Genomic DNA, 143,967 nt, shown 5'->3' with positions numbered 1-143,967 from the left:
GCTTCCCTGAAATCAGGCGGATCTCAATAATTTTGTTTCCTCCTAAATGTTTCCACAAATGATACCAGATTTTTAGGCGACTAATAAATCTGATAAACCATGTTTCCAAGCAGCTCAATCTGTTTCCTTATTTTGTTCCTTACGGATCAAAATAATATTCAATATTATTTGATGTTTTAAAGTAAACTAGCATGATACCCATGCGTTGCTACCGGACACGATTGAGTTGTGGTTAGAAAAATAAAATAAAAAATATGACATACTTCACTTTTGGTGCAACTGTTATTTTTGAGCACCCAGCTGCCGCAGCAAACCTCTTAATTTTCGTTTACTGAATAATTTGAGGCTCCGGGGGATTTCATCACTGAAAATAAATAAAAAGTCTTGACAGAACAAATTTTAGGCCACGGAGAATGAAAATTAGTTTTCTATTGACGGGATGAATGTATGCTAATTTATGGACACAAATAAACAACTATTGATATATGTTAAATAATCAATCACCGTGAATTCTTGCACATATCCTTCTTTGCCTCTATATATTTATGAACCTATTGAACATTTTAAAAAATTCAGGATATGCAATAAACCTTTATTTGTCCTTTTATTTTCCTTACCCACAACAATACATCGATAGACGCGCAGAAAATCTGGGTTCACTACTCCCTCCATTCCGGTTCATATTGACGCGCGTATCCCTAAATAGTATAGTTGACTAATATAATATAAATTGTATAACATAAAAATATATCATTAGAATGAGTTCTTAATTTGCACATTATATTTTCAGTGGCACTTCCAAGAAGTCACCTTCCAATATAAATTCAGTTAGTTATCCAATACAACAAATAACAAGAAATGGCGGCACGGAAGTCCGTTCCTCCCAAAGATAGGAGTGGCCCTTCATTCCCTCCCTTTGCTCTTCTGCTCAGGCGAAAGTGAGGCGACCATAGTTTCAACGTTCTCTGACGGTGAACCCGCAGGTTTCTCGCTCCTCCGCTCGTCGCTCCGGCGGCGGGAGGAGGTGAACCCCGGTGCTTCATGTTGGGCACGTAGATAGGTTAGAAGTAATGTTTCTAGCGATGACGTCTTGCTGGCGGAGACGGCACAACGACAAATAAGGTGTGTCCTGGCTCGATCCCCACCTCGGTGAGGCTCCCAGTGGTCCCTTCGACGAGCCAGTGGATGTGTGTGCTTGCTACATAACTTTAGTCCTCCAGCTTCTTCTCCGTAGTGGAGGCGCTTGCTCTGATACCATCACGAAGCTCTGGAGGTTTGTACATGGGTCAGCCGTCAGGTGTTATTTTCGATGGAGATTGTAGCATTCGTCAGAAGTTAGCCGGTTCGGAGGGTTTGAGATTGCTAGACGACGGTGCCAATCTCCTCCATAGTCTACGTGCGGCGTTGCTAGAGTCAGAGAAGTTCGGGGAGCCACAACATGAAGATCCTTGACGTTCGCGGCGGGCCACATCTGAGGCACATAAAGCAATCATTTAGTTACCATATGTAGCATAGGAGGTGACACACATATTTTTTAAGTTTTAGGTTTAACAACTAATTTCACAAAAAATATGCCATGCATGTTATACCAATGAATTCGTATTTGAAAATAATTTGTAATGGTATAATGTTTATAACAAATAACATATGCAATATGGGCCAAATTAATGGTCAAAGATTAGACACGCATAAAAAGCCAAATGCAATGGGACGGAGGAAGTATTTTATAGGGCCCAACACAAAAGCTGAAAAAGTCATTTTTCAATGTAATTCACTCAGTCGTGTGGTCGGAGTATAAATTTGCAGGAGCAGTGCCGTGAGACAACGTGGTACAAGTTATGGACTCCATACCTGTCTTTGTGTCAATCGGGTCAGCTTCTAACATGTTTGGGCCAAATTTGCTTGAAGAAAAAAAGATATAGCATGTCCCTACGAGTAGTCATGCAGGGTCCATTGAATTTGTTCGGCCCAGTACATCATAGCAGAGGAATCACCCTATCAGTCACCGTAACCGTAACACACAAGAAACACATTCCCGTTTTCTAATTACTGCCATAGCACGCTGTTGTCTTACAGGGTGCCCACCTTCCGCGTTCATCCGATCAGTATCCGACGGTTCGAAGCTTTTATAGGGACCACAACAGGGGCTTGACAGTTTGGTCTGCACGTGGGATATTCGCACCACAACACCCAGATGTGATTTTTTACCCCGATGGTTTCAGGGCCAAATTCCCCATTCTTCTTCTCAAACGCATCTCTCTCTCTCTCATTTTCTCAAGCATTTGTTCCTACGTATCCGGCGGGGAGGAGCTCGACGGCAGATCGGGAGGGGCGGCTCCACCATAGGGCGTTGCAGAGCTCCGTCTCCATGGGCATCGCCGGAAGGGCCTCGCCCCCATGGAGTGCTGCAGGGGGCCGGTCTCCATGGCGCGCCACCGGGAGGCCGCCCATCTCCACCGCTGGCTGCAGGGGCCCCGTCTCCATGGCGCGCCGCCGGGAGGCAGCCCATCTCCACCGCTTGCTGCTGGGGCCGGTCTCCATGGCGCGCCGCCGGGAGGCCGCCCATCTCCACCGCTCGCTGCAGGAGCCCCGTCTCCATGGCGCGCCGCCGGGAGGCAGCCCATCTCCACCGCTTGCTGCTGGGGCATGTCTTCATGGCGCGCCGCCGGGGGTACGCTCATCTCCATCGCGCGCTGCAGGGAGGACCTCGACCTCACCGCGCCGCTGGTCCTCTCTGCCATGGTTCCCTCAAGTTCTTCTGGTAAAATTTTTTGAGCTGGGATGTACTACTTTTTGGTCTTTTTTTACATTTAGAATAATGACGCCAGTGGATGTAATTTATTTCTTTTTTCTACATCGAGGATCATCTTTTTTTCCTTTTTCTACATTTAGAATCCTGAAAATAGTAGGTTCCTCCATATCTGGATGTAATATTAGTATGTTCCCCCAAGATCTAGATGTATTTTTTTCCCTTTTTCTACATTCCATTGCTGCTAATTTTTACAGAAAAAAAAGACGGTGGCCTATCCTTTTATTTTTCATTTTTTTTTTCTGTCTGGATTTGCAGTCCACCTACGTGGATGTATTTTTCATATGCGATCAAAATATCTGCACGGGAAGAGAAGGCGCGCGGGAGGAGAAATGTGCAGACCTGACTTTCTATTTTTGGAACGTGCGGGCTGTCTGAATATGTTCTTTTCTATTTTTGGGTGGGGCACTCCCTAAGACTAACCAGTGCTAGGGCACCATGTAGCAACGTCCAAACACATTAGTACCACCTCGCTAATCAGACAATAGAGAGGGCTCGCGGGATCCCTTCGCTGGTTTTCCCTCCTGTAGCCGGTTTTTCTGTTGCTGGAGGCCACGGGTTTTCTCCGATCGCTAGGTTCTGGTTTTCTCTTTTGTAGTCTGACCAGGTCGCTAAGGTTGCCGTTTTCTTGGCTAACTATTCGATTTAGATCCGATCCAATCGCTAAGGCTGCCGGTTTAATTGACGTACCAAGGAACTTTTCACGTACGGACACCACCAATTCCCGTTTAATAGTAAAGATAAAGAAGATATAAATTTGCTTCAATAGTAATAGGAGGGTGATTTCGTAATTTGCTTCATAAAAAATAAATGTAGAAAAATAATCACGATTTGTATTTTCAATATTTATCTTCCTTGATGACAGAAGCATTCGCCTTGATCGATGGAAACACCATTTATTTAGATTCCATTAGTTTGCAATGGCTACATGTTTTTGGACCAGAAAAGGTCCCATCTTGATAAATGGAAGCATCATTTTTGTGGCGCTAGGGACATGTTGTCTGCATCATCGACAACTCTTTCTATAATCAATAGAAATATTTATTTATCCATGTTAGTATTTTTGATCTATCAACACAACTTTTGAAGCAACCAAAACAAATTTCAGTCTGATGAAAATATTTGCTTCGCAAAAGAATTCTGTGGAAGCACAACATGAAGCACGAAGCAATGAACAAATTAATTTGATTGAAACAAAAAATTATAACTCTTGTAGCGACAAAATTAAACAATATTACACAATAATGTTTTCGCTGCTCCCTAACCAGCGTCATTGACCGTTGTATGGGCTGATCATGAACGTTCTCCCATACGCTGCAAGCTCCTCCTCAGTAAGGCATTGTTGTCCCAACGGTGGCGTACTCGGCAGTATAGCAACATCAATAGATATACAACTAGAAACAGGTTAGGCAGAATTATGTTTATATAATGGAAGCATCATTAGTAACACGAAAGCACGTCCTGGCACTAAGAAAGGTTGAAGCATCAGTTAGAAACTGTGTGTTACATGGTTGAAGCACAGATTACTAGCCGTTGAAGCAAAATTATTGTACGATAAGAGCGTCACACAATGGCACTAGTTGAAGAAAACAATCAATTAGGAAAACTTGGCCAGCGTAGAGCAACGATTATCAGAGCATATATAATTTTCTAGAGAAACTTGGCTAGCACTAGCACTACAGAAATTTTCTTTTTGCAAATTGGCATGCTTCCGGAAATTTTTTGGGTACTGAAATTTGTGATTTGAGCGATGTCGCAGAACATATGTATATTGGAAGCATAACTTAGAAATCAAGGAAGCATGCTTCATATGCAGTGAAAGCATAGTTATTTGAATTGGCAAATTTATTTCCTTCTGGCAGAAAAGTGTATATTAGAAGCACATGTGGGAACAAATGAGGCATGAATAACAGTTACTGGAAGCAAGAAAAATATATGCTTTGAAAGCAGGTTGATTCAAATCATAAAAATTAAGACAACGCATCATACCGAACAGTATGTCGAAGCAGAAAACTATAAAACCTAAAATGAATAATGATTTCTCTCAAAATTACCTAATACCTAATCCTTAAACCCTAATAGGAAGCATATATATTTAGAAGCAAGAGTTTAGTTCTATCTCGACACAAATCATCTTTACTGGAAGAATATAAATATGGAAGTGGAAGCACTGATATTTCTAAGCAAGGAATTAGTTCTATCTCAATGTAACCAATTTGTATTGGAAGCATAGATATTTCAAAGCACATAACTAGTGTTGTCTCAGTATAACTCATCTGTGCTAGAAGCATATATAATTTTGAAATTTGAATGAGCTATACTTGCCTCCACCATGTGGGTGCATCCTCCTTTGATGTACAAACCAATTTCATCCAAAATTACAGTACTTCTTTGCCTTCCCAGCTTTTACACATTGTAAGAGTATGATGGGCAAACATAAGACACCAACATGTTATTTTTGAGCAACCAAAATTATTCATATAAGCATTGTTACTACCAAAATTATTCCTATAAGCATTGTTGTTGAAATTGTTATTTTTAATGAAATTCACATCAACATGCTATTCTTGAGCAACCAAAGAAGCTAACAGAATATTATTTGTATCAACATGTGCTTTACCATTAACAAGCATAGACATAATAGTATCAATCTTATCACTCAAGGAGGAGGATTCTTCGACGGAATTTACCTTCTTACCTTGTGGAGCTCTCTCGGTGTGCCATTCAGAATAATTTATCATCACATCATCAAGTAATTTTGTTGCAGCCCCCAAAGTAATGGACATAAAGGTACTCCAGCAGCTGAATCCAGGAGATTTCTTGAAGAAAAATTTAGTCCTGCATAAAAGGTTTGGATGATCATCCAAGTAGTCAGTCCATGAGTGGGACAATTCTTTACCAAAGATTTCATTCTTTCCCAAGTTTGAGCAACATGTTCATTATCAAATTTTCTAAATTTCCTTATGTCGCTTCTCAAAGATATAATCTTAGCAGGAGGATAATATTTTCCAATAAAACCATCTTTGCATTTAACCCAAGAATCAATACTATTTCTAGGCAAAGATAGCAACCAATATTTAGCTCTACCTTTCAAAGAGGAAGGGAACAATTTTAGTTTTATAATGTCACCATCTATATCCTTATATTTGTGCATCTCACAAAGTCCAACAAAATTATTAAGGTGAGAAGTGGCATCTTCAGAAATAACACCAGAAAATTGCTCTTTCATGACAAGATTTAATAAAGCAGGTTTAATTTCATAGAAGGCTACTTCGGGAGCAGGTGGAGCAATAGGTGTACAAATAAAATCATTATTGTTGGCGCTAGTAAAGTCACACAACTTCGTATTTTCAGCGGAACCCATTTTAGCAAAATTAAAACTAAGCAATAGAAATAACAGCTATAATAGAAACTAATTTTTTCGTGTTTTTGATATAAAGACAACTATAAAAGTAAACTAATTTCTTTTGTGTTTTCTATATAATAAAGCAAAAAAAAAAGTAAACTAAGAAAACTATAACAAAGTAAAAAAGATTGGAGATGAGAGACTCCCCTTGCAGAAATTCTCTTTCTCCCTGACAACGGCGCTAGAAAATCTTGATGGTGCTCCGGTGATGGCGCCAGACAATCTTGTTGGCAGTTGTTGTGGAAGCGGTTGGGAAACCCCAAGAGGAAGGTGTGATGAGCACAACAACAAATTTTCCCTCAGTACAAAACCAAGGTTTAATCGACCAGTAGGAGAAAGGCGTGACTTCTTGTGACGCCCCGGAACTGGTACCATGAGGATTCCAGCGATCCCGCCGAAATCCGCACGATATCGATTCAGAGACGCCCTCCGACACGATGTGCGCGAAGAATCACACACGTTATGCCAGAGGAATTAACACGAGCGGTAACATTACAACAGGATTACAATAGAGCCCACAAGATACATATATTACAACAACGACTCCAACGAGTCAAGATACAAATATACAATACAAAGATCCAAATCATACAAAAGATCGAATACGTCCGAGTACGGACAAGATACAAATTGGACTAAGAGTCCTGAAGATAACCAGTGGCGTCCATAACCCTGCCCAGGCCAAGCCGGAAGGGTAACCTTGCTAACGTCGTCATCTCGTACCTGTCAAAGTCGGGCCATCGGTTGCCGACAAAAGGGGGAGGAGACAAAAAGAAAGGAAGGCGAGGGTAAGTACCATTGGCACGTACTTGCGAGACAAGACCAGCTATGCTCGCTGGTGGGCGGTATAAACTTCACCCGGCTATATGTGGAGTTTAGCGGCAGCAAAGCTACTATCCAATAGAGACTCACTACAACATCCGTCTACTCAGAGAAGATAAGAGAGCGCACAAGGTAACAGTTCTATACTCTGCAAACATAACACAGCCGATGCGATCCCCCTTCGCAAAGAGGTACTGTCAAAGGCTCACACACATTTTGAAAAGGTTTTATTAGCAAGTTATTAGCAACAGGAAATAAGGTGTAAGTTGTTCTATGATCAAGCTATACAATTCCAAGTCGTCCATAACCGCGGACACGGCTTATCGATAAGATGTACACCCTGCAGGGGTTGCCCAAATGTAACCATACGCATGCTCGAACCCACTTGCTACAGGTGGAGTCTCACATCAAGACCGTTCCCAATGCAAGAGAAAGTTTAATGGGAGCTACCCAACTAAGCTACCCGTGACGAAGTTCGGCCGTACTCCGATACGGACCCAGGAGTTGCGATGGCGTCCAAGGCGGGCACTAACGACCGGCCAAGGATAAGTCGGCACGCAATATGAGTACAGTACAGAAATAAACACCCGAAGGCAACAGGAAGTAAATCGTGCATATCGTGCATATGGGCAAATAAAACCAAGATTGTGGCTCCCAATAAACAGACTCGAGGAAAGGTAGTGGGTGATGGGGGTCCCATTCCCCCACGTACGGGTAGAGCGCTCAATCTCGGAACAGATAACAAGAACTCGGGTCCTAGGGGACATTAGCGAGTCAAAGTTCCGATGCTTTCGCAAAGGGGCTCACAGATGCCTCTGCTTACAATTTTAGTTGTTAACAATAAAGTAAAGTGTGATTATCTCCAACAAATGATATAGCATGTAAAAACCTCCCAACAACCCAACATATCCCGATAACAGATCGAGATAAACAACAGAGCCTAAACACGCCTACGACTCGCAAGGCTGGCAAACAACAAACAATAGGTAGGGCGAGGAGGTGTATCTCGGACATATAGGTAACAGGTGGATAGGACACGTGACACAACAGAATCGCAACATAAGGATAGCAATAGATCAAAAGAGCATGTAAAAGTAAAATAGGTGAAGGGGTGGGCTACTTTGTGAAAAGGCTATGCAGAAGAACTTGTCGGAGAACTCGTCGTATCTTACAACACCACTTCGTGATCCTATCCGGGAAGAAGCAAATGCTGGAACACACAACGTATGCAAGTTTTACTACTACGGATAAAGAAGATCCAGCATGATCAAGATGATATGCATGACATGGCAAAGATGATGCGGTGCACTTATCCAATTTAAGCGGGATCGGAATCCCGGACAATCAAATTAGAGTTGGAGTTGCATTTTCTACCGGCAAAGTTAAGGGTTGAATAGCATGGCATAACATGGCAGGGGTGAGCTACTTCAATATTAAACGGAGCGGGGAAAACCATAGTTGGAAATCCAAAATACTCCGCATATATGTGAGGTGGATATGCACAACTATCAACGCACGACATGATGCGGGATGCAAACAGATGAATGGATGGCATATTCATGTTCAGCACATTTTTCTGATCAATTTTCATATATAACACTTTTTATTTCGAGTTACCAATTAAAAGTTATTAACAGAATAGTTTTTATTATTGAAAATAGATAAACAGACTTATTTTTAAAAGGGAAAGGGTCCGATTTTAATTTATGAAAAGGGGGAAGGACCCCGGGTTAGTTTACAGGATTGCAGGGGGTTTTTCAGGAAACCATCCGCGACAGGGACTGCGGTTGGTGAAAAAGAAGAGACAGGGGGCTAGATGCAAACCGCCAGATCCAGATCTGGATCTGGGGCGTTTTCTTACCCATGCGACAGCTAGCCGCTGCGGCTGACGCGTGGGGCCCGGGGCTGACGAGGCGACAGCGTGGCGGCCGATGTGGCAACCATCTGTTACTTGCACGCAAGGCGTTCGACGCCGTGCGCGTTCCAGGCGCGATGGTCACCGCGGCCGGACATGATGCGCGCGGGAGATTGGAGGCATTCCGGGAAGCGGGGCTTGGTGCAGGGGGTCCGCGTCGACGCGGAGAACCATGGAGGGGCGGCGCCGGGCACAGGGGATCGACGGAGAGGCGCCGGCGGGGAGCATCTGCGGCGGCGGTGGTCGGCAACAAGGTGAGGTGGAGAATCCGGAAGCAAAGACGGGGTATAAGGTGTCTACGAGATGCGCATGCTCACCAGAAACTTGGTGGTGTACTCAGAAGGGGCGGAGGAGGTCCATGCTCGCCGGAATCTTCGCCGGAGCGCGACGGCCGTAGCGGAGAATTGGCGACCTTGGCGTCGATTGGAGCGGAACCAACTCGATTCCTTTGACGAGGATGACGAGGACGACGGGGCGCACCTGATGGTGCCCTCAGAACGGTGGGGGGAGCCTGGGAGCGGCGGCGCCATGGCGAGGCCGACGGTGGTGCTCGGGCTTCACAGAGAAAAAGAAGGGAAGCAGGAGAGATGGCGGCGCGAGGGAGGAAGAAGGTAGGGTTAGGGTTTGCGGTCTCGAGAGGGGTTAAAAGGGGAGGGGAGCAGGTGGAGCGCGCCGCGGTGGTTGGCGAGGAGGACCACTGCTCACGCAGCCAACGTGAGGGAGGAAGACGACAACGATGCTGTGCGTGGAGAATTTCTCCACTCGAAGGGGTACGGGCCAAAGAAGAAGTGGCCAGCTCGGGCCAGAGGAAGAAAAAGAGGTGGGCCGTGTGGTGGAGGAAGAAGGAAAAGAAGTTGGGCCAGAAAAGAGAAAGGGGTTCAGGGAGGAGGAAAGGGTTTTGTTTTAAAGAAAAAGGAGAGGGGGTTTAGTATAAACCATATGAGAGGGAAAACCAAAATATTTTAGGTTTTATAAAATAATTTTTATTTTATTTTGTGAAACCATGGATGATATGATGCATATGTCATGATGATGCACAAAAGAAAAAGAACAAACAAATCTATTAGGGGTAAGATCCTGGGCCGTTACAATCGACACCACTAACAAGGAACCTCGCCCCGAGGTTCCACGTCCAGGTACGGGGGAGAGAGGTGAACTATCGGATCTTCTCGCGACGTGTTGATCTCCTCGACACCACTAACAAGAATTGTTGCTCCATGTAGACGGTCGACACCACTAACAAGAAGTCGTTGTTCCGATGTTGATGATGTGTTGCTGTCGAGATCCTCCGAAGAACGAACCTAATAGGTGAGGGGCAAAGATCGTCCAACCCGCGTCGGAACCTAAGACTTAGAAAACTCAGATAAGAGAGAAGACTCAAAAATCGCCAAGGTAAGAGGAGAAAGAATTGAGGTAAGGAGAAAAATCATAGCTAATCAGAACTATCCAACGAATTTCGAAAATAGGTTTTGACACTAGACACAACAACGTCCGTTGGCAAGGTTAACCTACAGGCTAGACTAGTGGGGTACCGTCAACCTGGCTCTGATACCAACTTGTGACGCCCCGGAACCGGTACCATGAGGATTCCAGCGATCCCGCCGAAATCCGCACGATATCGATTCAGAGACGCCCTCCGACACGATGTGCGCGAAGAATCACACACGTTATGCCAGAGGAATTAACACGAGCGGTAACATTACAACAGGATTACAATAGAGCCCACAAGATACATATATTACAACAACGACTCCAACGAGTCAAGATACAAATATACAATACAAAGATCCAAATCATACAAAAGATCGAATACGTCCGAGTACGGACAAGATACAAATTGGACTAAGAGTCACGAAGATAACCAAGTGGCGTCCATAACCCTGCCCAGGCCAAGCCGGAAGGGTAACCTTGCTAACGTCGTCATCTCGTACCTGTCAAAGTCGGGCCATCGGTTGCCGACAAAAGGGGGAGGAGACAAAAAGAAAGGAAGGCGAGGGTAAGTACCATTGGCACGTACTTGCGAGACAAGACCAGCTATGCTCGCTGGTGGGCGGTATAAACTTCACCCGGCTATATGTGGAGTTTAGCGGCAGCAAAGCTACTATCCAATAGAGACTCACTACAACATCCATCTACTCAGAGAAGATAAGAGAGCGCACAAGGTAACAGTTCTATACTCTGCAAACATAACACAGCCGATGCGATCCCCCTTCGCAAAGAGGTACTGTCAAAGGCTCACACACATTTTGAAAAGGTTTTATTAGCAAGTTATTAGCAACAGGAAATAAGGTGTAAGTTGTTCTATGATCAAGCTATACAATTCCAAGTCGTCCATAACCGCGGACACGGCTTATCGATAAGATGTACACCCTGCAGGGGTTGCCCAAATGTAACCATACGCATGCTCGAACCCACTTGCTACAGGTGGAGTCTCACATCAAGACCGTTCCCAATGCAAGAGAAAGTTTAATGGGAGCTACCCAACTAAGCTACCCGTGACGAAGTTCGGCCGTACTCCGATACGGACCCAGGAGTTGCGATGGCGTCCAAGGCGGGCACTAACGACCGGCCAAGGATAAGTCGGCACGCAATATGAGTACAGTACAGAAATAAACACCCGAAGGCAACAGGAAGTAAATCGTGCATATCGTGCATATGGGCAAATAAAACCAAGATTGTGGCTCCCAATAAACAGACTCGAGGAAAGGTAGTGGGTGATGGGGGTCCCATTCCCCCACGTACGGGTAGAGCGCTCAATCTCGGAACAGATAACAAGAACTCGGGTCCTAGGGGACATTAGCGAGTCAAAGTTCCGATGCTTTCGCAAAGGGGCTCACAGATGCCTCTGCTTACAATTTTAGTTGTTAACAATAAAGTAAAGTGTGATTATCTCCAACAAATGATATAGCATGTAAAAACCTCCCAACAACCCAACATATCCCGATAACAGATCGAGATAAACAACAGAGCCTAAACACGCCTACGACTCGCAAGGCTGGCAAACAACAAACAATAGGTAGGGCGAGGAGGTGTATCTCGGACATATAGGTAACAGGTGGATAGGACACGTGACACAACAGAATCGCAACATAAGGATAGCAATAGATCAAAAGAGCATGTAAAAGTAAAATAGGTGAAGGGGTGGGCTCGCCTGTGAAAAGCTGCAGAAGAACTTGTCGGAGAACTCGTCGTATCTTACAACACCACTTCGTGATCCTATCCGGGAAGAAGCAAATGCTGGAACACACAACGTATGCAAGTTTTACTACTACGGATAAAGAAGATCCAGCATGATCAAGATGATATGCATGACATGGCAAAGATGATGCGGTGCACTTATCCAATTTAAGCGGGATCGGAATCCCGGACAATCAAATTAGAGTTGGAGTTGCATTTTCTACCGGCAAAGTTAAGGGTTGAATAGCATGGCATAACATGGCAGGGGTGAGCTACTTCAATATTAAACGGAGCGGGGAAAACCATAGTTGGAAATCCAAAATACTCCGCATATATGTGAGGTGGATATGCACAACTATCAACGCACGACATGATGCGGGATGCAAACAGATGAATGGATGGCATATTCATGTTCAGCACATTTTTCTGATCAATTTTCATATATAACACTTTTTATTTCGAGTTACCAATTAAAAGTTATTAACAGAATAGTTTTTATTATTGAAAATAGATAAACAGACTTATTTTTAAAAGGGAAAGGGTCCGATTTTAATTTATGAAAAGGGGGAAGGACCCCGGGTTAGTTTACAGGATTGCAGGGGGTTTTTCAGGAAACCATCCGCGACAGGGACTGCGGTTGGTGAAAAAGAAGAGACAGGGGGCTAGATGCAAACCGCCAGATCCAGATCTGGATCTGGGGCGTTTTCTTACCCATGCGACAGCTAGCCGCTGCGGCTGACGCGTGGGGCCCGGGGCTGACGAGGCGACAGCGTGGCGGCCGATGTGGCAACCATCTGTTACTTGCACGCAAGGCGTTCGACGCCGTGCGCGTTCCAGGCGCGATGGTCACCGCGGCCGGACATGATGCGCGCGGGAGATTGGAGGCATTCCGGGAAGCGGGGCTTGGTGCAGGGGGTCCGCGTCGACGCGGAGAACCATGGAGGGGCGGCGCCGGGCACAGGGGATCGACGGAGAGGCGCCGGCGGGGAGCATCTGCGGCGGCGGTGGTCGGCAACAAGGTGAGGTGGAGAATCCGGAAGCAAAGACGGGGTATAAGGTGTCTACGAGATGCGCATGCTCACCAGAAACTTGGTGGTGTACTCAGAAGGGGCGGAGGAGGTCCATGCTCGCCGGAATCTTCGCCGGAGCGCGACGGCCGTAGCGGAGAATTGGCGACCTTGGCGTCGATTGGAGCGGAACCAACTCGATTCCTTTGACGAGGATGACGAGGACGACGGGGCGCACCTGATGGTGCCCTCAGAACGGTGGGGGGAGCCTGGGAGCGGCGGCGCCATGGCGAGGCCGACGGTGGTGCTCGGGCTTCACAGAGAAAAAGAAGGGAAGCAGGAGAGATGGCGGCGCGAGGGAGGAAGAAGGTAGGGTTAGGGTTTGCGGTCTCGAGAGGGGTTAAAAGGGGAGGGGAGCAGGTGGAGCGCGCCGCGGTGGTTGGCGAGGAGGACCACTGCTCACGCAGCCAACGTGAGGGAGGAAGACGACAACGATGCTGTGCGTGGAGAATTTCTCCACTCGAAGGGGTACGGGCCAAAGAAGAAGTGGCCAGCTCGGGCCAGAGGAAGAAAAAGAGGTGGGCCGTGTGGTGGAGGAAGAAGGAAAAGAAGTTGGGCCAGAAAAGAGAAAGGGGTTCAGGGAGGAGGAAAGGGTTTTGTTTTAAAGAAAAAGGAGAGGGGGTTTAGTATAAACCATATGAGAGGGAAAACCAAAATATTTTAGGTTTTATAAAATAATTTTTATTTTATTTTGTGAAACCATGGATGATATGATGCATATGTCATGATGATGCACAAAAGAAAAAGAACAAACAAATCTATTAGGGGTAAGATCCTGGGCCGTTACAATCGACACCACTAACAAGGAACCTCGCCCCGAGGTTCCACGTCCAGGTACGGGGGAGAGAGGTGAACTATCGGATCTTCTCGCGACGTGTTGATCTCCTCGACACCGCTAACAAGAATTGTTGCTCCATGTAGACGGTCGACACCACTAACAAGAAGTCGTTGTTCCGATGTTGATGATGTGTTGCTGTCGAGATCCTCCGAAGAACGAACCTAATAGGTGAGGGGCAAAGATCGTCCAACCCGCGTCGGAACCTAAGACTTAGAAAACTCAGATAAGAGAGAAGACTCAAAAATCGCCAAGGTAAGAGGAGAAAGAATTGAGGTAAGGAGAAAAATCATAGCTAATCAGAACTATCCAACGAATTTCGAAAATAGGTTTTGACACTAGACACAACAACGTCCGTTGGCAAGGTTAACCTACAGGCTAGACTAGTGGGGTACCATCAACCTGGCTCTGATACCAACTTGTGACGCCCCGGAACCGGTACCATGAGGATTCCAGCGATCCCGCCGAAATCCGCACGATATCGATTCAGAGACGCCCTCCGACACGATGTGCGCGAAGAATCACACACGTTATGCCAGAGGAATTAACACGAGCGGTAACATTACAACAGGATTACAATAGAGCCCACAAGATACATATATTACAACAACGACTCCAACGAGTCAAGATACAAATATACAATACAAAGATCCAAATCATACAAAAGATCGAATACGTCCGAGTACGGACAAGATACAAATTGGACTAAGAGTCCTGAAGATAACCAGTGGCGTCCATAACCCTGCCCAGGCCAAGCCGGAAGGGTAACCTTGCTAACGTCGTCATCTCGTACCTGTCAAAGTCGGGCCATCGGTTGCCGACAAAAGGGGGAGGAGACAAAAAGAAAGGAAGGCGAGGGTAAGTACCATTGGCACGTACTTGCGAGACAAGACCAGCTATGCTCGCTGGTGGGCGGTATAAACTTCACCCGGCTATATGTGGAGTTTAGCGGCAGCAAAGCTACTATCCAATAGAGACTCACTACAACATCCGTCTACTCAGAGAAGATAAGAGAGCGCACAAGGTAACAGTTCTATACTCTGCAAACATAACACAGCCGATGCGATCCCCCTTCGCAAAGAGGTACTGTCAAAGGCTCACACACATTTTGAAAAGGTTTTATTAGCAAGTTATTAGCAACAGGAAATAAGGTGTAAGTTGTTCTATGATCAAGCTATACAATTCCAAGTCGTCCATAACCACGGACACGGCTTATCGATAAGATGTACACCCTGCAGGGGTTGCCCAAATGTAACCATACGCATGCTCGAACCCACTTGCTACAGGTGGAGTCTCACATCAAGACCGTTCCCAATGCAAGAGAAAGTTTAATGGGAGCCACCCAACTAAGCTACCCGTGACGAAGTTCGGCCGTACTCCGATACGGACCCAGGAGTTGCGATGGCGTCCAAGGCGGGCACTAACGACCGGCCAAGGATAAGTCGGCACGCAATATGAGTACAGTACAGAAATAAACACCCGAAGGCAACAGGAAGTAAATCGTGCATATCGTGCATATGGGCAAATAAAACCAAGATTGTGGCTCCCAATAAACAGACTCGAGGAAAGGTAGTGGGTGATGGGGGTCCCATTCCCCCACGTACGGGTAGAGCGCTCAATCTCGGAACAGATAACAAGAACTCGGGTCCTAGGGGACATTAGCGAGTCAAAGTTCCGATGCTTTCGCAAAGGGGCTCACAGATGCCTCTGCTTACAATTTTAGTTGTTAACAATAAAGTAAAGTGTGATTATCTCCAACAAATGATATAGCATGTAAAAACCTCCCAACAACCCAACATATCCCGATAACAGATCGAGATAAACAACAGAGCCTAAACACGCCTACGACTCGCAAGGCTGGCAAACAACAAACAATAGGTAGGGCGAGGAGGTGTATCTCGGACATATAGGTAACAGGTGGATAGGACATGTGACACAACAGAATCGCAACATAAGGATAGCAATAGATCAAAAGAGCATGTAAAAGTAAAATAGGTGAAGGGGTGGGCTACTTTGTGAAAAGCTTAGAAGAACTTGTCGGAGAACTCGTCGTATCTTACAACACCACTTCGTGATCCTATCCGGGAAGAAGCAAATGCTGGAACACACAACGTATGCAAGTTTTACTACTACGGATAAAGAAGATCCAGCATGATCAAGATGATATGCATGACATGGCAAAGATGATGCGGTGCACTTATCCAATTTAAGCGGGATCGGAATCCCGGACAATCAAATTAGAGTTGGAGTTGCATTTTCTACCGGCAAAGTTAAGGGTTGAATAGCATGGCATAACATGGCAGGGGTGAGCTACTTCAATATTAAACGGAGCGGGGAAAACCATAGTTGGAAATCCAAAATACTCCGCATATATGTGAGGTGGATATGCACAACTATCAACGCACGACATGATGCGGGATGCAAACAGATGAATGGATGGCATATTCATGTTCAGCACATTTTTCTGATCAATTTTCATATATAACACTTTTTATTTCGAGTTACCAATTAAAAGTTATTAACAGAATAGTTTTTATTATTGAAAATAGATAAACAGACTTATTTTTAAAAGGGAAAGGGTCCGATTTTAATTTATGAAAAGGGGGAAGGACCCCGGGTTAGTTTACAGGATTGCAGGGGTTTTTCAGAAACCATCCGCGACGGGGACTGCGGTTGGTGAAAAAGAAGAGACGAGGGGCTAGATGCAAACCGCGGATCCGGATGCGGATGCGGGCGTTTTCTTACCCATGCGACAGCTAGCCGCTGCGGCTGACGCGTGGGGCCCGGGGCTGACGAGGCGACAGCGTGGCGGCCGATGTGGCAACCATCTGTTACTTGCACGCAAGGCGTTCGACGCCGTGCGCGTTCCAGGCGCGATGGTCACCGCGGCCGGACATGATGCGCGCGGGAGATTGGAGGCATTCCGGGAAGCGGGGCTTGGTGCAGGGGGTCCGCGTCGACACGGAGAACCATGGAGGGGCGGCGCCGGGCACAGGGGATCGACGGAGAGGCGCCGGCGGGGAGCATCTGCGGTGGCGGTGGTCGGCAACAAGGTGAGGTGGAGAATCCGGAAGCAAAGACGGGGTATAAGGTGTCTACGAGATGCGCATGCTCACCAGAAACTTGGTGGTGTACTCAGAAGGGGCGGAGGAGGTCCATGCTCGCCGGAATCTTCGCCGGAGCGCGACGGCCGTAGCGGAGAATTGGCGACCTTGGCGTCGATTGGAGCGGAACCAACTCGATTCCTTTGACGAGGATGACGAGGACGACGGGGCGCACCTGATGGTGCCCTCAGAACGGTGGGGGGAGCCTGGGAGCGGCGGCGCCATGGCGAGGCCGACGGTGGTGCTCGGGCTTCACAGAGAAAAAGAAGGGAAGCAGGAGAGATGGCGGCGCGAGGGAGGAAGAAGGTAGGGTTAGGGTTTGCGGTCTCGAGAGGGGTTAAAAGGGGAGGGGAGCAGGTGGAGCGCGCCGCGGTGGTTGGCGAGGAGGACCACTGCTCACGCAGCCAACGTGAGGGAGGAAGACGACAACGATGCTGTGCGTGGAGAATTTCTCCACTCGAAGGGGTACGGGCCAAAGAAGAAGTGGCCAGCTCGGGCCAGAGGAAGAAAAAGAGGTGGGCCGTGTGGTGGAGGAAGAAGGAAAAGAAGTTGGGCCAGAAAAGAGAAAGGGGTTCAGGGAGGAGGAAAGGGTTTTGTTTTAAAGAAAAAGGAGAGGGGGTTTAGTATAAACCATATGAGAGGGAAAACCAAAATATTTTAGGTTTTATAAAATAATTTTTATTTTATTTTGTGAAACCATGGATGATATGATGCATATGTCATGATGATGCACAAAAGAAAAAGAACAAACAAATCTATTAGGGGTAAGATCCTGGGCCGTTACACTTCTGAAGGTGTTGCTGGCTGACTAGTGGCAGGGCGCACTACCGGCGTCAGCAACAACGTGAAACCTGCACACAACACAACCAAAGTACTTTGCCTCAACTTGCAGTGAGGTTGTCAATCTCACCGGTTTTCTGAACACAAAGGATTAGACGTATCGAGTGGAAAGAGATGTTTGCAGAAAGTAAATATAACATAAATTGCAGTAGAATTTATCAGTAAAGGAAATAGGACCGGGGTCCACAGTTCACTACAGGTGTCTCTCCATAAAGATAAATAGCATGTTGGGTGAACAAATTACAGCTAGACAATTGACAGAATATCAACCAATACATGATAAGATGATTACTATGAGATTTGATATGGGCATTACAACATAATACATAGACCGTAATCCAACTACGTCTATGACTAATAATCCACCTTCAGGTTAGCGTTCGCACCCCTTTCAGTATTAGGTTGCAAGCAACAGACTATCGCATTAAGCAATGTGTGTAAAGTAAACAATAGAATTGCCCTCGGATAAAACATTGTTGTTTTCTCCCTAGTAGCAACAACACATCTACAATCTTAGAAGTTAAACGTCACTCTCCCAGAAAACTAGAGGCATGAACCTACTATCGAGCATAAATACCCCCTCTTGGAGTCAGAAGTGTCCACTTGGCCAGAGTTTCTACTAGTAACGGAGAGCATGCAAGATCACAAATAACATATGACATGAATATATAATCAATCTCAACATAGTATACAATATTCATCGGATCCCAACAAACCAAACTTATAGGATTACTTAAAGATGATCTTCATCATGTAGGGCAGCTCACAAGATAGATACATGAAGCACAAAGTGGAGAAGACAACCATCTAGCTACTCATATGGACCTATAGTCCATGGATGAACTACTCACGCATCACTTCGAAGGCGGGCATGGTGATGTAGATGCCTCCGGTGATGATTTCCCCCTCCGGCAGGGTGCCGAGAAGAGCTTTAGAACCCCCCGAGATGGGTTCTGCGATGGCGGCCGCGATGGAAATTTTCGTGGATGGAGGCTCGGGTATCTAGGGTTTTCCCGAGAATATGTATAAATAGGCAGAGGATTTAGGTCGGTGGGGCGCCTGGTGGGCCCAGACCTACCCTAGGCGTGGGCTAGGTCCAGGCCGCGCCTAGGGGTGGTTTGGGCGCCCTGGGCGCCTCTTCGACCCCCCTCTTGACTTCCTCTTTGTTTCGGTAAAATATTGACTTCGGCTTTTGTTTCGTCCAATTCCAAGAATATTTCGTGTACAATTTTCTGAAAGACAAAAACAGCAGAAAACAGGGAACTGGCACTGTGGCATCTTGTTAATAGGTTAGTGCTGGAAATCACGTAAAAGTGCAACAAAGTGTAAACAAAACATATATGCATTGGTGTAAAACAAGCATGGAGCATCAAAAATTATAGATACGCTTGAGACGTATCACGCCATTGCCGGGGAGCGTAGCTTTATTTATAAGCCCACTTGAAGGTGATATTGTTCGCTGCAATTTACTCGTGAAGCGAAATTCCCTATATTGCTATCCACTACAAGAAGAGGTACAACTCTGAACACCTCTGTTGCTCTTGATTCGCCATCTGTTATGAGTAAGCTTCTTACTCCACCACATCCACATGCTACACATACTGCTACTTCTGCTGAATCTGAAAATGCTCCTGATGATTTTGACGATGCTTCTACTGTTCTTGATAAGAGTGGTTCATTAGGTTCTTCTCTAGATACTACAATTGCTAGAGCTAAACAAATTGAAAATGCTGAAAATACTATTACACCTGTTAGTTCACCTGAAGCTAGAGGGGATCCTAGTTATGATCTTGATGAAACTTATATTGAACTGATGATGAATTCATTGAAGAATGTCATGCTACTAGAGATGCAAGTGCTATTATAAGTCTTTCTTGCAAGACAAGCTCTTAGATATAAACTGTGTCTCCTGATTCTAAGTTTGACATATCTCCCATAAACATTAGAGATAAGGATTATGATTTCCCTCTGGATTTATCTTACATATCTATTGTTGAGAAAGAACCTTTATGTGGTACTGAAAATGAAAGTGATATGAAACATATGAATGAACTCTCTACCTTGAGCAATTTATTCTCTGATGACATTAAGATACGCACTTACTTTGTCACTAAAATTTTCCCTTTCTCTTTGAAAGGTGCAGCTAAAATTTGGTATGATAATTTATCTCCTGGATCTATTGATAGTCTTATTGGTTTGGTTAATCCTTTCTTTCAGAAATATTTCCCTGCTAGTGCTCAACATGCTGCTTTGCAGAAAATCTTTGACTTTGTGCAGGTAGAAGGAGAGAAATTGCCTGAATCTTGGGCAAGATTTTGTTCTTTAATTAGAGCACTACCTAGACATCCACTAGCTAAAAATGAACTCCTTGATATATTTTATAATGGAATAACTGTTGAATCTAGGACATACCTGGATAGTTATGCTGGTTGTGTTTTCAGGAAAAGAATTCCTGCCAAAGCTGAGGAATTATTGGCCAAAATAAGCAAAAAATATGATGATTGGACTACACCGGAGCCAACACCAACACCGAAGAAAAGGGGAATGATTGAATTAAATGATGAAGTGATGAGGGAAGCCAAGAAATATCTTAAGGAGAAGGGTATTAAATCTGAAGATGTGAAGAATCTACCACCTATAGAAGAATTATGTAAGCCAATCTCACGTTCTTCCACTATTGAGGTACACTCTCTCCAATATTTTGATAGTAGAGATAATCCCTACTCCAAACCTCTTGATCAATGCTTAGATTAATTTGATAATTATATTGTTAAGCAAGATAACTTTAATAAGAGAGTGGAAAATCATCTAATGAAAAATTCTAGAGCTATCAATAACTAGTTGAGTGCCCGTGTGTTGTGATGTCTACGGGTGCTTCTATTCTTGTAGACAGTGTTGGGCCTCCAAGAGCAGAGGTTTGTAGAACAGCAGCAAGTTTCCCTTAAGTGGATCACCCAAGGTTTATCGAACTCAGGGAGGAAGAGGTCAAAGATATCCCTCTCAAGCAACCCTGCAATCACGATACAAGAAGTCTCTTGTGTCCCCAACACACCTAATACACTTGTCAGATGTATAGGTGCACTAGTTCGGCGAAGAGATAGTGAAATACAAGTGGTATGAATGAATATGAGCAGTAGTAACGGCGCCAGAAAAGTGCTTGCTGGCGTGCAGTTGATGGTAGTAATATTGCAGGAAGTAAACAAGCAGTAAAACAGTAAACAAGCAGCGATGATTGCAGTATTTGGGAACAAGGCCTAGGGATTATACTTTCACTAGTGGACACTCTCAACATTGATCACATAACAGAATAAATAGATAAATGCTATACTCTACACTCTCTTGTTGGATGATGAACACCACTAATTGTGTAGGATTACACGAACCCTCAATGCCGGAGTTAACAAGCTCCACAATATTCGATATTCATGTTTAAATAACCTTAGAGTGCACGATAGATCAACACAACTAAACCAAGTACTAACATAGCATGCACACTGTCACCATCACACTATGAAGGAGGCATAGATCACATCAATACTATCATAGCAATAGTTAACTTCATAATCTACAAGAGATCACAATCATAACCTACGCCAAGTACTACACGATGCACACACTGTCACCATTACACCGTGCAGGAGGAATAGACTACTTTAATAACATCACTAGAGTAGCACATAGATGAATAGTAATACAAAACACATTGCAATCATAAAGGGATATAAATAAGCACTTCACTATGCTATTTATAACAGTGAATAAGTATTCTGTGAAATATAGCCTAAGAGACCCACACGGTGCACACACTGTTACCTTTACACACGTGGGACAAGGAGTCTCCGGAGATCACATAAGTAAAATCCACTTGACTAGCATAATGATATCTAGATTACAAGCATCATCATATGAATCTCAATCATGTAAGGGAGCTCATGAGATTATTGTATTGAAGTACATAGGAGAGAGATTAACCACATAGATACCGGTACAGCCCTTAGCCTCGATGGAGAACTACTCCCTCCTCATGGGAGACAGCAGCGTTGATGAAGATGGCGGTGGTGTCGATGGAGGAGCCTTCCGGGGGCACTTCCCCGTCCCGGCGGCGTGCCGGAACAGAGACTCCTGTCCCCCAGATCTTGGCTTCGCGATGGCGGCGGCTCTGGAAGGTTTCTCGTCCCGTGGCTTTTCCGTATCGAGGTTTTAGGTCGAGGAGGCTTAAATAGGCGAAGAGGCGGAGTCGGAAGGCTGACGGGGCCACCACACAGTAGGGCGGCGCGGCCAGGGCCTGGGCCGCGCCGGCCTGGCGTGTGGCCCCCCCAGGGCTCTCCTCTGGTGGCTCTCGGGTGTTCTGGAAGCTTCGTGGAAAAATAGGATGCTGGGCGTTGATTTCGTCCAATTCCGAGAATATTTCCTTACTAGGATTTCTGAAACCAAAAACAGCAGAAAACAGGAACTGGCACTTCGGCATCTCGTCAATAGGTTTGTTCCGGGAAATGCATAAAAACGATATAAAGTGTGAACAAAACATGTAGGTATTGTCATAAAGCAAGCATGGAACATAAGAAATTATAGATACGTTTGAGACGTATCACGTTGTTACGGCCCCACAAATATATTAGTAACATATACAAAGATTCATGTGTATAAAAAGAGGATAGCCACATAATATTTTTAAGAAAAGTACAATTATTTGCTTAATAGTTTTTAGATACAAGCTATACTTTGACATAATATGCATACAAAGAAAAAAACATGCCAATTCACTCGTATCTAAAGACAACTTTAAGTAATAACTTTTCTATTCATTTTCCTACTATCAAGAAGCTCATATGGCGTTGTTAGGCCTAGGAGTCATCCTGTTATGCTCCTTCTCCGTCATGTCGCTAGATCTTGCCATTTTACGTTCATTGGAGCCGCTTGGTTGTCTCCACACTTGTCCTAACGTCTCTTAAAATAAAATTTGTCTCTGCGCCGGCACCTCGGTTCAATGCTATAGTATCCCCAAAGAAATTAGAAACATACTTATAGAATGTCATTCAATCTTATGAGCATGGCTAAAATTGGCAGTTCAGTTACTTTGTCTCTAGAAGTTGTTATTTTGGCGTGAAAGGGGTCAGTAATGCTAATCATAATCCAGTCCGCCTGCATGCACTCCAGATGGTTTTTCTCTGAAAAATTTAGACCACTCACCCATGTATCTGCATAGATTAAAATGAAGGTCCTCAGAACAGGCGTTGTTCTGCATGGTTAGCTTTATTTCGTTCAGTGCACCATCATCTGCACATAGAAATAATCGCAATAACAATCTCTTCAGAAATAGTACAACATGCAGAAGCTCCAGACTCGAGGTACACTATAAGAGTGACACTAATATGTTCAGGCAGTAGCGATCGGCATACCTTCTTCATATTGGGAAGAATTCTGAACGATCAATCTCATCCATGTACTTGAAGACACATGGACTTTTACCGGGGAGGCCAACGGAGCTTATTCCACCAAGTGAGTTATGCAGCACACTTTGCGGCTAATACGAAGTGCAAGGCAGCCGATTCAATCTGCAGAACATGGGCTCCTCTCAAAAATATTTTTTTTCTGTTTGGCTTCTGCACCAAAAAGAATCTGGATTGCAGTCAGGTTGCAGAAATGAGGACTCCCGCATAATTCAGTATGTGTGTTTTGCAACACTGGCGGTGAGGAAATTTAGCACCTATTTATCAGATGCGCGGTCATGCACATTATATGGTGCTTGGTTCTGAATTGGGAAGGACTATCTCAGATAAAACCAGGTACCAATTATTCTCTATATTCTCAGCAAAAAAAGGAGACTACAGGGGAGCACGAGGAAGAGATTCAACTCTATCTACATGTTGATCCTAACTTGCAGCGGCAGTAATGTTTGCTGCCTAAAGCGTCATTATTTTTGTAGTCGAACATGTAAAGATAAATGCATGCAAATATGCATATGTATAGAAAAGGTAGCAACATAATTCAACATCATGTGCATATAAAGCAAGGAGCCAACTAATTAGTATCTCTTATTACTCCCTTTACATGCTTAGAATATATATTTGAATTCTAGCCAGGTTGCGCTATTTTGATGAGCCATTTAAGTAGAATGAATACCTGTGTAATTTCAATGCATATTGCCCCGATAGTTCCCTAAACAACATTCAGCTGATTTTCTCATAATAGTAACAAAATAAATTCCATTCTACAGATTCACATCTAACACGTTGTTTTCTTTGCCCTATCCCTCAACTCTAGTTCTACCTTCTTTTGTTTCCCTTCAGGATCTCTCCAGATGTACTTGCGCGCCGATATGGAAAATGGCAGAGCATGAATAAAATGATATTTTGGTTCTTAGATATCATCAAAGTCAATGATCTAAGGGGTGTGTCGTCCTCGGCTCCCCCTCCTTGGTGATAAATAGGAACTTCTCAGATTTACGGTCCTAGTCCATATGATGAAAAGCAAATGGTAGGATCGTATGACCGGCAGCGAAGACACGTGCCAGTTTGAGGTCCTCGACCATGCATCTTCTTAACTCCTCATAGCATTTGATTCACATCAGACCTAATGAATTTACACACAAAAATAGAGCCATTTCATGTATTCAGCGTGCAAATCTTCAGAAGAATTTCAATTTATCATGAAAAGGATGCTGATATCTTCAAAAAAAATAGTGGGGATGACACTGATTGATCTGTCCAGGAGTATCAAAGCACACTGACCACCATCCAATCCAGTAAATTAACATCTTAAATCATTTACCACCAAGCAACAGATCACCATCACTTCATATAGATACTTGCAATGAACATATTGTACTGCAATCGTTAACCAAATAGTTGTGCAATTACCAAATTGATGACAAAGTAGAGCGGAAAAAACAACTGTTTTCCACCATAATTTGTTTGGATCCAGATGCCATTCTAAAGGGGTCAAGATATAGATACCTCAACGCATTGGTCGTGCTCGCGGCAGCGATCGTCGAGGTCATCGCAAGGATCCTCTCATCGCATCCGCTTCACTCGAAGGGAAGAGCGGCAGAGGCTGGGAGTTGTGCACGAGCACCTTGTTGGGACGTTGCACGGTGAAGACCGTTCGACGGTCAGAGGCAGAGGCATCGCGAGAGCTCTGGCGGCCAGTTGGGAGGACCAACATAGGTTGGTCCCGCGCAGGTCCTTCGGCGGACAGTAGGGTTCTTCAAGGCAGGATTCATGATGTGCCGGCAGTCCCCGATCAGGCATGGCGGCAGTGTTATTCCAGGGCGGCGGCAGGAATGGGTAGGGCGACGGCGATGTCAACAGTGGGACTCCGTACTTGACGAGGGGTAGTTGACAATGTGCGGATCTTGGAAAGAGGTGGAGGTATATGCTGTGGGATTAGAAAGGGCGATTAATTAGCCCTTTAGCTCTGCGCGTGTAATACCTGAATTCTTGGGTTTGAATGATCCTATTTTAAATCTTGCTTTTTGTGTCTGTACCTGATCGTTGATGATTAGCAAATGGATGTACATAAAGGAAATGATATTATGGCTATGCATGTTCTTTTGGAAAGTAAGAAGATTTTGATAGCGTTCAATTTTTTTTGGCAAGTATTTCAATGCCCGTGCTGGATTGATTGATACGATGGAAAAAGGACAATTAAAAATAATAAAAATAGGTGAATTCTCCTTCACCAAACGCGTTGTATGACGTACGACCAACTGGAATATAATAGTAAAGATCTGCATGCTATTGTGGAAAGAACCTCTAATGATGTTAAAATGCTTGTTAAAAATTTCCATATGGTTCAAACTCAAATTGATCAGCTCACTAAAGTGCAAAAAGGTTTACTAGTTAATGCTTCTAGGGAAAAACATGCTCATGAAATAAGAACTAGAAGTGGTATTTCTACTCAGGATCATTTATATCCCGAGGGACATCCAAAGAGAACTGAAAAAGATTGTCGACGAGCTAATGATGCTAAGACTAAGTCTAAGAAAAAGAAGAAGAAACATAAAACTGTTGTAGAATCTTCTGAACCTGCTAAAGATCCTAATAGTATATTTATCTCTGATGCTGAAACTGAAAGTGGTAATGATAAAAACGATGCTTCCGATAAATAAGAAATTGAAGAGGCACCTGAAAAGCATACTAAGAATACAAAGTACACTAAGGAAGATTCCATTACTAATAAACATGGTAGTGAGAGAGAACCTTGGGTGCAAAAACCAATGTCTTTTCCTGATAAGAAACACAAATCGAAGGAGGAAGAACACTATAACAAGTTCTGGGAATGGATGAAACCTTTGTTTTTGCAAATTCCTTTGACTGATGCTATTAAATTGCCTCCTTATTCAAAGCATATGAAAGATATTGTCTCTAATAAAAGGAAGATTCCAAATGAGGAAATCTCCACTATGCTCGCTAATTATTCCTTTAATGGCAAGGTTCCAAAGAAGCTTGGAGATCTAGGTATACCCACTATTCCATGCTCCATCAAAAATAATTGTGTTAGAACTACTTTATGTGACTTGGGAGCAGGAGTTAGTGTTATGCCTTTTTCTCTCTATAAGAGACTTGATCTAGAAAAGTTAATACCAACTGATATACCGTTGCAAATGGATGATAAATCTACTACTATTCCTGTTGGTATATGTGAGGATGTTCCTGTTCAAGTTGCTCATAATTGTATGATATTAACTGACTTTGTTGTGTTGGAAATGCCTGAAAATGATAATATGTCTATTATTCTTGGGAGACCTTTTCTTAACACTGCAGGGGCTGTTATTGATTGCAACCAAGGAAAAGTAACTATTAATGTTGATGACAAAGATCACACGGTTTATTTTCCCAAGAATATTGATAGGAAATATGGTCGAAATTCAATTATTAATACTGAGACCATCCAAATTGGGAAATTTCATTTGCCTATGCCAATGTCAAACAAAGAGAATATTGTCATGATTGGGACTATGCCTGTCAAGATTGAGGTAACATAATCTTTTAGTGAAATGCAAAGTTTTGATTCATATAAAATTGTTTTGGTAACAAGACTTGATCAACCTTGTTAGCAAAGTGATTTTGAATGAATGAAACTATGTTGTCACCTATGTTCCACTTATTAATTCCATATTAGAATGTTTTAGAGTTTCTGTAGATTTGGTTTTGAATTTGTATTTTATCATTCCATAATTGTTTTCTTGTGTTAGAATCATTATTCAAATTCTGAAAATTACCCAAAAATAAAGTTTCTCTAAAAATTCCAGAAAACATCTACAAAACTTTTACGCATGAAAAGGGGCATAGAGGCACCTAGGGCCGCCTAGGTGGACCCACCAGCCGACCACACCATGTGGTGGCGCGGGTGGCAACCTGGCCGCGCCAAGGCCCGGTGTGGGGCCCCTGGCCCTCCACTTGCTCACCCCTCTGCCATTCCACTCTCTCCCGAAAAAACACATCACCATTGCTCAAACCCGTGTCCTTACTATCCTTGCTCGCGAATTTTCGATCTCCTTGCTCAGCCCATATTTCCCGGTGATATTTGAAACATTTGCTCTCCGGTATGTGACTCCTCCGATCATCCAAGTAGAATTTTGTTTGGTGGAGTATTTCTTGAGTATTTTGCTGATGTAGATGACTCATGACCCACAAGTATAGGGGGTGTATCGTAGTAATTTCGATAAATAAGAGTGTCGAACCCAACGAGGAGCAGAAGGTGTTGACAAGCAGTTTCGATGAAGGATTCACTGTAAATGCTCACAGACAAGTTTTCAGGAGGTTTTGATATAGCAGATAAATAAAATACAAGTAAGTAAAATGCGAGAATAATAATTGCAGCAAGTGGCCCAATCCTTTTTAGCACAAAGGACAAGCCGGTTTGTTTACTTATGAAGACCAAACGTTCTTGAGGACACACGGGAATTTAGTCTAGTGTTTTCGCTTCATATAGTTGATTAATCTTCATTGTTTTGATAAGTGTTGTGTGGGTGAACCTATGCTAATGCACCGCCCTTCCTAGGACTAATACATACTTGTGATTAAACCCCTTGCAAGCATCCGCAAATACAAGAAAGTAATTAAGATAAATCTAACCACAACCTTAAACTCTGAGATCCTGCTATCCCTCATGCATCGATATACCAACGGGGGTTCAGGTTTCTGTCACTCCGGCAACCCCACAATTAGCAAACGAATACAAGATGCATTCCCCTAGGCCCATAAAGGTGAAGTATCATGTAGTCGATGTTCACATGACACCACTAGAAGAATAACACCACAACTTAAATATCAAACCATTAAATATTACTCAACATAGTTCACTACTAACATTTAGACTTCACCCATGTCCTCAAGAACTAAACGAACTACTCACAAGACATCATATGGAACATGATCAGAGGTGATATGATGATGGATAACAATCTGAACATAAACCTTGATTCAACGGTTTCACTCAATAGCATCAATAACAAAAAGTAATTAACACCGGGAGAGTTTCACCTATGAAATACTCAAGATTTAACCCTAGATGTTACAGCGGAGACGAGGTGCAGCGGTGGAGATGACGGTGTCGATGGTGGAGATGATGATGATCCCAATGAAGTCCAGCTCGATGATGGTGACGATGGCGACGATGTCCCCCCTCCGGGAGGGAATTTCCCCGGCAGATTTCTTCCTGCGGAAGAGCTCTTTTCTCTCTGGTGTTTTCCGCCTCGAGGAGGCGGCGGTGTCTATCCTTGATGTCCCCCTGATACGTCTCCAACGTACCTATAATTTCTGATGTTCCATGCTTGTTTTATGACAATACTTACATGTTTTGCTTGCACTTTATAATGTGTTTATGCATTTTCCGGAACTAACCTATTAACGAGATGCCGAAGGGCCAGTTGTTGTTTTCTATTGTTTTTGGTTCCAGAAAGGCTGTTCGGGCAATATTCTCGGAATTCGACGAAATCAATGCCCAGAACCTTATTTTTCCCGGAACCTTCCAGAAAGTCAGAGGGGGACCAGAGGGGAGCCCTGGGGGCCCCACACAACAGGGTCGCGCGGGCTCCACCCTGGCCGCGCCGGCCTAGTGTGAGGAGGCCCCGTGGCCCCTCCGACTCCGACTCTTCGCCTATTTAAGCCCTTTCGACCTAAAAACGCGATACCAATTGACGAAACTCCAGAAAGACTCCAGGGGCGTCGCCAGCATCGCGAAACTCCAATTCGGGGGACAGAAATCTCTGTTCCGGCACCCTGCTGGGACGGGGAAGTGCCCCCGGAAGCCATCTCCATCGACGCCACCGCCTCCATCATGCTCCGTGAGTAGTTCCCCCATGGACTACGGGTTCTAGCTGTAGCTAGTTGGTATTCTCTCCCCCATGTACTTCAATACAATGATCTCATGAGCTGCCTTACATGATTGAGATTCATCTGATGTAATCGGTGTTGTGTTTGTTGGGATCCGATGGATTGTTACATTATGATTAGTCTATCTATAAAGTTTGTGAAGTTATTGTTGCTGCAATCTTGTTGTGTTTAATGCTTGTCACTAGGGCCCGAGTGGCATGATCTTAGATTTAAGCTCTATACTTATTGCTTAGATTGTATCTACAAGTTGTTTGCACATGTCTATGTCCGGAACCAAAGGCCCCAAAGTGACAGAAATTGGGACAACTGGAGGGGAAGGCTTAGATATGAGGATCACATGTTTTCACGGAGTGTTAATGCTTTGCTCCGGTGCTCTATTAAAAGGAGTACCTTAATTTCCAGTAGATTCCCTAGAGGCCCGGCTGCCACCGGCTGGTAGGACAAAAGATGTTGTACAAGTTTCTCATTGCGAGCACGTATGACTATATATGGAAAACATGCCTACATGATTAATAATCTTGATGTTCTGTCTTAATGCTATTTCAATCCTATCAATTGCCCAACTGTAATTTGTTCACCCAACACTTGTTATTGGAGAGTTACCACTAGTGTAGATAGCTGGGAACCCCGGTCCATCTCTCATCATCATATACTCGTTCTACATGACATTGGAACTAGTATCAACTATTTTCTGGTGCCATTGCTCTCATATTACTGCTCTTTGCTGTGTTATTACTTATTGCTCTCATATTACTGCTTGCTTTCACTTCACCCCCGTTACTAGTGCTTTTCCAGTGCAATGAATTGACAACTCGATTGTTAAGGCTTATAAGTATTCTTTACCTCCCCTTGTGTCGAATCAATAAATTTGGGTTTTACTTCCCTCGAAGACTGTTGCGATCCCCTACACTTGTGGGTTATCAAGACTATTTTCTGGCGCCGTTGCCGGGGAGGCATAGCTCTACTCATAAGTTCACCTGGGGAGTACACTCCACCTCTCTCTCTGTTTTATTTTATTTTGTTTTGCTTAGTTTACTTCTGTCTAGTTTATTTGTGCTTAGTTTATTTCTGTCTAGTATTACTTTGCTTAGTTTACTTTTGTCTAGTTTGTTTTTGTTTTGTTTTACTTTTCTCATATACCCAAAAATCCATAAAAATTTGAAAACCCGAAAAATTAAAAACTGCTATTATGGGAGAACCTACAACCTATTTGGAGCTTATAGAGTTATATAATAATTATAGAGAATCAAGAACGGGAAAAGTTATGAGTGCTGTGATAGAAAAACTGAATACAATTGCTAAAATCTTGCTTAAACGCCATGATATAAACTGTTGCTCCAAACAGGATACTAAACATCTTAAATTTCAATGTGGCTTTAGTGAGGAAGTTTTAATTAAGAACTATAATTGGAATAGCTATCTTCATTTTGGGTTCGAAGAGGTAGAACAATTTGTCTTATTTATGGGAGCCTCTGAGATAGAATCCTTCATTGCTAAAAATTATGAAACTTGTGTTGTTTGTAAGGACCTTAAAGATTATGTCTCTTCTATCCTTAATTTTTGCATAGAAAGCTACAGTGATAATCCTTATATCATTGATTATAAAGAGAGACTCATTAATGCACAAGTATGCACTCACAATTTGCAGGAACCAGTGGAAGAAGAAACTGATGAACCTGAAAGCTCATTGGATGAAAAAGAGGAGGAAATTGATGAACCTGAAAGCTCATTGGATGAAAAAGAAGAGGAGAGTGATGAACAAAAGGAGGAAGAATGGATTAGCTACCCATGCCAACCTTCTAATGAGAGTAACTCTTTATCTCTTACACTATTTGATTGTCCTCCATGCTTACCAAAGGAGGATGAATGTTATGTTGCTGTGGATTCTCTTGAAATATTACCTATGAGTAAAACTTGTGAGAATGATTATGCTACTGCTATCTATGATAATCCATGCTATTTTGATAAATCTCATGATAATGCTTTGTTTGTGCCTGATGTTGAGATGCATGGTACTAAAGAGTTTTGCTTAGCAAATGTTTATGATAAATCTCTAGATGATGGTCCTATGTTACTTGATAATATTAATTGTACTACTAATGAAAATGGGATTGGAGAAGTCTTGACTTTATCTATGAGTCCCATATCTCTTGAGATTGATCGATCATCTTGTTATATTATTGATAAAAGTGGATTCGAAAGTTTTAATCCCACTATTTTTGAGCTTGATAAAAATTATGTGTTTGTAGATCATGGAAAGTATGCTGCATGTGATAGTTATATTGTTGAGTTTATCCATGAAGCTACTGAAAATTATTATGAGAGAGGAAAATATGGTGGTAGAAATTTGCATGGTACTAAAACACATCTCTATATGCTGAAAATTTTGAAGTTGCTCGTGTTTTATCTTCTTATGCTTGTCACTTGGTTCTTCATGAATTTATTTGTGTACAAGATTCCTATGCATAGGAAGCGGGTTAGACTTAAATTTGTTTCATACTTGCTTTTTGATGCTCTCTTTTGCTTCAATTTCTATTTTCCATGTGAGCATCATTAAAATTGCTGAGCCCATCTTAATGGCTATAAAGAAAGAACTTCTTGGGAGATAACCCATGTGTTTATTTTGCTACTGTTTTGTTGTGTTTTGGAAGTTGTTACTACTGTAGCAACCTCTACTTATCTTTATTTTATTGCATTGTTGTGCCAAGTGAAGTCTCTAATAGAAGATTGATACTAGATTTGGATTACTGCGCAGAAACAGATTTCTTGCTGTCACGAATCTGGGTATGATTCTCTGTAGGTAACTCAGAAAAATCTGCTAATTTACGTGAGTGATCCTCAGATATGTACGCAACTTTCATTAGTTTTGAGTTTTCTGATTTGAGCAACGGAAGTACCTCTTAAAAATTCGTGTTTACTGGCTGTTCTGTTTTGACAGATTCTGTCTCTGTTTTTTGCATTGTCTCTTGTGGACTTTAAGTGAGGCTTTCTAGACGTGGAGAGCTGTAGCTAATGTTTTATTGAGTTCTTGCAATGTGTCACTACAGGGCTAAAGTGGATTAAAGTTTTTTTAGTACTAACCCCTCTAATGAAGTTTATGAGAAGTTTGGTGTGAAGGAAGTTTTCAAGGGTCAAGAGAGGAGGATGATATATGATCAAGAAGAGTGAAAAGTCAAAGCTTGGGGATGCCCCCGTGGTTCATCCCTGCATATTTCAAGAAGACTCAAGCGTCTAAGCTTGGGGATGCCCAAGGCATCCCCTTCTTCATCAACTTATCAGGTTCTTCTATTGAAACTATATTTTTATTCGGTCACATCTTATGTGCTTTACTTGGAGCGTCTGTGTGTTTTTATTTTTGTTTATGTTTGAATAAATTCGGATCTTAGCACTCCTTGTTTGGTAGAGATACACGCTCTGCTTTTTCATATGAACACTTGTGTTCTTCGTTTTACTTTTAATGTTCAATGATAAAAGTTGGAAGCTATTGCATTTATTGCTATTTGGTTGGAAAAAGAAAATGCCTCATATTGTCTTGGATAATTTGATACTTGGCAATTGTTTTGAGCTCTCAAGTAGGCCATGATTAAGCTCTTGCATCATGTAGTTTAAACCTATTAGTGAAGAAATACCGTAGAGCTTGTTGAAATTGGTTTGCATGATTGGTCTCTCTAAGGTCTAGATATTTTCTGGTAAAAGTGTTTAAGCAACAAGGAAGACAGTGTAGAGTCTTATAATGCTTGCAATATGTTTTTATGTAAGTTTTGCTGTACCGGTTCATACTTGTGTTTGCTTCAAACAACCTTGCTAGCCAAAGCCTTGTACTGAGAGGAAATGCTTCTCGTGCATCCAAAACCTTGAGCCAAAACCTATGCCATTTGTGTCCACCATATCTACCTACTATGTGGTATTTCCTGCCATTCCAAGTAAATACTTCATGTGCTACCTTTAAACCTTCAAAATGCTTCTCAATTTGTGTTGATGTTTTATAGCTCATGAGGAAGTATGTGGTGTTCTATCTTTCGATCTTGTCATTTACTTCGGACAGCTTTCAATAATGGACTAGTGGCTTCATCCGCTTATCCAATAATTTTGCAAAAAGAGCTGGCGCGGGGTTCCCAGCCCCCAATTAATCAACCTTCATTAATAATTCTCTTCACATGTTTTGCTCTGATTCATCAGTAAGCAACTTAATTTTGCAAATAGACACTCCTTCATGGTATGTGATTGTTGGAAGACACCCGAGGATTCGGTTAGCCATGGCTTGAGAAAGCAAAGGTTGGGAGGAGTGTCATCTAAAAAAATAAAAAATATAAACTAAACTAAAATACATGTGTAAACAAAAGAGAAGAGGGATGATCTACCTTGCTGGTAGAGATAACGTCCTTCATGGGAGCCGCTCTTGAAAGTCTGGTTGATAAGGTAGTTAGAGTACTCACTATCATTCGTTGACAACAACAAACACCTCTCAAAATTTTACTTTTATACTCTCTATATGATTTCAAAACTTAAAAAGCTCTAGCACATGATTTAATCCCTGCTTCCCTCTGCGAAGGGCCTTTCTTTTAGTTTATGTTGAGTCAGTTTACCTACTTCCTTCCATCTTAGAAGCAAACACTTGTGTCAATTGTGCATTGATTCTTACATACTTGCATATTTGCATTCATCATATTACTTTGTGTTGACAATTATCCATGAGATATGCATGTTGAAAGTTGAAAGAACCTGCTGAAACTTAAATCTTCCTCTGTGTTGCTTCAATGCCTTTACTTTGAATTTATTACTTTATGAGTTAACTCTTATGCAAGACTTTTGATGCTTGTCTTGAAAGTACTATTCATGAAAAGTTTTGCTATATGTTATCTATTTGTTAGCAACTATAGATTATTGCCTTGAGTCACTGCATTCATCTCATATGCTTTATAATAGGATGATCAAGATTATGTAAGTAGCATGTCACTACAGAAATTACTCTTTTTATCGTTTACCTACTCGAGGGCGAGCAGGAACTAAGCTTGGGGATGCTGATACATCTCCAACGTACCTATAATTTCTGATGTTCCATGCTTGTTTTATGACAATACTTACATGTTTTGCTTGCACTTTATAATGTTTTTATGCATTTTCCGGAACTAACCTATTAACGAGATGCCGAAGGGCCAGTTGCTGTTTTCTGTTGTTTTTTGTTCCAGAAAGGCTGTTTGGGAAATATTCTTGGAATTCGACAAAATCAATGCCCAAAACCTTATTTTTCCCGGAACCTTCCAGAAAGTCAGAGGGGGACCAGAGGGGAGCCCTGGGGGCCCCACACAACAGGGCCGCACGGGCTCCACCCTGGCCGCACCGACCTAGTGTGAGGAGGCCCCGTGGCCCCTCCGACTCTGACTCTTCACCTATTTAAGCCCTTTCGACCTAAAAACGCGATACCAATTGACGAAACTCCAGAAAGACTCCAGGGGCGCCGCCACCATCGTGAAACTCCAATTCGGGGGACAGAAGTCTGTGTTCCGGCACCCTGCCGGGACGGGGAAGTGCCCCCGGAAGCCATCTCCATCGACGCCACCGCCTCCATCATGCTCCGTGAGTAGTTCCCCCATGGACTACGGGTTCTAGCTGTAGCTAGTTGGTATTCCCTCCCCCATGTACTTCAATACAATGATCTCATGAGCTACCTTACATGATTGAGATTCATCTGATGTAATCGGTGTTGTGTTTGTTGGGATCCGATGGATTGTTACATTATGATTAGTCTATCTATAAAGTTTGTGAAGTTATTGTTGCTGCAATCTTGTTGTGTTTAATGCTTGTCACTAGGGCCCGAGTGGCATGATCTTAGATTTAAGCTCTATACTTATTGCTTAGATTGTATCTACAAGTTGTTTGCACATGTCTATGTCCGGAACCAAAGGCCCCAAAGTGACAGAAATTGGGACAACTGGAGGGGAAGGCTTAGATATGAGGATCACATGTTTTCAGGGAGTGTTAATGCTTTGCTCCGGTGCTCTATTAAAAGGAGTACCTTAATTTCCAGTCGATTCCCTAGAGGCCTGATACGTCTCCGACGTATCGATAATTTCTTATGTTCCATGCCACATTATTGATGTTATCTACATGTTTTATGCACACTTTATGTCATATTCGTGCATTTTCTGGAACTAACCTATTAACAAGATGCCGAAGTGCCAGTTGCTGTTTTCTGCTGTTTTTGGTTTCAGAAATCCTAGTAACGAAATATTCTCGGAATTGGACGAAATCAACGCCCAGGGGCCTATTTTTCCACGAAGCTTCCAGAAGTCCGAAGACGAAACGAAGTGGGGCCACAGGGTGGCCAAACCCTAGGGCGGCGCGGCCCCCCTGGCCGCGCCGGCCTGTGGTTTGGGCCCCCTGTGCCCCCTCCTGACTTGCCCTTCCGCCTACTTAAAGCCTCCGTGACGAAACCCCCAGTACCGAGAGCCACGATACGGAAAACCTTCCAGAGACGCCGCCAACGCCGATCCCATCTCGGGGGATCCAGGAGATCGCCTCCGGCACCCTTCCGGAGAGGGGAATCATCTCCCGGAGGACTCTACGCCGCCATGGTCGCCTCCGGTGTGATGTGTGAGTAGTCTACCCCTGGACTATGGGTCCATAGCAGTAGCTAGATGGTTGTCTTCTCCCCATTGTGCTATCATTGTCGGATCTTGTGAGCTGCCTAACATGATCAAGATCATCTATCTGTAATTCTATATGTTGCGTTTGTTGGGATCCGGTGAATAGAGAATACTTGTTATGTTGATTATCAAAGTTATATCTACGTGTTGTTTATGATCTTGCATGCTTTCCGTTACTAGTAGATGCTCTGGCCAAGTAGATGCTTGTAACTCCAAGAGGGAGTACTTATGCTCGATAGTGGGTTCATGCCCGCATTGACACCGGGACAATGATGTGAAAGTTCTAAGGTTGTGTTGTGCTGTTGCCACTAGGGATAAAACATTGATGCTATGTCTAAGGATGTAGTTGTTGATTACATTACGCACCATACTTAATGCAATTGTCTGTTGCTTTGCAACTTAATACTGGAGGGGGTTCGGATGATAACCTGAAGGTGGACTTTTTAGGCATAGATGCAGTTGGATGGCGGTCTATGTACTTTGTCGTAATGCCCAATTAAATCTCGCTATACTCATCATGATATGTATGTGCATTGTCATGCTCTCTTTATTTGTCAATTGCCCAACTGTAATTTGTTCACCCAACATGCTGTTTGTCTTATGGGAGAGACACCTCTAGTGAACTGTGGACCCCGGTCCAATTCTCTTTACTGAAATACAATCTACTGCAATACTTGTTCTACTGTTTTCTGCAAACAATCATCTTCCACACAATACGGTTAATCCTTTGTTACAGCAAGCCGGTGAGATTGACAACCTCACTGTTTCGTTGGGGCAAAGTACTTTGGTTGTGTTGTGCAGGTTCCACGTTGGCGCCGGAATCCCTGGTGTTGCGCCGCACTACATCCCGCCGCCATCAACCTTCAACGTGCTTCTTGACTCCTACTGGTTCGATAAACCTTGGTTTCTTACTGAGGGAAACTTGCTGCTGTACGCATCACACCTTCCACTTGGGGTTCCCAACGAGCGTGTGCTTACGCGTCATCAAGCTAAATTTCTGGCGCCGTTGCTGGGGAGATCAAGACACGCTGCAAGGGGAGTCTCCATTTCTCAATCTCTTTACTTTGTTTTTGTCTTGCTTAGTTTTATTTACTACTTTGTTTGCTGCACTAAATCAAAATACAAAAAAATTAGTTGCTAGTTTTACTTTATTTGCTATCTTGTTTGCTATATCAAAAACACAAAAAAAATTAGTTTACTTGCATTTACTTTATCTAGTTTGCTTTATTTACTGTTGCTAAAATGGCCAACGCTGAAAATACTAAGTTGTGTGACTTCACAACCACAACTAATAATGATTTCTTATGCACACCTATTGCTCCACCTGCTACTACAGCAGAATTCTTTGAAATTAAACCTGCTTTACTGAATCTTGTTATGCGAGAGCAAATTTCTGGTGTTAGTTCTGATGATGCTGCTGCCCATCTTAATAATTTTGTTGAACTATGTGAAATGCAAAAATATAAAGATGTAGATGGTGATATTATTAAACTAAAATTGTTCCCTTTCTCATTAAGAGGAAGAGCTAAAGATTGGTTGCTATCTCTGCCTAAGAATAGTATTGATTCATGGACTAAATGCAAGGATGCTTTTATTGGTAGATATTATCCCCCTGCTAAAATTATATCTTTGAGGAGTAGCATAATGAATTTTAAACAATTAGATACTGAACATGTTGCTCAAGCTTGGGAAAGAATGAAATCTCTGGTTAAAAATTGCCCAACCCATGGACTGACTACTTGGATGATCATCCAAACCTTCTATGCAGGACTAAATTTTTCTTCACGGAATTTATTGGATTCAGCTGCTGGAGGTACCTTTATGTCCATCACTCTTGGTGAAGCAACAAAGCTTCTTGATAATATAATGATCAACTACTCCGAATGGCACACGGAAAGAGCTCCACAAGGTAAGAAGGTAAATTCTGTCGAAGAAACCTCTTCCTTGAGTGATAAGATTGATGCTATTATGTCTATGCTTGTGAATGATAGGACTAATATTGATCCTAATAATGTTCCATTAGCTTCACTGGTTGCACAAGAAGAACATGTTGATGTAAACTTCATTAAAAATAATAATTTCAACAACAATGCTTACCGGAACAATTCTAGTAACAACTATAGGCCATATCCTTATAATAATGGCAACGGCTATGCTAATTCTTATGGGAATTCTTACAACAATAATAGGAGTTCACCCCCTGGACTTGAAGCCATGCTTAAAGAATTTATTAGTACACAAACTGCTTTTAACAAATCTGTTGAAGAAAAGCTTGGGAAAATTGATATACTTGCTTCTAAAGTCGATAGTCTTGCTGCTGATGTTGATCTTTTGAAATCAAAAATTTTGCCTAATGAGAATCATCATAATAAAATTGTTACTACAGCAAATGCCATTCAAGTTAGAATTAATGAGAATATAAGATTAATGGCTGAACTGCGTGCTAGGTGGGATAGAGAAGAAAATGAAAAACTAGCTAAAGAGAAGAATGTAGCTAAAGTTTGGACTATTACCACCACTTGTAATTCTAATGCTACACATGTTGCTGCACCTCCTACTAATACTAATAAAAGAATTGGTGTTAGCAATGTTTCCACTTCTAATGCAAAGCGCGAAAAACTGCCTGAAACTGCTAAAACTGCTGAAATTGCCTGTGATAAAGCTGCTGAAATTTTTTCCAACATTGGGGATGATGATCCCATTGCTTTAGATTATAATGGTTTGAATTTTGATGATTGCCACATCTCTGAAGTTATAAAGTTCTTGCAAAAACTTGCTAAAAGTCCTAATGCTAGTGCTATAAATTTGGCCTTTACACATCATATTACAAATGCTCTCATTAAAGCTAGAGAAGAGAAACTAGAGCGTGAAACCTCTATTCCTAGAAAGCTAGAGGATGGTTGGGAGCCCATCATTAAGATGAAGGTTAAAGATTTTGATTGTAATGCTTTATGTGATCTTGGTGCAAGTATTTCTGTTATGCCTAAGAAAATTTATAATATGCTTGACTTGCCACCGCTGAAAAATTGTTATTTGGATGTTAATCTTGCTGATCATTCTACAAAGAAACCTTTGGGTAAAGTTGATAATGTTCGCATTACCGTTAACAATAACCTTGTCCCCGTTGATTTTGTTGTCTTGGATATTGAATGCAATGCATCTTGTCCCATTATATTGGGAAGACCTTTTCTTCGAACTGTTGGTGCTATCATTGATATGAAGGAAGGTAATATAAAATATCAATTTCCTCTCAAGAAAGGTATGGAACACTTCGCTAGAAAGAGAATGAAGTTACCTTTTGATTCTATTATGAGAACAAATTATGATGTTGACACTTCGTCTCTTGATAATACTTGATACACACTTTCTGCGCCTAGCTGAAAGGCGTTAAAGAAAAGCGCTTATGGGAGACAACCCATGTTTTTACCTACAGTACTTTGTTTTTATTTTGTGTCTTGGAAGTTGTTTACTACTGTAGCAACCTCTCCTTATCTTAGTTTTGTGTTTTGTTGTGCCAAGTTAAGCCGTTGATAGAAAAGTAAGTACTAGATTTGGATTACTGCGCAGTTCCAGATTTCTTTGCTGTCACGAATCTGGGGCCATCTCCCTGTAGGTAGCTCAGAAAATTAAGCCAATTTACGTGCATGATCCTAAGATATGTACGCAACTTTCATTCAATTTGAGCATTTTCATTTGAGCAAGTCTGGTGCCATTTTAAAATTCGTCAATACGAACTGTTCTGTTTTGACAGATTCTGCCTTTTATTTCGCATTGCCTCTTTTGCTATGTTGGATGAATTTCTTTGATCCACCAATGTCCAGTAGCATTATGCAATGTCCAGAAGTGTTAAGAATGATTGTGTCACCTCTGAATATGATAATTTATATTGTGCACTAACCCTCTAATGAGTTGTTTCGAGTTTGGTGTGGAGGAAGTTTTCAAGGATCAAGAGAAGAGTATGATGCAACATGATCAAGGAGAGTGAAAGCTCTAAGCTTGGGGATGCCCCGGTGGTTCACCCCTGCATATATTAAGAAGACTCAAGCATCTAAGCTTGGGGATGCCCAAGGCATCCCCTTCTTCATCGACAACATTATCAGGTTCCTCCCCTGAAACTACATTTTTATTCCATCACATCTTATGTGCTTTTTCTTGGAGCGTCGGTTTGTTTTTGTTTTTTGTTTTGTTTGAATAAAATGGATCCTAGCATTCACTTTATGGGAGAGAGACATGCTCCGCTATAGCATATGGACAAGTATGTCCTTGGTTTCTACTCATAGTATTCATGGCGAAGTTTCTCCTTCGTTAAATTGTTATATGGTTGGAATTGGAAAATGATACATGTAGTAATTGCTATTAATGTCTTGGGTAATGTGATACTTGGCAATTGTTGTGCTCATGATTAAGCTCTTGCATCATATGCTTTGCACTAATTAATGAAGAAATACATAGAGCATGCTAAAATTTGGTTTGCATATTTGGTTTCTCTAAGGTCTAGATAATTTCTAGTATTGAGTTTGAACAACAAGGAAGACGGTGTAGAGTCTTATAATGTTTTCAATATGTCTTTTATGTGAGTTTTGCTGCACCGGTTCATCCTTGTGTTTGTTTCAAATAAGCCTTGCTAGCCTAAACCTTGTATCGAGAGGGAATACTTCTCATGCATCCAAAATACTTGAGCCAACAACTATGCCATTTGTGTCCACCATACCTACCTACTACATGGTATTTTCCGCCATTCCAAAGTAAATTGCTTGAGTGCTACCTTTAAAATTCCATCATTCACCTTTGCAGTATATAGCTCATGGGACAAATAGCTTAAAAACTATTGTGGTATTGAATATGTAATTATGCACTTTATCTCTTATTAAGTTGCTTGTTGAGCGATAACCATGTTCACTGGGGACGCCATCAACTATTCATTGTTGAATTTCATGTGAGTTGCTATGCATGTCTGCCTTGTCCGAAGTAAGAGCGATCTACCACCTTATGGTTAAGCATGCATATTGTTAGAGAAGAACATTGGGCCGCTAACTAAAGCCATGATCCATGGTGGAAGTTTCAGTTTTGGACATATATCCTCAATCTCAAATGAGAAAATTATTAATTGTTGTTACATGCTTATGCATAAAAGAGGAGTCCATTATCTGTTGTCTATGTTGTCCCGGTATGGATGTCTAAGTTGAAGAATAATCAATAGCGAGAAATCCAATGCGAGCTTTCTCCTTAGACCTTTGTACAAAGGCATAGAGGTACCCCTTTGTGACACTTGGTCAAAACATGTGCATTGTGATGATCCGGTAGTCCAAGCTAATTAGGACAAGGTGCGGGCACTATTAGTACACTATGCATGAGGCTTGCAACTTATAAGATATAATTTACATGATGCATATGCTTTATTACTACCGTTGATAAAATTGTTTCATGTTTTCAAAATCAAAGCTCTAGCACAAATATAGCAATCGATGCTTTTCCTCTATGGAGGACCATTCTTTTACTTTCAATGTTGAGTCAGTTCACCTATTTCTCTCCACCTCAAGAAGCAAACACTTGTGTGAACTGTGCATTGATTCCTACATACTTGCTTATTGCACTTATTATATTACTCTATGTTGACAATATCCATGAGATATACATGTTACAAGTTGAAAGCAACCGCTAAAACTTAATCTTCTTTTGTGTTGCTTCAATGCCTTTACTTTGAATTATTGCTTTATGAGTTAACTCTTATGCAAGACTTATTGATGCTTGTCTTGAAGTGCTATTCATGAAAAGTCTTTGCTTTATGATTCACTTGTTTACTCATGTCATATACATTGTTTTGATCGCTGCATTCACTACATATGCTTTACAAATAGTATGATCAAGATTATGATGGCATGTCACTCCAGAAATTATCTCGTGTTATCGTTTTACCTCGCTCGGGACGAGCAGTAACTAAGCTTGGGGATGCTGATACGTCTCCGACGTATCGATAATTTCTTATGTTCCATGCCACATTATTGATGTTATCTACATGTTTTATGCACACTTTATGTCATATTCGTGCATTTTCTGGAACTAACCTATTAACAAGATGCCGAAGTGCCGCTTGTTGTTTTCTGCTGTTTTTGGTTTCAGAAATCCTAGTAACGAAATATTCTCGGAATTGGACGAAATCAACGCCCAGGGGCCTATTTTTCCACGAAGCTTCCAGAAGTCCGAAGACGAAACGAAGTGGGGCCACAGGGTGGCCAAACCCTAGGGCGGCGCGGCCCCACCCCCTGGCCGCGCCGGCCTGTGGTTTGGGCCCCCTGTGCCCCCTCCTGACTTGCCCTTCCGCCTACTTAAAGCCTCCGTGACGAAACCCCCAGTACCGAGAGCCACGATACGGAAAACCTTCCAGAGACGCCGCCAACGCCGATCCCATCTCGGGGGATCCAGGAGATCGCCTCCGGCACCCTGCCGGAGAGGGGAATCATCTCCTGGAGGACTCTACGCCGCCATGGTCGCCTCCGGTGTGATGTGTGAGTAGTCTACCCCTGGACTATGGGTCCATAGCAGTAGCTAGATGGTTGTCTTCTCCCCATTGTGCTATCATTGTCGGATCTTGTGAGCTGCCTAACATGATCAAGATCATCTATCTGTAATTCTATATGTTGCGTTTGTTGGGATCCGATGAATAGAGAATACTTGTTATGTTGATTATCAAAGTTATATCTACGTGTTGTTTATGATCTTGCATGCTTTCCGTTACTAGTAGATGCTCTGGCCAAGTAGATGCTTGTAACTCCAAGAGGGAGTACTTATGCTCGATAGTGGGTTCATGCCTGCATTGACACCTGGGACAGTGACAGAAAGTTCTAAGGTTGTGTTGTGCTGTTGCCACTAGGGATAAAACATTGATGCTATGTCTAAGGATGTAGTTGTTGATTACATTACGCACCATACTTAATGCAATTGTCTGTTGCTTTGCAACTTAATACTGGAGGGGGTTCGGATGATAACCTGAAGGTGGACTTTTTAGGCATAGATGCAGTTGGATGGCGGTCTATGTACTTTGTCGTAATGCCCAATTAAATCTCACTATACTCATCATGATATGTATGTGCATTGTCATGCTCTCTTTATTTGTCAATTGCCCAACTGTAATTTGTTCACCCAACATGCTGTTTGTCTTATGGGAGAGACACCTCTAGTGAACTGTGGACCCCGGTCCAATTCTCTTTACTGAAATACAATCTACTGCAATACTTGTTCTACTGTTTTCTGCAAACAATCATCTTCCACACAATACGGTTAATCCTTTGTTACAGCAAGCCGGTGAGATTGACAACCTCACTGTTTCGTTGGGGCAAAGTACTTTGGTTGTGTTGTGCAGGTTCCACGTTGGTGCCGGAATCCCTGGTGTTGCGCCGCAAGGCCCGGCTGCCACAGGCTGGTAGGACAAAAGATGTTTGATACGTCTCCGACGTATCGATAATTTCTTATGATCCATGCCACATTATTGATGTTATCTACATGTTTTATGCACACTTTATGTCACATTCGTGCATTTTCTGGAACTAACCTATTAACAAGATGCCGAAGTGCCGATTCTTTGTTTTCTGCTGTTTTTGGTTTCAGAAATCCTAGTAAGGAAATATTCTCGGAATTGGACGAAATCAACGCCCAGGGGCCTATTTTTCCACGAAGCTTCCAGAAGTCCGAAGACGAGACGAAGAGGGGCCACGAGGCAGCCAGAGCATAGGGCGGCGCGGCCCCTGCCCTGGCCGCGCGGCCCTATGGTCTGGGCCCCTCGCGCCGCCTCTTGACCTACCCTTCCGCCTACTTAAAGCCTCCGTGACGAAACCCCCAGTACCGAGAGCCACGATATGGAAAACCTTCCAGAGACGCCGCCAACACCGATCCCATCTCGGGGGATCCAGGAGATCGCCTCCGGCACCCTGCCGGAGAGGGGAATCATCCCCCGGAGGACTCTACGCCGCCATGGTCGCCTCCGGTGTGATGTGTGAGTAGTCTACCCCTGGACTATGGGTCCATAGCAGTAGCTAGATGGTTGTCTTCTCCCCATTGTGCTATCATTGTCGGATCTTGTGAGCTGCCTAACATGATCAAGATCATCTATCTGTAATTCTATATGTTGCGTTTGTTGGGATCCGATGAATAGAGAATACTTGTTATGTTGATTATCAAAGTTATATCTATGTGTTGTTTATGATCTTGCATGCTCTCCGTTACTAGTAGATGCTCTGGTCAAGTAGATGCTTGCAACTCCAAGAGGGAGTATTTATGCTCGATAGTGGGTTCATGCCTGCATTGACACCTGGGACAGTGACAGAAAGTTCTAAGGTTGTGTTGTGTTGTTGCCACTAGGGATAAAACATTGATGCTATGTCTAAGGATGTAGTTGTTGATTACATTACGCACCATACTTAATGCAATTGTCTGTTGCTTTGCAACTTAATACTGGAGGGGGTTCGGATGATAACCTGAAGGTGGACTTTTTAGGCATAGATGCAGTTGGATGGCGGTCTATGTACTTTGTCATAATGCCCAATTAAATCTCACTATACTCATCATGATATGTATGTGCATGGTCATGCCCTCTTTATTTGTCAATTGCCCAACTGTAATTTGTTCACCCAACATGCTGTTTGTCTTATGGGAGAGACACCTCTAGTGAACTGTGGACCCCGGTCCAATTCTCTTTACTGAAATACAATCTACTGCAATACTGTTTTACTGTTTTCTGCAAACAATCATCTTCCACACAATACGGTTAATCCTTTGTTACAGCAAGCCGGTGAGATTGACAACCTCACTGTTTCGTTGGGGCAAAGTACTTTGGTTGTGTTGTGCAGGTTCCACGTTGGCGCCGGAATCCCTGGTGTTGCACCGCACTACATCCCGCCGCCATCAACCTTCGACGTGCTTCTTGACTCCTACTGGTTCGATAAACCTTGGTTTCTTACTGAGGGAAACTTGCTGCTGTACGCATCACACCTTCCACTTGGGGTTCCCAACGAGCGTGTGCTTTACGCGTCATCAAGCTAAATTTCTGGCGCCGTTGCCGGGGAGATCAAGACACGCTGCAAGGGGAGTCTCCACTTCTCAATCTCTTTACTTTGTTTTTGTCTTGCTTAGTTTTATTTACTACTTTGTTTGCTGCACTAAATCAAAATACAAAAAAATTAGTTGCTAGTTTTACTTTATTTGCTATCTTGTTTGCTATATCAAAAACACAAAAAAATTAGTTTACTTGCATTTACTTTATCTAGTTTGCTTTATTTACTGTTGCTAAAATGGCCAACGCTGAAAATACTAAGTTGTGTGACTTCACAACCACAAATAATAATGATTTCTTATGCACACCTATTGCTCCACCTGCTACTACGGCAGAATTCTTTGAAATTAAACCTCGCTTTATCGAATCTTGTTATGCGAGAGCAAATTTCTGGTGTTAGTTCTGATGATGCTGCTGCCCATCTTAATAATTTTGTTGAACTATGTGAAATGCAAAAATATAAAGATGTAGATGGTGATATTATTAAACTAAAATTGTTCCCTTTCTCATTAAGAGGAAGAGCTAAAGATTGGTTGCTATCTCTCGCCTAAGAATAGTATTGATTCATGGACTAAATGCAAGGATGCTTTTATTGGTAGATATTATCCCCCTGCTAAAATTATATCTTTGAGGAGTAGCATAATGAATTTTAAACAATTAGATACTGAACATGTTGCTCAAGCTTGGGAAAGAATGAAATCTCTGGTTAAAAATTGCCCAACCCATGGACTGACTACTTGGATGATCATCCAAACCTTCTATGCAGGACTAAATTTTTCTTCGCGGAATTTATTGGATTCAGCTGCTGGAGGTACCTTTATGTCCATCACTCTTGGTGAAGCAACAAAGCTTCTTGATAATATGATGATCAACTACTCTGAATGGCACACGGAAAGAGCTCCACAAGGTAGGAAGGTAAATTCTGTCGAAGAAACCTCTTCCTTGAGTGATAAGATTGATGCTATTATGTCTATGCTTGTGAATGATAGGACTAATATTGATCCTAATAATGTTCCATTAGCTTCATTGGTTGCACAAGAAGAACATGTTGATGTAAACTTCATTAAAAATAATAATTTCAACAACAATGCTTACCGGAACAATTCTAGTAACAACTATAGGCCATATCCTTATAATAATGGCAACGGCTATGGTAATTCTTATGGGAATTCTTACAACAATAATAGGAGTTCACCCCCTGGACTTGAAGCCATGCTTAAAGAATTTATTAGTACACAAACTACTTTTAACAAATATGTTGAAGAAAAGCTTGGGAAAATTGATATACTTGCTTCTAAAGTTGATAGTCTTGCTGCTGATGTTGATCTTTTGAAATCAAAAGTTTTGCCTAATGAGAATCATCATAATAAAATTGTTACTACAGCAAATGCCATTCAAGTTAGAATTAATGAGAATATAAGATTAATGGCTAAACTGCGTGCTAGGTGGGATAGAGAAGAAAATGAAAAACTAGCTAAAGAGAAGAATGTAGCTAAAGTTTGGACTATTACCACCACTAGTAATGCTAATGCTACACATGTTGCTGCACCTCCTACTAATACTAATAAAAGAATTGGTGTTAGCGATGTTTCCACTTCTAATGCAAAGTGCGAGAAACTGCCTGAAACTGCTAAAACTGCTGAAACTGCCTGTGATAAAGCTGCTGAAATTTTTTCCAAGATTGGGGATGATGATCCCATTGCTTTAGATTATAATGGTTTGAATTTTGATGATTGCCACATCTCTGAAGTTATAAAGTTCTTGCAAAAACTTGCTAAAAGTCCTAATGCTAGTGCTATAAATTTGGCTTTTACACATCATATTACAAATGCTCTCATAAAAGCTAGAGAAGAGATACTAGAGCGCGAAGCTTCTATTCCTAAAAAGCTAGAGGATGGTTGGGAGCCCATCATTAAGATGAAGGTTAAAGATTTTGATTGTAATGCTTTATGTGATCTTGGTGCAAGTATTTCTTTTATGCCTAAGAAAATTTATAATATGCTTGACTTGCCACCGCTGAAAAATTGTTATTTGGATGTTAATCTTGCTGATCATTCTACAAAGAAACCTTTGGGTAAAGTTGATAATGTTCGCATTACCGTTAACAATAACCTTGTTCCCGTTGATTTTGTTGTCTTGGATATTGAATGCAATGCATCTTGTCCCATTATATTGGGAAGACCTTTTCTTGAATCGTTGGTGCTACTATTGATATGAAGGAAGGTAATATAAAATATCAATTTCCTCTCAAGAAAGGTATGGAACACTTCCCTAGAAAGAGAATGAAGTTACCTTTTGATTCTATTATGAGAACAAATTATGATGTTGACACTTCGTCTCTTGATAATACTTGATGCACACTTTCTGCGCCTAGCTGAAAGGCGTTAAAGAAAAGCGCTTATGGGAGACAACCCATGTTCTTACCTACAGTATTTTGTTTTTATTTTGTGTCTTGGAAGTTGTTTACTACTGTAGCAACCTCTCCTTATCTTAGTTTTGTGTTTTGTTGTGCCAAGTAAAGCCGTTGATAGAAAAGTAAGTACTAGATTTTGATTACTGCACAGTTCCAGATTTCTTTGGTGTCACGAATCTGGGTCCACCTCCCTGTAGGTAGCTCAGAAAATTAAGCCAATTTACGTGCATGATCCTCAGATATGTACGCAACTTTAATTCAATTTGAGCATTTTCATTTGAGCAAGTCTGGTACCATTTTAAAATTCGTCAATACGAACTGTTCTGTTTTGACAGATTCTGCCTTTTATTTCGCATTGCCTCTTTTGCTATGTTGGATGAATTTCTTTGATCCACTAATGTCCAGTAGCATTATGCAATGTCCAGAAGTGTTAAGAATGATTGTGTCACCTCTGAATATGTTAATTTTTATTGTGCACTAACCCTCTAATGAGTTGTTTCAAGTTTGGTGTGGAGGAAGTTTTCAAGGATCAAGAGAGGAGTATGATGCAACATGATCAAGGAGAGTGAAAGCTCTAAGCTTGGGGATGCCCCGGTGGTTCACCCCTGCATATATTAAGAAGACTCAAGCGTCTAAGCTTGGGGATGCCCAAGGCATCCCCTTCTTCATCGACAACATTATCAGGTTCCTCCCCTGAAACTATATTTTTATTCCATCACATCTTATGTGCTTTTTCTTGGAGCGTCGGTTTGTTTTTTTGTTTTGTTTGAATAAAATGGATCCTAGCATTCACTTTATGGGAGAGAGACACGCTCCGCTGTAGCATATGGACAAGTATGTCCTTGGTTTCTACTCATAGTATTCATGGCGAAGTTTCTCCTTCGTTAAATTGTTATATGGTTGGAATTGGAAAATGATACATGTAGTAATTGCTATTAATGTCTTGGGTAATGTGATACTTGGCAATTGTTGTGCTCATGATTAAGCTCTTGCATCATATGCTTTGCACCCATTAATGAAGAAATACATAGAGCATGCTAAAATTTGGTTTGCATATTTGGTTTCTCTAAGGTCTAGATAATTTCTAGTATTGAGTTTGAACAACAAGGAAGACGGTGTAGAGTCTTATAATGTTTTCAATATGTCTTTTATGTGAGTTTTGCTGCACCGGTTCATCCTTGTGTTTGTTTCAAATAAGCCTTGCTAGCCTAAACCTTGTATCGAGAGGGAATACTTCTCATACATCCAAAATACTTGAGCCAACCACTATGCCATTTGTGTCCACCATACCTACCTACTACATGGTATTTTCCGCCATTCCAAAGTAAATTGCTTGAGTGCTACCTTTAAAATTCCATCATTCGCCTTTGCAATATATAGCTCATGGGACAAATAGCTTAAAAACTATTGTGGTATTGAATATGTAATTATGCATTTTATCTCTTATTAAGTTGCTTGTTGTGCGATAACCATGTTTACTGGGGACGCCATCAACTATTCATTGTTGAATTTCATGTGAGTTGCTATGCATGTTCGTCTTGTCTGAAGTAAGAGCGATCTACCACCCTATGGTTAAGCATGCATATTGTTAGAGAAGAACATTGGGCCGCTAACTAAAGCCATGATCCATGGTGGAAGTTTCAGTTTTGGACATATATCCTCAAATCTCAAATGAGAAAATTATTAATTGTTGTTATATGCTTATGCATAAAAGAGGAGTCCATTATCTGTTGTCTATGTTGTCCCGGTATGGATGTCTAAGTTGAAGAATAATCAATAGCGAGAAATCCAATGCGAGCTTTCTCCTTAGACCTTTGTACAGGCGGCATAGAGGTACCCCTTTGTGACACTTGGTCAAAACATGTGCATTGTGATGATCCGGTAGTCCAAGCTAATTAGGACAAGGTGCGGGCACTATTAGTACACTATGCATGAGGCTTGCAACTTATAAGATATAATTTACATGATACATATGCTTTATTACTACCGTTGACAAAATTGTTTCATGCTTTCAAAATCAAAGCTCTAGCACAAATATAGCAATCGATGCTTTTCCTCTATGGAGGACCATTCTTTTACTTTCAATGTTGAGTCAGTTCACCTATTTCTCTCCACCTCAAGAAGCAAACACTTGTGTGAACTGTGCATTGATTCCTACATACTTGCTTATTGCACTTATTATATTACTCTATGTTGACAATATCCATGAGATATACATGTTACAAGTTGAAAGGAACCGCTGAAACTTAATCTTCTTTTGTGTTGCTTCAATGCCTTTACTTTGAATTATTGCTTTATGAGTTAACTCTTATGCAAGACTTATTGATGCTTGTCTTGAAGTGCTATTCATGAAAAGTCTTTGCTTTATGATTCACTTGTTTACTCATGTCATATACATTGTTTTGATCGCTGCATTCACTACATATGCTTTACAAATAGTATGATCAAGGTTATGATGGCATGTCACTCCAGAAATTATCTGTGTTATCATTTTACCTGCTCGGGACGAGCAGAACTAAGCTTGGGGATGCTGATACGTCTCCGACGTATCGATAATTTCTTATGATCCATGCCACATTATTGATGTTATCTACATGTTTTATGCACACTTTATGTCATATTCGTGCATTTTCGGGAACTAACCTATTACCAAGATGCCGAAGTGCCGCTTGCTGTTTTCTGCTGTTTTTGGTTTCAGAAATCCTAGTAAGGAAATATTCTCGGAATTGGACGAAATCAACGCCCAGGGCCTATTTTTCCACGAAGCTTCCGAAGTCCGAAGACGAGACGAAGAGGGGCCACGAGGCAGCCGGAGCATAGGGCGGCGCGGCCCCTGCCCTGGCCGCGCGGCCCTATGGTCCAGGCCCCTCGCGCCGCCTCTTAACCTACCCTTCCGCCTACTTAAAGCCTCCGTGACGAAACCCCCGCATCGAGAGCCACGATACGGAAAACCTTCCAGAGATGCCGCCAACGCCGATCCCATCTCGGGGGATCCAGGAGATCGCCTCCGGCACCCTGCCGGAGAGGGGAATCATCCCCCGGAGGACTCTACGCCGCCATGGTCGCCTCCGGTGTGATGTGTGAGTAGTCTACCCCTGGACTATGGGTCCATAGCAGTAGCTAGATGGTTGTCTTCTCCCCATTGTGCTATCATTGTCGGATCTTGTGAGCTGCCTAACATGATCAAGATCATCTATCTGTAATTCTATATGTTGCGTTTGTTGGGATCCGATGAATAGAGAATACTTGTTATGTTGATTATCAAAGTTATATCTATGTGTTGTTTATGATCTTGCATGCTCTCCGTTACTAGTAGATGCCCTGGCCAAGTAGATGCTTGTAACTCCAAGAGGGAGTATTTATGCTCGATAGTGGGTTCATGCCTGCATTGACACAGGGACAAGTGACAGAAAGTTCTAAGGTTGTGTTGTGCTGTTGCCACTAGGGATAAAACATTGATGCTATGTCTAAGGATGTAGTTGTTGATTACATTACGCACCATACTTAATGCAATTGTCTGTTGCTTTGCAACTTAATACTGGAGGGGGTTCGGATGATAACCTGAAGGTGGACTTTTTAGGCATAGATGCAGTTGGATGGCGGTCTATGTAATTTGTCGTAATGCCCAATTAAATCTCACTATACTCATCATGATATGTATGTGCATGGTCATGCCCTCTTTATTTGTCAATTGCCCAACTGTAATTTGTTCACCCAACATGCTGTTTGTCTTATGGGAGAGACACCTCTAGTGAACTGTGGACCCCGGTCCAATTCTCTTTACTGAAATACAATCTACTGCACATCGTTTTATCGTTTTACGCAAACAATCATCTTCCACACAATACGGTTAATCCTTTGTTACAGCAAGCCGGTGAGATTGACAACCTCACTGTTTCGTTGGGGCAAAGTACTTTGGTTGTGTTGTGCAGGTTCCACGTTGGCGCCGGAATCCCTGGTGTTGCGCCGCACTACATCCCGCCGCCATCAACCTTCGACGTGCTTCTTGACTCCTACTGGTTCGATAAACCTTGGTTTCTTACTGAGGGAAACTTGCTGCTGTACGCATCACACCTTCCACTTGGGGTTCCCAACGAGCGTGTGCTTTACGCGTCATCAATGTTGTACAAGTTTCTCATTGCGAGCACGTATGACTATATATGGAAAACATGCCTACATGATTAATAATCTTGATGTTCTGTCTTAATGCTATTTCAATCCTATCAATTGCCCAACTGTAATTTGTTCACCCAACACTTGTTATTGGAGAGTTACCACTAGTGTAGATAGCTGGGAACCCCGGTCCATCTCTCATCATCATATACTCGTTCTACATGACATTGGAAGTAGTATCAACTATTTTCTGGTGCCATTGCTCTCATATTACTGCTACTGCTGCTGTGTTACTGTTACTATTGCTCTCATATTACTGCTGCTTTCACATCACCCCTGATACTAGTGCTTTTCCAGGTGCAGCTGAATTGACAACTCAGTTGTTAAGGCTTATAAGTATTCTTTACCTCCCCTTGTGTCGAATCAATAAATTTGGGTTTTACTTCCCTCGAAGACTGTTGCGATCCCCTATACTTGTGGGTTATCACCCCCCGCACCTTAGGGTTTCTAGGAGATGAAGTACACGAAAGGGCGATGGCCGAGGGGGTCGTGGGCCCCCTCCCCACGTGGCGGCGCGCCGGCCTTGGTGGCCGCGCTGGCCTATGGGGAGGGCCCATGGCGGCCCTCCTCGGCCTCCCCTTTTGGCTGGCTCCATCATTTGGAAAAATAGGAGCTTCGGTATATTTTCCGTCAATTGTTGATCTTCAGAAATATTGTATCCTGACGGCGCTTTTTCCATCAGAATCCTGACTCCAGTGAGTAATTCTCCAATAATCATGAAACATGCAAAATAGGTGAAATAACATAAGTATCATCTCTGAATATGAAATATATCAATGAATAACAATAAATTATGATATAAAATAGTGATGCAAAATGGACGTATCAACTCCCCCCAAGCTTAGACCTCGCTTGTCCCCAAGCGAAACTGAACTCAGTAAACAAGACCACATGTTTATTGAGTGAAGAGTCGATAAATAAAATACGGACAAGAAGCATCACATTTATTAATTCACACAAGACATTCTAGTAAACAACTTCCTCATATAACTCAACTTGAAACAAGTAAAGGGAAATCACAAATAAAGGTGCATAGGAAATCATAATTGGTGATGGCAAACTTCGTTCTTGGTCAAAGAACAATTAACAGATTGTACTTATCTTTCGAGCAGAGTCTTTATATTAGAGCTTATATGGCAGAACTTACATGCTCAATCATAACAATCTCCTCATAATCATTGATAACTTTCAAAGTCATATTCATTCAGATAAAATTTGTACTAAACAAGGAAGAATAAAAGACATGATTAAATAGATCACAATATAAATGGTTGGATCACAAAAACTCAATTGCTTGCTTGAGATAGAGGGAAATAGGTTTACTGACTCAACATAAAAGTAAAAGATAGGCCCTTCGCAGAGGGAAGCAGGGATTAAATCATGTGCTAGAGCTTTTTAAGTTTTGAAATCATAAAGAGAGCATAAAAATAAAGTTTTGAGAGGTGTTTGTTGTTGCCAACGAATGGTAGTGGGCACTCTAACCCCCTTGTCAAACAGACTTTCAAAAGAGCGGCTCCCATGAAGGACGTTATCTCTACCAGCAAGGTAGATCATCCCTCTTCTCTTTTGTTTACACATGTACTTTAGTTTTATTTATGGATGACACTCCTCCCAACCTTTTGCTTTCACAAGCCATGGCTAACCGAATCCTCGGGTGCCTTCCAACATTTCACATACCATGGAGGAGTGTCTATTGCAAAATTAAGTTGCTTACTGATAAATCAGGGCAAAACATGTGAAGAGAATTATTAATGAAAGTTTATTAATTGGGGCTGGGCACCCCGTTGCCAGCTCTTTTGCAAAATTATTGGATAAGCGGATGTATATGCCACTAGTCCATTGGTGAAAGTCTGTCCAACAAGATTGAAAGATAAAACACCACATACTTCCTCATGAGCTATAAAACATTGACACAAATAAGAGATAATAACTTTTGAATTGTTTAAAGGTAGCACATGAAATATTTACTTGGAGTGGCGCAGAATACCACATAATAGGTAGTTATGGTGGACACAAATGGCATGGGTTTGGTTTAAGGTTTTGGATGCACGAGAAGCATTCCCTCTCAGTACATGTCTTTGGCTAGCAAGGATGGTTAGCAAGCATAAGAGTTGAGGGAAACAAACAGATATACATGTGATAGAAACAATCATGTATCTTCCTTGTAAGCACAAACAATTTTAAATTCAAAATACTAAGCTCATTAGCTAACAAGAAAGAAAGATAATGAAATAATGTATCTACATGTACTTCCCTCTTTTCTACTTAAGCCTCAAAGTATTGTTGCTATTGACCAATGCTAAGTTAGCCAAAACCAAATAGATTTACTTGATGCTCCTGATGACCCACAAGTATAGGGGGTGTATCGTAGTACTTTTGATAAATAAGAGTGTCGAACCCAACGAGGAGCAGAAGGTGTTGACAAGCAGTTTCGATGAAGGATTCACTGTAAATGCTCACAGACAAGTATTCGGGGGGTTTTGATATAGCAGATAAATAAAGTACAAGTAAATAAAATGCGAGAGTAATAGTTGCAGCAAGTGGCCCAATCCTTTTTAGCACAAAGTACAAGCCAGTTTGTTTACTTATAATGACCAAACGTTCTTGAGGACACACGGGAATTTAGTCTAGTTCTTTCGCTTCATATAGCTGATTAATCTTCATTGTTTTGGTAAGTGTTGTATGGGTGAACCTATGCTAATGCACCGCCCTTCCTAGGACTAATACATACTTGTGATTATACCCCTTGCAAGCATCCGCAAATACAAGAAAGTAATTAAGATAAATCTAACCACGGCCTTAAACTCTGAGATCCTGCTATCCCTCCTGCATCGATATACCAACGGGGGTTCAGGTTGCTGTCACTCCGGCAACCCCACAATTAGAAAACGAATACAAGATGTATTCCCCTAGGCCCATAAAGGTGAAGTATCATATAGTCGACGTTCACATGACACCACTAGAAGAATAACACCACAACTTAAATATCATAACATTGAATATCAATCAACATAGTTCACTACTAACATTTAGACTTCACCCATGTCCTCAAGAACTAAACGAACTACTCACGAGACATCATATGGAACATGATCAGAGGTGATATGATGATGAATAACAATCTGAACATAAACCTTGGTTCAATGGTTTCACTCAATAGCATCAATAACAAGGAGTAATCAATACCGGGAGAGTTTCCCCTATCAAACAATCAAGATTCAACCCTAGATGTTACAGCGGTGACGAGGTGCAGCGGTAGATATGGCGGTGTCGATGGTGGAGATGATGGTGATGATGGTCCCAATGAAGTCCAGCTCGATGACGGTGACGATGGCGTCGATTTCCCCCTCCGGGAGGGAATTTCCCCGGCAGATTTCAGCCTGCCGGAGAGCTCTTTCCTCTCTGGTGTTTTCCGCCCCGCAGAGGTGGCTGTGACTCTTCGCGATTATCCTCTGGAGCTTAGGTTTTCGGGACGAAGAAGTACGCGAAGGAGAGGAGGCCAGAGGGGGCTGTGGGCCCCCTTCCCACAAGGCGGCGCGGCCAGGCCTGGGCCCGCGCCGGCCTATGGGGGGGCCATGGCGGCCCTCCTCGGCTCCTCCTTCTGGATGTCTCCGTCTTCTGGAAAAATAAGATTTTCCGTGTAATTTCCGTCAATTGCTGATCTTCCGAAATATTGCATCCTGACGGTGCTTTTTCCAGCAGAATCCTGACTCCGGTGCGCGATTCTCCAATAATCATGAAACATGCAAAATAGATGAAATAACATAAGTATCATCTCTGAATATGAAATATATCAATGAATAACAGTAATTATGATATAAAATAGTGATGCAAAATGGACGTATCAATGACATGTTAAGTGAGCTTGCATGCTTGTATTGTGCTTAGATAAGTTGTTTTGATGCATGTTTAGTCCTCTTACAAATCTCCATAGTGTTCTCCTTCATTTGTTTGTCTTAAAATCATTTTTTATGAGGTTTGTTAAAAATTCCAGAGATGGAAGGCAATGCATGCCAACTCATTGAACATTAATTGGAGGTGAATGAAGTCATGAGGGTCCATCGGGAAGAAGGAGGTTTCCCTTCTCTTTATCCATGTGCGGAGTTCATGAGTGCGTAGGGATTCTGCAGGATTTCCAGACTTCGATCTCCAACACAGGGTTGGAAAGTTTTGTTGATGGTGAACCATACCAATATGCAAAACTAACTATGTCTGTGGTGCAAGATTTTAGATGTAGTTGGGATTTGCCTAACCCCATGGTTCACTACAAAATTTACAATAAGGCTGTCAACTTTCCCCTTTGATGATTTTTGTGCAGCCATTAGAGTGCCACAATGGGGATCGCATGAAAGGATGAAGGAGCGACCCAAGCTATTGCTAGACCTCTATAAAGAAATCTGCCAGGGAAGAAGCCTCTCAGATGATAATGGTAAAATCCGAAGTATTCAACTTCCATCTATTCGGTATTTTGCGTATTTCATTACTAAATGTGTTCTAGCTAGAAAGAATGCAAATAAATTATCTTCTTATGATTTATCTTTCCTAGCTACTGCCTTGAGACGAGATAGGACTTATAATTTGGGTGCTTTGATAGTTTCCCATCTTACTACTAACCGTGAGAAATGATGGATTTGTGGAGGCCTCATTGCCTCTCATTTATTAGCATTTCATGGTCTAGTTCCGCATGATTTAGACATTCAATTTCCATTAGAGAGGCTTGATCTTAACTCCATGATACAACACAAATTTGTTTCTTTTCAAGCCAACATGGACAACCTACCTTATAAAATAGGGATTTCTATTTCCATGCCCTCGGGTCCTTAGTTGTGCTCAGTTTTCCCCAGCTCCTTAGTTTTTCCTCAGTTTTCCCCAAGTCCTTGTTTGAAACCCGCAGAAGGAGCTCAGACGGCAGGATTCCCATTTAGTTGGCCGTTCCGTGCTGACGTGTGGGGCCGCGTCGTGTGGGGCCGCGTCGCGTGGGGCTGGTAGAAAGGGACCGCGTGGGAGACCGCGTTTGGTTGCACGTGAGCAGGAGCTGGGTTCTGTCTCTCTCGGCCCAAATTGGCATTTTTAAGAGTACCTTTTCCCCCTCCTTCTCTCTGTCTTTTTTCACCTAATTAGTATCAAATCTAGAGAAGCTTGCATTTCTATCTTTCTTCAATTATTTGTGCCTTTTGGACCTCGTTGTTTGCCCAATATGGCAGCAAATCTAGTACTCCATCTGGTCCATATGTATGTAGTTAATTCTAGAAGCAAATCTACAGGGTAATGTACGATAAATTCACACAGTCATATAGTAGAATAGGGATAGATAATAGAGATCCCTCCCTGGATAATAAGCTGCATACAGCAGCCAAACATAGTAACAGGTTCGAGGTTCTTCACAACACCATCATACTAACAACATAACAACAAGGGATCCCTAGCTAACAACAAAATAGGAGGCAGCAGCAGCAGCACACATGCAGGACTCCGCCTACCCCATCTGCCTCTGCCTCCACTTGTTGCTCCCCTTGGGAGCCTTGGGCTTGAGCGGAGTCATGCGCCCGGCGGAGATCTCCACCCGCTGGAAGCTGCGGAGGTGCATGCCGAGCGCCTTGTGCTTGGCGCGAAAGGAGTAGGTGTTCACCATCGTGCCGACCTTGGGGAAGGTGTTGTCGATATCCTCGGCATGCGTGAGGAGGCAGTTGAAGTCAGTTCCGCCGAGTCTCCTAGTGCAGAAGGGGCACCTATAGACACCCTTGGCAAAGTAGGAGATGTACTGGCCGACCTGCAGCCTCTGCGGCACCTGGCGAGTCTTGGTGTCATGGTGCTCGTCGTCGCTGCCAGACACCTGATCCATATCAAACGGAAACTATGAGTGAATGAGTTGCAACGATGACTAACGTGCATGATAACAAAGTTAGGAAAAACAGAGGCGGCCTCAGTTAGAGTGGACACGATTATATATCTACAGGGATGGTGTTAGCGAACCAAAGCTCATGCACAACAGATTTGTACACAGCAATGGTTCGCTGAACCCTCCCCGTAAAAATTTGTGCCCAACGATTTATCATAGGCAAAGAAACAGATTCCAGATCTGAACTTGAACACATTCCAGATTATTTGCAAAATTAAATGGTTGATATCTTTTGATTCGTGCATAAAATAACTGATTGAGATCCCATGATTACTTGCATAAATTAACTGATTCAGATCCCATTATTACTTCCATAATTTAACCGAACGGCCGAACCCCAAATCTTAAATGAAATCAAGAAGGGATCAAAACAAAATGGAATAAAATTGGCGCAAATATTAACCCAATAGTCATCCATCTACAGATCCATCTACATCCGCAAGAATAGGGTTCAAAAAGGAATGGGGACCAAAAAAGGAAGCAAACCGTAGTTACCTCGTTCCATGGGTCCTCCATGGAGGAGTCGTAGGGGTTCGGGGGCGGGACGTATGGCACCTCCTCGTAGGGGTCCCATCCCGGCGGGATCTGACCGCCACCGGCGGCAGCAGCCTCCGATGCACCGGCGGCGGCGACGACCGTTGAGGGGACGGCGTCGAAGAGGGAGGCGTCGCGCTTGGAGCCGACGGCGTCGTGGACGATGGGATTGGCATTCTCCTTGTCCATCTCGCCAGCAGAGGAGAGGGAGAGGGAGAGGGTTTTTCGCTTTGGAGAAGATGATGGGACGTGAGAGTGGCGGCGTTGCGTGAGCGAGTGAGAGTGACAGAGATAGTGCGAGGAGGCGTCTATAAAGGCGAAGGGTGGTTAATGTGACCCGCGTCCTACGCGTCCACCGTTGCACGTCTTGGACTTCTGCAACGCGACACGCGTCCACGATTGCATGTCTTCGACTTCTGCACTGCAACCCGCGTCTACGCGTCAACAATTGCACGTCTTCCATTTCTGCACCGCAACACGCGTCCTCGAGTCTAACCCTGGAAATTTAGATATACTCATGTATACCCTCGAGTCTTATACTAGCATTTTTTATGTGCTCAGTTTTCCCCTTGAGTGCTAATACTGGCTAGTGCAATATGCTCAGTGTTACCCTCAAGTGGCTGGTCAACAGAGAGTCAACAAATGGGATTAACTAGTTAAATGAGTCATTTAATGTGCAAAAAATTCCGAAAAAGAGTGGCACTTACTCATGGAGTCTTTACCACAAATTGCCACTTGTCAAATCATAGATAAGTCATAGATAAATCAAGTTTTACCACAAATTGCCACTTCTCAAATCACCTAGTAGCTATGAAGGTGCATGGTTTTCCACAATAAGCCCTTCCCAAAACATCTTTCCCCAAAACATACTTTGTCTAAATAAGGCCACAATTCTCACACTGATGTATATTTGTATTGAAAATAGTTTGAGATAGGCCAGGATGGGTTTCATTGTACAAAACACGCATTTTCCATTTTTTAAATCTCATATTTGAATCCCTTAGTATGTTTACTACTCAGGTGCCCTTGGTTTCTTGATACTACTCAGTTTTCCCCTCTCCCTTCACAAATTCTCGCAGACGTGCAACATTGCCCTGATTGGTCTAGCCCATGTCACGCGGATCGTGCCCGCCGACCGTTGATCGTATGATCTAACGGGCAGGATAACCCCTCGCTCTCTCTGTCGGCGGTTAGCTTCCACCCTGTAAGTATGCTAAAGTGCGGTTTTCTGTATTATTTTTCACGCACTAAAAATTATAAACTCTTTTAGTCATTACTTTTCACGCAGAAAATGATAAACCATCACCGATTTGTTGTAGCCATTACTTTTCATGCAAAAAATGATAAACCATCGCCGATTTTTTGCAGCCATTAATTTTCACCCAAAAAATGATAAACCGTCACCGATTTGTTGTAGCCATTAATTTTCACGCAAAAAATGATAAACCATCACCGATTTCTTGTAGCCATTACTATTCACGGTAAAAATGATAAACGAAACAATCTATCTATCTCTGTATTTGAAGTTTGGGAGGGTTCACCATCTACTTATGTTAACTTTCGAGGTTTTGACCTGAAAATCAAATGGGTATTATAAAGGGAAATAAAAGTTCAAAAAAATGTAAAAACAAAACAATCTACCTATCTTTGTATAGAAGATCGTCTGTATGATTTTTGAGGTCATTTAGAGAAGGTAGAAAAAAATCCCTTTTGAGAAGGTCTAAAAAACCTAACTTGTTACAAAAGCTGGTTTCAGTGAGACCTAACCAAGTTTGGCATACATGATGCCATACCTATAACAACAAGGAATATCTAAAAGGGAAAGTTTCACAATATTTGAAATTTAGGGTGAAAATGATGACATACATGATGCTGTTTTTCGAGGTTTTGACCTGAAAATCAATTGGGTATTATAAAGGGAAATAAAAAGTTCGAAAAATGTAAAAACGAAACAATCTATCTATCTATGTATAGAAGATCAGCTGTATGAAATTTGAGGTCATTTAGAGAAGGTAGAAAAAATCGCCTTGTTAGAAAAGCTGGTTTCAGTGAGACGAAACGGCATGCGCTTAAGCAAAGTGATTTTTTCGAACATCTCCAAATGACCCCAAATTTGCCATACATGATGCCATACGTGTAACAACAAGGAACCCTATCTAAAAAATGTCAAAAAAGTTTGCCCAACCGTATAGCTCTATCAAAAAGAACCTCATCATGGCGCTAGTATAATTTTTAGTTACAAACTTTCGTTACCTAACCTTCAACATGAAACTTGTTCAAATTCATTTTGGCGTATAAGAAACAAATCCCACCTTGATTCGAGCACCACAGCCTCCAAACGATGCCGATGCCGATATCGGCATGGTCAGAACGGCTATGCTCGCCGCCACTCCTAGGTCACTGTCGGGATACACCCTGAATCCCGTCCCCTCATTCGATCACTGACACACCAGAGATACCGCCGAGGCCAATGCCGCACGTACATGCTGATGCCAATGCCGAACATGCATGCACGCCGTTGTGGGCACGGCCACGCCGCCCCGCTATGTGTGCCACATACCACCGCGAGGTCTTTCCCTTCGCCACCACACTCTTCTAGCACCCATCTATACACGCCAGAAAGGAGAGACACTAGTTTTCTCTACATTGCTCACGTTCATGTCTGACACGGTCAGTCAAAGTTTTGAGGTAGTCGTCGATGTCGTCGACCATTTCTTCTCTTCTTTGCATGGTTAAACGCGTCTACTTCATATCTATCTAATGCGTCTAGTCTCGCCTCATGCAGTTCTTTGTGGACGTCGATCTCATCTCGGCACCCCGCAGGCCACCTCCTCCATGCCATCACCGTAGAGCTCCGTTTAAAAATCTAATCCTACCCGTGTATTGCCCCTTGTATTAGGGTCATGGTCCCACTTGTCATTCAATATACCGAAGCCCCACTCGTTCGCGTTTTGGTCAGGGATACAACGATGCTTACGGTCAAACAAAGATGGATGGTCTGACATGTCTTTGCGGGCTCTACGTGGCCCCACTAGTCAGAAGATAACGGTCAACCGTCGGGCAACCGGCTGTTACAGCACCTGTGATGGTTTTAGACAAGGTCTTGGGGAAAACTGAGGAAAAACTAAGGAGCTGGGGAAAACTGAGCACAACTAAGGACCTGAGGGCACGGAAATAGAAATCCCTATAAAATAACCTTTTTCAAAAATCAACATGGAGGGTAGCTAGGTCCGATAGTTTAGTCAATTTGCATGCGCCTCTTTTGTTTAACCTTGATGTCAGGGGAAGATGCTCAATCATGGAGCAGGAGCTTGACTCATACATAGGAGAGCACGGCCAGCATGTAGAGGATGATGGAGGGGAGGCCAAAGAGAATTTCATCCAGCCCTCCAACACTACTGGGTTTCCATATCAGCAACCTGACTATGACTTTGGGATTTCTTCTTCTTCCCCGCGAGGGCTAGGGTACGATCATGCTAGTGATGACCCACCATACTGGAGCTACTACCCACGCTGGGGTTGATTGATGTCTACGTGTGCTTCTATTCTTGTAGACAGTGTTGGGCCTCCAAGAGCAGAGGTTTGTAGAACAGCAGCAGGTTTCCCTTAAGTGAATCACCCAAGGTTTATCGAACTCAGGGAGGTAGAGGTCAAAGATATCCCTCTCAAGCAACCCTGCAATTAAGATACAAGAAGTCTCTTGTGTCCCCAACACACCTAATACACTTGTCAGATGTATAGGTGCACTAGTTCGGCGAAGAGATAGTGAAATACAAGTAATATGGATGATTATAAGTAGTAATTGCAATCTGAAATAAAAATAGCAGCAAGCGAACATGTAGCAGAACTTGTTGGAAACGGTGTTTCAATGCTTAGAAACAAGGCCTAGGGATCATACTTTCACTAGTGGACACTCTCAACAATGATCACATAATTGAATAAATAAATGCTACTCTCAAACACTCTCTTGTTGGATAACAAACACCATTCATTGTGTAGGGCTACAAAAGCACACCTCAAGCCGGAGTAAACAAGCTCCACAACTTCATAAAGTAATCGCACACGATGCACGCACTGTCACCATCACACCGTGGAGAGTGACTCCAGAGTTCATATTAAAGTAACCTCTAGAGTGCATAATAAAAAAGAGTAACATCAACATATTCAACTAGATTACAAAGCTCATGATCACATAAAGATCACACCATGGGAGAGAGAGAGATGAACCGCATAGCTACCGGTAGAGCCCTCAGCCTCGGGGGAGAACTACTCCCTCCTCATCATGGGAGTCAGCAGCGGCGATGAAGATGGCGATGGAGTCGATGGAGATGGATTCCGGGGGCACTTCCCCGTCCCGGCGGCGTGCCGGAACAGAGACTTCTGTCCCCCGAACTTGTCGTCGATGGCGGCGGCGCTGCGGAACCCTTGGTGGAATATGACTGATGCCTTTAGGGTTTTCGCATCTGGGAGAATATATAGGCGGAAGGGCGGCCTCAGAGGGGCCCCAGGGTGCCCTCCCCACCTGGTGGCGCGGCAGAGGGGTGGGCCGCGCCCCCTATGGTGTGGGGGCCCCTTGGCCCCCCTCTGGCCCTTCTCTGGCTCTATGGGTCCTCCTCGGCAAAATATTGACTTCTGTCTTCATGGGGTCCAATTCCGAGAATATTTCCTGTGTAGAATTTCTGAAACCAAAAACAGCAGAAAACAGGAACTGGCGCTTCGGTATCTTGTTAATAGGTTAGTCCCGGAAATTCATAAAAATGATATAAAGTGTGAGCAAAACATGTAGGTATTGTTATAAAACTAGCATGGAACATAAGAAATTATAGATACGTTGGAGACGTTTCAAGCATCCCCAAGCTTAGTTCCTACTCGCCCTCGAGTAGGTAAACGATAAAAAGAATAATTTCTGGAGTGACATGCTACCAACATAATCTTGATCAATACTATTGTAAAGCATATATGAGATGAATGAAGTGACTCAAAGAAATGATCTATAGTTTGCTAACAAAAAGATAATGACTAAACAATTGAATCATATAGCAAAAACTTTTCATGAATAGAACTTTCAAGACAAGCATCAAAAAGTCTTGCATAAGAGTTAACTCATAAAGCAATAGATTCTTAATAAGAGGTTTTGAAGCAACTCAAAGGAAGATTTAAGTTTCAGCAATTGCTTTCAACTTTCAACATGCATATCTCATGGATAATTGTCAACACAAAGTAATATAATAAGTGCAATAAGTAAGCATGTAAGAATCAGTGCACATAGTTGACACAAGTATTTGCTTCTAAGATAGAAAGAAGTTGGTAAACTGACTCAACATAAAGTAAAAGAAAGGCCCTTCGCAGAGGGAAGGAGGGATTAAATCATGTGCTAGAGCTTTTCAAGTTTTGAAATCATATAGAGAGCATAAAAATAAAGTTTTGAGAGGTATTTGTTGTTGTCAACGAATGGTAGTGGGCACTCTAACTACCTTGTCAACCAGACTTTCTAGAGCGGCTCCCATGAAGGACGTTATCTCTACCAGCAAGGTAGATCATCCCTCTTCTCTTTTGTTTACACATGTATTTTAGTTTCATTATTGATGACACTCCTCCCAACCTTTTGCTTACACAAGCCATGGCTAACCGAATCCTCGGGTGCCTTCCAACATTCACATACCATGGAGGAGTGTCTATTTGAAAAATTAAGTTGCTTACTGATAAATCAGGGCAAAACATGTGAAGAGAATTATTAATGAAAGTTGTAATTAATCGGGACTGGGCACCCCATTTGCCAGCTCTTTTTGCAAAATTATTGGATAAGTGGATGTATATGTCACTAGTCCATTGGTGAAAGTCTACCCAACAAGATTGAAAGATAAAACACCACATACTTCCTCATGAGCTATAAAACATTGACACAAATAAGAGATAATAACTTTTGAATTGTTTAAAAATACCACATAGTAGGTAGTTATGGTGGACACAAATGGCATAGGTTTTGGCTCAAGGTTTTGGATGCACGAGAAGCATTCCCTGTCAGTACAAGGCTTTGGCTAGCAAGGTTGTTTGAAGCAAACACAAGTATGAACCGGTACAGCAAAACTTACATAAGAACATATTGCAAGCATTATAAGACTCTACACTGTCTTCCTTGTTGCTCAAACACTTTTACCAGAAAATATCTAGACCTTAGAGAGACCAATCATGCAAACCAAATTTCAACAAGCTCTACGGTAGTTCTCCACTAATAGGTTTAAACTACATGATGCAAGAGCTTAAACATGATCTACTTGAGAGCTCAAAACAATTGCCAAGTATCAAATTATTCAAGATAATATACCAACTACCACATGAAGCATTTTCTGTTTCCAACCAAATAGCAAGAAACTCTCAAAACAAATATAAGTGAATTAACAGAGTACTTTCTATAAAATAACTAATAGCTCTGAACAAGAGATACATGAAAACCAAGAGCTAGAAGCTACACAGTGCGAAAACTGAATACTCAACAAATATAAGTGAAGAATAGGAGTATTCAAATGAAAAAGCGGAGCGTGTCTCTCTCCCAAACAAGATAGATAGGATCCAATTTGTTCATAGAACTAAGATAATAAAAAGAAAATAAAAGCACACAGACGCTCCAAGTAAAGCACATAAGATGTGACAGAATTAAAATATAGTTTCACTAGAGGTGACCTTATAAGTTATTGATGAAGAAGGGGATGCCTTGGGCATCCCCAAGCTTAGACGCTTGAGTCTTCTCGAAATATGCAGGGATGAACCATGGGGGCATCCCCAAGCTTAGACTTTGCACTCTTCTTGATCATATTATATCATCCTCCTCTCTTGATCCTTGAAAACTTCCTTCACACCAAACTCAAAGCAATCTCATTAGAGGGTTAGTGCATAATCAAAAATTCACATGTTCAGCAAGGACACAATCATTCCCAACACTTCTAGACATTATCCAAGGTTACTGAAATTTAATGGAGCAAAGAAACCCACTCAAACACAGTAAAAGAGGCAATGCGAAATAAAAGGCAGAATCTGTCAAAACAGAACATTCCGTAAAGACGAATTTTTTTGAGTCACTTAACATGCTCAGATGGAAAAGCTCCAGTTGAATGAAAGTTGCGTACGTATCTGAGGATTACTCATAAATTTTTTCAGAATTTTTAGATTCTTCTACAGAGAGAACAACTCAAATTTGTGACAGCTAAAAATCTGTTCCTGCGCAGAAATCCAAATCTAGTATCAACTTTCTATCAAAGACTTTACTTGGCACAAAAACGAAATAAACATGATAAGGAGAGGTTGCTACAGTAGTAACAACTTCCAAGACACAACAAAACAGTAGCAAAATAAAAACATGGGTTATCTCCGAAGAAGTGCTTTCTTTATAGCCATTAAGATGGGCTCAGTAATTTTAATGATGCTCTCGCAAGAAATAAGAGTTGAAGCAAAAGAGAGCATCAAAAGCAAATAAGAAACACTTTTAAGTCTAACCCACTTCCTATGAAAAGGAATCTTGTAAGGGAACAAGTACTGAAAGCACAAAGCAACAAGCATAGAAAGGCAACACAAGCGCAACTTCAAGATTCTCAACATAAAGAGGGGAAACTTAATATTATTAAGATGCATATAACCATGTTTCCATATCTCATAATAACTTTCAGTGGCATCATTGATGAAATCCACAATATAACCATCACTTAAAACATTCTTATCATGGTTCATATGCATAAAAGTATCATTATTTTTGGCATACGAAAAACTCTTCTCATTAATAGTAATTGGAGCAGGATCATTATCAAGAATTTGAACATGGTAAACAAGTTGCATACTAAGGGAATGGTTTCTGGCAATCCCATCATAACTATGACAAGTTTCATAAGGATAATTATAACCTGTGTCATAGCCATCTCTATAACGATTATCTAAACCCGAAGATATAATATCATCATTTTCATTAAAAGTAAAGGTCTCAAATATAGGATCTTCAAGCACAACATCCCCAAGCTTAGAGCTTTCAATATCATCGTTTGAGGGGATATGGATAGTTCTAACATCATTACTTTCATAATCGGTACCAAAGAGATTTTCAGTATCAAAAGTAGTGTGCTCTTCCAAATCATGATCACTAATATAGGTAAAGGGCATAGGAAGATCATTGTACTCAGATTCATTATCATAATAATCATTAGGAGCAACATACTTATGGTTACCTATCGTTATCTCATACACGCGGGGATATGCCGTTACCTCCTTCTTTTTATTCCCCCTCTTCTTCTTCTTCGTTCCCTTCTTCTTCTTCTTTTCCCCTTTAGGAGGGAGAGGCTTGAAAGGAAGCTTCTCCACATAACCTGGTTTATTTCCAGAAACAATAGAAGAAACTTGGGAGGATTCCTCCTTTTCATTAATAAGTTCAAAACACACAGCGGTCCTATCATATTTTGGTAAAGTGTCATCTTCTATAATAATTTGTATGTAAGTATTTGTGTGGCAATTATCAATGCAATAAGAAAGACACCCATGCAGGACACTATTAATATCAAGAGCACTCATATCCACCAAAGAAGTTTTTCTCAATAACTCTTCACACTCCAAAAATAATGTAAGTTCCTCATGCTGATTAGGAGTGATTTCATCATCACAATACAAATTTGCAGCACTCATGATGTTCGAATTATCATTGGAGGAGCATTGAAAATTAAAATGACCCACTCTATGGCAAAGTTCACAAATAAAAGGATAGAGGGCACAAACTTTTTCACCAAGATCATCTAGAGCCCTAGACCACTTTCTAGTTTTTTCATTCATGTGATGGATACAATATTCTTCTTCAATTTTATTCTTTTCAAAAGGTCTATGAACTCCACAAAAATTAACATGCTTATAGGAAATAGCATTTTCAGAAGTTTGAGCATGTTCATTGCAATCATTAATAACAGTTTCATCCTTCATGCTGATGTCTTTAAAAGGTTCATGATACATGTACCAATTTCCTTTAGGAACATTAATATGAGAAGCAAAGGCTATATAGCAATCGACCATAATTTGAGGATCAAGAACATATTTAGCACTAAGCTCTTGAAAATCAGCAGTTTGAGCGAAAGACTTAATGCAATCATACTCGTAGTTTATACCTGATTCTTTACCTTTGTCATTATCCCAATTTTCAGTATTCCTTTGAATTTCTTTGAGAAGATTCCACTTAGCTTCAACCTCCTTGCTTGTGAAAGATCCTTCCAAACAGGCATCTAGATAGTCCTTGTGGTGTCCTGAAAGCCTTGCATAAAAATTATTAATAATAACATTACGGGGGAGCTCATGAATGGGACATTTGAGCATTAGTGACTTCAATCTCCCCCATGCTTGGGAAATACTCTCTCCATCACGAGGATAAAAGTTATAAATGTAATTCCTATCAACATGCACTTCATGAGGAGGATAAAATTTAGAATAAAAGAGAGGTACAATTTCCTCCCAACCAATAGATCGACCATTCTTCAGCATCTTATACCATTCCGCAGCTCTGCCCTTCAGAGATATAGAGAATAGCTTCCTCTTAACTTGGTCTTTTGAAATACCTAACAACTCGCATAATTCATGTATAAAGAGTAAATGGTCACTAGGATGGACAGTCCCATCTCCAAAATAGCAATTGTCCATAGCAAGTTTAACAATTTTCATAGGTATCTTGAAAGGAATACTTTCAGTAGGTGGATTTAAAATATCACAAGCATCATTAGAGTTATCGCATATGGGAGATAAAGTATTATCAGAGCAAATTTTCTCCCCTAAAGCTGGGAAGCTAAAAAGATCATAAAAACTAGCTTCCCCAAGCTTAGACTTTTCCATAGCATTAGCGGTAATTGCGTTCATACTAATAACATTGCTACTAGCATGCAAATAAGGTTCCATAGGTTTTTTAATTCTCGCATCAAACAATTCATGTCTTAACTCAGGAAAAAGATTAAAAAGCTCACTAAATTTTTTGTTGTTTTCCATTATGCCTAACTAGTGAAAAAATAAAAACAAGAAACAAAAAGATGCAATTGCAGAATCTAAAGGAAATAACTTCGAGCACCCACACACCAGCAACAGTGCTAGCAAATAGCTTAGTGGTCGGAGGACGTGAATACCTTTTACCTTACCTCCCGGGCAACGGCGCCAGAAAATAGCTTGATGTCTACGTGTGCTTCTATTCTTGTAGACAGTGTTGGGCCTCCAAGAGCAGAGGTTTGTAGAACAGCAACAAGTTTCCCTTAAGTGAATCATCCAAGGTTTATCGAACTCAGGGAGGTAGAGGTCAAAGATATCCCTCTCAAGCAACCCTGCAATTAAGATACAAAGAAGTCTCTTGTGTCCCCAACACACCTAATACACTTGTCAGATGTATTGGTGCACTAGTTCGGCGAAGAGATAGTGAAATACAAGTAATATGGATGATTATAAGTAGTAATTGCAATCTGAAATAAAAATGGCAGCAAGCGAACATGTAGCAGAACTTGTTGGAAACGGTGTTTCAATGCTTAGAAACAAGGCCTAGGGATCATATTTTCACTAGTGGACACTCTCAACAATGATCACATAATTGAATAAATAAATGCTACTCTCAGACACTCTCTTGTTGGATAACAAACACCATTCATTGTGTAGGGCTACAAAAGCACACCTCAAGCCGGAGTAAACAAGCTCCACAACTTCATAAAGGAATCACACACGATGCGCTCCACAACTTCATAAAGGGATAATATCTACCAATAAAAGCATCCTTGCATTTAGTCCATGAATCAATACTATTCTTAGGCAGAGATAGCAACCAATCTTTAGCTCTTCCTCTTAATGAGAAAGGGAACAATTTTAGTTTAATAATATCACCATCTACATCTTTATATTTTTGCATTTCACATAGTTCAACAAAATTATTAAGATGGGCAGCAAAGATCATCGTAACTAACACCAGAAATTTGCTCTCGCATAACAAGATTCGATAAAGGTGTTTAATTTCAAAGAATTCTGCTGTAGTAGCAGGTGGAGCAATAGGTGTGCATAAGAAATCATTATTATTTGTGGTTGTGAAGTCACACAACTTAGTATTTTCAGCGTTGGCCATTTTAGCAACAGTAAATAAAGCAAACTAGATAAAGTAAATGCAAGTAAACTAATTTTTTTGTGTTTTCGATATAGCAAACAAGATAACAAATAAAGTAAAACTAGCAACTAATTTTTTGTATTTTGATTTAGTGCAGCAAACAAAGTAGTAAATAAAACTAAGCAAGACAAAAACAAAGTAAAGAGATTGAGAAGTGGAGACTCCCCTTGCAAATGTCTTGATCTCCCGGCAACGGCGCCGTAAATTTAGCTTGATGACGCGTAAAGCACACGCTCGTTGGGAACCCCAAGTGGAAGGTGTGATGCGTACAGCAGCAAGTTTCCCTCAGTAAGAAACCAAGGTTTATCGAACCAGTAGGAGTCAAGAAGCACGTCGAAGGTTGATGGCGGCGGGATGTAGTGCGGCGCAACACTGTGGATTCCGGCGCCAACGTGGAACCCGCACAACACAACCAAAGTACTTTGCCCCAACGAAACAGTGAGGTTGTCAATCTCACCGGCTTGCTGTAACAAAGGATTAACCGTATTGTGTGGAAGATGATTGTTTGCAGAAAACAAGAAACAAGTATTGCAAGAGATTGTATTTCAAGAAAGAGAATTGGACCGGGGTCCACAGCTCACTAGAGGTGTCTCTCCCATAAGACAAACAAGCATGTTGGGTGAACAAATTACGCTTGGGCAATTGACAAATAAAGAGGGCATGACCATGCACATACATATCATGATGAGTATAGTGAGATTTAATTGGGCATTACGACAAAGTACATAGACCGCCATCCAACTGCATCTATGCCTAAAAAGTCCACCTTCAGGTTATCATCCGAACCCCTCCAAAGTATTAAGTTGCAAAGCAACAGACAATTGCATTAAGTATGTTGCGTAATGTAATCGACAACTACATCCTTAGACATAGCATCAATGTTTTATCCCTAGTGGCAACAGCACAACACAACCTTAGAACTTTCTCACATCGTCCCAGGTGTCAATGCAGGCATGAACCCACTATCGAGCATAAATACTCCCTCTTGGAGTTACAAGCATCTACTTGGCCAGAGCATCTACTAGTAACGGAGAGCATGCAAGATCATAAACAACACATAGATATAACTTTGATAATCAACATAACAAGTATTCTCTATTCATCGGATCCCAACAAACGCAACATATAGAATTACAGATAGATGATCTTGATCATGTTAGGCAGCTCACAAGATCCGACAATGATAGCACAATGGGGAGAAGACAACCATCTAGCTACTGCTATGGACCCATAGTCCAGGGGTAGACTACTCACACATCACACCGGAGGCGACCATGGCGGCGTAGAGTCCTCCGGGAGATGATTCCCCTCTCCGGCAGGTGCCGGAGGCGATCTCCCGGATCCCCCGAGATGGGATCGGCGTTGGCGGCGTCTCTGGAAGGTTTTCCATATCGTGGCTCTCGGCATGCGGGGTTTCGTCACGGAGGCTTTAAGTAGGCGGAAGGGTAGGTCAAGAGGCGGCGCGAGGGGCCCAGACCATAGGGCCGCGCGGCCAGGGCAGGGGCCGCGCCGCCCTATGCTCTGGCTGCCTCGTGGCCCCTCTTCGTCTCGTCTTCGGACTTCTGGAAGCTTCGTGGAAAAATAGGCCCCTGGGCATTGATTTCGTCCAATTCCGAGAATATTTCCTTACTAGGATTTCTGAAACCAAAAACAGCAGAAAAACAAAGAATCGGCACTTCGGCATCTTGTTAATAGGTTAGTTCCGTAAAATGCACGAATATGACATAAAGTGTGCATAAAACATGTAGATAACATCAATAATGTGGCATGGAACATAAGAAATTATCGATACGTCTGAGACGTATCAGCATCCCCAAGCTTAGTTCTGCTCGTCCCGAGCAGGTAAAACGATAACACAGATAATTTCTGGAGTGACATGCCATCATAACCTTGATCATACTATTTGTAAAGCATATGTAGTGAATGCAGCGATCAAAACAATGTATATGACATGAGTAAACAAGTGAATCATATAGCAAAGACTTTTCATGAATAGCACTTCAAGACAAGCATCAATTAAGTCTTGCATAAGAGTTAACTCATAAAGCAATAATTCAAAGTAAAGGCATTGAAGCAACACAAAAGAAGATTAAGTTTCAGCGGTTGCTTTCAACTTGTAACATGTATATCTCATGGATATTGTCAACATAGAGTAATATAATAAGTGCAATATGCAGATATGTAGGAATCAATGCACAGTTCACACAAGTGTTTGCTTCTTGAGGTGGAGAGAAATAGGTGAACTGACTCAACATTGAAAGTAAAAGAATGGTCCTCCATAGAGGAAAAGCATCGATTGCTATATTTGTGCTAGAGCTTTGATTTTGAAAACATGAAACAATTTTGTCAACGGTAGTAATAAAGCATATGTATCATGTAAATTATATCTTACAAGTTGCAAGCCTCATGCATAGTGTACTAATAGTGCCCGCACCTTGTCCTAATTAGCTTGGACTACCGGATCATCACAATGCACATGTTTTGACCAAGTGTCACAAAGGGGTACCTCTATGCCGCCTGTACAAAGGTCTAAGGAGAAAGCTCGCATTGGATTTCTCGCTATTGATTATTCTTCAACTTAGACATCCATACCGGGACAACATAGACAACAGATAATGGACTCCTCTTTTATGCATAAGCATGTAACAACAATTAATAATTTTCTCATTTGAGATTGAGGATATATGTCCAAAACTGAAACTTCCACCATGGATCATGGCTTTAGTTAGCGGCCCAATGTTCTTCTCTAACAATATGCATGCTTAACCATAAGGTGGTAGATCGCTCTTACTTCAGACAAGACGAACATGCATAGCAACTCACATGAAATTCAACAATGAATAGTTGATGGCGTCCCCAGTGAACATGGTTATCGCACAACAAGCATAGTGGTTGGCTCAAGTATTTTGGATGCATGAGAAGTATTCCCTCTCGATACAAGGTTTAGGCTAGCAAGGCTTATTTGAAACAAACACAAGGATGAACCGGTGCAGCAAAACTCACATAAAAGACATATTGAAAGCATTATAAGACTCTACACCGTCTTCCTTGTTGTTCAAACTCAGTACTAGAAATTATCTAGACCTTAGAGAAACCAAATATGCAAACCAAATTTTAGCATGCTCTATGTATTTCTTCATTAATGGGTGCAAAGCATATGATGCAAGAGCTTAATCATGAGCACAATAATTGCCAAGTATCACATTACCCAAGACATTAATAGCAATTACTACATGTATCATTTTCCAATTCCAACCATATAACAATTTAACGAAGAAGAAACTTCGCCATGAATACTATGAGTAGAAACCAAGGACATACTTGTCCATATGCTACAGCGGAGCGTGTCTCTCTCCCATAAAGTGAATGCTAGGATCCATTTTATTCAAACAAAACAAAAACAAAAACAAACCGACACTCCAAGAAAAAGCACATAAGATGTGATGGAATAAAAATATAGTTTCAGGGGAGGAACCTGATAGTGTTGTCGATGAAGAAGGGGATGCCTTGGGCATCCCCAAGCTTAGACGCTTGAGTCTTCTTAATATATGCAGGGGTGAACCACCGGGGCATCCCCAAGCTTAGAGCTTTCACTCTCCTTGATCATATTGCATCATACTCCTCTCTTGATCCTTGAAAACTTCCTCCACACCAAACTCGAAACAACTCATTAGAGCGTTAGTGCACAATAAAAATTAACATATTCAGAGGTGACACGATCATTCTTAACACTTCTGGACATTGCATAATGCTACTGGACATTAATGGATCAAAGAAATTCATCCAACATAGCAAAAGAGGCAATGCGAAATAAAAGGCAGAATCTGTCAAAACAGAACAGTTCGTATTGACGAATTTTAAAATTGCACCAGACTTGCTCAAATGAAAATGCTCAAATTGAATGAAAGTTTCGTACATATCTGAGGATCATGCACGTAAATTGGCTTAATTTTCTGAGCTACCTACAGGGAGGTGGACCCAGATTCGTGACAGCAAAGAAATCTGGAACTGCGCAGTAATCCAAATCTAGTACTTACTTTTCTATCAACGGCTTAACTTGGCACAACAAAACACAAAACTAAGATAAGGAGAGGTTGCTACAGTAGTAAACAACTTCCAAGACACAAAATAAAAACAAAGTACTGTAGGTAAAAACATGGGTTGCCTCCCATAAGCGCTTTTCTTTAACGCCTTTCAGCTAGGCGCATAAAGTGTGTATCAAGTATTATCAAGAGACGAAGTGTCAATATCATAATTTGTTCTCATAATAGAATCAAAAGGTACCTTCATTCTCTTTCTAGGGAAGTGTTCCATACCTTTCTTGAGAGGAAATTGATATTTTATATTACCTTCCTTCATATCAATAGTAGCACCAACAGTTCGAAGAAAAGGTCTTCCCAATATAATGGGACAAGATGCATTGCATTCAATATCCAAGACAACAAAATCAACGGGAACAAGATTATTGTTAACGGTAATGCGAACATTATCAACTTTACCCAAAGGTTTCTTTGTAGAATGATCAGCAAGATTAACATCCAAATAACAATTTTTTATGGCAAGTCAAGCATATTATAAATTTTCTTAGGCATAATGTAAATACTTGCACCAAGATCACATAAAGCATTACAATCAAAATCTTTAACCTTCATCTTAATGATGGGCTCCCAACCATCCTCTAGCTTTTTAGGAATAGAGGCTTCACGCTCTAGTTTCTCTTCTCTAGCTTTTATGAGAGCATTTGTAATATGATGTGTAAAAGCCAAATTTATAGCACTAGCATTAGGACTTTTAGCAAATTTTTGCAAGAACTTTATAACTTCAGAGATGTGGCAATCATCAAAATTCAAACCATTATAATCTAAAGCAATGGGATCATCATCCCCAATGTTGGAAAAAATTTCAGCAGCTTTATCACAGAGCGATTTCAGCTTTAGCAGCTTTGCAAAGCGCGCTTTGCATTAGAAGTGGAAACATTGCTAACACCAATTCTTTTATTAGTATTAACATGAGGTGCAGCAACATGTGTAGCATTAGCATTACTAGTGGTGGTAATAGTCCAAACTTTAGCTACATTCTTCTCTTTAGCTAGTTTTTCATTTTCTTCTCTATCCCACCTAGCACGCAGTTCAGCTATTAATCTTATATTCTCATTAATTCTAACTTGAATGGCATTTGCTGTAGTAACAATTTTATTATGATGATTCTCATTAGGCAAAACTTTTGATTTCAAAAGATCAACATCAGCAGCAAGACTATCGACTTTAGAAGCAAGTATATCAATTTTCCCAAGCTTTTCTTCAACAGATTTGTTAAAAGCAGTTTGTGTACTAATAAATTCTTTAAGCATGGCTTCAAGTCCAGGGGGTGAACTCCTATTATTGTTGTAATAATTCCCATAAGAATTACCATAGCTGTTGCCATTATTATAAGGATATGGCCTATAGTTGTTACTAGAATTGTTCCGGTAAGCATTGTTGTTGAAATTATTATTTTTAATGAAGTTTACATCAACATGTTCTTCTTGTGCAACCAATGAAGCTAATGGAACATTATTAGGATCAATATTAGTCCTATCATTCACAAGCATAGACATAATAGCATCAATCTTATCACTCAAGGAAGAGGTTTCTTCGACAGAATTTACCTTCTTACCTTGTGGAGCTCTTTCCGTGTGCCATTCAGAGTAGTTGATCATCATATTATCAAGAAGCTTTGTTGCTTCACAAAGAGTGATGGACATAAAGGTACCTCCAGCAGCTGAATCCAATAAATTCCGTGAAGAAAAATTTAGTCCAGCATAGAAGGTTTGGATGATCATCCAAGTAGTCAGTCCATGGGTTGGGCGGTTTTTAACCAGAGATTTCATTCTTTCCCAAGCTTGAGCAACATGTTCAGTATCTAATTGTTTAAAATTCATTATACTACTCCTCAAAGATATAATTTTAGCAGGGGGATAATATCTACCAATAAAAGCATCCTTGCATTTAGTCCATGAATCAATACTATTCTTAGGCAGAGATAGCAACCAATCTTTAGCTCTTCCTCTTAATGAGAAAGGGAACAATTTTAATTTTATAATGTCACCATCTACATCTTTATATTTTTGCATTTCACATAGTTCAACAAAATTATTAAGATGGGCAGCAGCATCATCAGAACTAACACTGTAAAATTGCTCTCGCATAACAAGATTCAAGAAAGGTGTTTAATTTCAAAGAATTCTGCTGTAGTAGCAGGTGGAGCAATAGGTGTGCATAAGAAATCATTATTATTTGTGGTTGTGAAGTCACACAACTTAGTATTTTCAGCGTTGGCCATTTTAGCAACAGTAAATAAAGCAAACTAGATAAAGTAAATGCAAGTAAACTAATTTTTTTGTGTTTTCGATATAGCAAACAAGATAACAAATAAAGTAAAACTAGCAACTAATTTTTTGTATTTTGATTTAGTGCAGCAAACAAAGTAGTAAATAAAACTAAGCAAGACAAAAACAAAGTAAAGAGATTGAGAAGTGGAGACTCCCCTTGCAGCGTGTCTTGATCTCCCCGGCAACGGCGCCAGAAATTTAGCTTGATGACGCGTAAAGCACACGCTCGTTGGGAACCCCAAGTGGAAGGTGTGATGCGTACAGCAGCAAGTTTCCCTCAGTAAGAAACCAAGGTTTATCGAACCAGTAGGAGTCAAGAAGCACGTCGAAGGTTGATGGCGGCGGGATGTAGTGCGGCGCAACACCAGGGATTCCGGCGCCAACGTGGAACCTGCACAACACAACCAAAGTACTTTGCCCCAACGAAACAGTGAGGTTGTCAATCTCACCGGCTTGCTGTAACAAAGGATTAACCGTATTGTGTGGAAGATGATTGTTTGCAGAAAACAGTAAAACAGTATTGCAGTAGATTGTATTTCAGTAAAGAGAATTGGACCGGGGTCCACAGTTCACTAGAGGTGTCTCTCCCATAAGACAAACAGCATGTTGGGTGAACAAATTACAGTTGGGCAATTGACAAATAAAGAGGGCATGACCATGCACATACATATCATGATGAGTATAGTGAGATTTAATTGGGCATTACGACAAAGTACATAGACCGCCATCCAACTGCATCTATGCCTAAAAAGTCCACCTTCAGGTTATCATCCGAACCCCCTCCAGTATTAAGTTGCAAAGCAACAGACAATTGCATTAAGTATGTTGCGTAATGTAATCGACAACTACATCCTTAGACATAGCATCAATGTTTTATCCCTAGTGGCAACAGCACAACACAACCTTAGAACTTTCTGTCACTGTCCCAGGTGTCAATGCAGGCATGAACCCACTATCGAGCATAAATACTCCCTCTTGAAGTTACAAGCATCTACTTGGCCAGAGCATCTACTAGTAACGGAGAGCATGCAAGATCATAAACAACACATAGATATAACTTTGATAATCAACATAACAAGTATTCTCTATTCATCGGATCCCAACAAACGCAACATATAGAATTACAGATAGATGATCTTGATCATGTTAGGCAGCTCACAAGATCCGACAATGATAGCACAATGGGGAGAAGACAACCATCTAGCTACTGCTATGGACCCATAGTCCAGGGGTAGACTACTCACACATCACACCGGAGGCGACCATGGCGGCGTAGAGTCCTCCGGGAGATGATTCCCCTCTCCGGCAGGGTGCCGGAGGCGATCTCCTGGATCCCCCGAGATGGGATCGGCGTTGGCGGCGTCTCTGGAAGGTTTTCCATATCGTGGCTCTCGGTACTGGGGGTTTCGTCATGGAGGCTTAAAGTAGGTGGAAGGGTAGGTCAAGAGGCGGCGCGAGGGGCCCAGACCATAGGGCCGCGCGGCCAGGGCAGGGGCCGCGCCGCCCTATGCTCTGGCTGCCTCGTGGCCCCTCTTCGTCTCATCTTCGGACTTCTGGAAGCTTCGTGGAAAAATAGGCCCCTGGGCGTTGATTTCGTCCAATTCCGAGAATATTTCCTTACTAGGATTTCTGAAACCAAAAATAGCAGAAAACAGAATCGGCACTTCGGCATCTTGTTAATAGGTTAGTTCCAGAAAATGCACGAATATGACATAAAGTGTGCATAAAACATGTAGATAACATCAATAATGTGGCATGGAACATAAGAAATTATCGATACGTCGGAGACGTATCAACTGTCACCATCACACCGTGGAGAGTGACTCCGGAGTTCATATTAAAGTAACCTCTAGAGTGCATAATAGACAAGAGTAACATCTACATATTCAACTAGATTACAAAGCTCATGATCACATAAAGATCACACCATGGGAGAGAGAGATGAACCACATAGCTATCGGTAGAGCCCTCAGCCTCGGGGGAGAACTACTCCCTCCTCATCATGGGAGTCAGCAGCGGCGATGAAGATGGCGATGGAGTCGATGGAGATGGATTCCGGGGGCACTTCCCCGTCCCGGCGGCGTGCCGGAACAGAGACTTCTGTCCCCCGAACTTGTCGTCGATGGCGGCGGCGCTGCGGAACCCTTGGTGGAATATGACTGATGCCTTTAGGGTTTTCGCATCTGGGAGAATATATAGGCGGAAGGGCGGCCTCAGAGGCGCCCCAGGGTGCCCTCCCCACCTGGTGGCACGGCAGAGGGGTGGGTGATGTCTACGGGTGCTTCTATTCTTGTAGACAGTGTTGGGCCTCCAAGAGCAGAGGTTTGTAGAACAGCAGCAAGTTTCCCTTAAGTGGATCACCGAAGGTTTATCGAACTCAGGGAGGAAGAGGTCAAAGATATCCCTCTCATGCAACCCTGCAACCACAAAGCAAGAAGTCTCTTGTGTCCCCAACACACCTAATAGGTGCACTAGTTCGGCGAAGAGATAGTGAAATACAAGTGGTATGAATGAATATGAGCAGTAGTAACGGCGCCAGAAAAGTGCTTGTCAAGGCGTGCGATTGATGGTAGTAATATTGCAGGAAGTAAAGATGCAGTAAAACAGTAAACAAGCAGCGATAGCAGTATTTAGGAACAAGGCCTAGGGATCATACTTTCACTAGTGGACACTCTCAACATTGATCACATAACAGAATAAATAGATAGATGCTAGACTCTACACCCTCTTGTTGGATGATGAACACCACTAACTGTGTAGGATTACACGAACCCTCAATGCCGGAGTTAACAAGCTCCACAATATTCAATGTTCATATTTAAATAACCTTAGAGTGCATAACAGATCAACATAACCAAACCAAGTACTAACATAGCATGCACACTGTCACCTTCACACTACGAAAGGAGGCATAGATCACATCAATACTATCATAGCAATAGTTAACTTCATAATCTATAAGAGATCACAATCATAGCCTACGCCAAGTACTACACGATGCACACACTGTCACCATTACACCGTGCAGGAGGAATAAACTACTTTAATAACATCGCTAGAGTAGCACATAGATAAATTGTGATACAAAACACATTGCAATCATAAAGAGATATAAATAAGCACTTCACTATGCCATAACAGTGAATAAGTATTCTGTGAAATATAGCCTAAGAGACCCACACGGTGCACACACTGTCACCTTTACACACGTGGGACAAGGAGTCTCCGGAGATCACATAAGTAAAACCCACTTGACTAGCATAATGACATCTAGATTACAAGCATCATCATATGAATCTCAATCATGTAAGGCAGCTCATGAGATTATTGTATTGAAGCACATAGGAGAGAGATTAACCACATAGCTACCGGTACAGCCCTTAGCCTCGATGGAGAACTACTCCCTCCTCATGGGAGACAGCAGCGTTGATGAAGATGGCGGTGGTGTTGATGGAGAAGCCTTCCGGGGGCACTTCCCCGTCCCGGCGGCGTGCCGGAACAGAGACTCCTGTCCCCCAGATCTTGGCTTCGCGATGGCGGCGGCTCTGGAAGGTTTTCTCTGGTTTCGTCGAACGTGGTAGGGTTTTCGCAACGGAGACTTTAAGTAGGCGGAAGGGCAAGGTCGGTGGAGTCCTGGTGGGGCCACACACTAGGCCGGCGCGGCCAGGGCTTGGGCCGCGCCGCCCTACTGTGTCCCCACCTCGTGGCCCCACTTCGTTTCCCCTTCGGACTTCTGGAAGCTTCGTGGAAAAATAGGACCCTGGGCATTGATTTCGTCCGATTCTGAGAATATTTCCTTACTAGGATTTCTGAAACCAAAAACAGCAGAAAACAGCAACTGGCCCTTCGGCATCTCGTCAATAGGTTAGTTCCGGAAAACGCATAATAATGACATAAAGTATGCATAAAACATGTAGATATCATCAATGATGTGGCATGGAACATAAGAAATTATCGATACGTCGGAGACGTATCAGCATCCCCAAGCTTAGTTCCTGCTCGTCCCGAGCAGGTAAACGATAACAAAGATAATTTCTGGAGTGACATGCCATCATAACCTTGATCATACTATTGTAAGCATATGTAATGAATGCAGCGATCAAAACAATGGTAATGACATGAGTAAACAACTGAATCATAAAGCAAAGACTTTTCATGAATAGTACTTCAAGACAAGCATCAATAAGTCTTGCATAGGAGTTAACTCATAAAGCAATAATTCAAAGTAAAAGGTATTGAAGCAACATAAAGGAAGATTAAGTTTCAGCGGTTGCTTTCAACTTATAACATGTATATCTCATGGATAATTGTCAACAAAGAGTAATATAACAAATGCAATATGCAAGTATGTAGGAATCAATGCACAGTTCACACAAGTGTTTGCTTCTTGAGGTGGAGAGAGATAGGTGAACTGACTCAACATAAAAGTAAAAGAAAGGCCCTTCGCAGAGGGAAGCATCGATTGCTATATTTGTGCTAGAGCTTTTATTTTGAAAACATGAAACAATTTTGTCAACGGTAGTAATAAAGCATATGTATCATGTAAATTATATCTTACAAGTTGCAAGCCTCATGCATAGTATACTAGTAGTGCCCGCACCTTGTCCTAATTAGCTCGGATTACCAGGATTATCATCACAATACACATGTTTTAACCAAGTGTCACAAAGGGGCACCTCTATGCCGCCTGTACAAAGGTCTAAGGAGAAAGCTCGCATTTGGATTTCTTGCTTTTGATTATTCTCAACTTAGACATCCATACCGGGACAACATAGACAACAGATAATGGACTCCTCTTTAATGCATAAGCATGTAGCAACAATTAATGTTCTCATATGAGATTGAGGATATATGTCCAAAACTGAAACTTCAACCATGATTCATGGCTTTAGTTAGCGGCCCAATGTTCTTCTCTAACATTATGCATGCTCTAACCATTTAATGAGTGGTAAATCTCCCTTACTTCAGACAAGACGAACATGCATAGCAACTCACATGATATTCAACAAAGAGTTGATGGCATCCCCAGGAGCATGGTTATCGCACAACAAGCAACTTAATAAGAGATAAAGTGCATAAGTACATATTCAATACCACAATAGTTTTTAAGGCTATTTTGTCCCATGAGCTATATATTGAAAAGGCGAATGATGGAAATTTAAAGGTAGCACTCAAGCAATTTACTTTGGAATGGCGGAGAAATACCATGTAGTAGGTAGGTATGGTGGACACAAATGGCATAGTGGTTGGCTCAAGGATTTTGGATGCATGAGAAGTATTCCCTCTCGATACAAGGTTTAGGCTAGCAAGGTTATTTGAAACAAACACAAGGATGAACCGGTGCAGCAAAACTCACATAAAAGACATATTGTAAACATTATAAGACTCTACACCGTCTTCCTTGTTGTTCAAACTCTTTACTAGAAATTATCTAGACTTTAGAGAGACCAAATATGCAAACCAAATTTTAGCAAGCTCTATGTATTTCTTCATTAATGGGTGCAAAGTATATGATGCAAGAGCTTAAACATGAGCACAACAATTGCCAAGTATCAAATTATTCAAGACATTTTAGAATTACTACATGTAGCATTTCCCGATTCCAACCATATAACAATTTAACGAAGAAGATTCAACCTTCGCCATGAACATTAAGAGTAAAGCTAAGAACACATGTGTTCATATGAACCAGCGGAGCGTGTCTCTCTCCCACACAAGGATGAACTTATTCAAACATAAACAAAAATAAAAACAAACAGACGCTCCAAGCAAAGCACATAAGATGTGACCGAATAAAAATATAGTTTCAAGAGAAGAAACCTGATAAGTTGTCGATGAAGAAGGGGATGCCTTGGGCATCCCCAAGCTTAGATGCTTGAGTCTTCTTGAAATATGCAGGGATGAACCACGGGGGCATCCCCAAGCTTAGAGCTTTCACTCTTCTTGATCACGTTGTATCATCCTCCTCTCTTGACCCTTGAAAACTTCCTCCACACCAAACTTAAAACAAACTCATTAGAGGGTTAGTCCATATCAAAAATTCACATGTTCAGAGGTAACACAATCATTCTTAACACTTCTGGACATTCCCAAAGCTTCTGGAAGTCAATGGAACAAAGAAATCCATCCAACACAGCAAAAGAGGCAATGCGAAATAAAAGGCAGAATCTGTCAAAACAGAACAGTCCGTAAAGACGAATTTTAAAGTGGCACCAGACTTGCTCAGATGAAAATGCTCAAATTGAATGAAAGTTGCGTACATATCTGAGGATCACGCACGTAAATTGGCAGATTTTTCTGAGTTACTACAGAGAATTAGGCCCAGATTCGTGACAGACAGAAATCTGTTTCTGCGCAGTAATCCTAATCTAGTATCAACCCTACTATCAAAGACTTTACTTGGCACAACAATGCAATAAAATAAGATAAGGAGAGGTTGCTACAGTAGTAACAACTTCCAAGACACAAATATAAAACAAAAGTACTGTAGCAAAATAAACACATGGGTTATCTCCCAAAAAGTTCTTTCTTTATAGCCATTAAGATAGGCTCAGCAATTTTAATGATGCTCGCGCAAGAAATAAGAGTTGAAGCAAAAGAGAGAATCAAGAAGCAAATTCAAAACACATTTAAGTCTAACATGCTTCCTATGCATAGGAATCTTGTAAATAAACAAGTTCATGAAGAGCAAAGTAACAAGCATAGGAGGATAAAACCAGTGTAACTTCAAAAATTTCAGCATATAGAGAGGTGTTTTAGTAACATGAAAACTTCTACAACCATATTTTACTCTCTCATAATAATTTTCAGAGGCATCATGAACAAACTCAACAATATAAGTATCACATAAAACATCTTTATTCACATGCATAAAAGTATCATTACCCTCCACATAAGCATAGTCAATTTTATTAGTTGTAGTGGGAGCAAATTCAACAAAGTAGCTATCATTATTATTCTCATTATCAAATATAGGAGGCATATTGTAATCATAATCAAATTTATCCTCCATAACAGGTGGTACTAAAAGACCAATATCATTATAATCATCATAAATAGGAGGCAAAGTATCATCAAAGTAAATTTTCTCCTCAATGCTTGGGGGACTAAAAATATCATGCTCATCAAAGCCAGCTTCCCCAAGCTTAGAATTTTCCATATCATTAGCAACAATGGTGTTCAAAGCGTTCATACTAATATGTTCCATAGGTTTTTTAATTTTCGCATCAAACCATCCATATCTTAAATCAGGAAATATAATAAGAAGCTCATTGTTGTCCATTATGCCTAACTAGTGTAAACAAGAAACAAAAAGATGCAATTGCAGGATCTAAAGGAAATAGCTTCGAGCACACACACAACGGCAACAGAAAAGTACTTAGTTACCTGGGACCGGAGTATGAGTGCCTTTTACCTTTCCTCCCTGGCAACGGCGCCAGAAAAGTGCCTCGTTGCCGGGATCCGGTGTGTGAGTGCCGTTTACCTTTCCTCCCCGGCAACAGCGCCATAAAAGTGCTTCATGTCTACGGGTGCTTCTATTCTTGTAGACAGTGTTGGGCCTCCAAGAGCAGAGGTTTGTAGAACAGCAGCAAGTTTCCCTTAAGTGGATCACCCAAGGTTTATCGAACTCAGGGAGGAAGAGGTCAAAGATATCCCTCTCATGCAACCCTGCAACCACAAAGCAAGAAGTCTCTTGTGTCCCCAACACACCTAATAGGTGCACTAGTTCGGCGAAGAGATAGTGAAATACAAGTGGTGTGAATGAATATGAGCAGTAGTAACGGCGCCGTAAAAGTGCTTGTCAAGCGTGCGATTGATGGTAGTAATATTGCAGGAAGTAAAGATGCAGAAAAACAAGAAACAAGCAGCGATAGCGATATTTAGGAACAAGGCCTAGGGATCATACTTTCACTAGTGGACACTCTCAACATTGATCACATAACAGAATAAATAGATAGATGCTAGACTCTACACCCTCTTGTTGGATGATGAACACCACTAACTGTGTAGGATTACACGAACCCTCAATGCCGGAGTTAACAAGCTCCACAATATTCAATGTTCATATTTAAATAACCTTAGAGTGCATAACAGATCAACATAACCAAACCAAGTACTAACATAGCATGCACACTGTCACCTTCACACTACGAAAGGAGGCATAGATCACATCAATACTATCATAGCAATAGTTAACTTCATAATCTACAAGAGATCACAATCATAGCCTACGCCAAGTACTACACGATGCACACACTGTCACCATTACACCGTGCAGGAGGAATAAACTACTTTAATAACATCACTAGAGTAGCACACAGATAAATTGTGATACAAAACACATTGCAATCATAAAGAGATATAAATAAGCACTTCACTATGCCATTCATAACGTTGAATAAGTATTCGTGAAATATAGCCTAAGAGACCCACACGGTGCACACACTGTCACCTTTACACACGTGGGACAAGGAGTCTCCGGAGATCACATAAGTAAAACCCACTTGACTAGCATAATGACATCTAGATTACAAGCATCATCATATGAATCTCAATCATGTAAGGCAGCTCATGAGATTATTGTATTGAAGCACATAGGAGAGAGATTAACCACATAGCTACCGGTACAGCCCTTAGCCTCGATGGAGAACTACTCCCTCCTCATGGGAGACAGCAGCGTTGATGAAGATGGCGGTGGTGTTGATGGAGAAGCCTTCCGGGGGCACTTCCCCGTCCCGGCGGCGTGCCGGAACAGAGACTCTGTCCCCAGCATCTTGGCTTCGCGATGGCGGCGGCTCTGGAAGGTTTTCTCTGGTTTCGTCGAACGTGGTAGGGTTTTCGCAACGGAGACTTTAAGTAGGCGGAAGGGCAAGGTCGGTGGAGTCCTGGTGGGGCCACACACTAGGCCGGCGCGGCCAGGGCTTGGGCCGCGCCGCCCTACTGTGTCCCCACCTCGTGGCCCCACTTCGTTTCCCCTTCGGACTTCTGGAAGCTTCGTGGAAAAATAGGACCCTGGGCGTTGATTTCGTCCGATTCCGAGAATATTTCCTTACTAGGATTTCTGAAACCAAAAACAGCAGAACAAAGAATCGGCCCTTCGGCATCTCGTCAATAGGTTAGTTCCGGAAAACGCATAATAATGACATAAAGTATGCATAAAACATGTAGATATCATCAATAATGTGGCATGGAACATAAGAAATTATCGATACGTCGGAGACGTATCAGTGGGCCGCGCCCCCCTATGTTGTGGGGGCCCCTTGGCCCCCCTCTGGCCCTTCTCTGGCTCTCTGGGTCCGCCTCGGCAAAATATTGACTTCTGTCTTCGTGGGGTCCAATTCCGAGAATATTTCCTGTGTAGAATTTCTGAAACCGAAAACAGCAGAAAATAGGAACTAGCGCTTCGGCATCTTGTTAATAGGTTAGTCCCGGAAAATGCATAAAAATGATATAAAGTGTGAGCAAAACATGTAGGTATTGTCATAAAACTAGCATGGAACATAAGAAATTATAGATACGTTGGAGATGTATCATTGATCTCCACTTAGGTCAAAATCCTAAGCTTGGGGGAGGTATACCGACATCTCACTCATCTATACATCATATTTCGTCAGAACTTTGTATATCCATGTTTTGCTTTCTTTTTGTTTTTGTTTAGTTTATTTATGTAATTTCTCTTTTATTGAATCTTGGAAGTTGTTACTACTGTAATAACCTCTCCTTATCCTATTTATTTTATTTTTATACCGAGGATAGACTCTAATAGGAAGGAGGTAAGAATTGGAGAGGTTGCTATCCGAAAACAGATTCTGTGATGTCACCGAAAAAATTCTTATTCCCAGGCAGAACGTAATCTTGATTTGACAATTTTTGAGCATATGACCCAGATTATTATCTAAGAGCATCTCCAGTCGCGTCCCCCAAACCGTCCCCCAAACCACGCCGGATTGAGCCTTTGGGGGACGTGTTTTGTTCGTGCCGCCTTTGGGGGACGTCGCTCCCCAGCCGCGTCCCCCAAACGCCGCCCCCAAACATTTAAAATAATATTTTTAACACATAAACCATTTATATCAAATGTAGCATATGAAAAAAAAATGTTTTCGAGGATTGTTTTCAAATTAAATTACAACAAACAATAAAACAAGTAATCAAATATAATAAAAAGGGCTAGATGATACATCAAGGTACCACGGTATTTCCTTTGATCCTCCACAAATGCTCAACGAGATCAGCTTGAAGTTGCTCATGCACAATGCTGTCACGGATCTCTGCGTGCATGGCGAGAAAATCAGCAAAATCTGCAGGCAACTCATGATCAACCTCCGCGAGAGGGCCTTGACACTCATAGGGACCAACATGTGACCTAACATGATTCTTGCGGTCATCCTCGATGATCATGTTGTGCATGATCACACAAGCCTGCATCACCTCCCACATTTGGTCGTGAGACCAGCTTAGAGCAGGGTACCGGACAATGGCAAATTGTGCTTGAAGCACACCAAATGCCCGCTCGACATCCTTCCTGCAAGCCTCCTGTCGTGTAGCAAAGTGAGAATTCTTCAGACCTGATGGATTCGAGATTGTTTTGACAAAAGTGGCCCATTTTGGATATATACCATCGGCTAGATAATAGCCTTTGGTATATTGGTGGCCATTGATCTCATAGTTGCATGGTGGAGCATGCCCTTCCACTAGTCTGCTGAACACCGGAGACCGCTGCAACACGTTGATGTCATTGTGTGATCCCGCCATGCCAAAGAAAGAATGCCAAATCCACAGGTCATAATCTGCCACAGCTTCAAGCACCACACTGCAATATCCATGACGCCCTTTGTATATACCTTGCCAAGCAAACGGGCAGTTCTTCCATGCCCAGTGCATGCAATCGATGCTTCCAAGCATTCCAGGAAATCCTCTGGCAGCATTTTGTGCCATGATCCTTGCAGTCTCTTCCTTAGTTGGCCCTCTCAAGTAGTATTTGCCAAACTTTCCCACCACAGCTCGGCAAAACTTGTACATGCACTCAATGGCAGTAGACTCACTCATGCGAAGGTAGTCGTCCTGTGTATCGGCAGGTGCTCCGTATGCCAGCATCCTCATGGCGGCGGTGCACTTCTGAATGGATGAGAACCCGAGAACGCCTACAGCGTCGACCTTGAGCTTGAAGTAGGGGTCGAACTCTCGAACGCCGTGGAGGATATTCATGAACAGGCCCTTGCTCATCCTGTACCGGCGTCGAAAATTGTCGGCATGTGTTGCCCCGTCGGCGAAGTAGTCGTTGTGCAGCATGGCATGCCCCTCCATCCTCTGCCGGGGCTTCGACTTCCTTCTTCCCGGCCTTGATCCTCCGCGGCGCGGCCTCTTCCTCTTCTCCGCCTCAGCGTCAAGCATGTCCTGGAGGGACGCGATGATCAGCAAATGCTCCCGCAGGTCGTCGTCGAACGCTTGCTCGTCCTCCAGCAGTAGGGCAACCATCTCATCGTCGCTGTCCATGGCTAAAGCAAAATCAATGGTTAAAATTGCGCCGAGGCAGACGACGCAACAAACAGCGACCAATCGCGCCTACCTGGCAAGTCGTCGAGCACCTTCTGTGCGCGGAGGTGGGGCGGATTTGACGGCGCGTTCTGGGAGGCGCTGGCGACGCGGCGGCGGCGGCACGACCGGCGGGAGCCCCAGCCGCGACAACGGTGCTGACTCCCAGCACAGATCAGACGCCCAAACGGCCGGGAAATCCAGCGGCGGCGGTGGAGTGGGTGGCGCGGGAAGGAAGGAGAGACGAGAAAAGAGGCGCGAACCAACGGTTTATGCAAATAGTCGCCGACATGTGGGAGCCCGCCTCGCTTTTCGTTGTGTCCGGTGTCCCCGGAGCGTCCCCTGTGGGACGGGGACGGGCTCGGGGCGCCGGACACCGTATGGGGCCGCGCCGGACAAAAATGGGCTTTGGGGGACGCGGCTGGAACGCTTTTTTTGTCCGGCGCGCCCCAAATCCCTTTGGGGGACGCTTTGGGGGACGCGACTGGAGATGCTCTAACTTTAGTTAGTTGAGCACTTTTCTATTTGAGCAACAGATTGTTTTTTTTTAAATCGATCTTTGCATGTTGTATAGTGTTGGCAGATTTCTGCCATTAGTTGCATTTGCGTGTCTATGTTATTTTTTGTTTCTTTTTGTTGTTCTTGATTTGTTTCTACTTTTCAAAACACAAAAATACCAAAAATATTTCTGTTGTTTCTCTTCATTCGCTTCTTTAGTTTATTTCATTTTCTCGTTATGGTTTGCAATTCGAAAATCCAAAAAGATTTTGCTTTGTGTGTTGATTCAAATTGAAAACCCAAAAATATTCGTTGTTCTTCTTTGGTTTTGTAAAGTTTGTTGCAGGGTTCAATGGTCTTCCGTGACTTCATTGGAGCTTGGTTATCATTTCATATTGTTCAATCCACACAAGTAAAGAGCAATAATGACGGTCATGACAATTCGAGATGTGGTGAGAGGCTGGTATGAACTCTATTTTTTTTTTGTACATAAACTCATTTATGTGAACATTCTTAGTTTGTTTGTGTAAGGTGTATGCTACTTAATGATACTTAGTAGTTTTTTCTCTCTCATGATTAGTTCCAATTTATTAATAGTAGGTAACATGTCATATAGATGTTTGCTTGCATTGCTTTATTTATATAACGGTATAACATTAAAGTATCCTCCTCTGAATGCTTCATTTGAATCGACTTGGCACATGCTCATGCATGCATAAGACTAAACAAAAGTCATTTAAACCTTGATTATTTATCTTGCCTCGAAGTTCTTGTATTACTTTTATGCTTCAGTTAATTTTGTCTGTCGCAAGCATGATCATGACATCTGACGCTTTCATTCTTGATTGTCGCTTCCCAGTCTATTGCTAGCCTTCACTTGTACTGAGTATGAGCTCTACCCATGCATCCAACTACCAAAAACCAAAGTTTGCCAATTGTGTCCACCATATCTACCTACTAGCATTATTGCTATTCCAAGTATATTCATCATGTTTTTTATTTATCTTCCAAATTAAATTTTTTCATGAGAAAATTAGTTAGTAAAGCTCTCACGAACTTGATGGCACATTTACTTTCTTGCACCTAATAAACTTGAGCCATTGTGACTATATTATGAAGATTATATTCTTGCAAATTGCGAGTTGGAAGTTAGCACAACCATTTTTTTCATGGGGAACGCTGTCAACATTACACTTATTCCTATTTAGTTGATATCATGTTCTTTTTTTATGGATGCCTAGAGGTGTGAAATAAAATGGAAACTTATAAGTCTATGGAGTTTGTATATATGTTAGAGAAACGACTGGGCGGCCAATTTAATCCATGCATCATTCATGATGGAAATTTACAGCGAACCATAGTGAGCATTCCGTGAAGCATCTTCAATAAAAATCTATTCCCATAGTAAATAAAAGGATTGCTGAGATGCTCATTGTCTGTTTGTCTTGTCATTTTGACATGGGATTGCTCCTAGGCAGGAGTACTTCCATATCATGGGGCAGGAGGTACCCCGTTGGCGTTCTCGATGATACATGTATGCTTATAATGACAAGAACTTATTTGAGACCTAAGTTGAGTAGCATGAGGTTTAGGTACTCGTATTCAAGGGGCACGAGATTTTCAACTTGTGATTTATCAAGCATATAACTCATATTTTCCCTCACATTAACTTTAACCATTCAAGATGCTTATGATAGGGGTAATGAGAGCTCAAAGCTAATGAGTACCATACTTTTCAGAAGGTTTATAAAACTTGTTAATCTTGCTTCCTCTGCTTAGGGCCTTTCTTTTACTTTTTATGTTGAGTCACCATCCTTTCCTTGAGCACCTTCTCGAAATCATATCTGCCATTCTTAGTGTAATATGCTTGTCTCGGAATAAGATTAATTGTGGTATAACTGTGATGCTTGAATCTTTCAGTATTTTTTACTTCTAGTCTTCTCTTAAACTTCTGAGGTGCCTTGGCATTTATGTTTTGCTCCACAAATAAGGGCAAGCGAGATACCACTTTATCATACCACATTATGAGCATTGCAATCCTGCAGATACTTATGTTTCATGTTGCTTATTATTGTGTTGGTATCTTTTCATAGCTTGCAAAACTATTGAGTAGCCTTAGTTGCATACTTCTTATTATGAACTGCCTAAGTATTTGATCATGTAATGAGAATATATACATCATATGAAGCAAATAGGTTCCTGAAAGTTCTTTTATCGCACTCAGTTGTCACTGAATTGCTTTAGGACAAGCAATAAGCTAAGCTTGGGGGGAGTTGATATGTCCAAAACGTATCTACTTTCCCGAACACTTTTGTTGTTGTTTGTCCTGTAATTTGTGTGTTTTGAGTGCAACTAACACAGACTAACGTTGTTTTCAGCAGAATTGCTCTGGTGTCTCGTTTTTGTGCAGAAATCCAACTTTCAGTAAAATTCCCGGAAAATATCGCAAAATCCATATTTGAACCGAAGACTCGCGGAGCCAGAAGACGAGACGGTGAAGGGCCATGAGGGGCCCACACCTGCCCTAGGCGCGGTCCAGGCTTGGCCGCGCCTAGGGGTGGTCTGGCCGCCTCGGCCACCCCCTCGACCTCTCCTCCCGACTATATTAAGCCTCTGACCCTAAAATCAGAGGGGTTCGATGTTTTTAGAGAAAGAGTTCCGCTGCTCCGCCGCCACCAGAAACCCCAATCCGGGGACCAGAAACTCCGTTCTGGGACCCTGCCGGGACGGAGAATTGGAGGAGATCATCGCCATCGCCATCACCGACGCCTCTCCATCAACCATCCATGATTCTCCCATCCATGAGTGAGTAATTCCCCGCTATAGGCTGTAGGGGATGGTAGGGATTGGGTGAGATTGTTCATGTAATAGCTATAAAATTGTTATGGGCATAGTGCCTAGTACCGTTGTTAGTATTTTTGACATTGTTGCAATTTGTTATGCTTAATGCTTGTCACTTTGGGCCCGAGTGTCATGATCTCAGATATGAACATGTTATTGATTCATGAGGATAATTATTATTTTTGATCATACCTGCAAGTTGTATACACATATCGTTGTCCGGAATCCGAGGCCCCAAAGTGACAATAATTGGGATAACTGGAGGGGATGTCTTTGATGTGAGGATCACGTGTGTTCAGTAAATTTGGGTTTTACTTCCCTCGAAGACTGTTACGATCCCCTATACTTGTGGGTCATCAACAGGTTCAGCGCCAGGTCCGGCGTAGCTCCAGCGTGCCGATTTGATTCTGGTGCTAGCGTCAGCGTAGCTCCGGCGTGCCGGTTTGATTCCGGCGCCAGCTCCGGTTTCATCCCGACGTGTCATTTTGATTCCAGCGACAACTTCAGCATTAGCCATTTTGGCACTTGACATTTCATCATCTTCTTCGATGGCTTGGCTTCCATTGTGTGCTTCTTGTGTGATGTACGTGATGACATAAAGATTATTTTCATGAGGTGGCAATCCATCCAAAGGAGTATGAACATGACATAAGGATAGGATCGAATTCACCTCTTGTTGTATGATTGTATTGGGCTTTGAGTCATCGGTCCACTTGGGGGGCTTGATGGTCTTAAGGCGGAGGTGTCCAAAGGCCACCCCATATTAGAAATAATTGCTAACTGAAATGAACGTTTGGCATCCATAAAACGAATCACTACGATAGGAGGAAAAAGTGTATGAACTTTTGGAACAAGGTTGAGTACGATAGAATCAATAAAAAATTGGAACATGCTGAACAAAATAAAATAGATGATGAAAAAATCTAGAGTATTGTCAGAACAAAAATATAGACTGTTTAGAACAAAATTAAATACATGAGAAACAAATAAACAAGAGCAACAGTTTAGACAAATAGAGAACAAAAGTGTATGCAAAAGAAGAAGAAAATAAATAGAAGGAAGAAAAACTGAGAAAGAAAAATATAAAAATACCCAAAGAAAAAATGAAAAAGAAAAGAAAAGAAAAAAGGGAAGCAAACGGGGGAGGAATGAAAGAAATATTAGCAAACGCGTTAAACGGGCCAAGCCCATGATCGACAGTACAAGCGAAATGGTAACACCGCATGGCGCTAGCAATTCCTGATGCGGCTGTCATACCAACTCTAGCACACACCGCAAACCCCAAATACGTTCATGATACCCCAAATGCGTTTTTAAATATTTTGTTATGCGGTTCATGTTTAGCGTATCTAGGTTGCGCGGTGTTTTTCCAGCCCGCAAACGAAAACCGCAACACTAGGTTTATGCAAAATATAGTGACAAATCATGTGATAATTCGAGAATGTAGCAAGATAAATTATCCAAACTGATCGTCAAAGTACTCAATCATACATTAAACAAGATGATGAGGTCTAAGACCCCATGTGTGACCCGATCTCGCGGATTGACTTCGAAACCAAGAGGGGAGATGGGAAAACGCGAGGAACACGAAGAACACGATGAACACGAGGAACTCCGAGACTCACGCACGCACACCAACCCGATACACCCGATACTTACCCCCGTGGCTCGATGGACCACGCCAATAGAATCACCCGGAAGAGGCACGCGGCAGAATTCCCGGTGAGAGATTGGTGTTGGAGAAAAGAGATTGGTTAGGGAGAGAGAGTAGCTTGTACTAGAATCTCACTCAACAATATCCAAATCAACAACAAGGATGGCCTTGATTACAGAGGGATGATACCCAAGGGAGACTAAGCTCAAAGGTAGGTTTGAGTTCAAAACAAGTCTAAAGAGCTAATGAGGGGTTCCAGCTACTTATATAGGCACACATGGCCAGCAAGGGCGAACAGGTACGCAAAAGGATAAGTTAAGGCAGCTTGGTGGGGCATTCTCGTCAGGTCCGGTTTGGGTCCGGTCTGACCGGGCCTAGGACCGGGCTGTCCGGTCAGGGGTCCGGTCTGACCGGGCCTGTGACCGGGCTGTCCGGTCATGGGTCCGGTCGACCGGACGCAAACCGGGAAACTACGAAGTTTCCGGTCCTGGGTCCGGTCGTCGTCCGGTACGAGGGGGCTGGCCCGGTTTGCGCCCGGTCGACCGGGCCTGTGACCGGGGCGTCCGGTTGTAGGTCCGGTCTGACCGGGTCCTGGACCGGCCAGCGTCCGTCTCTTCCTTGGAGCGCTTCGGGCGACGTCGGCTTCGGCTTCATGATCATCTCCATGTCCAGTTGCTTCTCTCCCTCCCTTGACCTTGGCTTGTCCTCCTCACCGGGGTCTTGATGCGCCTTGTACCTAATGACACATAGCACGTCGGCATGAGGTAGCAATCCATCCAAAGGGGTACCAAGATCAAGGGTGGTGAGGAGCGAGTTCACCTCATCATGGAGAGCCTTGACTCGGGCTCGTGTCATCGGTCCACTTGGGGGACTTGTTGGTCTTGGTGTGGAGGTGACCGAAGGCCACCCCGCATCATCTCCCCCCCCCTTGGGAAAGAGTCGTCCTCGACTCTTGTTCCTCCTCATCTTCATGATATGGCGACAAGTCCGCAACGTTGAAGGTGTTGCTCACCAAGTACTTGGAGGTGGGGATGTCGATGACGTAAGCGTTGTTGTTGATGCGTTTGAGGACCTTGAAGGGGCCATCTCCTCTTGGCTTGAGCTTGGAGTTGCGCTCACGAGGGAACCTTTCCTTCCGGAGGTGGATCCAAACGAGGTCTCCTTCTTGAAATATCCTTTCCTTCTTCTTGGCGTTGAGGCGGGTAGCTTGCCGAAGCACATGTTCTTGTATGGTTGCCCTTGTCTCTTCATGTAGTTTCTTCACGTCGGCGGCGCGCTTGGCGAAGTCCATGTTCGTCCGCTCATGAAGGGGAAGTGGTAGTATGTCGAGTGCCGTGAGCGGCTCAAACCCGTAGACGACCATGAAGGGACTCCTTGATGTAGTCGAGTGCTTGGCGCGGTTGTAGGCGAACTCCGCGTGTGGGATGCATTCCTCCCATGACTTCAAGTTTTTCTTCACGAGGATGCGTAGGAGGGTGGAGAGGCTTCGATTGACCACTTCCGTTTGGCCGTCCGTTTGCGGGTGCGAGGATGATGAGAATAAGAGCTTCACTCCAAACTTTGCCATGAGCGTCTTCCAAAGATAACTCATGAACTTGACGTCTCGATCCGACACAATGCTTTGCGGTACTCCATGTAGGCGAACAATTTCCCTGAAAAACAATGAAGCAATGTGTGAAGCATCGTCGCTCTTATGGCAAGGTATGAAATGAGCCATCTTAGAGAATCTATCCACTACCTCGAATATAGAATCATGACCATGCTTAGTGCGAGGCAATCCTAGAACAAAATCCATGCTAATATCGGTCCATGGTGCATATGGAATAGGCAATGGGGTATAAAGACCATAGGGATTGGAGGTAGACTTAGCTTGTAAGCATGTGGTGCACCAGCGGCAAAGGCGTTCGACGTCGCGGTACATTCTTGGCCAATAGTAGTGGGTTGAGAGCATGGCATATGTCTTCTCTCGACCAAAGTGTCCCATAAGACCACCTCCATGAGACTCTTGCAAAAGCAATTTTCGAAGCGAAGACTCGGGAATGCAAATCTTGTTAGCTTTAAACAAATAGCCATCATGCAAATAGAAATCATCCACTCCTCGCTCAACGGAGCACTTCTCATAAATTGGAGCAAAGAAAGAATCGGAAGGATAGAGTTCTTTGATCTCTTCAAGTCCCAAAACATGAAAATCCAAACGAGTTAGCAAAAGGGTGTTTTTGCGGGAAAGAGCATCCGCCACAACATTGTCCTTGCCCTTCTTGTATTTGATCACATATGGGAAGGACTCAATGAACTCGACCCATTTTGCATGTCGTTTGTTCAAGTTGTGTTGGCTTTTCAAATATTTCAAGGACTCATGGTCGGAATGAATGATAAACTCTTTTGGCCAAAGATAGTGTTGCCAAACTTCAAGAACACGAACCAAAGCGTAGAGCTCCTTGTCATATATAGGATAGTTGAGGCGTGCGCCATCTAACTTCTCACTATAGTATGCCACGGGTTTGCCCTCTTGCATAAGAACACCACCAATACCAAGCCCACTTGCATCACACTCAATCTCAAAAGTTTTGGCAAAATTTGGAAGAACAAGAAGTGGAGCTTCGGTAAGGCGTTTCTTCAACTCATCAAAAGCATTTTGTTGGGCCTTGCCCCAAACAAACGGGACATTCTTCTTAGTAAGCTCATTCAAAGGGCAAGCAATGGTGCTAAAGTCTTTCACAAAGCGGCGGTAAAACCCGGCAAGTCCATGGAAGCTTCGGACTTGGCCAACATTTGTAGGGGTGGGCCAATTATGGATGGCCTCCACCTTGGAAGAATCAACTTCAATCCCATTAGCGGAAACCACAAAGCCAAGAAAAACCAATTTGTTTTGAGCAAAGGTGCACTTGGGGAGGTTAGCATAAAGCTTTTCATGACGCAAGATGCACAAGACTTCTCTCACATGTTGCACATGGTCCTCGAGGTTTTTGCTATAAATAAGAATATCATCGAAGTAGACAACCACGCTCTTGCCAATGAGAGGACGCAAGATGTGATTCATGAGGCGCATGAAAGTTGATGGAGCATTGGAAAGACCGAAAGGCATAACGAGCCATTCATAGAGACCGAGTTTGGTCTTGAATGCCGTTTTCCATTCATCACCAATAGCCATGCGGATTTGATGGTAACCACTACGCAAATCGACTTTAGAGAAAATCGTGGCACCACTAAGTTCATCAAGCATGTCATCTAGACGCGGAATGGGATGGCGGTAACGGACGGTAATGGCATTGATGGGGCGACAATCCATACACATCCGTTGCGTCTCATCCGGTTTAGGCACAAGAATCACGGGAACCGCACAAGGGCCAAGGCTTTCGCGGACGTACCCTTTGGCGAGGAGATCTTGAATTTGGCGGTTGATCTCCTTGGTCTCTTCGGGGTTGGTGCGGTAGGCGGCACGGTTTGGGAGCGGAGCGCCGGGTATGAGGTCGATGCGGTGTTCTATTCCTCGGAGTGGTGGTAGTCCATGAGGGAGCTCGTCGGGGAAGACGTCTTGAAATTCCTGCAAAAGAGACAACAAAGACGGAGGAATGTTGGTTAAGTCGTTAGCCGCCAATGAGGGTCCCTTGCATATGAGCACATAGTGCAATATGGTGGATGGGTTCTCTTGGAGCTCTCTCCACTCACTCTTGGTGGCTAGAAGGACACTCTTGGACTCACTCATATATGGCTTGTGGCGCTCACTATCTTTGTGGTGGGTCGCTCCCTCTCCTCTCATCTCACTATGGTGGGTGCGGAGTTGTGCCCTCGCTAAAGCCTTCGCATTATCCGCGATGATTTGGCTAGGAGTCATCGGGCGCAACTCGAACTTCTTGTCGTTGACCTTGAAGGTGTATGTGTTGGAGAGTCCATCATGTATAGCCTTCTTGTCATATTGCCAAGGGCGGCCAAGCAACATGTGGCACACCGTCATGGGTACCACGTCACACTCGATGGTGTCCTCATACGGTCCAATCTTGAAAGTGACGGTGACGGTATGTTGTATCTTGACGTTGCCCTTGTCACTCAACCATTGGATATGGTAAGGGTGAGGATGCTTGCGGAGAGTGAGGTGGAGCTTCTCACACAACTCGGTGCTCGCAAGGTTATGGCAACTTCCACCATCTATGATGACCTTGATCGACTTGCCACCAATTCCGGCACGGGTTTGGAAGATGTTGCACCGTTGTTCTTCCATAGCATGAGGTTGTGTGGTTAGCACCCGTGTGACCACAAGTGAGGGACTTGGGTCATGCTCACATAAGAGAGGATCTTCTCCACTTTCTTGCTCATAAGCTTCTTCACTTTCCACGGCGGCTTGCACAAGGGCTTCATATTCATCCTCATCAAGAGTCTCGATGTCACCATTCTCCATAGTGATCATGACCTTGGTGTTCTTGCACTCAAACGATTTGTGACCTTGGGTGCCACACTTGAAGCAAGTGACACTAGAGGGTCCCGTGGATGCCTTAGAGGAGGCGGTGGAGGAGACCGTTTGCTTCATGCGACTTTGGATAGTCGGTTTCTTGGAAGGTGTAGAGGATGCGTCGGCCTTGGCGCTTGTAGCATAAGGAGTTGATGTAGTAGGAGGAGTCGATGTAGCGAGCTTGGAGGAGAAATATGACTTGGCCTTGGAGTACTTGATGTCCTCAATCACTTGGCGCTCGGCCTTTGATGCTTGGTGGACTAACTCAACCATGTTGGAGTAGGGTTGGAACTCGACGATCCTCTTGATGGGATAAGTAAGGCCATTGAAGAAGCGAGCAATGGTTTGTTCTTCGGACTCTTGGATGTTGGCTCGCATCATAGTGAGCTCCATCTCCTTGTAGAACTCCTCAACAGTCTTGGTGCCTTGCTTCAACTTTTGGAGCTTGTTGAAGAGGTCGGTCATGTAGTGCATTGGGACAAAGCGAGCATGCATCTCCTTCTTCATATCTTCCCAAGTGTCAATTGGAGGTTCACCCTTCTCTTCTCGGAGAGTGAGTACTTGCTCCCACCAAGTGTTGGCGTAGTCTTCAAACTCGAGTGATGCCATAGCCACTTTCTTGGCACCGGAGTAGTTGTGGATGCGGAAGATCTTGTCCACCTTGAGTGCCCATGAGAGGTAGGCTTCGGCGTCGTCTTCACCTTTGAACTTGGGCATGTTGAACTTGAGTTTGCCATACATGTTCTCTTCATCCTCCAAGTTTCTTCTACGAGGAGGGACGCCTTCATCTCTTGCGGCGAGAGGAGGAATAGGAGGTCTTCTACGGCCAACCATAGCATTGGGTTGGCGTTGAAGATGAACGCTTGCTTCACTTGGTTCACGATGAGGATGTGGTTGAAGATCTTGTCGTGGTTGAGGACGATGCTCAATGTTGGGTCTCTCATCTTGATCATGGTGTAGCTCTCCCCGTCCACGTTGATCATGGCGAGGGCGGCGACGGAGATCTCGCCGAGGTTGATCTTGAGGACCTTGGTCTTGGGGATGGCCATCACGCCCATGGTGGGCATGGCGATCCGCTTGTTGACGATCTTGGTGAAGGACTTGGTCTTGTGGAGGACACTCATGTGGACGAGCATGGCGATGTATTTCTCCACGCCTAGAATTGGAGCGGGAGTCTTCATGACGAGCATGTGAGCGATGAGGTCGATGATGGTCTTCATGCCTTGAAGAGGAGCTTGAGGACGAAAGGCCACCATGAGAATAGTAATCTTGTGGCGAGCTTGATGAAGAGGAAGTAGAGCGGTGTCGACGATGACGACCCAAGTTGGTGATGGCGCGCTCGAGGCTATCCATGCGCCGCTCCATGTTGGCATCATTGGCCGCCATTTGGCCATTCAAGTTGTCCGTAGCTTCACGAAGAAGAGCCAAGTCTTGGTTCACGGCGGAGAAGTTGTGAGCCACCTCATCGTATTGCTCATCGATGCGCGTCTCGAAGAGGGTGAGTTGCTCCTTGAACTCTTGTCGTTGCGTCCATAGGTTGTGTTGAGTAGCCAACCTCTCGGTGTTGCGCAGGATCTCTTCATCCCTATTGGTATCTCCGTTCCTATCCATGATGTAAAGACAAGAACTATGTTGTGTATGTTAGTGGAAGGAGACTACCTCGCACTCTTACCAAGGTAAGATAGTATTGAGGTAATCCACCAAACCGAAAGCAAGATCAAGTGTATCGGGAACACACGCAAGACCACACGCAAAAGCTAGCAAATATGGTGTTAGGCGAGTGTTGTGGAAAGCCAAAAGACAAATCCAAGATCGAGTATGTTGTTAAAAGTGGGTAAAGTCCAAAAATCCAAATGTCAATGTGAAGATCACTATAAACACGGAAAAAGTTGTGGAACACACACACGAGATAAGCGGGGTTAGTGCAACCAAAAGTGAGCGGAAAAGTGTATGTATAAGTGCTCGGTGTCACACTAACACAAGGAGAGCCAAAGCTTTGGTTGCAAAGGAAGAGACAACAAGATTTACACGCGGCCTCTCTTCTCCTATCTCTCTTTGCTTAGAAGCTTTTTCTCTTTTGTATATGGTGGCACTTGCACTCGTTTGTATCTTTGGTGGCACGTGGACACTTTTGTATGTATGGGCGTATGGATGTATGATGCTACTCGCACTCTTTTTGTGTTTTTGGGGCTTTTTCACGCACTATGTTAGCGTTAGCCTCGCTTTTGCTATCTTGCCACACGAGTGTTTGCTTGGGTGCCTTACTCAACGCGACACACACACCTCACAATGCGGGGCCACGTGCAATGTCTCGCAACACTAGACAAGCAATGCTCGATGGGATAGATCGCAAAAGGAAGAGGGGTTACAAGGTGAAAGCTGCAAGTTATACCTGCGATGATGGTGGTGGTGGTGGTGGTGGTGGTGGTGGAGATCGCCGGAAGTCGAGGTCGAAGGAGGGCGCGAAGATGCGCCCGGTCTGGGGTCCGGTTGGACCGGCTCCTGGACCGGCCTGTCCGGTTGCCGCCCGGTCGACCGGGTTCTGTGCTGGCTCGTCCGGTCTGTGGCCCGGTTGACCGGGTTCGAAACCGGGTTTCACGATTTGGAGCTTTCTCTCTCCTGTTCTTCCCCAAACCAAAACCAAATCGACCAAAATGAAGGGAAACGATGGAATCGGAGGCTCAAAGTTGGGGAAATAGTAGATCAAGCACAACAACACCAGATCCACGGACCAAAACCACTCAAAACGCAACCAAATCACAGATCGGTCAAGAGGCAATTTAGGGCTATTTTTTGGAAAAATTTCTAGGAACGAAATCGGGTGGGTGGGAGGTCAAATCCGCGGTAACCAAGAGCTGCTGATACCATATGATGAGGTCTAAGACCCCGTGTGTGACCCGATCTCGCGGATTGACTTCGAAACCAAGAGGGGAGATGGGAAAACGCGAGGAACACGAAGAACACGATGAACATGAGGAACTCCGAGACTCACGCACGCACACCAACCCGATACACCTGATACTTACCCCCGTGGCTCGATGGACCACGCCAATAGAATCACCCGGAAGAGGCACGCGGCAGAATTCCCGGTGAGAGATTGGTGTTGGAGAAAAGAGATTGGTGAGGGAGAGAGAGTAGCTTGTACTAGAATCTCACTCAACAATATCCAAATCAACAACAAGGATGGCCTTGATTACAGAGGGATGATACCCAAGGGAGACTAAGCTCAAAGGTAGGTTTGAGTTCAAAACAAGTCTAAAGAGCTAATGAGGGGTTCCAGCTACTTATATAGGCACACATGGCCAGCAAGGGCGAACAGGTACGCAAAAGGATAAGTTAAGGCAGCTTGGTGGGGCATTCTCGTCAGGTCCGGTTTGGGTCCGGTCTGACCGGACCTGGGACCGGGCTGTCCGGTCAGGGGTCCGGTCTGACCGGGCCTGTGACCGGGCTGTCCGGTCATGGGTCCGGTCGACCGGGCGCAAACCGGGAAACTGCGAAGTTTCCGGTCCTGGGTCCGGTCGTCGTCCGGTACGAGGGGGCTGGCCCGGTTTGCGCCCGGTCGACTGGGCCTGTGACCGGGGCGTCCGGTTGTAGGTCCGGTCTGACCAGGTCCTGGACCGGCCAGCGTCCGTCTCTTCCTTGGAGCGCTTCGGGCGACGTCGGCTTCGGCTTCATGATCATCTCCATGTCCAGTTGCTTCTCTCCCTCCCTTGACCTTGGCTTGTCCTCCTCACCGGGGTCTTGATGCGCCTTGTACCTAATGACACATAGCACGTTGGCATGAGGTAGCAATCCATCCAAAGGGGTACCAAGATCAAGGGTGGTGAGGAGCGAGTTCACCTCATCATGGAGAGCCTTGACTCGGGCTCGTGTCATCGGTCCACTTGGGGGACTTGTTGGTCTTGGTGTGGAGGTGACCGAAGGCCACCCCGCATCACAAGACACCAAAGAAGGATCAAGCATCTAATGATCAAGCACGCGCATGATCAAGCATCACCGTCGATTGCCGGATCATCCACATGGCCACCACCATTCGCCGTAGCATCATCACCTTGGGCATCACTCGTGGCAGCCTTGTTCGGCGGGACTTTTATTGAGCACCCTGTGCGCGACCCCGGATGCGGAGGACGCCTCGCCCATCGCCACCTCCAAAGTTGTCAAGGACACCATCTTGGTGGCTGGTTCTTGGTGGCGGCCTTCTTCGGCGCTAGTATCTTCTGCGGCTTGTTGCCGGCTTCTTCGGCCGCTTGGTCAGAGCGGGAGCTGGAGCAACAGCTCCGATCTCCATGACATGCCCAGCCGCTTCCGCTTTCCGTTTGGGATGAAAACTTCCTGGGCGCCGTCGACCACGAGCTCCTTGGCGATGACTGGTGCGGCGGCTCGAGATTTGGGAGTGATGACCCACAAGTATAGGGGATCGCAATAGTCTTCGCGGGAAGTAAAACCCAATTTATTGATTCGACACAAGGGGAGACAAAGAATACTTGAAAGCCTTAACAGCGGAGTTGTCAATTCAGCTGCACCTGGAAACAGACTTGCTCGCAAGAGTTTATCAGTAGTAACAGTTTTATAGCAGTAGCAGTAGTGAAATAACAGCAGCAGAGTAACAAAGACAGCAGTAGTGATTATAGTAAATAGCAGGATTAAAATACTGTAGGCACAGGGATGGGTGAACGGGCGTTGCATGGATGAGAGAAATGAAGGAGATATGCCCTAGAGGCAATAATAAAAGTGGTTATTATTTATATCTTTTTGTTTATGATAAATGTTTATATATCATGCTATAATTGTATTAACCGAAACATTAGTACATGTGTGATATGTAGACAACAAAGAAGTCCCTAGTATGCCTCTTAACTAGCTTGTTGATTAATGGATGATTAGTTTCATAATCATGAACATTGGATGTTATTAATAACAAGGTTATATCATTGTATGAATGATGTAATGGACACACCCATTTAAGCGTAGCATAAGATCTCATCATTAAGTTATTTTCTATAAGCTTTCGATACATAGTTACCTAGTCCTTATGACCATGAGATCATGTAAATCACTTATACCGGAAAGGTAATTTGATTACACCAAACACCACTGCGTAAATGGGTGGCTATAAAGGTGGGATTAAGTATCCGGAAAGTATGAGTTGAGCCATATGGATCAATAGTGGGATTTGTCCATCCTGATGACAGATAGATATACTCTGGGCCCTCTCGGTGGAATGTCGTCTAATGTCTTGCAAGCATATGAATGAGTTCATAAGAGACCACATACCACGCAAGATTTCCAGTAAAGAGTACTTGTCAGGAGACGAGGTTGAACAAGGTATAGAGTGATACCGAAGATCAAACCTCGGACAAGTAAAATATCGCATGACAAAGGGAATTGGTATCGTATGTGAATGGTTCATTCGATCACTAAAGTCATCGTTGAATATGTGGGAGCCATTATGGATCTCCAGATCCCGCTATTGGTTATTGGTCGGAGTGAGTACTCAACCATGTCCGCATAATTCACGAACCGTAGGGTGACACACTTAAAGTTGGATGTTGAAATGGTAGAACTTGAATATGGAATGGAGTTCGAATATTTGTTCGGAGTCCCGGATGAGATCCCGGACATCACGAGGAGTTCCAGAATGGTCCGGAGAATAAGATTCATATATAGGAAGTCATATTCCAAGTTTGGAAATGATCCGGTGCATTTATGGCAGGTTCTAGAAGGTTCTAGAAAAGTCCGGAAGAAATCATCATGGAAAGTAGAGTCCCGGAGGGACTCCACCTTGCATGACCAGCCAACCCTAAAGGGGAGTAGTCCAAGGTGGACTCCTCTAGGGTGGCCGGCCAACCCCCCTCATGGAAGGGGGGAATCCCATCCCAAGTGGGATTCCCACCTTGGGTAGGTTTCCCTACATATGGGAGGTTTCATTGTTGGGGTCTTATTCGAAGACTTGGATACCAACACTTGGGGATTTCCACCTATATAATGAGGAGGAGAGGGAGGGGGCTGCCCACTCTTGGCCGCACCACCTAGGGCTGCCCTTGGCCGGCGCCCTAGCCTCCCCCTCTCTCCCCAAACCCTAGCGGTCTCTCTCCTCCACCACATCCCGCACGCTTAAGCGAAGCTCCGCCGGATTTCTCCACCACCACCGACACCACGCCGTCGTGCTGTCGGATTCAAGAGGAGCTACTACTTCCGCTGCCCGCTGGAACGGGGAGGTGGACGTCGTCTTCATCAACAACCGAACGTGTGACCGAGTACGGAGGTGCTGCCCGTTCGTGGCGCCGGAAGCGATCGTGATCAAGATCTTCTATGCGCTTTTGCAAGCGGCAAGTGAACGTCTACCGCAGCAACAAGAGCCTCATCTTGTAGGCTTTGGAATCTCTTCAAGGGTGAGACTCGATACCCCCTCGTTGCTACCGTCTTCTAGATTGCATCTTGGCTTGGATTGCGTGTTCGCGGTAGGAAAATTTTTGTTTTCTATGCAACGTTATCCTACAGTGGTATCAGAGCCGTGTCTATGCATAGATGGTTGCACGAGTAGAACACAATGGTTTTGTGGGCGTTGATGCTTATGTTATATTTAGTTTGAGTACTTTGCATCTTTGTGGCATAGTGGGATGAAGCGGCTCGGGCTAACTTTACATGACCGCGTTCATGAGATTTGCTCCACGCTCGACATGCAACTTGTATTGCATAAGTGGCTTTGCGGGTATCTGTCTCTCCTACTATAGTGAAGATTCAATTTACTCTTCTATTGACAACACTAGTATCACCGTTGTGGTTCATGTTCGTAGGTAGATTAGATCTCTATCGAAAACCCTAAACCACGTAAAATATGCAAACCAAATTAGAGACGTCTAACTTGTTTTTGCAGGGTTTGGTGATGTGATATGGCCATAATGTGATGATGAATATGTATGAGATGATCATTATTGTATTGTGGCAACCGGCAGGAGCCTTATGGTTGTCTTTAAATTTCATGTTGAGTAGTATTTCAAAGTAGTTGTAATAGTTGCTACATGAGGTGAACAACCATGAAGACGGCGCCATGAATCTTGACGCTACGCCGACGATAATGGAGATCATGCCCGTTGATGATGGAGATCATGTCCGTGCTTTGGAGATGAAGATCGAAAGCGCAAAGACAAAAGGGCCATATCATATCACATATGAATTGCATGTGATGTTAATCCTTTATGCATCTTATTTTGCTTAGATCGCGACGGTAGCATTATAAGATGATCCCTCACATTAATATCAAGATAATAAAGTGTTCTCCCCTCGTATGCACCGTTGCCAAGGTTCGTCGTTTCGAAGCATCTCGTGATGATCGGATGTGATAGACTCAACGTTCATATACAACGGGTGTAAGCCATGTTGCACACGCGGAATACTTGGGTTTGCTTGACGAGCCTAGCATGTACAGACATGGCCTCGGGACAACGGAAACCGAAAGGTTGAACACGAGTCATATGGATGATATGATCAACATGTTGATGTTCACCATTGAATCTACATCATCTCACGTGATGATCGGTTTTGGTGTAGTGGATTTGGATCGTGTACCACTTAACAACTATGAGGGATGTTGTATTAAGTGGGAGTTCATTAGTAATTAGATTAAAACATGAACTAATTATCTTAAACATAGTCTGAGTAGTATTTTGAATTAATTTTGTAGTATTGGCATCCGTTTTTCTACCATGCGTTAGTCTTGTAATTGAGATAGAAATACTGTTAAAATCTGATAAGAAACTTTACGGATTGGTACCGTATTGTTAATGAATCAAGAATTGATTAAGTCCTATTGCAAACTTTTAGTAAACCTCACATTGTTGATTCAAAGAGCTATGGTTTCAATTAGTACCTAAAGTTATCTTGTCTCCTTGAAACTTGAAGTTCAAATCTGTTTGAAAAGTAAGGAGCTGAAAATTTAGTTTTCAGAAATAATCAAGGTATGAGATATATGTGATATCTAAGACCTTATTGCAAGATGATAGAATATAATTTGGTGAGACTACATAAACTCATAAGTTTTATGGGAATGTATGAAGGTTGAAGACGCCAGGCGTCACAATCCTCCAACTATTGGGGCACTAATAATATTCGCATATCCATGAAGTTGTCATCCTTAGTATGCACCGTTGCTAAGACTCGTCGTTTCGAAGCATCACGTGATGATCGGGTGTGATAGATTCTACGTGTGCATACAACGGGTGCAAGCCAGATTTGCACATGCGAATACCAAGGTTAAAACTTTACGAGCCTAGCATGTACATACATGGCCTCGGAAAATCGTCTTGATATGATGGATAAAACTATGAGTGAAATTGTTCATCATATTACAAAGTTACTAATAGTGAAATCTGAAACACTTGTCATATGATGATCAACTTCAAAGTAAGAACCTCAAGGTTATTGGTATTTGACCAACAAACCTAGAAGTTAATGATGTTGAAGTGTTTTTCTGAATAATGAGGAAAGCTAAAAAGAGAAACTACAAAAGATATTTTGGCAAAAAGAAAAGAAAAGACTAGAAGGTCTAGCTCAGGTGTATATAAATGATATACATGTTATGGTTGTATTCCTAGTTAAGTCACACTATGAAATTCTTGGGTATTAGTACTACATTGGTTGGTATGAAGTGTCATACAAAACAACGCAATACAAGAATACAATGGCCTAAGTGACTGACAAGGAATATGATAGGAATACACGTCTGGAACAAAATAAAGTGTTTTTATGTTCGTCGTTGGCATTCTATCTAGCCCTTAGAATTTATAATAAAGAACTTAATAATTGTTATTTTGCTCTGGTCAAATGAAAACAATGAGTTGTTCAAATTATGACATTACTCCATGTGTGATGGATAAGTTATTATAAATCTTAATGGTGAAACACACACACATAATACTGACGCTAAAATGCCATAAGGCAAATGATTTGAATTCCACTTATTTGTGGAACCGCCATTTAGGTCATGTTAGAAAGGAACGCATGAAGGAACTCCATGCAAATGGATTTTTGGAGTCATTTGATTTTTGAATCATTTGGCGCTTGCAAATCTTTTCTAAAGAGAATGATTAAAATACCGTTCATAGGCCAAGAGTTGAACGGGCAACAAACTTAGTGGAAAAATACATAATGATGTATGTGGTTCACTGAGCATAGTTGTGTGCGGGAGATTCTTCTACTTCATGAAAACTTTCAACAATGAATTGAGTATATATGTGGATATATTCAATAAGGAAGAAGTTTGAAACATTTGAATGAATTCAAATAAGTTTCAGCATGAAGTGGAAATCATCGTAATAGAAAAGTCAAATATCTATGATTGGATCATGGTGGAAATATTTGAATTACGAGTTTTAGCGAACATCTAAGAGAGTTATGAAATTGTTCTACAACTCACATTTATTGGAGTATCATAGTGATGATGAAGTATCCAAGAGATGTATCCAAACCTTGTTGGATCAATGATGAGATAAAATATTATGACGCCATTATATTTTTGTGGATTATGCTTTAGTGACTACCGCTTTTACACTGAATAGAGCATCATCATGATCCGTTGAAATGACACCATACAAGTTATGGTATGGGTATAAAACCTGATAGTCTTTTCTTAAATTTTGGTATGCATAGCATAAGTAAATAAGTTTACAACCAAAATCGGATGAATGTCTTTGTTGGTTATCCCAGAGATTTGATTGGGAATTCTTCCCACGAGACAAAGACAAAAGTGTTTGTCAATGTTTCTTATTTCCGAGAAATTTTTTCTAGTGAAGTATTTGAGTGGGAGGACAATATAATTTGATAAGGTTTATGAACCTGAGCATAATGATCAGAGTAGCGCAGCATCGGAATTGGTTTCGGAAGCGGCCACAACGATCATGGCTCCCATGACTACAAAGTGTTTTAGTCATGGAGATCGAAGTACATATTGAACCTTTTAGGTATGGTTTACTTTGTGATCAAATAAATGATTTGTGGACAAAGGATTGATTTTGAACAATGATAAACCAACTACAAACAAGGAAGTTATGATGGGCCCTGACTCCGTTAAAATGGCTATACGCCATGAAATCCAAGATAGATGAATACTTTTTGAAAGTAAATAGATCTATAAAATTGATGGACTTGGATGAAATATCCTTGAAGAAGCTTGACTTGTCGAAAAGTTGTTTATGACAAAGTTCAAAGAGTTGACTACGACAAGATTAGATCTTCCGTAGCAATGCTTAAAGTCTATATGGATTATTCTAGTAAACACTACATATTTCCTTTATGAGATATGTTAGTAGGATGGCAAAATACATTACTTATCAGAAGTGTGTATTAAAGGTGTATACAAGATACAACCAAGAGTTTTGCTGGTCCGTGGAATACTAGATAGGTATACGACTTCAAATTGGATGAAGTAAGTATCACGGAGTTGGAATCTTCACCAGATGAAATAGTCAAAGAGTTTTTGATTTCATCAGAGATGATGAAGAGGCTTGCATTTGCAAGAAATTAAGTGGGAGCGCTAAGACACATTTATTACACTTTATGTAGGTGACATATAGTTGGTTATAAATGATGTAATTATATACTTGATTAAAAGGTTTCATTGAGAAATTAATTTCAATGAAAGGATATGGACTGAAACATATCTAGTGTCAAGATCTATGAAGATAGATTGAAACACAAAATAAGTTTAAGTTAAAGTACATAGAATGGATATTGAAATAGTTCAATATAGAAATATTAAGAAAATGTTCTTGTCATGTTAAAGTTTTAACAAGACTTTAGTGTATCTGACACTCAATGAGTAAAAACACATGAGTGATTATAGATCACGAATAATATGTACACAATCAGATATCATGTGCTATAAAGTGTTATGAGCATATACCAGAATGATTCATATGATGATCATTGGACGACAGTAAGAATATCCTTGAGTACTTTAGAAGAACTAAGGATATATATATATATATTTTTGTATGAAGAAATGACAAACAAATCGTTGTAAGGTGTTACACCAATATTGTTGTTGTCACATATAAAATATAATTTCAATCTCAAATTAGACTAAGTGTTGTTTAAAAGGTAGCACAATGAGCTAGAAGTTGTCTATGCTAGATTTAGAAGAGTTCTAAATATTGTGACGGATTCTACAAAAGAAGGCAGAATATGTCATTGCTTTGACAATGACAAAGGATGTTAAAGTCAAGAGGTTCTTTGAGAACTTGGTGTAGTTCCGACAGTCGAACTTTGAAGCTATATTGTATGTGACAATATTAGTGACATATTTCAGACCGCGGAATTAAGGTTCCACCAGAAGACCAAACATATTTAATGCCGACTCATTTGGAAATGAGTGATGCGTTGAAACGCAAATGAATTACAAAATACATACGTTTCTGAGCGTGTCAGATCCGTTGACTAAAAACCTCTCCCGTGAGCAATACATGATAAAGCACCATAAGGCCAAGGTGTTATATCTTTACAAATGTAAAACTAGATTATTGACTCTAGTGCAAGTGGGAGACTGAAGGAGATATGCCCTAGAGGCAATAATAAAAGTGGTTATTATTTATATCTTTATGTTTATGATAAATGTTTATATATCATGCTATAATTGTATTAACCGAAACATTAGTACATGTGTGATATGTAGACAACAAAGAAGTCCCTAGTATGCCTCTTAACTAGCTTGTTGATTAATGGATGATTAGTTTCATAATCATGAACATTGGATGTTATTAATAACGAGGTTATATCATTGTATGAATGATGTAATGGACACACCCATTTAAGCGTAGCATAAGATCTCGTCATTAAGTTATTTGCTATAAGCTTTCGATACATAGTTACCTAGTCCTTATGACCATGAGATCATGTAAATCACTTATACCGGAAAGGTACTTTGATTACACCAAACACCACTGCGTAAATGGGTGGCTATAAAGGTGGGATTAAGTATCCGGAAAGTATGAGTTGAGGCATATGGATCAATAGTGGGATTTGTCCATCCCGATGACGGATAGATATACTCTGGGCCCTCTCGGTGGAATGTCGTCTAATGTCTTGCAAGCATATGAATGAGTTCATAAGAGACCACATACCACGGTATGAGTAAAGAGTACTTGTCAGGAGACGAGGTTGAACAAGGTATAGAGTGATACCGAAGATCAAACCTCGGACAAGTAAAATATCGCATGACAAAGGGAATTGGTATCGTATGTGAATGGTTCATTCGATCACTAAAATCATCGTTGAATATGTGGGAGCCATTATGGATCTCCAGATCCCTCTATTGGTTATTGGTCGGAGTGAGTACTCAACCATGTCCGCATAATTCACGAACCGTAGGGTGACACACTTAAAGTTGGATGTTGAAATGGTAGAACTTGAATATGGAATGGAGTTCGAATATTTGTTCGGAGTCCCGGATGTGATCCCGGACATCACGAGGAGTTCCGGAATGGTCCGGAGAATAAGATTCATATATAGGAAGTCATATTCCAAGTTTGGAAATGATCAGGTGCATTTATGGCAGGTTCTAGAAGGTTCTAGAAAAGTCCGGAAGAAATCATCATGGAAAGTAGAGTCCCGGAGGGACTCCACCTTGCATGACCAGCCAACCCTAAAGGGGAGGAGTCCAAGGTGGACTCCTCTAGGGTGGCCGGCCAACCCCCCTCATGGAAGGGGGGAATCCCACCCCAAGTGGGATTCCCACCTTGGGTAGGTTTCCCTACATATGGGAGGTTTCATTGTTGGGGTCTTATTCGAAGACTTGGATACCAACACTTGGGGATTTCCACCTATATAATGAGGAGGAGAGGGAGGGGGCTGCCCACTCTTGGCCGCACCACCTAGGGCTGCCCTTGGCCGGCGCCCTAGCCTCCCCCTCTCTCCCCAAACCCTAGCGGTCTCTCTCCTCCACCACATCCCGCACGCTTAAGCGAAGCTCCGCTGGATTTCTCCACCACCACCGACACCACGCCGTCGTGCTGTCGGATTCAAGAGGAGCTACTACTTCCGCTGCCCGCTGGAACGGGGAGGTGGACGTCGTCTTCATCAACAACCGAACATGTGACCGAGTACGGAGGTGCTGCCCGTTCATGGCGCCGGAAGCGATCGTGATCAAGATCTTCTACGCGCTTTTGCAAGCGGCAAGTGAACGTCTACCGCAGCAACAAGAGCCTCATCTTGTAGGCTTTGGAATCTCTTCAAGGGTGAGACTCGATACCCCCTCGTTGCTACCGTCTTCTAGATTGCATCTTGGCTTGGATTGCGTGTTCGCGGTAGGAAATTTTTTGTTTTCTATGCAACGTTATCCTACAAGAAACTCATGTAACAATCAAAGCAGGGCATTTGCAGATAATAATAAAACGTTATCCAAGTACTAATCAATCAATAGGCATGTGTTCCATATATAGTCGTACGTGCTCGCAATGAGAAACTTGCACAACATCTTTTGTCCTACCAGCCGGTGGCAGCCGGGCCTCTAGGGAATCTACTGGAAATTAAGGTACTCCTTTTAATAGAGCACCGGAGCAAAGCATTAACACTCCGTGAACACATGTGATCCTCATATCACCGCCTTCCCCTTCGGTTGTCCCAATTTCTGTCACTTTGGGGCCTCGGGTTCCGGACAACAATACGTGTATACAACTTGCAGGTAAGATCATAAAGCAATGAATATCATCATGAATTGATAACATGTTCAGATCTGAGATCATGGCACTCGGGCCCTAGTGACAAGCATTAAGCATAACAAGTTGCAACAATATCATAAAAGTACCAATTACGGATACTAGACAATATGCCCTAACAATCTTATGCTATTACATGACCAATCTCATCCAATCCCTACCATCCCCTTCAGCCTACAGCGGGGGAATTACTCACACATGGATGGGGGAAACATGGCTGGTTGATGGAGAGGCATCGGTGGTGATGATGGCGATGATCTCCTCCAATTCCCCGTCCCGGCGGAGTGCCAGAACGGAGTTTCTGGTCCCGAGATGGAGTTTCGCGACGGTGGCGGCGTACTGGATGGTTTCTGGCGACTTCGACTTCCCGTCTCGTGTTTTTAGATCGAAACCCTTAAGTAGTCCAAAGGGGGCGTCAGAGGCTGGCCGAGGGGGCCACACGCTAGGGCGGCGCCCCCCCCCCTACAGGCCGCGCCGGCCTATTGTCTGGGGGGCCTGGGCCTCCCCCAGGCCTGCCCTTCTGGCTCCGTGATTCTTCTGGAAAAATAAGCCCTTCGACATAAATTCCGAGGATTTTCCTGAAAGTTGAATTTCTGCACAAAAACGAGACACCAGAGCAATTCTGCTGAAAACAGCATTAGTCCGTGTTAGTTGTATCCAAAATACACAAATTAGAGGCAAAACAATAGCAAAAGTGTTCGGGAAAGTAGATACATTTTGGACGTATCAACTCCCCCCAAGCTTAGCTTATTGCTTGTCCTCAAGCAATTCAGTTAACAACTGAGTGCGATAAAAGAACTTTCACGAACACATTTGTTCATATGATGTAAATATTCTCATGATATGGCAAGTACTTAAGCAATTCATAATAAGATACATGCAAATAAAGTCATCTAATAGCTATATCAATCATGGAAAAGGTACCAACAAATTAATAATAAGCATCATGAATCATGTCTATCAGCAGGATTGCAATGTTCATAAAAGGATATGATAAAGTGGTATCTCGCTTGCCCGTATTTGTACAGCAAAACATAAATGCTCGGGCACCTTTGAAGTTCATGGGAAGACTGTAAGTAGAGACTATCAAAGATAAAAGCATCAAAGTTATACCACAGCTAATCATATTTTGGGACAAGCATATTATACTAAGAATGACAGTTGTGCTCTCAAGAAAGTGCTCAAAGAAAGGATGGAGACTCAATGTAAAAGTAAAAGATTGGCCCTTCGCAGAGGGAAGCAGGGATTAACATGTGCTAGAAGCTTTTCATTTTTCTAAAGACAGAAATAAAATGGTTTTGAGAGGTGTTTGTTGTTGTCAACGAATGGTAATGGGTACTCCAACTACCTCATCAACCAGACTTCCAAGAGCGGCTCCCATGAAGGACGTTGTCTCTACCAGCAAGGTAGATCATCCCTCTTCTCTTTTGTTTACACATGTATTTTAGTTTCATTATGGATGACACTCCCCCCAACCTTTGCTTACACAAGCCATGGCTAACCGAATCCTCGGGTGCCTTCCAACATTCTCATACCATGGAGGAGTGTCTATTTGCAAATTAAGTTGCCTACTGATAAATCAGGGCAAAGCATGTGAAGAGAATTATTGATGAAAGTTAATTAATTGGGGCTGGGAGCCCCGTTGCCAGCTCTTTTTGCAAAATTATTGGATAAGCGGATGTGCCACTAGTCCATTATGAAAGTCTGTCAGGAGTAAATGACAAGATTGAAAGATAAACACCACATACTTCCTCATGAGCTATAAAACATAAACACAAATTGAGAAGCATTTTGAAGGTTTTAAAGGTAGCACATGAGAATTTACTTGGAATGGTTTGAAATGCCATGCATAGGTATTTATGGTGGACACTCTGGAATAACTTGGTTTTCAGGAGTTTGGAAGCACGAGCAGCGTTCCCGCTCAGTACAAGTGAAGGCTAGAAATAGACTGGGAAGCGACAATCAAGAGAGCAGTAACTGTCATAATCATGCTTGCGACAAAATAAATTAACGGAGGCATAAAAGTGATACAAGAACTCTGAGGTAAAGTAAATCATCGAGGCTTAATTGACTTTTGTTCAGTCATATGCATGCGTGAGCATGTGCCAAGTTGATTCAAGTGAATTATTCAGAGGAGGATACCACAATGTCATATCTATCTATGAATAAAGCAATACAAGCAAATATTTATGACATGCTACTCATATCAATAAATTGGAGCTAATCGTGAGAGATCATGAACTACTAGACTCTCTTAAATGACATATACCTCACATGAACCAACTAAGCATGCTCACATGGATGAGTATATGTACAAAAATGAAAACAAATATAGTTCATACCAGCCTCTCACCACAGTCGGATTGTCATAGATCGTCATTATTGCCTTTTCACTTGTATAGCTTGAATAATATGAAATGAAAGCCAAGCTCCAACCACCGAAGACCATTGAACTCCAAAATGAACTTTACAAAACCAAAGAAGAACACCAAATATTTTTGGTGTTTTCGAATTGAAAACAAGAACAAAAGGAAACAAGCAAACAAGCAAAAAAAAATTGGATTTTCTTATAGCAAACTAACGATAGCAAATAAAGCAAAATAAAAGCAAGAAACCAAAATAAACAAATGGTAAAGAGAAACAACATAATTATTTTTGGTATTTTTGTGTTTTAGGAAAGAAACAAAGCAAAAACAAGAAAATGAAAACTAGAAGAGTCACATAAACACAAAGCAGCAGGAATTCGTCAAACTTGACATCAGTACAGTAATCGATTTTTAAGAAATAATTCCGCTGCCCAGCTCGAAAAGTGTTCAACTAATGAAAGTTAGATAACAACCTGGGGAACATGCACAAAAATTGGCTTCGCAAAATAACGTTCTGGCTATTTTTGAGAATTTTTTTGGTATCAGTCCAGAATCTGTCTTCAATCAGCACCTCCCCAAATATCATCTCCCTCTTATTAGAAAACCATTTTAAGAAGCTAAACAAGTATGTACAAGTATCCAGCAACCATAATATGCAAAGAATGAGTGATGCCGGTATACCTCCCTACCAAGCTTAGGCTTTTGGCCTAAGTGGAGATCAATCCCATGGTGCCCATGAAGTGGCACCTCCGTAGTACGACGAAGATGGATCCTGTTCTGGGTATGTGCTGGAAGAAGCACCAGGATACGTGACGGTGTAGTCGTGAGAGGGCTCGGCATCCTCGGAATCATGCTGCTGGTGGAAGCCATGTATCTTTAGCTGCTCATCCACCTCCTCCTTAGAGCGCGACCACGGTCTCCTGTGAATACTAAACAAATCTTACGGCGGCAAAGGAATTTCCCTCTCTTCCCCGTCAGCAAACAACATTATATAGACAATATTATCTAAACTAGAGTCGGTTGTAACAAATTGATGACTCTTCATAGCAGCAATATCAAGCCTTATAGGAGTTAATTTCACATCAGTAGGGTCAAGAGGAAGATCTAGATGTGCTAAAATGCGTGAGGCAACAATTCCTCCAAAAATAGGCCCCTTGTTAGACAAACGACGGGCAACAAGAGCACCAAGATGATAAGGTGTCTCTCCAGTAAGTGCAGCAACTAAGAAAGCAAGATTATAACTAGAAATATTGCTAGTGTTCTCCCTACCAAGAATGCTAGTGGCAAGATAGTAAGCGAAATATTTAATGGCAGGGAGTTGAATGTTTCTTATCTTGCCGCGCTGAATGGTGCAGCAGTCATCATTGGTGATTCCTCGATAGAGCTCCAGAAAATCCTTGGGATTGCTCTCGATCTTCTTTGCTATACCTACAGGGGCAATATCCAATGCAATACAAAAATCCTTCAACTTCATAGTAATAGGATCATCATAAATCCTGAATGTAACTGATGGTTGGTAGTGTTTGTTGTTGAACTGAAAGCTCTCAACAAAGATTTTAGTAAGCATGTGGTATTGATCCCTCTCGTCCTCCATGTAGGCGGTTAAGCCCACATTACCAACGAGGACCAAGAAATCATCCAGCAACCCTGCATTGCTCAAAAAGTTATAACATGGAAAAGACGAAGCGTTAGGGACTCCATTGTCCTCTTCGGCTTCGAAGCTCGGTGGGATTACATCCTCATTATAGGATCGTCTAATCCGAGTGGATGACCTTGAGGTCCTCCCCGTGCTTGTCGTCTCTCATTCAAACATTTCTCCAAAGTTATAGTTATCCATCTTCCTTTTCTGAAATTTTTCAACAAACATTATAAAATTTGATTTGGTGACATATAATTGAGGGAAACTACTATAGGAACTTGCTAGAGTACTAAACATGCATCAAAACTAATTCTTACAACTTAGAACAAGCATGCAAGCTCACTAAACATGTTACCTACAACAGCAAAATATTCAAAATATACTCAACCAAACAAAATTCTACTTGGATAATCGGAGGAGTCACATACCGGAGAGCAAATGTGCCAAATTTCAGACAGAAATCTGGGCTGAGCAAAGAGATCGAGAAATCTTGAGCCCTTGAGTAGAAACGCGAGTGAGAGAAAATGAGTACGAGTTTTTTCGGGAGAGAGAGTGCAATGAGTGGAAAAGATGATGAAGTGGGGCAAGGAGGGCCCCACACAACAGGGTGGCGCGCCCCCCTTGCTGGCCGCGCCTGAAGGAGATATGCCCTAGAGGCAATAATAAAGTGGTTATTATTTATATCTTTATGTTTATGATAAATGTTTATATATCATGCTATAATTGTATTAACCGAAACATTAGTACATGTGTGATATGTAGACAAACAAGAAGTCCCTAGTATGCCTCTTAAACTAGCTTGTTGATTAATGGATGATTAGTTTCATAATCATGAACATTGGATGTTATTAATAACAAGGTTATGTCATTGTATGAATGATGTAATGGACACACCCATTTAAGCGTAGCATAAGATCTCGTCATTAAGTTATTTGCTATAAGCTTTCGATACATAGTTACCTAGTCCTTATGACCATGAGATCATGTAAATCACTTATACCGGAAAGGTACTTTGATTACACCAAACACCACTGCGTAAATGGGTGGCTATAAAGGTGGGATTAAGTATCCGGAAAGTATGAGTTGAAGCATATGGATCAACAGTGGGATTTGTCCATCCCGATGATGGATAGATATACTCTGGGCCCTCTCGGTGGAATGTCGTCTAATGTCTTGCAAGCATATGAATGAGTTCATAAGAGACCACATACCACGGTACGAGTAAAGAGTACTTGTCAGGAGACGAGGTTGAACAAGGTATAGAGTGATACCGAAGATCAAACCTCGGACAAGTAAAATATCGCGTGACAAAGGGAATTGGTATTATATGTGAATGGTTCATTCGATCACTAAAGTCATCGTTGAATATGTGGGAGCCATTATGGATCTCCAGATCCCGCTATTGGTTATTGGTCGGAGTGAGTACTCAACCATGTCCGCATAGTTCACGAACCGTAGGGTGACACACTTAAAGTTGGATGTTGAAATGGTAGTACTTGAATATGGAATGGAGTTTGAATATTTGTTCGGAGTCCCGGATGAGATCCCGGACATCACGAGGAGTTCCGGAATGGTCCGGAGAATAAGATTCATATATAGGATGTCATTTTATGTGAATTAAAATGTCGCGGAAGGTTCTATGGAAGGTTCTAGAAGGTTCTAGAAAAGTCCGGAAGAAACCACCAAGGAAGGTGGAGTCCACATGGGACTCCACCTCCATGGCCGGCCAACCCTAGTGGGGGAGGAGTCCCAAGTGGACTCCCCTTAGGGGCCGGCCACCCCCCATATGGGAGGTGGAACTCCCACCTTTGGTGGGAGTCCTAGCTTGGCTAGGTTTCCCCCTCTTATGGAAGGTTTTTGGTTCGGGTCTTATTCGAAGACTTGGACACCAACACTTGGGGATCCACCTATATAATGAGGGGCCAAGGGAGGGGGCCGGCCACCCCAAGACCACAAGCTGGCCGCCCCATTGAAGTGGCCGGCCACCCCCTCCCAAACCCTAGCCGCCCCCCTCTCCTCCATATCTCCCGCGTAGCTTAGCGAAGCTCCGCCGGACTTCTCCACCGCCACCGACACCACGCCGTCGTGCTGTCGGATTCAAGAGAAGCTACTACTTCCGCTGCCCGCTGGAACGGGAGGTGGACGTCGTCTTCATCAACAACCGAACGTGTGACCGAGTACGGAGGTGCTGCCCGTTCGTGGCGCCGGAACCGATCGTGATCAAGATCTTCTACGCGCTTTTGCAAGCGGCAAGTGATCGTCTACCGCAGCAACAAGAGCCTCATCTTGTAGGCTTTGGAATCTCTTCAAGGGTGAGACTCGATACCCCCTCGTTGCTACCGTCTTCTAGATTGCATCTTGGCTTGGATTGTGTGTTCGCGGTAGGAAAATTTTTGTTTTCTATGCAACGTTATCCTACAGTGGTATCAGAGCCGTGTCTATGCATAGATGGTTGCACGAGTAGAACACAATGGTTTATGGGCGTTGATGCTCTTGTTATCTTTAGTTTGAGTACTTTGCATCTTTGTGGCATAGTGGGATGAAGCGGCTCGGACTAACTTTACATGACCGCGTTCATGAGACTTGTTCCTCGTTCGACATGCAACTTGTATTGCATAAGAGGCTTTGCGGGTGTCTGTCTCTCCTACTATAGTGAAGATTCAATTTACTCTTCTATTGAAAACATTAGTATCAACGTTGTGGTTCATGTTCGTAGGTAGATTAGATCTCTCTCGAAAACCCTAAACCACGTAAAATATGCAAACCAAATTAGAGACGTCTAACTTGTTTTTGCAGGGTTTGGTGATGTGATATGGCCATAATGTGATGATGAATATGTATGAGATGATCATTATTGTATTATGGCAACCGGCAGGAGCCTTATGGTTGTCTTTAAATTTCATGTTGAGTAGTATTTCAAAGTAGTTGTAATAGTTGCTACATGGAGGAAAATCATGAAGACGGCGCCATTGACCTTGACGCTACGCCGACGATGATGGAGATCATGCCCGAAGATGACGGAGATCATGTCCGTGCTTTGGAGATGAAGATCAAAGGCGCAAAGACAAAAGGGCCATATCATATCACATATGAACTGCATGTGATGTTAATCCTTTTATGCATCTTATTTTGCTTAGATCGCGACGGTAGCATTATAAGATGATCCCTCACTAAAATCTCAAGATAATAAAGTGTTCATCCTTAGTAGCACCGTTACCAAGTCTTGTCGTTTCGAAGCATCTCGTGATGATCGGGTGTGATAGATTCAATAAGTACATACAACGGGTGCAAGACAGTTTTGCACATGCGGATACTAAGGTGACCTTGACGAGCCTAGCATGTACATACATGGTCTCGGAACACGTGATACCGAAAGGTAGAGCATGAATCATATGGTTGATATGATGAACACTTTGAGTGTTCGCCATTGAAATCACACCTTTTCTCGTGATGATCGGGTTTAGGTGCGGTGGATTTGGTTCGTGTGATCACTAAGACAATGCAAGGGATATTGTTTTGAGTGGGAGTTCACCTAGATTTTTAATTATGTTGAATTAAAATTTGAACTCAATTTGTCATAAACTTAGTCTAAACTTTTGCAAATATATGTTGTAGAGATGGCATCCCCAATCAATTTTAATCAGTTCCTAGAGAAAGAGAAACTTAAGAGCAACGGTAGCAACTTCACCGACTGGTTCCGTCATGTGAGGATCTTCCTCTCTGGCGGAAATCTGCAATATGTGCTTGATGCACCGCTAGGTGACCCTCCTGCAGAAACTGAAACCGATGAAGTAAAAGCTGTTTACGCGACTCGGAAAACTCGGTACTCTCAAGTTCAGTGTGCCATCCTGTGCAGTCTAGAATCCGATCTTCAAAAATGTTTTGAGCACCACGATCCTCATGAGTTGATGAATGAGCTGAAAGCTATATTCGAGACTCATGCGGCCGTGGAATGCTATGAAGCATCGAAACATTTCTTCAGCTGTATGATGGAAGAAGGCAGCTCAGTTAGTGAGCACATGCTCGCCATGACCGGGCATGCGAAGAAACTCAGTGACTTGGGAATAGTGATTCCTAACAGACTGGGGATTAATCGTGTCCTTCAATCACTGCCACCAAGTTACAAGAACTTCGTGATGAACTACAATATGCAGAACATGAACAAGGAGTTACCTGAACTCTTTGGCATGCTAAAAGCTGCTGAGATTGAGTTCAAGAAAGAGCACCAAGTGTTGATGGTCAACAAGACCACCAGTTTCAAGAAACAGGGCAAGTCTAAGGGAAAATTCAAGAAGGGTGGCAAGAAAGCTGTCACGCCTCCTATGAAACCTAAGAACGGCCCTAAGCCTGATGCTGAGTGCTATTACTGCAAGGAGAAGGGACAACTGGAAGCGTAATTGCTCCAAGTATCGGCTGATACGAAGAGCGGCCTTGTCAAGAAGAAGAAAGAAGGTATATCGATATACATGTTATAGATGTTCATTTCACTGGTTCTCGTTCTAGTACACAGGTATTTGATACTGGTTCGGTTGCTCATATTTGTAACTCGAAATAGGAACTAAAGAATAAACGACAACTGCTGAAAGATGAAGTGACGATGCGCGTTGGAAACGGATCCAAGGTCAATGTGATCGCAGTCGGCACACTTCCTCTACATCTACCTTCGGGATTAGTTTTAAGCCTCAATAATTGCTATTATGTACCTGCGTTGAGCATGAACATTATATCTGGATCTTGTTTAATGCAAGACGGTTATTCATTCAAGTCTGAGAATAATGGTTGTTCTATTTTTATGAATAATATCTTTTATGGTCGAGCACCACAAAAGAATGGCTTATTTCTGTTAGATCTCGATAGTAGTGATACACACATACATAACATTGATGCTAAGCGAATTAAATTGAATGATAATTCTACTTATATGTGGCACTGTCGTCTTGGTCATATTGGAGTGAAACGCATGAAGAAACTCCATACTGATGGATTACTTGAATCACTTGACTTTGAGTCACTTGATAGATGCGAAGCATGTCTAATGGGAAAAATGACAAAGACTCCATTTTCTGGTATGATGGAGCGAGCTACTGACTTATTGGAAATCATACATACCGATGTATGTGGACCAATGAGCGTAGCATCGCGCGGTGGTTATCGTTATGTTCTAACCTTCACAGATGATCTGAGTAGATATGGGTATATCTATTTCATGAAACATAAATCCGAAACTTTCGAGAAGTTTAAGGAATTTCAAAGTGAAGTAGACAATCAACGTAACAAGAAGATTAAATTTCTACGATCTGATCGTGGAGGTGAATATCTGAGTTATGAGTTTGGCATGCATTTAAAGAAATGCAGAATACTTTCACAATTGACACCGCCGGGAACACCTCAACGTAATGGTGTGTCCGAACGTCGTAATCGAACTCTCTTAGATATGGTTCGTTCTATGATGTCTCTTACTGATTTGCCGTTATCATTTTGGAGTTATGCATTAGAGACAGCCGCATTCACTTTAAATAGAGCACCATCAAAATCCGTAGAAACGACACCGTATGAATTATGGTTTAATAAGAAACCTAAGGTCGTTCTGAAAGTTTGGGGTTGCGAAGCCTATGTAAAGAAGTTACAACCGGACAAGCTAGAACCCAAAGCGGAGAAATGCGTCTTCATAGGATACCCTAAGGAAACTATAGGGTACACTTTCTATCACAGATCCGAAGGCAAAATCTTTGTTGCTAAGAACGGAACCTTTCTTGAGAAAGAATTTCTCACTAAAGAAGTGACTGGAAGAAAAGTAGAACTCGATGAGATTGATGAATCTATACTCGTTGATCAGAGTAGCGCAGTACCGGAAATTGTACCTGTACCACCTAAACCGGCAACAGAGGAAGCTAATGATAATGATCATGAAACTTCGAACGAGGAAACTACTGAACCTCGCAGATCGACAAGGGAACGTACCACTCCTGATTGGTATGATCCTTGTCTAAATGTCATGATACTGGATAACCATGATGAGGACCCCGACGTATGAAGAAGCAATGATGAGCCCAGATTCCAACAAATGGCAAGAAGCCATGAAATCCGAAATGGGATCCATGTATGATAACAAAGTATGGACTTTGGTAGACTTACCTGATAGCCGAAAGGCTGTCGAGAATAAATGGATCTTCAAGAGAAAAACAGATGCTGATGGTAATATTACTGTCTATAAAGCTCGACTTGTCGCAAAGGGTTTCCGACAAATTCAAGGAGTTGACTACGATGAGACTTTCTCACCTGTAGCGAAGCTAAAATCTATGAGGATTTTGTTAGCAATAGCTGCATTTTTCGATTATGAGATTTGGCAGATGGATGTCAAAACGGCGTTCCTTAATGGAGACATTGAGGAAGAGTTGTATATGGTACAACCCAAAGGTTTTGTCGATCCTAAAAATGCTGACAAAGTATGCAAACTTCAGCGTTCAATCTATGGACTGAAGCAAGCATCAAGAAGTTGGAACCGATGCTTTGATAAGGTGATCAAAGACTTCGGGTTTATACAGTGTCATGGAGAGGCCTGTATTTACAAGAAAGTGAGTGGGAGCTCTGTAGCATTCCTGATATTATATGTAGATGACATATTATTGATCGGGAATGATATAGAACTATTAAGCAGTGTTAAAGGTTATTTGAATAATAGTTTTTCAATGAAAGACCTTGGTGAAGCATCATATATATTAGGCATCAAAATCTATAGAGATAGATCAAGACGCCTAATAGGGCTATCACAGAGTACATATCTGGACAAGATTCTAAAGAAGTTTAGAATGGACGAAAGTAAGAAAGGGTTCTTACCTATGTTACCAGGCAAAGTCTTGAGTAAGACTCAAGGACCGGCTACTACAGAAGAAAGAGAAAGGATGAGTAAAATCCCTATGCCTCGACAGTAGGATCTATCATGTATGCCATGCTATGTACTAGACCGGATATAGCACATGTTGTTAGTTTGACTAGCAGATATCAAAGTGATCCAGGAATGGAACACTGGACAGCGGTCAAGAATATCCTGAAGTACTTGAAAAGAACTAAGGATATGTTTCTTTGTTATGGAGGTGACCAAGAGCTCGTTGTAAATGGTTACACCGATGCAAGTTGGAACACTGATCCTGATGACTCTAAGTCACAATCTGGGTACGTGTTTATATTGAATGGTGCTGCAGTAAGCTGGGCAAGCTCGAAGCAGTGCACGGTGGCGAAGTCTTCAACAGAATCGAGTACATAAGCGGCTTCGGAGGCTTCATCGAAGCGGTATGGATGAAGAGGTTCATTGTAGAGCTCGGTGTGGTTCCTAGTGCATTGGACCCATTAATCATTCTTGTGATAACATGGGTGCCATCGCCAATGCACAAGAGCCAAGGTCACACAAGAGGCTGAAGCATATCAAGCTGCGTTACCACTCGATTCGCGAGTACATCGAAGATGGAGAAGTAAAGATTTGCAAAGTACACACTGATCTGAATGTAGCAGATCCGTTGACTAAAGCTCTCCCTAGGGCAAAGCATGACCAACACCAGAATGCCATGGGTGTTAGGTATATTACTATGTAATCTAGATTATTGACTCTAGTGCAAGTGGGAGACTGAAGGAGATATGCCCTAGAGGCAATAATAAAGTGGTTATTATTTATATCTTTATGTTTATGATAAATGTTTATATATCATGCTATAATTGTATTAACCGAAACATTAGTACATGTGTGATATGTAGACAAACAAGAAGTCCCTAGTATGCCTCTTAAACTAGCTTGTTGATTAATGGATGATTAGTTTCATAATCATGAACATTGGATGTTATTAATAACAAGGTTATGTCATTGTATGAATGATGTAATGGACACACCCATTTAAGCGTAGCATAGATCTCGTCATTAAGTTATTTGCTATAAGCTTTCGATACATAGTTACCTAGTCCTTATGACCATGAGATCATGTAAATCACTTATACCGGAAAGGTACTTTGATTACACCAAACACCACTGCGTAAATGGGTGGCTATAAAGGTGGGATTAAGTATCCGGAAAGTATGAGTTGAAGCATATGGATCAACAGTGGGATTTGTCCATCCCGATGACGGATAGATATACTCTGGGCCCTCTCGGTGGAATGTCGTCTAATGTCTTGCAAGCATATGAATGAGTTCATAAGAGACCACATACCACGGTACGAGTAAAGAGTACTTGTCAGGAGACGAAGTTGAACAAGGTATAGAGTGATACCGAAGATCAAACCTCGGACAAGTAAAATATCGCGTGACAAAGGGAATTGGTATTATATGTGAATGGTTCATTCGATCACTAAAGTCATCGTTGAATATGTGGGAGCCATTATGGATCTCCAGATCCCGCTATTGGTTATTGGTCGGAGTGAGTACTCAACCATGTCCGCATAGTTCACGAACCGTAGGGTGACACACTTAAAGTTGGATGTTGAAATGGTAGTACTTGAATATGGAATGGAGTTCGAATATTTGTTCGGAGTCCCGGATGAGATCCCGGACATCACGAGGAGTTCCGGAATGGTCCGGAGAATAAGATTCATATATAGGATGTCATTTTATGTGAATTAAAATGTCGCGGAAGGTTCTATGGAAGGTTCTAGAAGGTTCTAGAAAAGTCCGGAAGAAACCACCAAGGAAGGTGGAGTCCACATGGGACTCCACCTCCATGGCCGGCCAACCCTAGTGGGGGAGGAGTCCCAAGTGGACTCCCCCTTAGGGGGCCGGCCACCCCCCCAGATGGGAGGTGGAACTCCCACCTTTGGTGGGAGTCCTAGCTTGGCTAGGTTTCCCCCTCTTATGGAAGGTTTTTGGTTCGGGTCTTATTCGAAGACTTGGACACCAACACTTGGGGATCCACCTATATAATGAGGGGCCAAGGGAGGGGGCCGGCCACCCCAAGACCACAAGCTGGCCGCCCCATTGAAGTGGCCGGCCACCCCCTCCCAAACCCTAGCCGCCCCCCTCTCCTCCATATCTCCCGCGCAGCTTAGCGAAGCTCCGCCGGACTTCTCCACCGCCACCGACACCACGCCGTCGTGCTGTCGGATTCAAGAGAAGCTACTACTTCCGCTGCCCGCTGGAACGGGAGGTGGACGTCGTCTTCATCAACAACCGAACGTGTGACCGAGTACGGAGGTGCTGCCCGTTCGTGGCGCCGGAACCGATCGTGATCAAGATCTTCTACGCGCTTTTGCAAGCGGCAAGTGATCGTCTACCGCAGCAACAAGAGCCTCATCTTGTAGGCTTTGGAATCTCTTCAAGGGTGAGACTCGATACCCCCTCGTTGCTACCGTCTTCTAGATTGCATCTTGGCTTGGATTGCGTGTTCGCGGTAGGAATTTTTTTGTTTTCTATGCAACGTTATCCTACAGCGCCGGCCTGTGGGGTGCCACCCTGGGGTGCCCCACTGGTCATCCCCAGGTGTTCCCAGGTGCCTCTTCGAAAAATAAGACCAATGGTATAATTTTTGTGAATTTTTGAAAACTTTGAAAAAAGCACATTTCTGGGTATTAAATTTATTATTACTGGGCAGAAAAAGATTTGCAAACCTCTAAACAACTAAAGCATCTTGCATAATAAGTAGTGCTACAGCAAGTAAAACAAGTGGAGGAAGAAAGAAATGTTGTTTAGCTCTTCTATGCATATAAAATATACTTGTTAACAAGGTTGATCAAGTCTTGCCATCAAATAAATCTTACATGTCATAGGAAGAAATAAACCTCAAATCAATCATGTTACCTTATATTGTATTGATATGGATCCAATCACAAGATTTTGATATTCTTCTTTTGGCTCATATATTGGACAATCAATAGTTCCCACTTTGATAGATCTCACATTAGAAATTGTATTAACTCCATATACTTTATCAATCCTCTTGGGAAAATAAATGGTATGATCCTTATCATCGACATTGAAAGTGACTTTTCCTTTATTGCAATCAATAACAGCCCCTGCGGTGTTAAGAAAAGGTCTCCCAAGAATAATAGACATATTATCATCTTCAGGCATTTTCAACACAACAAAATCAGTTAATATTAAGCAATTTTGAGTAACTTGAACAGGAACATCCTCACATATACCAACAGGAATAGCAGTAGATTTATCAGCCATTTGCAAAGATATATCAGTCGGTATCAACTTATCTAAATAAAGTCTCTTATAAAGAGAAAAAGGCATAACACTAACACCCGCTCCCAAATCACATAGAGCAGTTCTAACATAATTATTCTTAATAGAACAAGGAATAGTTGGTATACCTGGGTCGCCAAGTGATACGTCTCCGACGTATCGATAATTTCTTATGTTCCATGCCACATTATTGATGATATCTACATGTTTTATGCATACTTTATGTCATATTAGTGCATTTTCTGGAACTAACCTATTAACAAGATCTTTGAAGTGCCGATTCTTTGTTTCTGCTGTTTTTGGTTTCAGAAATCCTAATAACGAAATATTCTCGGAATCGGACGAAATCAACGTCCAGGTTCCTATTTTGCCCGGAAGCATCCAGAACACACGAGAACCACCAGAGAGGGGGCACAGGCCCACCAAACCCTAGGCCGGCGCGGCCAAGGGGGGGCCCGCGCCCCCCTATAGTGTCGTCGCCTCGTTGACCTTCTGACGCCGCCTCTTCGCCTATTTAAGCCCCCTCGACCTAAAACCTCGAGACGGAAAAGCCACGGTACGAGAAACCTTCCAGAGCCGCCGCCATCGCGAAGCCAAGATCTGGGGGACAGGAGTCTCTGTTCCGGCACGCCGCCGGGACGGGGAAGTGCCCCCGGAAGGCTCCTCCATCGACACCACCGCCATCTCCATCAACGTGCTGTCTCCCATGAGGAGGGAGTAGTTCTCCATCGAGGCTCAGGGCTGTACCGGTAGCTATGTGGTTAATCTCTCTCCTATGTACTTCAATACAATGATCTCATGAGCTGCCTTACATGATTGAGATTCATATGAGTTTTGTATCACTATTCATCTATGTGCTACTCTAGTGATGTTATTAAAGTATTCTATTCCTCCTGCATGGTGTAAAGTGGGCAGGGTGTGCATCATGTAGTACTTGGCGTAGTTTATGATCGTGATCTCTTGTAGATTGTGAAGTTAACTATTACTATGATGGTATTGATGTGATCTATTTGGTTATGTTGATCTATCTTGCACTCTAAGGTTATTTAAATATGAACATTGAATATTGTGGAGCTTGTTAACTCCGGCATTGAGGGTTCGTGTAATCCTACGCAATGGTGTTCATCATCCAACAAAAGAGTGTAGAGTATGCATTTATCTATTCTGTTATGTGATCAATGTTGAGAGTGTCCACTAGTGAAAGTATGATCCCTAGGCCTTGTTCCTAAATACTGCTATCGCTGCTTGTTTACTATTTTACTGTGTTACTACTGCTTGTTTACTGTCCTGGGCAAAGCACTCTTCTGGTGCCGTTGCTACTGCTACTACTTATTCATACCACCTGTATTTCACTATCTCTTCGCCGAACTAGTGCACCTATTAGGTGTGTTGGGGACACAAGAGACTTCTTGCTTTGTGGTTGCAGGGTTGCATGAGAGGGATATCTTTGACCTCTTCCTCCCTGAGTTCGATAAACCTTGGGTGATCCACTTAAGGAAAAACTTGCTGCTGTTCTACAAACCTCTGCTCTTGGAGGCCCAACACTGTCTACAGGAAAAGGAGGAGGCGTAGACATCAAGCTACTTTTCTGGCGCCGTTGCCGGGGAGGAAAGGTAAAAGGCACTCATACTTTGGTTCCAGGTAACAGTACTTTTCTGGCGCCATTATGTTTGTGTTCGAAGCTATTTCCTTTAGATCCTGCAATTGCATCTTTTTGTTTCTTGTTTTACACTAGTAAGGCATAATGGACAACAATGAGCTTCTTATTCTATTTCCTGATTTAAGACATGGATGGTTTGATCCGAAAATTAAAAAACCCATGGAACATATTAGCATGAACACATTGAACACCATTGTTGCTAATGATATGGAAAATTCTAAGCTTGGGGAAGCTGGTTTTGATGAGCATGATCTTTTTAGTCCCCCGGGCATTGAGGAGGAAATTTACTTTGATGATACTTTGCCTCCTATTTATGATGATTATAATGATAGTAGTCTTTTGGTACCGCCTGTTATGGAGGATAAATTTGATTATGATTACAATATGCCTCCTATATTTGATGATAGCTACTCTGTTGAATTTGTTCCCACTACAATTAATAAGATTGATTATGCTTATGTGGAGAGTAATAATTTGCATGCGACTCATGATAAGAATGTTTTATGTGATAGTTATATTGTTGAGTTTTCTCATGATGCTACTGAAAGTTATTATGAGAGAGGAAAATATGGTTGTAAAAATTTTCATGTTACTAAAACACCTCTCTATGTGCTGAAATTTTTGAAACTACACTTGTTTTATCTTTCTATACTTGTTGCATTATGCTTCTTGAACTTATTTATTTATAAGATTCCTATGCATAGGAAGCATGTTAGACTTAAATGTGTTTCTAATTTGCCTCTTGATGCTCTCTTTTGCTTCAAATACTATTTCTTGCGAGTGCATCATTAAAACTGCTGAGCCCATCTTAATGGCTATAAAGAAAGAACTTTTTGGGAGATAACCCATGTGTTTATTTTGCTACAGTACCCTTATTTTATTTTGTGTCTTGGAAGTTGTTTACTACTGTAGCAACCTCTCCTTATCTTAGTTTTGTGTTTTGTTGTGCCAAGTAAAGTCATTGATAGCAAGGTTGATACTAGATTTGGATTACTGCGCAGAAACAGATTTCTTTGCTGTCACGAATCTGGGCAAAAATTCTCTGTAGGTAACTCAGAAAATTATGCCAATTTACGTGAGTGATCCTCAGATATGTACGCAACTTTCATTCAATTTGAGCATTTTCATTTGAGCAAGTCTGGTGCCTCAATAAAATTCGTCTTTACGGACTGTTCTGTTTTGACAGATTCTGCCTTTTATTTCGCATTGCTTCTTTTGCTATGTGGGATGGATTTCTTTGTTCCATTAACTTCCAGTAGCTTTGAGCAATGTCCAGAAGTGTTAAGAATGATTGTGTCACCTCTGAACATGTGAATTTTGATTGTGCACTAACCCTCTAATGAGTTGTTCTAAGTTTGGTGTGGAGGAAGTTTTCAAGGATCAAGAGAGGGAGATGATACAACATGATCAAGGAGAGTGAAAGCTCTAAGCTTGGGGATGCCCCGGTGGTTCACCCCTGCATATATCAAGAAGACTCAAGCATCTAAGCTTGGGGATGCCCAAGGCATCCCCTTCTTCATCGACAACATTATCAGGTTCCTCCCCTGAAACTATATTTTTATTCCATCACATCTTATGTACTTTACTTGGAGCGTCTGTGTGATTTTGTTTTTGTTTTTGTTTGAATAAATGCTTGTGTGGGAGAGAGACACGCTCCGCTGGTTCGTATGAACACATGTGTTCTTAGCTTTTAATTTTCATGGCGAAGGTTGAAACTTCTTCGTTAAATTGTTATATGGTTGGAATTGGAAAATGATACATGTAGTAATTGCTAAAATGTCTTGGATAATGTGATACTTGGCAATTGTTGTGCTCATGTTTAAGCTCTTGCATCATATACTTTGCACCCATTAATGAAGAAATACATAGAGCATGCTAAAATTTGGTTTGCATAATTGGTCTCTCTAAGGTCTAGATAATTTCTAGTATTGAGTTTGAACAACAAGGAAGACGGTGTAGAGTCTTATAATGTTTACAATATGTCTTTTATGTGAGTTTTGCTGCACCGGTTCATCCTTGTGTTTGTTTCAAATAACCTTGCTAGCCTAAGCCTTATATCGAGAGGGAATACCTCTCATGCATCCAAAATACTTGAGCCAACCACTATGCCATTTGTGTCCACCATACCTACCTACTACATGGTATTTCTCCGCCATTACAAAGTAAATTGCTTGAGTGCTACCTTTAAATTTCTATCCTCTACCTTTACAATATATAGCTCATGGGACAAATAGCTTAAAAACTATTGTGGTATTGAATATGTACTTATGCACTTTATCTCTTATTAAGTTGCTTGTTGTGCGATAACCATGTTCCTGGGGACGCCATCAACTACTCTTTGTTGAATATCATGTGAGTTGCTATGCATGTTCGTCTTGTCTGAAGTAAGGGCGATCTACCACCTTATGGTTAGAGCGTGCATATTGTTAGAGAAGAACATTGGGCCACTAACTAAAGCCATGAATCATGGTGGAAGTTTCAGTTTTGGACATATATCCTCAATCTCATATGAGAACATTAATTGTTGCTACATGCTTATGCATTAAAGAGGAGTCCATTATCTGTTGTCTATGTTGTCCCGGTATGGATGTCTAAGTTGAGAATAATCAATAGCGAGAAATCCAATGCGAGCTTTCTCCTTAGACCTTTGTACAAAGGCATAGAGGTACCCCTTTGTGATACTTGGTTAAAACATGTGCATTGCGATAATCCCGGTAGTCCAAGCTAATTAGGACAAGGTGCGGGCACTATTAGTATACTATGCATGAGGCTTGCAACTTGTAAGATATAATTTACATAACTCATATGCTTTATTACTACCGTTGACAAAATTGTTTCATGTTTTCAAAATAAAAGCTCTAGCACAAATATAACAATCGATGCTTTCCTTTTTGAAGGACCATTCTTTTTACTTTTATGTTGAGTCAGTTCACCTATTTCTCTCCACCTCAAGAAGCAAACACTTGTGTGAACTGTGCATTGATTCCTACATACTTGCATATTGCACTTATTATATTACTCTATGTTGACAATATCCATGAGATATACATGTTACAAGTTGAAAGCAACCGCTGAAACTTCATCTTCCTTTGTGTTGCTTCAATGCCTCTACTATGAATTATTGCTTTATGAGTTAACTCTTATGCAAGACTTATTGATGCTTGTCTTGAAGTACTATTCATGAAAAGTCTTTGCTATATGATTCATTTGTTTACTCATGTCATATACATTGTTTTGATCGCTGCATTCATTACATGTGCTTACAATAGTATGATCAAGGTTATGATGGCATGTCACTCCAGAAATTATCTTTGTTATCGTTTACCTGCTCGGGACGAGCAGAAACTAAGCTTGGGGATGCTGATACGTCTCTGATGTATCGATAATTTCTTATGTTCCATGCCACATTATTGATGATATCTACATGTTTTATGCATACTTTATGTCATATTAGTGCATTTTCTGGAACTAACCTATTAACAAGATGCCGAAGTGCCAGTTGCTGTTTTCTGCTGTTTTTGGTTTCAGAAATCCTAGTAACGAAATATTCTCGGAATCGGACGAAATCAACGCCCAGGTTCCTATTTTGCCCGGAAGCATCCAGAACACACGAGAACCGCCAGAGAGGGGGCACAGGCCCACCAAACCCTAGGCCGGCGCGGCCAAGGGGGGACCCGCGCCCCCCTATAGTGTCGTCGCCTCGTTGACCTTCTGACGCCGCCTCTTCGCCTATTTAAGCCCCCTCGACCTAAAACCTCGAGACGGAAAAGCCACGGTACGAGAAACCTTCCAGAGCCGCCGCCATCGCGAAGCCAAGATCTGGGGGACAGGAGTCTCTGTTCCGGCACGCCGCCGGGACGGGGAAGTGCCCCCGGAAGGCTCCTCCATCGACACCACTGCCATCTCCATCAACGCTGTTGTCTCCCATGAGGAGGGAGTAGTTCTCCATCGAGGCTCAGGGCTGTACCGGTAGCTATGTGGTTAATCTCTCTCCTATGTACTTCAATACAATGATCTCATGAGCTGCCTTACATGATTGAGATTCATATGAGTTTTGTATCACTATTCATCTATGTGCTACTCTAGTGATGTTATTAAAGTATTCTATTCCTCCTGCATGGTGTAAAGTGGGCAGGGTGTGCATCATGTAGTACTTGGCGTAGTTTATGATCGTGGTCTCTTGTAGATTGTGAAGTTAACTATTACTATGATGGTATTGATGTGATCTATTTGGTTATGTTGATCTATCTTGCACTCTAAGGTTATTTAAATATGAACATTGAATATTGTGGAGCTTGTTAACTCCGGCATTGAGGGTTCGTGTAATCCTACGCAATGGTGTTCATCATCCAACAAAAGAGTGTAGATTATGCATTTATCTATTCTGTTATGTGATCAATGTTGAGAGTGTCCACTAGTGAAAGTATGATCCCTAGGCCTTGTTCCTAAATACTGCTATCGCTGCTTGTTAACTGTTTTACTACGTTACTACTGCTGTGTTACTACTGCTTGTTTACTGTCCTGGGCAAAGCACTCTCCTGGTGCCGTTGCTACTGCTACTACTTATTCATACCACCTGTATTTCACTATCTCTTCGCCGAACTAGTGCACCTATTAGGTGTGTTGGGGACACAAGAGACTTCTTGCTTTGTGGTTGCAGGGTTGCATGAGAGGGATATCTTTGACCTCTTCCTCCCTGAGTTCGATAAACCTTGGGTGATCCACTTAAGGGAAAACTTGCTGCTGTTCTACAAACCTCTGCTCTTGGAGGCCCAACACTGTCTACAGGAAAAGGAGGAGGCGTAGACATCATCAAGCTCTTGCATCATATACTTTGCACCTATTAGTGAAGAAATACATAGAGCTTGCTAAAATTTGGTTTGCATAATTGGTCTCTCTAAGGTCTAGATAATTTCTAGTATTGAGTTTGAACAACACGGAAGACGGTGTAGAGTCTTATAATGTTTACAATATGTCTTTTATGTGAGTTTTGCTGCACCGGTTCATCCTTGTGTTTGTTTCAAATAACCTTGCTAGCCTAAGCCTTGTATCGAGAGGGAATACTTCTCATGCATCCAAATCCTTGAGCCAAACAACACTATGCCATTTGTGTCCACCATACCTACCTACTACATGGTATTTCCTGCCATTCCAAAGTAAATTGCTTGAGTGCTACCTTTAAACAATTCAAAATTTATCACCTCTGATTTGTGTCAATGTTTTATAGCTCATGAGGAAGTATGTGGTGTTTATCTTTCAATCTTGTTGGGCAACTTTCACCAATGGACTAGTGGCTTCATCCGCTTATCCAATAATTTTGCAAAAAGAGCTGGCAATGGGATTCCCAGTCCCAAATTAATTAACAAAAATAGACACTCCTCCATGGTATGTGATTGTTGGACGGCACCCGAAGGATTCGGTTAGCCATGGCTTGTGTAAGCAAAGGTTGGGAGGAGTGTCATCATAATAAAACTAAAATAAAAAGGCACTCCTTCATGTTATGAGATTGTTGGCAGGCACCCGAGGATTCGGTTAGCCATGGTTTGTGAAAGAAAGGTTGGAAGGAGTGCCACCCAAAAATAAAATAAAATGGGAGCCGCTCTTTGAAGGTTTGTCTGGCAAGGGGGTTAGAGTACCCGCTACCATTCGTTGACAACAACATACACCTCTCAAAACTTTATTTTTATGCTCTCTTTATGTTTTCAAAATCAAAGCTCTAGCACAAATATAGCAATCGATGCTTTCCTCTTTGAAGGACCATTCTTTTACTTTTATGTTGAGTCAGTTCACCTATTTCTCTCCACCTCAAGAAGCAAACACTTGTGTGAACTGTGCATTGATTCCTACATATTTGCATATTGCATTTGTTATATTGCTTTGCATTGACAATTATCCATGAGATATACATGTTACAAGTTGAAAGCAACCGCTGAAACTTAATCTTCTTTTGTGTTGCTTCAATGCCTTTACTTTGAATTATTGCTTTATGAGTTAACTCTTATGCAAGACTTAATTGATGCTTGTCTTGAAGTGCTATTCATGAAAAGTCTTTGCTATATGATTCACTTGTTTACTCATGTCATTACCATTGTCTTGGATTGCTGCATTCACTACATATGCTTTACAAATAGTATGATCAAGTTTATGATGGCATGTCACTCCAGAAATTATCTTTGTTATCGTTTTACCTGCTCGGGACGAGCAGAACTAAGCTTGGGGATGCTGATACGTCTCCGACGTATCGATAATTTCTTATGTTCCATGCCACATTATTGATGTTATCTACATGTTTTATGCACACTTTATGTCATATTCGTGTATTTTCTGGAACTAACCTATTAACAAGATGCGAAGTGCAGTTCTGTTTCTGCTGTTTTTGGTTTCAGAAATCCTAGTAACGAAATATTCTCGGAATCGGACGAAATCAACGCCCAAGTTCCTATTTTCACCGGAAGCATCCAGAACACCCGGGAAGGACCAGAGGGAAGCCCTGGGGGCCCCACACCACACCCCGGCGCGGCCAGGGGGGGCCGCGCCCCCCTATAGTGTGGGCCCCCCAGAAACCCTCCTGCGCCGCCTCTTCGCCTATTTAAAGCCCCTGGATCGAAAACCCTGATACGTTCGGCGAAAACCACAGAAACCTTCCAGAGCCGCCGCCATCGCGACGCCAAGATCTGGGGAAAGGAGTCTCTGTTCCGGCACGCCGCCGGAGCGGGGAAGTGCCCCCGGAAGGCTTCTCCATCGACACCGCTGCCATCTCCACCGCCATCTTCATCACCGCTGCTGCTCCCATGAGGAGGGAGTAGTTCTCCATCGAGGCTCGGGGCTGTACCGGTAGCTATGTGGTTCATCTCTCTCCTATGTGCTTCAATACAATAATCTCATGAGCTGCCTTAGATGATTGAGATTCATATGATGATGCTTGTAATCTAGATGTCATTATGCTAGTCAAGTGAGTTTTACTTATGTGATCTCCGGAGACTCCTTGTCCCACGTGTGTAAAGGTGACAGTGTGTGCACCGTGTGGGTCTCTTAGGCTATATTTCACAGAATACTTATTCACTGTTGAATGGCATAGTGAGGTGCTTATTTATATCTCTTTATGATTGCAATGTGTTTGTATCACAATTTATCTATGTGCTACTCTAGCAATGTTATTAAAGTAGTTCTATTCCTCCTGCACGATGTAATGGTGACAGTGTGTGCATCCGTGTTAGTACTTGGTTTATGCTATGATCATGATCTCTTGTAGATTGCGAAGTTAACTATTGCTATGATATATTGATGTGATCTATTCCTCCTACATATGCATGAAGGTGACAGTGTGCATGCTATGTTAGTACTTGGTTTAGTCTTTTGATCTATCTTACACTATAAGGTTACTAAAATATGAACATTAATTGTGGAGCTTGTTAACTCCGGCATTGAGGGTTCGTGTAATCCTACGCAATGTGTTCATCATCCAACAAAAGTGTAGAGTATGCATTTATCTATTCTGTTATGTGATCAATGTTGAGAGTGTCCACTAGTGAAAGTGTAATCCCTAGGCCTTGTTCCTAAATACTGCTATCGCTGCTTGTTTACTGTTTTACTGCGTTACTACTGTTGCAATACTACCACCATCAACTACACGCCAGCAAGCTATTTTCTGGCACCGTTGCTACTGCTCATATATATTCATACCACCTGTATTTCACTATCTCTTCGCCGAACTAGTGCACCTATTAGGTGTGTTGGGGACACAAGAGACTTCTTGCTTTGTGGTTGCAGGGTTGCATGAGAGGGATATCTTTGACCTCTTCCTCCCTGAGTTCGATAAACCTTGGGTGATCCACTTAAGGGAAAACTTGTTGCTGTTCTACAAACCTCTGCTCTTGGAGGCCCAACACTGTCTGCAGGAAAGGAGGGGGAACGTAGACATCAGCACCTCCATTTGGGGGACGCCGGCATTGCATCCTCTATTTGGGGGAGTTGTTCCCACACCGGCGCCCCCAAACAGGCGGCCCCGATAGAAGTTTTTTTACACAAACTACATATTATGCTTAAAGTTCTATTTTAATGTCATTCAGGATCGAGGAATGAATAATATTTTCGGGCAAATCCGAGTAAAACATTATTCACTCCTCAACCCCGGATGACATATGAAACCTGCTTCACCTCTAGCCTACTACCTACTGGCCACTTGGCTCTATGGAGGTGAACGATCGCCCGCCGCTCTCTCCGGTGGTCTCTCCCCTGCTCTCTCCGATGCTCCTCCGTCGATGATCCCCTGCTCTCTCCGCCACGAACGTCAAGGAGGCGGCTCTATCCGCGGCCACCGCCTCCTGACGCAGTTGCCGCTCCAGGTCCTCCCGTCGCCGACGGTGATCCAACTCCTGCCTCTATAGGCGGAGCTGCAGCTCCACCAAACGCCGACGCTTGCAGACTTCTTCCTGAATCTACGTCTCCTCCCGCTACAACCGCCGCAGCGCAAGCTCCTCCCACCCCCTCTGTTGGTGCACCTCCCACCGGCACTGGGTTAGCTCCTCCGGCCGCCGCCACGCCTCCGAACTCTAGCCGCTCCGCTCCTCCACCTCCTCCCGCTGCCGCCGCTCCGCCTCCTCTCGCTGCCGTGCCACCTCCCGCCGCGCCACCCGCCGCCCTGCCGCTCGTCCACGACATAGGCATCTACGGTTGCCGCTAGCGCCGCCTCCTCCCACGCCTCGTACTTTGCGAGCTGCGGGTCTGCCTCCACGACTTCTATGGCCGCCTCTAGCGCTGCCTCGTCCCACGAATCGAACATTATGCTATTTTTCTAGGGTTTTGCACTATGAGGCAGGGGAGGAGGGATAATATAGACCGCCGACGAGGCGGGAAACCTCCCGCGCGGTGTCGCGGCGGGAGAATTTCCCGCGCGGCATCGTGGCGGGAGCATCGTGGCGGTAAAATATCCCGCGCGGCGCCCTGGCGTCACTGACAGGCGGATCCCACGCCCAAAATTTTCAGCATCGCGAGGCGCTGGCGCGCCCGATTCGCGCTTTTGGTGAAGTGGCCGGCACGGGATTGCCGGCGCTTCTATTGGGCTTGAAAAATCACCGGTGCCGTATGGGACGCGCCGGTGTGAGCCTATTTTCGTTTCCGGCCCCCAAATCGCTATCGGGGCCGCTGGAGATGCTCTTAGAGTTGCTCTCACACCCCTCGGTTCGCCTCAATCCCCAAAGGAAACCGTTGGAAAATGCCGAAGGCCGGCAGGCGGCGCACGAGGGCGGATCCGGGGACCGGGACGGGGAGGGAAGCGAAGAAGAAGAAGAGAGCAGAGGACCGGCCGGTGTTGTTCGCGGCCTTGGAGAGTGAAAAATCCCAATCCGAAGCAAAATTAGGTGCACAACTTCGGCTTAATTTTCCCTTTCGCATCACGACATGAGCAGGACTCGTATTTACTTGTTCGGTTTTTCTGTACCTAGATCGTGTGTACGCCGATGTGGTCGAGTCCGCGACGGAGGAATCCTCCGATCCACCCAGCCCTCTGCTACATAGACCCTACATCCCCGACGAGCTAGCTGATAGGGCGGACATACGTGCCGCTTTCCGGGAGGCCAATGCCACATACGAAGCAGACACAGGTCAGCTCCCCTCCTTGTAGCTTGATCCCTCTTTATCATTGTCGTCGCCAAGACACTAAACCTAGCTATTTATACTACTCGTATATGATTTGTAGAACGTCGGTCTGCTGTCCTCACCATGGATCGGTACTCTTCTAGTTCCTGCCTGTCCAACGACCGACGCCTGCTTCACATCCGGGAGGCAGCCAAGGATGCCGTGCTTCTTGCCGCCAACTCTATTATCAGCCTCTCGTCCTATCTTGGTACGAACCTATTTTCGAGCACATCTACCGAGCTAGTGTTGTGACTTTCGGCTTGCTTCCATTGCAGACGACGAGCCGCTGAATAGGTGCTGTGGTTTGTGGATTCAACGGGACGACAAGAAGAAAACCGCCCTTGTTTTGACGTCCGCCTATCTAATTCGCGCAAAGGATCCCCCCTCTGTGAGGAACCAGCTGACAGGCAAATGTCATCGTGATGCTAGCGTGAGCTTCTTAACATTAATTCACGATTCTGTTTATATCTATCTTAATTCAGTAATCGGTGTTCTTTTCTTTCTTTGTTTCATCTCAAAATTTTAATTATCTGTAATGCCTCAATCGGCAGCTAGCTGGTTAGAAGTTAAATGAGTTATCTCTTCAGTTCACGTAGAACAAAAGTGAACTACTTTGTACTTTTTAGAACAAAGACTTGGTTGGATGGTTTTTCTGATAAGTAATCTCTTGAAAATGGTTCTGTCAAATACTATGAAAATTTCTCGGAATCATAGTGTCATAATTTTTGCGGTTGTCTTTCCAGGTCATTGTTCACTTGCTGGACGGCACAACTGCATTAGCCCGTCTCATCTACCTCCAGGAGCAGTACGAGTTAGCTCTTTATGAGGTTGTAGTGGACAAAGCGGTTCAACTGTCCACTTTTAATGACAATGTGCATTCTGGTCAAGATGTTTTCCGACTTGGAAGAGATGAAAGTCTTGATCTAAGAATAACCCATGGTAGGGTGGAATATAGGATTCCAAACCGCCATGAGAGATGCCACTACATGTATTTTTCCCACGATGATGAACGCAGTGTATCTTCAACAACAACATCAAAGCCTTTTTCGCAAGGAAATTGGGACAGGCTAGATGAACGCAGTGTATGTACTATTATTTAATTCGAACTTTATGTATCCTACTTCTATGTTAATATTTTGTTTGTACAAAATATAATGTTTGCTATTGTTTCTATGCTGTAGTGGCATGATGATGGAGGCCCTATCATTGACTTAGAAGGGAAGGTTGTGGGAATGGTCATCAATCAAATGAAAGATACCTTTTTACCTTCTTCTATATTGCACAAATGCTTGGATTTGTGGAGAAAGATGAAGTACGATCTTTATTCTCAAATCATTTTTTACTACTGTTAATTAAACTAACGCATTCTCTTATATATTTTAGCTCATGTAATGCAATTGTACAACTACGAAATTATGTTTAGATTGCGATTTCTTTGCAATTATTACATTTGAATGAATTGCTAAATTTGATTTAGACAAATCATTAAGTGAAGCCTAGGTGCTACAAAATATGTGTAAGATTATAGAGAAAACGGGTGTTGGTCACCATATCGAATTCTGTGTGTTGTCCAAACTATTCCTATCCAGGGTGTAGGAACTAAATTTGGTGAAAATATTCAATTTTTCTACTTACCTTGGTGATCTATTTTTCTGGAGCACGATGTCAACTAATGCCTTGTTATGGTATTATTTCTGTAATGTTCTTGCCTAAGTTTTGTGTGATACTCATTTTGTATCAATTCTAATGAAATATGTTGTTTTATTTTAATATAAGTACGTAAAACGATTATCCTAATGATTATATATATTTGGCGTAGATGCATCCCTCGTGCCCACCTTGGAATGACTTTTACTTCTATCAAGTTTCTAGATCCTATTTGTATTGAGAGGATGAGACGTAAGCATAACATTGAATCCGGTCTTATTGTTGAACAAGTAAGGTTTAACATTATTTATTTTCGCATTGTTATTAGTTTTCCATAAAAAATCCTCCTACGCATGTTATGGTTTAATCATGGTCAATTAATCATTAGGTGTCAAAAGAATCAAATGCTGAGAAACTTGGAATCCGCAAGGGTGATATTATTGAACGTTTGAATGGACAGTATATTTCTACTACAACCGAGGTAGGTAGTAGTAAAATGCGAAAGGAGTAGATATTTTTATTTTTATGTGATGCTCTTGGTTTTTGTAACTTGTCAGTTGGAAAAAATGTTGCTGGACATAGGCGGGGACCATTTTCCTAAAGCAAAAGTCTTAAATGCCAAGCTAGATATTCCTGTAAGTTACTATCATGTTTTAACTATGGAATACATAAATTTAGGTTGATCATAGAACTTTGAAATAATTAAATTGACTTTACAGATTCAAATATTTCGTGCCACGAAACTTTGCCGAAGAGCTAGGAACTTGACTGTAACTGTATCGGATTGTGGAGAAGACATCATAGAAGGTAAATATGTTTCTTAACGTAGTAGTTGATTTTTTGTTGTCAGCCTAAGTTATAGTATTTCCCTCTTTGTGTATATTCAGTTTTTCTTGTTCAAGAATTGCCCTGAGACTTTATTGTAGACTTTTAGAATTTCTTGAATTCTTTCCTCCGCTTGCTTCGTTGCATGTGTAAATACAATGCGATAATCACCAATATATATACGTGGTGTATCTAACCGAACCATGATGTCTTTTATTTGTGTAGGCACTTGCCCTATCACTGTTGGCCTTTGGAGATGAGTCAATTATAAGTACATTTTTTGATCAACTGATTCTAGCATGGACACAAGTTCCGTAGATTACCAATTAACCCGATGCCAATTATGGACACAAGTTCCGTACATTATTTTTGTGTATCCTCAAACAAGAACTTTAAATTATGATGCTATTTTAAATGTAATTTCTGGAACGTATAGAAGAGCAGAATCTGGCTACTTATTGTGTTTTCTGTTTTGTGATACTCCAATCCTTTGATGTGACACGGGCGGCGAATCGACAGCGCAGCTGGCAACCACCCCTCCCCCTCCACCACCTCCTTCCCTGCCATCGCCGGTGGTCTCCGTCGGGCAAAGCCCGCGCGGAGCCGGCGGCGGCAGGACCTGTTTTCTCCGGCCGGCGGAGGGGCTCGCTCGTGGTTTGGGGAAGCTGCGGCGGCGGGATGAAGCTCGGGGCTTGGCGGCGGGAGGTTGCGGTGCACCGGCCGGCGGAGCCGGTGGTCGTGGCGGAGGGAGTCTGCGGCGGCCTGGTGCGTGGCTGCTGGCGGCGGCGCGGCGGGCCCGATCTGGGCTTGGCCTGGGTCGGTCGAGCAGTGGCCGTTTTGGGCGTTGCGTGGCTGCTGGTGGCCGGTGTTGGGGAAGGTGGTGGCGCGAGGCCGTGCGGGGGCGGCAGTGCTGGGGGTGGCGGGGCGCGGCCGGGCCGGATCTGGACCCTGCGGGCTGGCTCCGGGCGTGGGTGGACTGGGCGTCGCGGCTCGCTGGCGCGGGAGGCCCTAGCCGTGGTGGTGCTGCAATGGTGCATCGGCTAGGTGCTGGTGGGTGTCTGGGGGCGGCGGCCCCGGGCAGTGGTGGGTGTTGGTGGGCAAGGTGGAAGAAGGTGGTCCGGTCTTGGGCACGAAGCAGGATGGCGCGACAAGTCCCGGGCTAACGCCTTGTCTCGGTTTCTGGCCGGCCGGTAGCTGGCCGAGGCCGGCGATGGCGGCGGCTTCGGGCGCCGCTCCCTTCTTGAAGGCATTGCCGAGGTGACGTTCTGGCTTCCTGTCTGGGTATGCTCCAGGGAAATCCCTAGATCCACTGTGATCGGTCGATGGCGGCGCTCTTGTGTCGTCTTCCCTCTTGAGGGCATCGATTTGGAGCTACTTAGGTCGGAGGGACCCGTGGAAGATGGATGGTGTTGGCGTCGTGGGTTGCGTGGTGACGATGACAATGGTGAGCGGATCGGAGTTGCAGCATGTCCTTCGTCACCCCTGCCGTGATAGTGAAGTCGGAGTTGCGAGGCGACTTGTGGCAACGATGCCACTTGATTGGTGCTTGCGTCGGTGCAAGGCGTGCAACTTTCTCCTATGAAAGGTCACGGTTGAAGTCGGAGCTGCCTCCTCCTCGACGTGCTTGGCGGTCGACTGTTTGGCATAGGCTCACTTGGGTTCCGATGTCGTTTGCGGCGAGGGTCTTGGTGGAGGTTGTCTAAGGTGAAGTCGAAATCGCTGGCTCGTGGAGGAGTGATGACGATGACGCTCCATACGATGGTCTTTCTTTTCCATGGCGTGTGTGCTTTGTATGGGTAGCCAGGTTGGCCAGGGTGCTAAGTGTGTTGTTGGTTTTCGCCCAATTTTCTCCTAAAAATTGGGCACTTTTTTCTTCATTAATAAAATGAGCCACAGCGTTTGCTTCCGTTTCTCAAAAAAAAAAAAAATCTTTGCTGTGGCTGATGAATTGAACTTGGTAATTATGCTAGAGTGAAATGTTTGGCACAAGATCAATATATTTTACATTGACAATTCCAGTTATATGTATGTGCAGCAAACATATATAAGCTTTATCTTGCTGCGCTGGGTAAAAGCGAACTAGAATGGCCATCATGTAGTGATGTATATTGTATACTATTACCTCTCACCACGATGACTGTGTGGATATACGAGCTGAGCCTTTTAAGTACATAGCACAAGGTAGCGTGTCAGCGGTGAATCTGCTTCAGGTTTCGAACCATCTCCATCTCTGTCTGTCGTAACTCATCGTATATAGCACTCGGGCCAGTGCTGCAAAATTACAGAAAGACGGAGAAACCACCAAGAAATCAGCCAAACAAGATGTTAGATTATTAGGCAATTTCCGTATAAGATTAATTACCGAAAACAACATGATAGATGCACAAGCATATTTAACCACATACATCAGACTAAGCACATGCATCAGATATGAGCATGGAACAAGTAGCAGTGCAATGTAAGAGAGGAAAAGCACGTACATCGCGATCGGGAAGGTCGCACCAGCAGCAGCACCACCACCATGTGTATTGTTGATATCGCCCATGGTGTAGTCGGATCTGTCGATGAAGCAGCCAAACCGTCGAAGAAGAGCACGAACAGCAACGAGCAGTCGCGCCGAGACGCTCCCCAAAAACCTTATCGCCCGTCTCCCGGTGCAGGATCTCAACGGATGGAGTTTCGGAGGTCTGCTCTCCCGAACGGCTATGCACGCAGTCGTCGGGATGAGGAAGACTAGAGAGTAGCGCAGCAAAAGGAACTTCACGAGAGAGATGGACTAGAGAGTTCCGAGAACTGTATTTTTCTCTAGATCTGATCTATCTCCTTGTATAGCCTGGGAAGCCGACCCGACCGCGTGGGAAGCCAGGGACACGCGGCGAACATGCACATGCAGGTCGACACGTACCCAACTCAGTTTGTGCACCAAGAAAAAATTTAGGCTTCCTTGAGTGTCTCTCGAACTCGAACTCGAACTCGAGTCACGAAACGCGACGTGCGTGCGTGACGAGACGAGACGAGCCGAGCCGAGCCGAGCGGGCGGGCGGAGGAGGAGGAGTGCGCGAGTGCTCCTTCTATTCTCACTCACTTGGAATGACTAGAACATCAGCCCTTATATACCACTCCAACTCTCTCCCAACTAGCAATGTGGGACTAAACTTTGTCCCCCAAGGCTGTCCCAAGCTGCCAACGTGATGGGCCTTGAGATTTCAGGAATTGTAGACTACATGGGCTGCCTTACTGGACTGCAGCCCATCTACATTCAACAATCCCGCACCAGATCTCAAATGCACATCAGATGACACATTAGTTCCATTCACTGTTTAATATACCTGCACTTCAGTGGAGACTGTTAAGTTGAACTTCCCCTTATGTAAGGTGCTATGCTTGACTACAACTGAACAATGGACTATGCCTTGAATTCTCAGTCTTTGTGCAGCAAGTTTCGCTCAATGCCGGCACGGTACTAGGCTACCATAGCCTTCCCCTCGGGTGGAGCTTATAAGTCATACTCCTTGGCCCTTCATGAGCTTACTAGAGATTCACCCAAATCTCCCACACTATGACCAGTAGTGTCACTCATATAGGTGTGTTCTTCAAAGATCGCCCTGTAGGACAGCGTCTTCGCTCATCAAGAGCCGCTCAGAACACATTAAGACATTGTCAACCTGCCTTACAGTAGCTATGAGAGAATTGCATCTGCAGCGGAGTGGGAGTATTAAATTTTCTCTCAACTCAGTTACTCCGGTTTGTTTTCCCAGGTCCTAGTTCACGGAATTTCCGATCACATAGGTTGGGTTACCCCCTCGGAAACTCAAGTGGGTCTCAAACCAATCTCCCTCGATGCAAGGTCTATCATGTTTCTTGATAGTCCTTTTGTGAAAGGATCTGCCAGATTTTTAGCACTTTGGACATAATCCAATGCTATCACTTCAGAGTTCTTCAATTTTCTGACAGACTTCAATCTCCTCTTGATATGTTTGGAACTTTTCATGTTATCCTTAGAACTTTTCACTTTGATAATCACAATTTGATTATCACAGTTCATGAGGATGGCCGGTATTGGTTTTTCAACCATAGGCAAGTCCATCAAGAGCTCACGAAGCCATTCCGCTTCGACAGTAGCTGTATCTAATGCTGTGAGTTCTGCTTCCATAGTTGACCTCGTTAAGATGGTCTGCTTGCAAGACTTCCAGGAAACAGCGCCACCACCAAGAGTGAAAACATATCCACTTGTGGCCTTCATTTTAGCATCAGAAATCCAATTGGAATCACTATACCCTTCAAGTCCTCTTGGATACCCGGTATAATGAATTCCATAACTCATGGTTCTCTTTAGATAGCGCATCACTCTCTCAAGAGCATGCCAATGATCATCTCCCGGGTTGGCCACAAACCGGCTAAGTTTGCATACAGCAAACGAGATATCAGGTCTCGTAGCGCAAGCTAAATACATGAGTGAACCAATGATTTGAGAGTATCTTAATTGATCTCTAGTTGCCTTTTCATTCTTTCGAAGCAAGACACTAGGATCATAAGGTGTGAGAGAAGATTTGCAATCAGCATAGCCAAATCTGCTCAACACCTTCTCAACATAATGAGATTGCACAAGCGTAATCCCATTATTCTCATCTCTCAATAACTTGATGTTCAATATAACATCAGCTTCTCCAAGATCTTTCATCTCGAAACACTAAGATAAGAAGGTTTTTACCTCCTCAATCACTTTGAGACTTGTCCCAAAAATTAGTATGTCATCCACATACAAGCATAGGACAACTCCCTCACCCCCACCATGGCGGTAGTACACACATTTGTTAGCTTCATTGACAACAATGCCCATAGATGTCAAAGTTCTTTCAAACTTCTCATGCCATTGTTTGGGAGCTTGTTTGAGACCATACAAAGATTTTTTTAATTTACACACCTTTCTTTCTTGACCTTCTAGTACGAAACCATCAGGCTGTTCCATGTAAATTTTCTCGTCCAACACTCCATTTAGGAAAGCCGTCTTAACGTCCATTTGATGAACGAGAAGACCGTGTGAGGCAGCCAATGACAGTAGTACTCGAATGGTGGTCAATCTCGCCACAGGTGAGTAAGTATCGAAGAAATCTTCGCCTTCCTTTTGGGTATAGCCTTTGGCTACAAGCCGAGCTTTGTACTTCTCAATAGTACCATCAGCTCGAAGCTTCTTCTTAAATACCCATTTACATCCTACAGGTTTGCACCCATAAGGACGCTCAGTTAACTCCCACCTTCCATTAGCCAATATGGAATCCATCTCGCTTTGAACCGCTTCCTTCCAGTAGTCTGCATCAGGAGATGCGAGAGTTTCTGAAATGGTAGTGGGAGTATCATCCACAAGATACACAATGAAATCATTACCAAAAGACTTTGCAGTCCTTTGTCTCTTACTCCTTGTTGGAGCTTCATTGTCATCTTCATCAGAATTTAAACTCTCATCATCAGATTCCTCATGATACTCCATAGGAGTTTCATGTATCGGATCAGATTCCCAACCAGACATGCCATGCATATCTCTCATAGGAAATATATCCTCAAAGAATGTAGCATCTCTTGATTCAAAGATGGTGCCAACATTCATGTCGTCCACTCCAGATTTCACCACAAGAAATCTATAAGCAATGTTATGGGCAGCATAGCCAAGAAAGACACAGTCCACGGTTTTTGGTCCAAGCTTTCGCTTCTTGGTGATTGGCCCCAAGTTCGTAGGTAGGAGAGTGATGGCCTTTTCTTTTCCCATTCCTCATAAGGGGTATTCTCTTTATTCTTGGTTGGAACAC

The 143,967-nt window shown here is 42.8% G+C and overlaps 2 protein-coding genes and 2 long non-coding RNA genes across 4 annotated transcripts; 1 reads left to right on the top strand and 3 right to left on the bottom strand.

The window, feature by feature from the left end:
• Positions 1-8,174: 8,174 nt before the first annotated feature.
• LOC127295299 (uncharacterized) lies at positions 8,175-9,599 on the bottom strand. The gene is made up of 3 exons (XR_007847699.2): positions 9,270-9,599; positions 8,899-9,180; positions 8,175-8,247 (listed from the first exon to the last, which is right to left on the bottom strand). It is a non-coding gene; the product is annotated as an uncharacterized lncRNA (long non-coding RNA).
• Positions 9,600-11,212: 1,613 nt separating this feature from the next.
• LOC127295298 (uncharacterized) lies at positions 11,213-13,541 on the bottom strand. Its single transcript, XR_011743192.1, has 3 exons — positions 13,212-13,541; positions 12,841-13,122; positions 11,213-12,189 (listed from the first exon to the last, which is right to left on the bottom strand). It is a non-coding gene; the product is annotated as an uncharacterized lncRNA (long non-coding RNA).
• Positions 13,542-23,097: 9,556 nt separating this feature from the next.
• LOC139839242 (uncharacterized) lies at positions 23,098-87,276 on the bottom strand. The gene is made up of 3 exons (XM_071829294.1): positions 87,106-87,276; positions 85,802-87,034; positions 23,098-23,252 (listed from the first exon to the last, which is right to left on the bottom strand). The coding sequence occupies exons 2-3, from the start codon at positions 87,030-87,032 to the stop codon at positions 23,098-23,100; spliced, it is 1,386 nt and encodes a 461-aa protein (XP_071685395.1). The 5' UTR covers positions 87,033-87,034; positions 87,106-87,276.
• A 47,958-nt stretch (positions 87,277-135,234) lies between these two features.
• LOC127295300 (uncharacterized) lies at positions 135,235-138,630 on the top strand. The gene is made up of 11 exons (XM_051325228.2): positions 135,235-135,414; positions 135,499-135,657; positions 135,753-135,899; positions 135,967-136,121; positions 136,435-136,773; positions 136,873-137,003; positions 137,511-137,628; positions 137,727-137,819; positions 137,896-137,973; positions 138,058-138,145; positions 138,389-138,630. The coding sequence occupies exons 1-11, from the start codon at positions 135,270-135,272 to the stop codon at positions 138,421-138,423; spliced, it is 1,488 nt and encodes a 495-aa protein (XP_051181188.1). The 5' UTR covers positions 135,235-135,269; the 3' UTR covers positions 138,424-138,630.
• Positions 138,631-143,967: the final 5,337 nt, after the last annotated feature.

Source organism: Lolium perenne, chromosome 4 (genome assembly GCF_019359855.2).
Source record: "Lolium perenne isolate Kyuss_39 chromosome 4, Kyuss_2.0, whole genome shotgun sequence".
Lineage (NCBI taxonomy): Eukaryota > Viridiplantae > Streptophyta > Magnoliopsida > Poales > Poaceae > Lolium > Lolium perenne.
Note: the sequence above shows the minus strand (reverse complement) of the source record. Positions and strands in the feature narration are given on the sequence as shown.

Excerpts from the sequence above, each read along its gene's own strand:
- LOC139839242 (XM_071829294.1), bottom strand. The coding sequence starts at position 87,032 with ATGGACAGCGACGATGAGATGGTTGCCCTACTGCTGGAGGACGAGCAA. Across the intron at positions 23,253-85,801 it reads CGCCATGCACGCAGAGATCC|ATGATGGTGCACTGAACGAA; the intron begins GTGACAGCATTG and ends TTCTATGTGCAG.
- LOC127295300 (XM_051325228.2), top strand. The coding sequence starts at position 135,270 with ATGCCGAAGGCCGGCAGGCGGCGCACGAGGGCGGATCCGGGGACCGGG. Across the intron at positions 135,900-135,966 it reads CAGCCTCTCGTCCTATCTTG|ACGACGAGCCGCTGAATAGG; the intron begins GTACGAACCTAT and ends CTTCCATTGCAG. Across the intron at positions 138,146-138,388 it reads TGGAGAAGACATCATAGAAG|GCACTTGCCCTATCACTGTT; the intron begins GTAAATATGTTT and ends TTATTTGTGTAG.